Source organism: Lithobates pipiens, unplaced genomic scaffold (assembly GCF_037356315.1).
Source record: "Lithobates pipiens isolate NorthernLeopardFrog02 unplaced genomic scaffold, aLitPip1_a1.2 Scaffold_8, whole genome shotgun sequence".
NCBI classification, from domain to species: Eukaryota; Metazoa; Chordata; class Amphibia; order Anura; family Ranidae; genus Lithobates; species Lithobates pipiens.
In genome coordinates, this window is record NW_027507903.1 from 370,778,926 (window position 1) to 370,923,104 (window position 144,179).

The window sequence follows — 144,179 nt, forward strand, 5'->3', positions numbered from 1 at the left end:
AGTGTTTGCAGTAAAGCATGCCTGTTGTACTCACTGAGGAACCTAAGGGGTTAATCCCTCCATTGTGTAAAAAGTCTGTGTGATCCTGTGTGCACAGATCCTCCTCTTCTTCCACTGACTCCAGAACAGGTCTGGATAAGACAGAGCTACTGGAGTCAGGCTTGATCTTGTATGAGCAAGGATGAGCATGGCTGGGCATGGGTGAGCATGACTGGGCATTCATTCATGGATGGCTGGGCATGGATGGATGAGCATGGCTGGGCATGGATGATCATGGCTGGGCATGGATGGGTGAGCGTGGCTGATCATGGATTAGCAAGGATAAGCATGGCTGGGCATGGATGGATGAGCATGGTTGGGCATGGATGGATGAGCATGGCTGGTCCTGGATAAGCATGGCTGGGCATGGATGAGCAAGGATGATCATGACTGGGCACAGATAAGCAATGCTGGACATGGATGGATGAGCATGGCTGGGCATGGATGGATGGATGAGCATGGCTGGGCATGGATGAGCATGGATGAGCATTGTTGGGCATGGATGGAGCATGAATGAGTATGAATGGATGAGCCATGGTTGGGCACAGATCAGCGTTGTGGGCACTTCTGATCCAGCCCATAGTGCTGCTGCACTGGCTCCTTCCGCTCCTCGCAAACTGTACCAATCTGTGAAGGGAGCGGGAAGGAGCTGAACCGGATATGCTCTGGTCTGTTGACAACTTATTGCTCCGTCATTGGATGGAGAGATCATGTGTTAAAGGGCCGCTGTCATTGGCCCTTTACCCAGTTCTGTCACGAGCCGTGTCTGGAGGACCCGCCAGTCATGGAAAATTCTGGGTGCGCGGGGAGCATGATTTATTTGACCATGCTGTAGCCATCATTCGATTATGGCCTGGTCTGCAACTGGTTAAGGAACTTGCCACCCAGTGTAATCCTCCACCAGTCACACTATATTAACTCCTCTGAGTTAATGGCTGGTAATATTATAAACGAGCAACTGCATCTCTGAACAGTCTCCCGATTCAATCACCGACAATGCTTCGCTGCTCTCCGAGTGTCTCATATAGGTCTCATATAGGTATAAAATGGAAGAAGGAATGCTTCCATAGTGTGCTAATGTATTTAAAAGGCTTTATTTAAAACAATAAACTAAAAACACTCACATTGTTCAAGTGTCCGGCCTGATACTAGGAAATCAGCATTTAGTATTGTTGCCGATTGTTTCTGGCTTCTACTCAATACCACGAGCTGCAAGTTCTATCCTAGCTTGTGGTGTGACGTCAGTATCCTTTTCCTACCCTACACGTTTTGTCATACGTCGTCTTCCCGGAGTGGCAAGACATCAAAAGTCACCGTGACATCTTTATAGTGGGTCGTTGCCCTATAGATACCATATATACAAAACGAGCCCTTTTGTTATTATTGTTAATAATTTCTTACATGTCCCGGCTCTGCGACTACTTACGTCCCTTAAAGTGACCAGGTTTGTAATTATCCACTTCAATACAGGGCACTTACACATCCTTCCTGTCCAGACCAATTTTCAGCTTACTACGCTCTCACACTTTGAATGACAATTACTCAAATTGCCCAAACAACATTTTTATAATTTTTTTCACACAAATAGAGATTTATTTTGGTGGTATTTAATCACCACTGGGTTTTTGTTTTTTGGGATATAAGTAAAAAAAAGAGTGAAAATTTGTGGAAAAAAAAACACTTTTTTTTAGTTTCTATTATACAATTTTGCAAATAAGTAATTTTTGTTCATGAATTTGGGCCAAAATTTATACTGCTACATATCTTTGGTAAAAATAACCCAAATTAGTGTACATTATTTTGTCTGTGTGAAAGTTATAGTCTACAAGCTATGGTGCAAATCATTAAAAATGTATCACACCTGATCACACCTGGTGTACTGACGACCTAATTTCTTGAGGCCCTAAAATGTAAGGACAGTACAAATAGTCATAGTGAGCTTTTTGAAGTTTTAATTTTTTCCCACAATTCTTGTGAAAATGAAGAAATTTTTTTTTTTACATAAGATTGTCATAGCAAGTTATTTCTCACACACGGCATAAGCATACTCCCAGCTACACCCCAAAATACATTCTGCTACTCCTCCTGAGTATGGTGATGCCACATGTGTGAGACTTTTTCCCAACCTGGCCATATAGATAGGCCCAACAAGCAGGGATCACCATCAGATGTTCTAGGAGTATTAATTACACATCTAATTTCATTCCCACCTATCACACTTTTGAAGGCCCTGGGGTACCAGGACTAGAGATGGCCTTGCGGGTCGTGGCGAATTTTGCGTGTTCGCGATTCGCCAAATCGGCAGACTTCTGGTGCTGTTCGCCCGGTGGACATATGCGTTTACATTGTGAAAGAACTTTGACCCATGATGACACATCCATCATGGGATACAGGACAGCCAATTGAGACATTTCAGCACATGGACAATTGGACATTCCCCCTACCTTATAAATAGACCTGATCTGGTGGCCATTTTACATTCTGTCTTTTGTCAGTGTAGGGAAAGGTTGCTGTGTGGAGCAGGGACAGACTGTAGTGACACAAATGGCTAGCTATTAGGTCCACAGAAGTCCTTTTAAGGACTGGTATAGGTGTACAGCAATAGGGTTCTGGTGAACTGCTGTGCTGGTGATTGATGAGGGCACTGCTGACTGATTCTGCAGCTGTCTTTTGTCAGTGCAGGGACAGTCAGTTTAATCACTAGCTATTACTATTAGGTCCACAAAGGTCCTTTTAAGGACTGGTATAGGTGTACAGTATATAGGGTGCTGGTGCACTGCTGTTGACTGCTGTGCTGGTGATTGCTGAGTGCACTGCTGATTCTGCAGCTGTCTTTTGTCAGTGTAGGGACTGAGGGACAGTCTGCAAATCACTAGCTACTAGGTCCACAAAGGTCTTTTTAACTACTTCCCACCCGGCCAATGTACATCTATGGCCAGGTGGGAGCCACCTCCTTCTGACTTGACGTTCAGGAACGTCCTTCAGAAGGAGGGGGATTGCGCCCGCACAGGCGGACACGGCGCATCTCGGATCGGCAGGAGGGCTCTGTGATTGGCCCTCCTGATCACATGACAGCCGTGTCCAATCACAGCCGTCATGTGATCTAAACAAACAGCCGGTTGCTAGGCAATCGGCTCTCCTCTCCTCACACGGAAGTCGTCGCTAAGGAGAGGAGAGCAGATTGCTGCAGCCGGCTGGTGATCAGTGAGTATGAGCTGTTTTTACAGCTTTTTACTCACTGATCATTAGTCTAGTGTAAACCTACATGTCCCCAAAACACACATGTCCCCAAATAAAAAAACACACGTCCCCCACATATGCCCCACTAAAATCACATGTCCCAATGATTATCTGCACACATATGTACGTGATCACCTGCACACATCTGTACATGATCATTTGCGTACATATGTCCGTAATCACACAAACCAATTATTATACACTTAACTGAATTTTTTTACCAAAAACATGTAGCAGAATACATTTTGGCTTACATTTATGACAAAATTTGATTTTATTGGATTTCTTTTAAAATTATATCCCCTCTCAAGTGTCTCTTCTCCAAGGAGAATAAATTTAGCACTTGTAGTCGTTCCTCATAAGTGAGGTCCTCCAGTCCCCATATTCATTTTGTAGTCTTTCTCTGGACTTTCTGTGGCACATCCCTTCTGAAGATTGGTTCAGCCGCATCTGGATTGTTCTGTTCAGTTCTGGTCATCAGCGTTTTATAAAGCAACAGAATAATCATTTTATCTCTGGAGTGCATAGAATACAAGCTGTACCCTCACTACTTTACGTATTTAGTAAGGTTGAATAAAGACACCAGTCCAATCTAACTGAATGTGGGTGTGTGTTTACAACTATCCCTATTTATTTAAGGTACCCATATAGAACGGTCAAGTTATGTAGCACTCCACACATACATTGCACACTCACATTGGTCCCTACCCTCAAGGAGCCCACAATCCAAGGTCCCCAACTCACATTCATATACTAGGGCCAGTTTACTAGGGTAAATTCTTCCAGGGCTGAAGTGGCTAAGGATGCTCGGGTGTAAGCCATCTGGTCCCGGTGATTTATTTATGTCAAGCTTCTATAATCCTTTATGGACTACAGCCTCTGTTAGCAACAAGGGTAGATCCTGTGGTGTGTTACTTTACTAACAATATTGTTATGGTCGATATACCTCTCCTTTTCCTATGTGAAGACTGAAGAGAAGCATTTAGAAAAACTGCCTTCTCCTTGTCATCTGTAACCACCTTCCCTTCCTTGTCGTTTATGTGGCCTATGTGTTCTGTCCTTGCCTTCTTCCTTTTAATATATTTAAAAAACTTCTTGGGATTGTTTTTACTCTCCTCCGATATGTGTCTCTCCACTATGTGCCTGATTGCATTCTTACACCTCCCATTATATGCTTTGTATTGTTTGAATGCTGACACTGACCCCTCCGCTTTGTACTTTTTAAAAGCCATATTATTTTTTTTCCTTTATATGGTCATCAACTCTGTCCTTAGGGCCCATTAACAGATCAGGTTTTATGTATTACCTTGGGGAGATGCAGACTAGACTATTGCAATCACTGAGCAGCAAATGATATCACCTGTGATGTATTTTAGTTATCTTGCAAACATGACCTGTTAGTGGGCCCTGAGGACAGGGTTCATGACCACTGCTTTATATGACATCTTATGTTTTTGGTTCAGCCACCCAGGTTTAACCTTTCTTCTTCTATATTTATTACCCCCTGGAATGCACTCGGTGAAACATTTATTTAATATATTCCCAAAGCATTCAAATTTTTTCTCTGTGTTCAATGTTTCAAGTATTTGGTCCTACTTAATATCCTGCAGCATTGACCACAGTTTAGAAAAGTTTGCTCTTTTGAAATGTAGTGTTCTCTCCCCCTTGCCTCCCTTTCCTATGATTTATGCAGAATGTAATAATCTTGTGATCGCTAATTCCCAAGTTGTTCCCATATTTCCACATCTGCAATCAGATTTGTATCATTTGTAAATTAAAATATCTAGCATTACTTTTAGTCAGGGAATCCACCAAAAAAGCTGTCCTGTAGAACATTTAAGAAATGGCAGGCCTTCAATGAGTGAATGAATGAATGAATGAAATACTTATATAGCGCACAATGCGAACTGAATCGCCTCTAGGCGCTGTGGCGAGCTTTGATCATCTGCTAAAAGAGGAAGGTCTTGAGTTTTTTCCTAAAAGCCAGGTGATTTTCTTCCAGGCGGATGTTTATTGGTAGAGCATTCCATAGCCGAGGCCCTTGGACAGCGAATCTCCGATCCCCCTTGGATTTATACCGGGCTTTGGGCACGAGGAGGAGGTTTTTGTTGGCTGATCGAAGACTGCGGTTTGGTGTGTAATGATTTATTTTCTCCATTAGGTATTGCGGAGCTTCTCTATGCACGCATTTGTGGGTGAGGCAAAGGGTCTTGAACGAGTGAGTTGTCCTTTCCCCCAGTTAATGTTGGGATAGTTGAAGTCCCACATTATGATGAAATTTCCCTGTCTGATCCAACTCCACCTCTTCCCTCAGGTTAGGAGGCCTGTAACATATCCTCACTAGTAATTTCCCGCTTACTTATACTCTTTTGAGTTCCACTCATATGGATTACACCTCCGACTTTCCCCCTCATTGATGTCATTCCACTCTTCTACCCTTAAATCATTCCTGATATATAGACAGACCTCACCCCCTCTCCTACCCTCCCTCTCTCTCCGATGCGCGGAATACTGCTGGATGTTTGCCAGCCAGTCATGTGAGCTGTCAAATCAAGTTTCTAATATTCTCATGAAATCCACATCCTTCTCGTAGTACCAGCTCCAGTTCCTCCATTTTATTGACTAGAACTCACTAGAAACGCCTTTATTGACTAGAACTCTCACACCCCTTGTTAGACTTCAAGATAAAGATTCTTGTTCAGTGAGAGGCGAGATGAAAAGTGAGAAGCAAGAAGGTGTTTTGTTGCCTTCCAGTACCATTCATATGCTGCTCTCATTGAGCTTTGTGGTGAAGAATCATATGTCTCCTCATTCATGTTGTATCCAACTTACATTTACCACACCTGATACTCTATAGGCAGATGCTGCAAACCTTTATAGTGCTGTTGGCAGCAGATGTGTTAAAAAAGCCCAGACTTCTGAGCTATTTAAAGCAGCCCTTGGTGCAGTGTTTATACCTGTAGCTCAATGCCATCCGGTTGAATAGAAAGGCTTCTCCCTCCATTCCTCTGCAACCTGCCTCTACCCCTGGTCTTGGGTGACATCCTAATTTCCTAAAGATATGTACCTCCACTAAACTACAAATCTAAAACACTAAACCCCAAACACTAACCCTAAAAAAAATATCTGAATTCTGCAGTCATGTCAGTACACCCCATTGAAAATGTTAACTTTTTAAACACATATAAAATGCAAACATTACATTTTAATTAAATAGTGTCTACAGATAAAGGTGTACTTGAACAAATAACACAAACAATTGACATGCTGTACTAATTTGCATGATCTAAATGAGCTAAAATGCATATTTTTCACATGGAAAAAGTAAGTACATCCTTACATTTACCACCACTTCAAATTCATGATAATAAATCTAATGTTCTAGATTAGGTACCAACAATTAGAATTTCCTAAGGGTGTAGGAACATGTCTTTTTTAAACCAATTAATTTTGTATGTTATCTATAAGTAGCACAGGTTTTAAACTACTGCTAAATTGTCCAGAACTAACTGGCCCAACAAATTCAACCCAAGAGCTGACTGCCTAACACTAAAATAAGTTGTTTAGGTAACTTGCAACAGTTGGGTTCAAGGTGCATGCATATACAATAAGAAACACATTGCAGCAACCTGCAGGAGGAGTATGTTAAGAAAAAGTCTTTGCTGTCTAAAAAGAAAATACAATTTTCCACTCAGAATATAGGCAAAGCCCCAGCCTTCTGGAACAATGTGCTGAAGGATGATAAAACAGTTTAATCACAGGGACAGTAGACATGTTTGCTGCAAACTGATGACAGTATATCAGGAGAAGAACATTATACTGATATGGTAATAGAAATGTTATAGTATGGGGTTGCTTTGCTGCTTCAGAGCCTGGGCAACTCATAATCATCAAGTCAGCTTGATAAGAACGCGGGGCCATTTGTCTAAAAGCTGATGTTTAACTGGAAATGAGTCTTTCAGCATGACAATAATCTATAGTGCACTTGCAAAATTTAGGAAAGGCTTATTTACATTGAAATGACATGGAGAGATTTTGAAACAGGCACTTCACACAAAGAAACTCATAAATATCATGCAGCTAGGGAATTTTGCACAGTGAATTATTCAAAAAAAGTTGAAGTTAGAGACCGGTGGGCAATAATAAAAGATGCCTACACAAAATGGCTATACTATATTTCTGCTTTTTCCACTGCTTACCATCACATCTATTGTTATTTCTGATGAATACATGATTAAAACCACATTTTTCTGTTTTTATTCAAGTGTGTCATCTTTATCTAAAATAAAACAATAAAAGTCAGCTCTACAGATTTCAGTAGCTAGGCAGCTACATCAATATTTGACGTATTTAGGGTGAAAATAATGCCCCCAAAAAAACAACAAAAAAAAAAATTTATATTTATACAAACAAAATAGTGTGCAAAAAGTCTCTTTTAAATTCAACTTCAATGTATTTCTTTCTTCAACATGTGCATCAAATGAAATTCCATAAAACTTCAATCACCCATCAACGTGAAAACTCAGCAGAATAAGTGACTGCTTAAAGTGTTTATTAACCTAAAAAAAAAAAAAAAAAAAAACAGATCCTGTTCCCGTATTATACAGTACAGTGCTTGTGCTGTGTAATTTGGCCCCTTCTATCACCTAAAAAACCTGGTTGATCCTGGCTGGTTCTGCTCTCCCCCTGTAAACTGACCATGGTTTATCAGGGCTGCTGAGCCCTGACACTGTGGTCAGTTTATGTGTCTCCATCATCTGCAGCCCTGCTCTGTCCCACTCTGTCCTCCCCCCGCACTCCCTGCCTGTCTGCTACTGTCAATGACCACCCCCTCCCCTCCTTTTGTTATCATAACTACCATAAAATCCTCCCACCCCTTCTGTAACATAACAATATATGTCCCTGTGCCTGTGTTATAAAAAAATGGCGATCTGTACCTATGTCAGCGTGGCTTGCCATGCTCACGTGACTCATCGGCACTTATTTTGTTGTTTAAATGATAGTTGTTTGAATCTCAGGTTCACTGGAGAGATGAATGAACATTCTGTTGATTTTTTTGGATGTTATGTTGAAGAGCTGTGATGGAGGTGTAATCACCAATGTGTATAGAAAGCCTCATCGGTTAATAACATTTAAGGAGCAGATTCTGGCCATCGTGGGTATACAGTTAGAGGCATTTCCATAGGCCAGTTTCTACGCCTTCGTAGAATATGCGACCTGGGAAAAGTGTGTGGGCTGCTCAGGCTCAATAGGGAGGGGGTATGCGGACAGTGCATTCTCAGCTGCTACTAGAGTGCTGACAGGGGATGGATCCTGTCCTGGCTCGTGCAAAGGCCACCTCCCAAAGCATTTCACTCAGACCCCGGAGGTTAGTCATGGGGAACCGTAGAATATGCAGTAGGTCACCAGTGCGCATGTACAGGAGTTCAAAGATGGCCGTCTGTGCCTGCAGCTCTACACCACGCTAGACCAGCGGCACCTGTAGCACCTTCCAGCACTACCCAGGGCCACTCACAGTTAGGGATTTGTTCCCTCAAACCACCAGGGAACACCCTTGAATACACAATCTGGCCATCAGGGAAGACCTGGGGCTGGATTTTAAGCCTCCACCCAGGCCGGGTGTATTAAGATGGCCACAGCGGCCACCACAGCCACATAGCCTCATACTCAAAACACAGAAGGAGCACTGGAACAAAGGCGAGTGTTAGCCCTTGCTACCCTAAAATACACCCCAGCAACTCATGTATACAGCCAGAAGGTTATAACACACCCTTTCCTGCTTCCACTGAATCCCTACTCAGCCACTCCTTTGGAGACCATGCTTTCTCCCCTGCAGGGCCTGCAGTATCCACCTTCACTGACTTTCCTACCCCTGGCATCCCAGCACAAAACCGGTAATAGAGTATGTATCTCAATCTCTGCGTTAAGCCTCCCTGGCGAGAGAGTACTTAAAGAGTATATCCAGAGTCTCCTGCTGGCACAGCCATTTAAAAAGCTCTGCTGCAGGAAGATCTCTGGATATGGCCTCAATCGCCCAGACCTGTAGACCCACAGTTTTTTGCGATCCTTTAAGAAAGTGTCTGGGGATACTATGTTAGTTGCATCCCTGTTCAATGCCTATGTTTACTAAATCATTGGCGTAAGGGACGGATGGCCCTTCCTACATACAGGAGACCACAAGGACATGTTAGGCAGTATATGACATACTCACTGGAGCAATTATGGAATTCTTTGATGTTATATGTCTTTCCTTTTGTGGTGAAAGTTTTTTTGCCCATGATAAACAAATTTGCACATAAGGCATAGTTTTTTTCCGGAACGTGCCTGTCAGTGGAATGAGTGGGATATGGGTAGGGAGGGAGTAGACTGGAACTTACGAATTCTGCTAGGTGCTAATTGGCTTTTGATGTTTTTAGCCCTATGATAGGACACTTTGGGTTTTTTGCGTAAGGGATGATCCCAGAAGGGGGTCTTCTAATAAAATTGGTCAGTGTTTAATAAGAATATTTTCAATTTTTCTGTGGCAATCATGAAATTATAGAAAAAATGATCCGCATTCCTGTTGTTGCTCTTAAAATGTCTTTAAATTCACAGGCTCCACCCATTGATTGTCTTAATTAACCGCAGACAATTATCCAAAAAAGAGAATCAGCTGCAATAGGGTTATCTCTGTCTATGCCACTAATTTTCACACACCTTGTAGTGATAATATGCACATGTATGTACACACACACACACACACACACGTGCATACATTCATACACGTATAGACATATGCATAAGTAAGCACACCATAAAATAAAATAAAAACATTAAATAAAAAAATGAAAATAATCCAGGAAGAAGAGAGAATGGAAAAGAGAGAGAGAGGAGGCTCTGGGGATAGGCATTCTTAATGTAAGTGCAAGTCCAAATCCCACCTCAGGTTTAACCCCGGGGATAGGCATTCTTAATGTAAGTGCAAGTCCAGAGCCCACCTCAGGTTTAACCCCTGAGGCGATCTAGTTTTTATTCTAAAAATCCACCATGCTTCTCTCCCCAGTAGCCTTCTCTCCATGTCACCTTCTCTGGGCGAGTCAGACAACCGTTTTATTCCTCTGAAGCAAAATAAGGAAAGATTGCTCTGATGACATGGTGACGTGTTGCATTTGAAATATTTTTAGCATTTAGGTTATTTGTGTCACAGTAATGTTTCCCTATATGGGCTCTCAAAGGATGTGTGGTACAACCTACATATTGGAGGCTGCATGAAATACAGGTGATCAGGTAAATCATATAGTTTGTGCCACAGTTGATGTATTGCTGTATAATTAACTCTTCATTTGTGGCTACAACAAACATTTTACCCAAAAGACACAATTACAGTACCTACAGGTTTTTGTATTACAAGGGTAACATCCAGGATAGGAGAGCTTGGTGGGTTGGTATTGTTTAGATGAGAAAAGACTAGGTAATAGTGCTGTCCTTAATGTGGGCGCACGTCAGCTAGAAAAATGGCAACCCGCTTACAATATCCCATTTAAATCTTTTTCTGTATAGAGTATTAGCAGATTATTTTTTATTATTCTGACTATTTGATGATATTCATGGGAAAATGTAGTTACAAACGTAATAGGTTTGCCCGTTCTTCTATTTCTAGAGTTGTAAGGTTTATAAGATTTATTCTTATTCTTATACCCTCTCTTGGTTTGAGGTTTATCTGAAAGTAATTCCCCTCTGACCATTATCAAAACCCTTTCCAGTCCTTGGTGTATAACAGATTTGTTAAAACCTCAGTCCAACATTAGCACTGATGAATGACCTTGCATTCCAGCTCAAAGGCTGAGTCTGTTGAACAGTTTAGTTTGGCTCAAATAAACTCCCTATAAGGGATGGCATGATGGTGTGGGATGGATGACAACTGGCTGAAAAAAGTGTAGTGTTACCAGAGCATGGTTTCCTATAGGTGCATGTTGAATGGAGAGCATCACTAGGGGCTTCTCGATGTACTGTATGTGGATCGGTTCTTGCAGCCTTTGGCTCAGGACCTCCCATAGTACATCAGAGACGGTACACATCTACTGGAGATGCTCTCTTTCTGCAGGTGGAAACCCACATAGTTGTGGGTGTCCCTAGATGTCATGTTCCTTTATGCATCTATTCCTCATGAGATAGGCCTCATGGCAATTGAGCAATTTGAGCATTTCCTCTCTGTAGACCCACTTATTAACCCTAAGCAGGCCCATTTTATACGGGAAGCTATGCAATTCTGCTTAAAACGTAATTACTTCTAATTTGAGGACAATTATTACTTACAAACCCAAGGCACAGCTATGGGGGCAAATTTTGCCCCCAGCTATGCTAACCTCACTATGGGGTATTGGGAATTACAGTACATTTCACAAAATAATCCCTTCTCAGCCAACATCATTTTTTATGTGCGCTATATTAGTCACCATATGGAATGGCACCATAGACAGCCTGACACAGTTCATATCACATTGCAACGATAACATTCTGGGACTATCTTTCACCCATGTGGTCGATCCCGACAGACTGGTCTCTTTGGACCTGGAACTGTACCACAGTGACTCACGCATAGAGGCCACTAATTATACAAAACCTAAGACACAATAAAGAATTACCCCGCTAACTAATGATAAACCTAAATAAATGTGAATATATAAAGCTGCAGCCCAAATATTTGTGAGATACACCCAAATAAAACATGCAGACAGAAAAGATAGGCTGCACTAAAACTAACAAATCTATAATCTAAGTTATTAAAAGTCCATAAATCATTAATTAATAAGTTAAATACACCATGACATTGTGAGTAACAGTATACAAAGAATAAAAAAAGAAAACAGTCCAATGGAAACATCCAAATCACACAGAAGACTGACCCATAGAAAACAAGTGAAATGATAGTTCCACAATGTGAAGTGAAGCCACAGGTAGGCAATCCAGTGAAGTAAAAAGATCAACCAGCTGGCACCCGAAACAGTGAACACTACCACCTAAAATGCTCGCTTATCAGAGGCAAGCTAATTCAAGCTTGTAAAAAGGAGGAGAATATAGCCACAACTTAGCGGCACAGTGATGAACTCAGAGCAGGCAGGATACTCTGTCCAAAAGAGCCATATAGCAATCAGGTATAATACCCCAAAAAGATAAACATAAGGCACTCCATAGTGTAAATCAGTAGATAAAATGAAATAGGTAAAATAATCCCACTTACAAGAAATAGCGAATGGAATAGCGTCTCACATAAAATAGCTGGCTGGCTAGCAATCACCCGTTCGGACTCCTCAATGTACATCGATGATGTCAGCGTGTCAACCACCCGATGTACATTTTGTCTTGCGTAGACATTGTCACTGTCTAATTATACAAAACCTACTGAAGGAAATTCAGTCATCCATTATCAAAGCTGTCACCATCCCAGGGAGATTAATAATATCCCCCAAATCAGTTTCATAGGATTCGCCACAATTGTACCCAGGATGAGGACTACCAGACCCAAGGCCGACTCCTTAGTGATAAATTCTTGGCTAAAGGATATCAATCTATCCTTGTGGAAGATGCCTACCAACAGTATACAATTAAACCTTTGCCTAAGTCCACCACATGAGATGAACTTCAACCTATTAAGTTCACAACACAATTTAATGATTGCCACAGAAAAATGGAAAACATTCTTATTAAACACAGGCCAATTTTATTGGAAGACCCCCCCCTCTGGTCTTGTCCCTTACGCAGAAACCCAAACTGTCCTATCGTAGGGCTAAAAACATCAAAAGCCAGTTAGCACCCAGCAGTAACTTCCAGTCTACTACCCCCCCCCCCCCCCCCACATACACACACACACACACACACACACACACCCATATCCCACTCATTCCACTGACAGGCATGTTCCAATGCAGGAAAAACTATGCCTTATATGCAAATTTATTCATCATGGCAAAAAACTTTCACCACAAAAGGAAAGACATGTAACATCAAAAAATTCCATAATTGCTCAAGTCAGTATTTCATATACTGCCTGACATGTCCTTGTGGTCTCCTGTATGTAGGAAGGACCATCTGTCCCTTAAGCCAACCATTTGGTAAACATAGATGATTCATTAAGCAGGGATGCGACAAAGATAGCATCCCCAGACACTTTCTGAAGGATCACAAAAAATCCACTGTGGGTCTACAGGTCTGGGCGATTTAGGCTATCTCCAGAGAACCTCCTGCTGCAGAGCATTTTAAATGGCTGTGCCAGCAGGAGACCTTCTGGATATACTCTTTAAGTACTCTCTTGCCAGGGGGGCTTAACAAAGAGATTGAGATACATACTCTGTTATAATACATGTACGTAGATACTAGCTTATTTAATATTATTTCATTTTTTACAGTGGAACTGTACGGTCATCAAATTTGAATATTGTTGGGTCCCTAGTCTGCGGTTGGGGATGGTGGGATTGTACGCAACCATCTCACACATACATACATTGGTGTGTATCTGCATTTGTGTGGGTATACAGTATATAGTATACAGTATATACCAATACATACGGTATCTCTCACAAGCATACATTGGTACGTATCTGCATATGTGTGGTCATGCAGTATACAAAGATACAAAAATAAATTTTATGATGTCTCTTTTACAAATATATTAATTCTGTACATAATGTCATTCTTACATATTAATTTTCACACATGTTTTTAGATGTATATATGTGTATATTTTTTAAATATTTCTCCCCTTTATATATATGATTAAAATATTTTTAAAAGTTTTTTTTTAAATATTGATATTCAGATCATGCTCCCTGTTGCAAGCTGAAAGTTGCACGGTTTTGTCACATTTTTTGCTGCAATTTTGATGCGACTGTGGACAGTACCTGTGTATTCTTGGGGTCAGAGTACCAGAGTAGTGCAGAGACTGCTCTGAAGTCTCTGCAACTTGAAGTCGCACACACATGTGAATGGTGCTCATTGAAAGTCATGGGGGACGACTTGTCGTGTGACTTTACAGTCCCAAGTCGCATTATAGGTCGCACTAGTGGAAGCCAAGCTTTAGTTTGATTTTTGGCCTTTTTAAACTCAATATGTGCTCTGTTTTGCATCAACTGTCAACCTTTGTAAGCCCAACTATTTATAATCTACTATTTTTAGGAAATTCCTTCATCTCATTGCCTTTGGTCTGCTGACTGTTGTAGTTCTATGACTGTAGACGTCATGCCCAGAGGGGTATATTTAATAATGATCTCCTCCAGAGAACAACAGGCCAGTAGAAAGAGATGTGAGCTTCCAGTGTGTAGCCTTTCATTCCACAGAGACAGTCCTGATCTCTTCCTCCCACCCCCTGCTGGTGACATAATTTCCTCTTATGGTTCAAGCTAGGCAGCATGCACCTGACTACTTCCTGGTTTTCCTGAATGTACAGCTATTCAGAACAACATCACATCAGAACCTTTCTCAGCTACCTGGATCGTGCGAGGAGCCTGTGGGACGCAATAGAAGTGCCAGGACTACATACACATAATCTTGTGCAATAAATTATACTGTTTTAATACTACACTTAGAGAGCCCCCCCCCCCCCTTGTTCATTTTAAACAATCAGGTATGCTTCTTTCTTTAGACCTACACAAGGCCTTTGATTTTACTCTCCTAGAATGTTGGGGCTTTGGCAGACGCTTCATGGGCTTAATTCAGGCTCTTTACTCACAACCAAAAGCTTATATCTGATTCAGGGATAGTGATGGACGAACTTTCGACGGGACGTTTTGCGAATGCGGCCGATAGTTCGCGAACCGGAACGTTCACGGCGGGCCCCATTGACTTCAATGGGAGGCGAACTTTGCAAACCTACAGGTCAAATTTTCAGCCACAAAATAATTAATAGCTGTGCAAACATAGTCCCACCACATGGCCAATGACATAACACATGTATGAGGTGAATCTGGGATCGACAACTACAAGCATTCTTTTTTTATATGAGAAATTGTTGTGACAATTCAGGACTGTGGAGCGCGTGAAGGCAATGGAGGAGAGGGAAGGTCGGGGACCAGGGTAGGCAAAGAAGAGGGTGCAGGAGATGTCAGCACAGCACAGGGATGGTGGGAGCCCCTCATAATAAGAAGCCCCAGTAGAAATATGACACTGCTCAACCTCTTCAAAGAGGAGGGTACGGGCATATAGTACGGTGTGCTTTTTTTGGACAAGGAAGTGAGCCAAATGAAGAAAGAAGGTCTCTGTGCTCGATTAAAAAAATTGTTTATAGACATATACATGGTCTACTGGTCACATGTGTTGAATTCCTCCGAGATCCATGCCTCATTCATTTTTAGAAATGTGAGGTAGTTAACACTGTCGTGAGCTAGGCGAGTACGCTTATGGGTCACGATCCCCCCTGCTGCGCTGAACGTCCTTTCGGACAGGACACTGGATGAGGGGCAAGCCAACAGTTCGATTGCAAATTGGGCAAGCTCTGGCCAGAGGTCAAGCCTGCCCACCCAGTAGTCCAGGGGTTCATCACTCCTCAGAGTGTCTACATCGGCCGTTAACCCGATGTAGTCGGACACCTGACAGTCTAGGCGTTCCCTGATGCTGGATCCGGATGACAACTGTCGATGGGTCGGCTGAAAGAATGACCTCATATCCGAAGTCACCAACACATCTTCAAACCAGCCTCTTCTTGCAGGTGCTGTTGGATTGGTACCTCTGGGAGTGGGAATTGCTCCTCTGCCAGCGTACGCAAAGGCAGAATGCAGCATTTCTCGAAGCAAGGCCTGGAAGTGCTCCATTCTGCCAGCCCTCTGTGACGGCGGTAACATTTCCGCCATTTGTGTTTGTACCGGGGGTCTAAGTACGTTGCCACCCAGTACTGGTCCTTGACCCTTATGCTTTTTATAGGGGGGTCCCTATTAAAACACTGGAGCATGAAGGCCCCCATTTGCACTAAACTGGAAGTGGTGTGGTGGCCTGGCTCCTGCTCATCATCCAGGATAATGTCGTCCTCTTCATTCTCCTCTCCCCATCCACGCACAACAACAGGGGTCCCAGAAAGGTTTAAAGCATGCTCTTCTTGCTCCTCCTCATCCGCCCCGGCACCATCCTCCTCTGACTCCTCTTCAGACTCCTGTTGTTCACTTGTCTCAGATAGAGTAGCCCCCCCTGGGAATTCATCCAGCATTGCGACTTCCTCATCTTCCCGCTCCTGCTCCTCCACAGCTTGATCAATGACACGACGCAATGCATGCTCCATAAAGAAGGCATAAGGTACCATGTCACTGATGGTGCTATGGCTGCGACTGACCAGTTTGGTGATCTCCTCAAATGGCCGCAGAAGTCTGCATGCGTCGCGCATGAGCAGCCACTGGCGCGGTGAAAAAAAAACCAGCTCCCCAGAACCTGTTCTGCCGCAGAGTTCATACAGGTAGACATTAACTGCATGTTTCTGCTGGAGCAGCCTATCAAGCATATAGAAGGTTGAGTTCCATCGCGCCGGGCAATCGCAAATAAGACGTCTGACTGGCAGATTGTGTCGCCGCTGAATGTCAGCAAGGCGAGCCATGGCCGTGTAAGATCTTCTGAAATGGGCCGAGATTTTCCTTGCCTGCCGCAATATGTCCTGGACCCCAGGGTATTTGACAAGGAATCGCTGCACGACCAAGTTTAAGACATGTGCCATGCATGGCATGTGCGTGATTTTGCCCTATTTCAATGCGCTAAGCAGATTGGCACCGTTGTCACACACCATTTTACCAACTGTCAAATTGAGCGGTGTTAGCCACTGATCTGCCTGTGAACGCAAAGCTGAAAGGAGTGCCAGGCCAGTGTGGCTCTTGGCTTCCAGGCACAACAAACGCAGCACGGCATGGCAACGTCTCACCTGGCATGTCGAATAGGTTCTGGGGAGCTTGGGCGGCACAGCGGAAGAGACGCTAGCAGTGGAAAAGGAGTCAGCCGAGGAGGAGAGGGAGGAGGAGAGGGAGGAGGATGGAGTAGGAGGAGGAGGAGAAGAAGAGTCAGGCCTGCATGCAATCCGTGGCGGTAAAAACCAAATCTACAAGGGTGCCACGGGTTACATGATTGACGGCCGTCAGAAGGTTCACCCAGTGGGCAGTAAAAGTGATATACCTTCCCTGCCCGTGTTTGCTAGACCACGTGTCTGTGGTCAGATGTATCTTGGCACCGACACTGTGTGCCAGAGATACATTCACTTGCCGCTGAACATGGCCATATAGCTCTGGGATGCCCTTCTCTGAGAAATACTTCCTTCCTGGGATCTTCCATTGTGGTGTTCCAATGGCCACAAATTTGCGAAAGGCCTCAGAGTCCACCAGTTTATATGGCAGTAGTTGGAGGGCTATGAGTTCTGACAAGCCAGCCACCAACCGTTGGGCAAGAGGGTTATCCGGCGTCATCATTTTTTTACGCTTGAACATTAGGCCCACGGAAGCTTGCCTTTCTGCAGAAAAACGTGAGCTTGGCGTGATGGAAGGTGGAGTGGAGGACAATTGTGAGGAGAGAGGAGAAGGAGAAGTAGAAGACGAGGCGCGACTTGCGCATGCGCAGTAGGGAACCAGGAAATGAAGCCGAAAGGCTCCACTTCCTGATTCCCATACCGAAGATGGCGGCGGCAGCACCCAAGAGACGATCGAGAGATCGGCTTCGGGTGCCTACATCGTGGGCGCGCTGGGCGGGTAAGTGTCATTATTTTAAAAGTCAGCAGCTGCAGTATTTGTAGCTGCTGGCTTATAAAAAAAAAAAACGGCGGACTCCCGGCGGACTCCCAGTGGACTCCCGGCGGACTCCCGCTTTAAACTTCCCTCCTAAAAGTTTTTTTCTTTAATATTTCCTCCTAAACTTGGGGTGCATGTTATACGCCGCCGCGCGTTATACGCCAATAAATACGGTAAATGCGATTCTCCTATTCCTCACCTCCCCTATAACCTCACTTTTTTGCCCCTATGGCAAAAATCCTTTAAATTTCGAATGGAGTGAGTCTTCCATTAGATATCTTGGAATCAACTTGACAGCTAAGACTGAAGCCCTCTATGCTAGTAATTACCCCCCATGTACCATAAACTTGAATCAGACCTTAAGTCCTGGTCCAAAAATAATCTATCATGGCTGGGGAGGATAAACTCTATAAAAATTACGCTGCAACCCAGACTGCGTTACCTGTTTCATTCTCTTCCCATCCCAAACAAGAGGGACCAAATCAAATCCTTCCAAAGCAAGCTACTGAAATTCACGTGGGTAAAGGCAGGCTATAGAAACCCTCAGCAAGCCTTATACTCACATAGAAGAAAGGGAGGCCTTGAATTGCCTCAACTACACAAGTACTATTATCAGAGAAGTACTTACCGAGGCCGAGATGCCGAGAGTGGTTCACCCTTGCGACTGAGCGCAGTTCACCCCTTGAAGGTGATACAGGGAGTAAATGGCACAAAGAGGCACAGGCAACCCAGGTGGCAGGGGAAGCCTTGCGTGAAGGTCTGGTAGAGATGGACACCTTGTGTAGCAACTGGCTGATAGCTGTAAAGAGCGTAACGCCCGGCAGGGGGTCAAACACTGACAGTCCTAGATACAGGCTCAGGTAAGGTGTCTTAGGGAGACACAAGCAAGTCCGGGTCACAGGCCGTGGGTCAGGGCAGGAGACAAGAGGCAATTCCGGGTCACAGGCAGAGGGTGAAACACTGGAGAGAAGCGGAGTCCGCATAACAAAGCCGAGGGTCAAGTCCAGGAGATAAGCAGCAGCGTCAAAGATCAATCCGGGTCACAACGGGTAATCAGATGCACAAACAGGTTTTCAGGTAACAGGAGCTGAAGACAAACCAGCAATTGATGTGTGCACCAAAGCAGCTTTTATAGGCCGCCAGGGGGGCGCTAAATGTGCGCCAATGAACAGGACCGCGAATGCACATGTGCCGGAGCGCCGTTCCACTGCGCATGCGTGCAGGGACACGGCTGAGGCGCCTGGATGGCCTGAACCCCTGACAACTATCTAGCTGCCATACTTGCCCAACTATGAATAGTGTACTCCAGATTGGAGAAACCGGACTTGGTACAAATAGAAAAACAAGCAGTTCCATGCTACACCCTGAACTTCCTACTTTGGAGCCCCCAAAAAATTGCCCTTTGATTTTGGCCCCTACCTTGTCACATTCTTTTGCTCTATGGGACGATATGAGCACATCGGCAGCCCTGGTGTCAGCTAGCAAGCCACTAACACTTTTATTTAACAACCCAGACTCCCCCCCCCCCCCCCCCCAGGAATGGACATTATAGTGTTTAAATTGTGGTTGGACAAGGGACTGTACCGAATTGGACATTTTTTCACATCCCCGAGTCCTTTCACCCTCAATCACTGCCTCAAAAAGTTGGACCTACCCGTTTCTGAACGTTTCAGGTTTGGACAAATATCACATTTCTTGCACTCACTCTGGAATCATAAACCACTCCCACCGAGGTTCACAGATTATGAACTTTGGTGTGGACAGGCCATGGAACAGAAGGGGGCAGTCTCGATTATCTACTCATAACTTACTCTACCTAACTTTAAATCTTCCTTTATGACTTCCTGGGAGTCTGATTTCCAATTCCAGTGGGACCTGGGGAGCTGGCAGATGGCTTGCTTCAAGTCTTTTAAGGTTATCCTAAATACCTCTCTGGCAGAGGCCAGTTTGAAAGTGCTCTCTAGATGGTATTATACCCCCTCTAGACTGGCCTCTATTTTACCTTTGGCAGATCCTGTATGCTTTATAGGTTGTCAGCTGATTGGAGAAAAAACAATGTAGCACCAATATTTAAAAAGTGCCCAAAATACATCCCTGAGAATTACAGACCAGTTAGCCTAACATCAATAGTATGCAAACTCTTGGAGGGTATGATAAGGGACTACATACAAGATAGTTACATAGTTACATAGTTAGTCAGGTTGAAAAAAGACACAAGTCCATCCAGTTCAACCACAAAAAAAATATATATATAATAAGATAAGATGTTAGTAATGAGAATGTTATCATTAGCACAGTGGTGTAGTGGTTAGCACTCTCACCTAGCAGTAAGGAGGGTCGCTGGTTCAAATCCCAACCACGACACTACCTGCCTGGAGTTTGCATGTTCTCCCTGTGCCTGCGTGGGTTTCCTCCGGGTGCTCTGGTTTCCTCCCACAATCCAAAGACATGCAGGTAGGTTAATTGGCTTCTGTCCAAAATTGGCCCTAGTATATGAATTGGGACCTAGGATAGTGGGCTCCTTGAGGGTAGGGACTGATGTGAGTGTGCAATGTACAGGGATAGGGACAATTGTAGACACTTACTCAGGTTGAACTGGATAGACTGGTGTCTTTATTCAACCTTACTAACTATGAAACTATGAAATTATTAGCAGTAATCAGAAGAATCATTCTTGCCAACCAATCTATGAACCTTCTTTGAGGAGGTGAGTTCCCATCTAGATAAAGGAAGGCCCATAGATGTTGTGTATCTGTTTTTTGCAAAATCATTTGACACAGTTTCCCATAAACATTTACTGTACAAAATAAGGCCTGTTGGCATGGACCATAGGGTGAGTACATGGATTGAAAACTGGCTACAAGGGGAGTTCAGAGGGTGGTGATAAATGGGGAGTACTCAGAATGGTCAGGGGTGGGTAGTGGGGTCCCCCAGGGTTCTGTGCTGGGACCTATTCTATTTATTGTGTTCATAAATGACCTGGAGGGGGTAAACAGTTCAATCTCTGTATTTGCGGATGATACTAAGCTAGGCAGGGCAATAACTACTCTGCAGGATGTGGAAACCTTGCAAAAATATCTGAACAAATTAATGGGGTGGGCAACTACATAGCAAATTAAATTGAATGTAAAAACATGTAAAATAATGCATTTGGGTGGCAAAAATATGAATTCAATCTATACACTAGGGGGAGAACCTCTGGGGGAATCTAGGATGGAAAAGGGCCAGAGGTCCTAGTAGATAATAGGCTCAGCAATGGCTTGCAATGCCAAGCTGCTGCTAGCAAAGCAAAAAGAATATTGGCATGCATTAAAAAGGGGATCAACTTCAGAGATAAAATGATAATTCTCCCGCTCTTCAAGACTCTGATCCGGCCACACCTAGAGTATGCTGTCCAGTTCTGGGCACAGGAAGGTCGTCAGTCCTCAGGAAGGATATGCTGGAAATGGAACAAATCTAATAAAGGATCTGGAGGATATTAGTTAAGAGGAAAGGTTGCAAGCACAGAACTTATTCTCTCTGGAGAAGAGACGCTTGAGAGGGGATATGATTTAAATTTATAAATACCATACTGGTGACCCCACAATAGGGATAAAACTTTTGTTGTGGAAGGGAGTTTAACAAGACACGTGGTCACTCATTAAAATTAGAAGAAAAGAAGTTTAATCTTAAACTACGCAGAGGGTTCTTTACTGTAAGAGTGGCAAGGACGTGGAATTCCCTTCCACAGGCAGTGGTCTCAGGGGTGGACATCGATAGTTTCACAAAAATATTAGATAAGCACCTGGATGACCACAACATACAGGGATAAACAATGTAATACTGACATATAATCACACACATAGGATGGACTTTTGCCTTTTTTTCAAATTTGCCTACTATGTAAATATGTAACTATAGAACTCTCGGGTACAATGGCCCACATCTGGTGTGAATGTTGCCCTTCTTAATGCCCAGATACCAAAGATCTCCACGCCCACTTGCAGGCTAATCCACTTCATTCTACTAGGAGCTAAACTTACTGTGGCTAAAGCCTGGAAACAAACAAAAATTTCAACATTGGTTGAAAAAAGGAAAATATCCTGAATAATGTCTCAGGAAAAGTTATCCAGTATATTACTGGACGCAGCTCATAAATTTGCAGCCAACTGGGAACCCTGGGATCACTATGTAGGCATCCCCCTTGTTACTAACATCCCGCCAGAATAAAATAAACTTGGCGCTTGATGATATGCATACTTTCTCTTTTCTCTTTTCTTCTCTTTCTCATCTCCCTTTCGCAGTTTCTCTCCTTGTCTTCCCTCCCATCTCCTTCACTTCTTGTTTCCTTAACATGAGAAGTATTACGGCTTAGTGAGAAATTCAGAATTTAAAGCGGTAGTAAACCCGCTAATGTTTTTTTTTTACCACCTGCAAAGCAAAAGGCATAATGAGCTAGTATGCACCGCATGCTAGCTCATTATGAAATACTTACCTTAGAACGAGGCCCCGACATCTGGCCCGATCCACGCCGAGGGAGCTGACATGCTCCCTCTGCGTTTCTTATGGGTATTCAGTCACTCCCGCGCATGCGCGTGGGAGATTTCATCCCGGCCGGTCGGCCACTGCTGGATTTTCAGACGAGAATCCCCTTGTGCGCATGCGCCGCTGCAGTCAGCAGCGCATACCGAGGGGAATATCTCCTAAACTGTACAGGCTTAGGAGATATTTTTTTTACCTACAGGTAAGCCTTATTATAGGCTTTCCTGTAGGTAAAAGTAAAAAAAAAAGAGTATACAACCACTTTAAGTAATTCTAAGCTTAATTATTTAGCAATTATCCTATTGTTATTCCAGTATTTAACGGGGGGTTGAGGACTGGAGACGGGGGTTAGAGATTCCCCTTCTGGCACAGGTTGTTCCCATTTGGGGTGCCAGGAAAAAAGGGATCCTTCCACTGTTGGGCCTGATCTTACCATTGTAGTCCGTGGTTTGACATAAACCTGTGAACCAGAATAGCTCATGGGCAATGGACTCGGACTATGCATTTACTTAGTGTGAATTGTGCAATTATCATACTTCATTGTTTCTCCTATTGTTTACATATGTATGGCTTTTATTTTTTGCAAAAATAAAAATAAAAATTGAAATAGAAAATGCAGTAGAGATGATGATTGTGAGGAGGAGGTCACCTGAATGAGAGATCGATTTTTACTACGGGGATATCCTAAGGACATCATTGGACAAGCAGTGAGTATAGCTAGGAAAATGGACAGAACTAATCTGCTGGGCAAGAGAGCACATGGTAGGATGGAGAGAGGACTACCTGTATTCTCTATTAGCATGAAAAATATCATTGAACATCATCTTCCTATACTATATAGTGATAATGTTTATGCCAAAATACTTACAGGGGGCATAAAAGTGGTATCTTGACAAGCTCCCTCTTTGGGTGATTTTCTCTCCTCCTCTATTTCTTTTTCATGTGACCATACACAGAGGGATATTTGGCTTAGTTATAGGCTGGGTCAACACTAGTGGGAATTGGGTGTGGGTTTCCCTGCATCCAATTCACATGACAGGAGAGTGTGCCAGGCTCTCAATTGAGTCGGTTCACACATCTCTGTGGCTGCTGCGGAGAGGATTGCACAGGAGTCCTGTGCATCTTTGGCTCTGTTTCAGGTCTGAATTCAGGCAAAAAAAACTGGCCTGATTCGTCCCTGGAATGGAGAACAGGGACGCCTCAGACCCCTGCTGTGAGCTGCATCTGCACTAAGTGTAAACCCAGCATTAAAGTGTTTGTTAACCCAAAAAAAAATGAAATATCCCATTCACTTAAAGCATGTTATACAGCGCAGTGCTTGTGCTGTGTCATTTGGACCCCCATATCACCTGAAATTCCTGTCTCATTCTGCCTGGCTATGCCCTCCCCTCTGCAAACAGAAAATGATAATCGTGGCTGCTGAGCTCTGACATCGTGGTCTGTTTGCGTGATTCCATCAGCCATAGCCTGCTCTCTGTCTCCTGTGTCCTTCTCCCCCTCCTCCCCCCTCCCCTCTCTGTCTCTGTTCTATCAGTGACCCCCCCATTCCTGTTGCTCTGATTTCACATATCACATGCTCCCATCCTCTCTGCACCTTTATAATAACTGCGTTTTGTAAAAAAAAGAAAACTGCACAATTGTACCTGTATGAGCTCCGCTCCCGCTGCTCAGCTGATTGTCAGCGGCTCGGAGCTCTGTCTCTCCTCTCTCCCCCTCCTCCCCCGCTGACATCAGTGGGAGGGCTTGGCCCCACCCACTGCAGCCGGGAGCCAGACAGACAAGGAAGGAGATAAAGCAGCTGAGCGGCGGGAGCAGAGCTCATACAGGTACAGTCCTGCAGTTTTTTTACAGAACACAGGCACAGGGACAATTATTATAATGCTGCAGAGAGGATGGCAGCATGTAACAAAAGTGGATTAACAACCACTTTAAAGGTAGTTCCAGCTATGGTGTGAGTAATTGCCCCTGTTGCCCTCATGTATATAGTGGAGACAGTTTCACATCCACAGTTAGTGGAAAAAACTATAAAATAAGGCATTTTATAAACTGCAACACTAAAAATATGATATACCATATTACATGTAAAATTTGCCAACTGCAATGGGTAGGACAACCAGTAGGCTACGCGACCACCTCCATGACCATATACATACAATATTCAAAATAAATATTTGACTAATGGGGCTAACCACTTTACTGGTCAACGTGGAACAAATTGTGCAGGGAATTCACAGGGTCAGGAAGCCTTTTAGGGGAGGAGACAGTTCCAGGCTGCTGTGCAAGTGTGAAGGTTTTTTGATTTTTCATTTCGATACATGGATCCCGAGTGGTTTTAACTATGAATGGGATCTTACTAATTTCTATGATTGATATACTTGTGCTGCGCCTATAAATTGTATCTCTTCCCCCCGCTTTTCCTGTTCTTCCTCCTTTTTCCTGTATAAGCTCCTGGTTTTCCTTTCCCTTGTTTTTCTGGCCAATGTTGTCACTGCCCATAGGTGTGTATGTACTTGTGACTCGGACGACAAAAGAGAATTAGTGCTGTCCTTTCAATGTTCATTTGTTTTTGATTTCTTTGAGAATGTAACTATTTTTGTTTATGATTCTGATACATTTTTAAGTGTATGTTTTAGAGAAATGCATTTGTTTCTGGTCCTATTGATTCATCTCTAAGTTTGACAGTGGATCTGGATGGGGCATTCAACATAGTGTCCTGTGTTCTGTTTATAATGAATGACATATTTGGCTTTTCTATAGAGCTAACTCTGCATTCCAGTAAATGAACCGACCACCTGATTATGCGTGTCAGCTATATGGAGCATTTGGTATTTGGGTTCATTGGACAATGAATACTCGCTGCTGAGAGTGTGAAACACCTTCTTGCCCCCCCCCCCCCGTGTCTGTTACCAACTGTCATTTGGATGTTACCTGCAATAAAATTGGATCGTCAGTGTGAAGCCATTCTGACTTTTCTTAGTTTTTTTTCTAAGGGGATACTACATACAGCGTCATCTTTAATTATTATAGGACCTACTGCACATCATTACTGCTAACTGATTGGTTGTTAGAAGTTACTGCACATCAATATTGCTCACTGGTTGGTTGCTAGAGGTTACTACACATCATTACTGTTCACTGATTGGTTGCTATAGGTTACTGCACATCATTACTGTTCACTGATTGGTTGCTATAGGTTACTGCACATTATTACTGTTCACTGATTGGTTGATAGGGGCTACTACACATCATTACTTATATATACATAAACTATACATCTAATATTCTGACTGCCTAGCAATAGAGATGGGTCAAACACCCCCTGTTTGCAGCAGAACTCCCAAATGGGGAAAAGTTCTAATGGCGATCCCTATTGAAGTCTATGGGGCCCGAACAATTGGCAGCACCCGGCTATTGATAAAAATTAAGAAAGAAAAACATGTGGGGTCCCCCCAAAATCAATACCAGACACTTACCTGGGTGTGCAGCCTGGCAAGTCATGAAAAGGGGGGACGAGTGAGCGGTCACCCCCTCCTGAACCATACCAGGCCACATGCCTCAATGCCCCCCGCCTTAAACCATCTTGTCCCCATGTTGATGGGGACAAAGGCCTCATCCCCACAACCATGGCCGGTTGTTGTGGGAGTCTACAAGTGGGAGCTTATCAGAATCGGGAAGCCCCCTTTGACAAGGGGGCCCACAGATTCTGCCCATTCACCAAAAAAGTGTCAAAAAGTAATAAAAACATTTAGACATTTTTTGACAATTTCTTTATAAAAAAAAATTTAAAATTGTGTCCCCAGATGTAAATTTATCATCCGTCATGCCACCCGCCGCACCCAATAAAGAAAAAAATGGTCCGCCGTCCATGAATGCTGTCACCCAGTGGTACCATCCCTGCTGACGTCATGGACTGGTGCATGCTGGGTTTGGCAATGTCACAATGGGGTAGGGCCACCAGGTGATAACCCCAGGTAACTCCATCCCTTACCTATATGAGAACTGTCAGATGGTGGAGTAGGCAGTAGGCAGTAGGCAGCCAGCCTTCATGGACGACAGGAGCATTTAAAAAATGCAGATGATTGGAAACCACTCTGATTGGTTTCAGATCATCAGTGAGAGCCATGATTGTCATTGACAGCCAGAACTGAGAGCTAGCAGCCATGTGCAGTGTCTCAAATGTATATTAACCCATCCTCTGCATTGTTTTGGAAAATACTAATATATATATATATATATATATATATATATATATATATATATATTATAAATCACCATTGATTACAAAACAATAGTTCCTAATGAGTTTTACAACTAACAAAAAAAATTTTTTAATTGTGTTTGGTAAATAGCAAAAAAAAAAATGTATATATATGTGACTGTTTCAAGATTAAAAAGCACCCACTTTGTAGCACAGATTATTGATTTCTTAAACTATACACAAACGTTATTTAAATTTTTCTGCAGACTAACATTCTCTATATTACTGTGGCAAGTGATATGCATCAACCTCAATACAGTAATGATGTGAGGAGTTCTATTTGCAGTAATGATTGTGTGGGTACATGAAAAAATGCTGACACTTAGATAAGATATTTTCCCGTAAAAGGTTGAAGTCCTTAAGTAGCAAAAAATAAATAAATAAATAAAATAAAACAAAAAAAAAAACTACCGTCCATCATCTTTAAACCATATTGATTTCTGGTGAGGATTTAAAAGGCTGTTTACTTATTTCCCATCATTTCTGTCAGAGAGTAACAGTTCTCTTCCCACTGAATAAACCTCTCATGGTCCTCTTGGTGATTAAGGTCAGACAAAATGTCAAACTCCTAATGCTAAGTGCTTTTGCATTAAATATTAATACCAATTCACCAAATAAAATCCAAACACGAAGTCAGACATGTTAGCAGTACAAAAGACCATTATGGAAAATAGCTATAATATATACACACAAAATGGCAGCAATCTCTGGATAAACAGAGCACAGGCTTTTTAAACTCTAACTTTATATGTCATGTTTATAACACAATACATTCATTGGTTATATTGAAGGTATGGAATTTTATCTTCATATTAAAAGACAGGAAATGTTCAGTGGAGGAGAAAATGCTTAATGCATTTAAAACAGTTACATAGCATATTGTAAAGAGACAAATATGTCTAACTTGCTAAAGACGTAGTTATTTAAACATGGAGAAAGGCATTTTAAAATGGTAAAGAAGATTGATGTGACTTTAGTATAAAAAAGGTTTAGAAAGGTTTAATACTTTGCAAAAAAAACACTTTGTACTAACAAGGGTGACCTTCTGTACTCATTCCTTACAAGGCCATTCACAACATCGCCCCCATCTATATCACCAACCTCATCTGCAGATATCGCCCAAATCATCCCCCCCTCGCACCTCCCAGGACCTCCTGCTCTCTAGCTCCCTTGTTACCTCCTCCCATGCTTGCCTTCAAGACTTCTCCAGAGCCTCTCACATCCTCTGGAACTCCCTGCCCCAGTATATCTGATCAGCCGCTACCCTGTCCACCTTTCAAGGAGATCCTTGAAAACTCATTTATTCGGGGAAGCCTATCCCACACCCACCTAACTGTCCCCGAGCCACCCCCATCAAATCATTCTCTGCAACTATTACCTTTTGTACCACCCCCTCCCTTTAGAATGTAAGCTCCACGAGCAGGGCCCTCCTGTACCTTTTGTATTGTACTGTAATTGTGTTATACATTGTAAAGAGCCGCGTAAATTGTTGGCGCTATATAAATAGTGTATTATAATAATAATTCCTTTAAATGTCCAGGTCAGCTCTTTTAATCAAATTTTACCTGTAGAGGCATATCTAGCCAAAGTCAACAAGTGATCCATAGGCCCTAATGTTACATTTGAGCTTGGCTGGAGAACAAACCTTCACGCTTTTACTGTGCACTTCGACAACCCATCCCACACTCATATTTTCAATTGTGAAAGCAATCTCATCTTCTTCTCTGAAGCTGTCAGGTTCCAAGATCTATAGCCAGGGATGCTTAAGGTCCGATTCCCCCAAAAACTTTTTTTATAGTTTTTAGTAGCGTGTTTAAGAGTATCATGGGACTGGTGCTGAGGATTTTGGTGGGCCTTTTTATGGAAATAATAAAATGAAAATGCAAACAATTTTTTGCTAAAACAAATTAAATGTTCTCTCACCAGTAACACCAGCCATGCAGCCTCTCAGCAGCAGTAACACCACCAATACCACCAGCTAAGCGGTCTCTCACTAGCAGCAACATATGGGTGTCCAAACTGCCATTCGGGGACAACTACCCCTTCCCAAAAAAAGATGAGGGGGATGTAGTCTCTGGGTTGACAGGGAATTCCATGACGGGTGATTTGTTGGGCAAATGGCTGGTGTTAGCACCTAAATCATTACGACACCATACCTGATATGGTGTCAGGATGATCAAATTCCATTATTTATATTACTACGTTGTAATATATAGTCAACTCACCATAATGCATAATCTGTGGGAACCCTGAGCTTGTCAGATGCAGCTTGTTACTTGCCACTGTCGCCTGCCACTAGATGCAGCGTATCACTTATAAAAATTAAAGAATGCCATAATTGTTTAAATGTTACAAAGAATTTAAAAGAAAGGAAATCAAGGATGCAAAAATTCAAAACAAACGTCCGATTGCAAAAGATAAGATAAAGTAAGAAAAACCCCAAAAAGTTCTTTAACCACTTTCAGACCGGACCATTTTGCTGGTCAATGACCAGAGGTCTTTTTACAATTTGGCACTGCGCTGCTTTAACTGGTAATTGCGCGGTCATGCAATGTTGTACCCAAACAAAATTTGCGTCCTTTTCTTCCCACAAATAGAGCTTTCTTTTGATGGTATTTGATTGCCTCTGCGATTTTTATTTTTTGCGATATAAACGTAAAAAGACCGCAAATTTTGAAAAAAAAAGATATTTTCTACTTTTTGTTATTAGAAAAATCCAATAAACTCAATTTTAGTCATACATTTAGGCCAAAATGTGTTCAGCCACATGTCTTTGGTAAAAAAAAAGTCAATAACTGTATATTTATTGGTTTGCGAAAAAGTTGTCACATCTACAAACTAAGGTACGTTTTCTGGAATTTACGCAGCTTTTAGTTTACGACTGCCTATCTCATTTCTTGAGGTGCTAAAATGGCAGGGCAGTACAAAACCCCCCCAAATGACCCCATTTTGGAAAGTAGACCCCCTAAGGAAATTGATAAGTGGCATGTTGAGCCCATTGAATATTTTATTTTTTTGCCTCAAGCGATTGAATAATGACAAAAAAAATTTCACTAAATGATATATTGCTCACACATGCTATGGGCATATGTGAAATGACACCCCAAAATAAATTCTGCTGCTTCTCCTGAGTACGGGAATACCACATATGTGGGACTTTTTGGGAGCCTATCCGCGTACGGGGCCCCGAAAACCAAGCACCGCCTTCAGGCTTTCTAAGGGCGTAAATTTTTGATTTCACTTCTCACTACCTATTACAGTTTTGAAGGCCATAAAATGCCAAGATGGCACAAAACACCCACAAATGACCCCATTTTAGAAAGTAGACACCCCAAGCTATTTGCTGAGAGGCATGTTGAGTCCATGGAATATTTTATATTTTGCCACAAGTTGCGGGAAAATTACAAACTTTAATTTATTTTTATTTTTTTCATAAAGTTGTCACTAAATGATATATTGCTCACACATGCCATGGGCATATGTGAAATGACACCCCAAAATAAATTCTGCTGCTTCTCCTGAGTACGGGGATACCACATGTGTGGGATTTTTTGGGAGCCTAGCCGCGTACGGGGCCCCGAAAGCCAAGAACGGCCTTCAGGTTTTCTAATCGCATAAATATTTGACTTCACTCCTCATTACCTATTACAGTTTTGAAGGCCATAAAATGCCAAGATGGCACAAAACCCCCACAAATGACCCCATTTTAGAAAGTAGACACCCCAAGCTATTTGCTGAGAGGCATGTTGAGTCCATGGAATATTTTATATTTTGCCACAAGTTGCGGGAAAATTACAAACTTTTTTTTTATTTATTTTTTTCACAAAGTTGTGATATAAATGATATATTGCTCACGCATGCCATGGGCATATGTGAAATGACACCCCAAAATAAATTCTGCTGCTTATCCTGAGTACGGGGATACCACATATGTGGGACTTTTTGGGAGCCTAGCCGCGTACGGGGCCCCGAAAACCAAGCACCGCCTTCAGGCTTTCTAAGGGCGTTACAGTTTTGAAGGCCATAAAATGCCAAGATGGCACAAACCCCCCCAAATGACCCCATTTTGGAAAGTAGACACCCCTAAATTTAGGGGTACACTAGTGAGACTAGGTAATAAATGGCGGGTGCCCTGAAACTATAAAAAAATAACTAACCAACCAGCGTCACCTGTAACAGTTATATGGTGATCACTGGTGAAAGGGTTAACTAGGGGGCAATCAGGGGGCTTTATGCGGTAGTATATGGGGGTCCCTGGCGCTATAAAAAGCTGCGGCGAACCTAAATACCTACCTGCCTAACTAGCGTCACCTGTGACACTAATACAGCGATCAGAAAAACGATCGCTTATTAGGCTGGGTTCACACTGGAGCGATGCAGGAACGCCACGAATCCGCGGCGGGTTCCCGCATCGCATGCCTCCCGGCGGCAGTTCACACTGCCCTATGCGAACTGCTGGGAGTGTCAGTGAAATGTTAATGACACCCCCAGATCAGTTCGCATATCGCAGTGTGATCTGCAAACTCGGATCGCATGGTGTGAACACCCATGCGATCCGATTCTGCTGCGGACCAAAGAAAGGGTCCCGTGCGAGTTTGCGGCGGGTGCAGCGGGTGCGACACAAATTCAGCCATACTATCTGTATGGCTGAACTCGAATCGCACAGAGATCGGATGTGATTTGCACTGCAGTGCGGTGCGAATCACATCCGTTCTCATAAACCGCTGCAATGTGAACCCAGCCTTAGTGACACTGGCGACGGGGGGTGATCACGGGGTTAAACCTTTATTGGGGGGTTAGGGGGGTACCTTAGAACTAAAGGGGGCTAACCCTAACTGCCCTAACAGTTATTACAGTCACAAATGACACCCGCCGGGTGATCAGGGGGTTAAACCTTTATTAGGTAATAAATGGTGGGTGCCCTGAAACTATAAAAAAATAACTAACCAACCAGCGTCACCTGTAACAGTTATATGGTGATCACTGGTGAAAGGGTTAACTAGGGGGCAATCAGGGGGCTTTATGCGGTAGTATATGGGGGTCCCTGGCGCTATAAAAAGTTGCGGCGAACCTAAATACCTACCTGCCTAACTAGCGTCACCTGTGACACAAATTCAGCGATCAGAAAAACGATCGCTTATTAGGCTGGGTTCACACTGGAGCGATGGAGGAACGCCACAAATCCGCGGCGGGTTCCCGCATCGCATGCCTCCCGGCGGCAGTTCACACTGCCCTATGCGAACTGCTGGGAGTGTCAGTGAAATGTTAATGACACCCCCATATCAGTTCGCATATCGCAGTGCGATCTGCAAACTCGGATCGCATGGTGTGAATACCCATGCGATCCGATTCTGCTGCGGACCAAAAAAAGGGTCCCGTGCGAATTTGCGGCGGGTGCGGCGGGTGCGGCACGAATTCAGCCATACTATCTGTATGGCTGAACTCGAATCGCACAGAGATCGGATGTGATTTGCACTGCAGTGCGGTGCGAATCACATTCGTTCTCATAAACCGCTGCAATGTGAACCCAGCCTTAGTGACACTGGCGACGGGGGGTGATCATGGGGTTAAACCTTTATTGGGGGGGTTAGGGGGGTACATTAGAACTAAAGGGGGCTAACCCTAACTGCCCTAACAGTTATTACAGTCACAAATGACACCAATGCAAAAAAAAATGCAATTGGTGTCACTGTGACTGGGGGGGGCAGGGGTAATTGGGGGGGTGATCGGGGGGTGAAGGGGGGGTGTGAGTGTGCCTGGCATGTTCTACTGTGTAGTGTCGTGTTGGTGCAACTCACCGATCCTCTCTCCTCGGTGCCGGAACGAAAAATACCGACACGGAGGAGAGATTACATCACTTCCTCTGCTGTGTTTACATTACAGGAGAGGAAGTGATGTCACGGAGCATTTCTATTTGTCGGAAGCGATCGCGAGGGGGTGGCCATGAATGAATGGCCGCCCCCTCATCCCGGATCGCTCCCGAACGAATACCGACCGCCGCAGGCACCGCGGGAAGGCAGGGACGTATATATACGCCCATATGCCTGCCCGTGCCATTCTGTCGACGTATATCGTCGTGCGGCGGTCGGCAAGTGGTTAATATATTAATAGTAAAAAAGTTAGGTCTGAGCATGTAGGCTCTTTACAAAATAATCAAGAGTGGGTGACTGGGGACAAAGAAAAGGCACATTTATTGAATACTTTCTTTAGCTATGTGTATACAAAGTGTGAGTGTGGGGGAGCTCAAGGCCACAATGAAGGTGATAGTGACACAGCCCAAAACGATCCACAATGGCTCAAAAGTGATATGGTCCAGAAATATTTAGAGAGATCAAAAGGTAGATAAAGCACCAGGACCTGATGGCATCCACTCACAGATCCTAAAAGAATTGAGCTCTGTCATTTCAAGGCCATTGTTTCTAATATTTTGGGACTCGTTAATGACTGGAATGGAACCACTGAATTGGCGCAGGGTCAATGTGGTGCCCATATTTAAAAAGGGATCAAAGTCTTTACCAAGTAACTATACACCTGTTTGTTTAACTTCTATAGTTGGGAAGATACTGGAGAGTTTAATAAAAGACCACATAGATGAGTTCTTACTGTAAAAAAAGATTTCGGAGCATGGATTCATGAAAGACAGAAGTTGTCAAACAAACCTGATTTCTTTTAATGAGGGGGTAAGTAAAACCTTGGACAGAGGTGTGGGTGTGGATGTAGTATACCTTGATTTTTTGCGAAAGCGCTTGACACAGTTCTCTACACACGGCTCGTGTGTAAGGTAAAGTCTACAGGCTTGTAAAGATCAATTTGTAAATGGATAGAAAACTGGCTAAAAGACAGAATTCAGGGAGTACTGTTTAACCACTTGCTTACTGGGCACTTAAACCGCCCTCCTGCCCAGACCAATTTTCAGCTTTCAGCGCTGATGCACTTTGAATGACAATTACGCACTCATACAACACTGTACCCAAATGAAATTTCTATCATTTTTTTCCCACAAATAGAGCTTTCTTTTGATGGTATTTAATTACAGCTGGGAGTTTTATTTTTTGCTAAACAATCAAAAAAAGATGCAAAAAAAAAAAATCATGTTTAATAGTTTTTTATAAAATTTTGCAAACAGGTAATTTTTCTCCTTCATTGAAATGTGCTGATGAGGCGGCGCTAGTGGGCACTGATAGGCGGCGCTGGTGGGCACTGATAGGCACAGTTAAGGCGGCACTAATAGGCACAGATAAGGTGGTACGAATAGGCACAAATAAGGCAGTACTGATGGGCACAGATAAGGCGGCACTGATGGGCAAAGATGGGCACAGATAAGATGGCACTGATGGGTGGCACGGGTGGATGGCACGGATGGGTGGCACTGATGGGCACTGATAGGTACCACTGATATATGGGACTGATGGGCACTGATAGGTGGCACTGATAGGTGGCACTGATAGGTGGCTCTGATAGGTGGCACTGGTGGGCGTCACTAACGGGCACTGATGGGCACTGATAGGCACTGGTACATGACACTGATGGGCACGGATATGTGGCACTGAGGTGCAGCACTGTGTGTGGGAGGCAGATTGTGGGCACTGATAGGTGGCACTGTGGGCACTGATGGGTGGCACTGTGGGCACTGATGGGTGGCACTATGGGCACTGATGGGTGGCACTTTTTGCCACATTTTAGGTGGCACTGGCAGGGGGCCGGTGGGCACTGATGAGCTGTCCCTAGCTCGCCGTGATCGGGACTGATGTCCCGATCACGGCCGCCGGTGATCGGCTTTTTTTTTTCTCCTCGCACTGTCAGCGCGAGGAGGAAAAATATCCGATTAATGGCTCTGTTGTGATCACATGATCAGCTGTCATTGGCTGACAGCTGATCACGTGGTAAGGGGTCGGGATCGACCCCTTGCTCCGATCTGTGATCAGGCGGGTCTCATACACTCGCTGATCAGAGAGCGCGCCACGCGCACCCCTCAGGGGGCGCACAGGCCGCTTGTGCACGGGACGACGTCAATGGACGTCGTCCCGGCAAAGCAGGTCCGCGCTGTAGCCGTCATTCGGCTATAGCGTGGATCTCAAGAAGTTAATGATTCTTACTCTGAATGGTCTATCTAAAGTTATTAGTGGTGTACCTCAAGGTTCAACGTTGGGACCCTTACTTTTGAATATCTTTATAAATGATATAGGGTCTGGGATTAAAAGTAAAATTTCTGTCTTTGCAGATGACACTAAGCTATGCAATGGTAAAACGTCTTTACAGGATGTCTCCAATTTACAAGCTGACCTCAATGCACCGTCTAATTGGGCAACTAAGTAGCAAATGAGGTTTAATGTTGATAAATGTAAAGTTATGCACTTGGGGGCTAAGAATATGCATGCATCATACATACTAGGGGGAGTACAACTGGGGGAATCCATAAGGGAGAAGGAACTGGGGTTTTTGGTAGATTGCAAGCTTAAATAAAAGCATGCAATGCCAAGCTGCGGTTTCCAAAGCGAGCAACCACCTTTTTACATTAAGAGGGGTATGGACACCAGAAAGGGCGATATAATTTTGCCCCTGTACAAATCATTAGTAAGACCTTATCTGGAATATGCAGTTCTGTTTTGGGCACCAGTTCTCAAAGAGGATATTGGGGAACTGAAGAAAGTGCAGAGAAAGGCAACTAAATGAATAATGCCGCGTACACACGAGCGGACTGTATGGCGTACTTAGTCTGTCGAAACACATTTCAGCGGACAATCCGCTCGTGTGTGGGCTTCAGCGGACTTTTTCAGCGTGCCGTCCGGCGTACTAAGAATTTCGGATTTTTCAAAATTCTGTCCGTCGTACTTTGGTTTCAGCGGACAATCCGCTCGTCAGTATGCTAGTTCAACGGACTAAGAATGGCGCATGCCCAGAAAGGATTTACACGGCGGAAGGGTGCTTTGCTGTGTCTTGGACTTCCTATTTCTAGTCCCGTCGTACGTGCTGTACACGTCATCGCGCAAGCTTTCGACGGACTGTTTGTGCATCCGTGTGTGGTCAAGTCCGTTCAGTCGAAAGTACGACGGACTGTCCGTCGGATTGTATGACGAACTAAGTACGCCATACAGTCCGCTCGTGTGTACGCGGCATAAGAGGCATGAAGAAGCTCAGCTATGAGGATAGATTAGAGGCACTGAATATATTCCTTCTTGAGAAGTGGAGATTAAGGGGGGACATGATCAATATGTACAAATACATAAGTGGTCCATATAGTGAACTTGGTGTTGTTCACTTTAAGGTCATCACAGAGGACAAGGGGGCATGCTTTATGTCTAGAGGAATAAAGATTTACTCTCCAAATACAGAAAGGTTTCTTCACAGTAAGAGTTGTGAAAATGGCCAGCTCAGTAGATTGCTTTTAAAAAGGACTGGATTCTTTCCTAAATGTACATAATATAACTGGATACTGACATTTATAGGTAAAGTTGATCCAGGGAAAATTTGATTGCCTCTCGGGGATCAGGAAGGTATTTTTTCCCCTGCTGTAGCAAATTGGAGCATGCTTTGCTGGGATTTTTCACCTACCTCTGGATCAACTGTGGGTGAAGAATTGTGTGTATGGGATTGTTTTTTTGTTTTGTTTTGTTTTTTGGTTGAACTGGATGGTCTTTTTTCAACCTGGCTAACTATGTAACTTTCCACAGTCACCTGCCATCAGATGCAGCATGCCACCTGCCAGCCATAGCCTGCAGCCAGATGCAGTGTGCCACTTGCCACCCATAGCCTGCTGCCAGATGCAGCATGCCACTTGCCACCTGCAGCCTGCCACCAGATACACTGTGCCACTTGTCACCTGAAGCCTTCCACCAGATACACTGTGCCACTTGTCACCTGAAGCCTTCCACCAGATACAATGTACCGCTTACCACTGGCAGCCTGCTACCATATATAGTGTGCCACTTCCCAACAGCAGCCTGCCAACAGATACAGTGTCACTTGCCACCTGCAGCCAGATACATGGTACAGTGTGCCACTTGCCACCCCCAGCCTGCCACCAGATACAGTGTGCCACTTGCCACCAGCAGCCTGCCACCAAATACGGTGTTTCTTGGCACACTGTATCTTGTATCAGGCTGTGGGTGACATTTGCTACCTGCAGCTTGCCACCAGATACAGTGTCACTTGCCACCAAAAGCCTGCCACCAGATACTGGATTCCCGAAGAGCTGATCTCCCTGGGTAGTGGATCACTTGGGGTCCAGTCCAGATCCCTTCAAGGGTAACCCCCCAGGGTTCTGGATCCCTTCAATGCTGACTCTCCTGGGTCCCAGACAGATCTCTTCAAGGCTGCATTCCTCAGGCTGTAGTCATGGATCCGGATGGCTCCCCGGTGATCAGCGGCATTGCGGGTGGGCTTAGTTGACAGCCAATGTGTGTGAGACTTGGTGGCTCCTCTGCATTGAAAGGCAGTGCAGACAGGCTCCCCGTACAGTCAGCGCGTGAACACTGCTCCCTGTGAAATCCTAGCAGGTGTCAGCAGTGTGGTCACCCTATAGCAACTCCAGTAACAACAACCCTGCGGTCTCTCATGAGTAACAGCTACCATGTGATCTGTCACCAGCAGCAACACCAGTGACAGCTGGCATGCAGTCTCTCACTAGTGACAGCTTCCATGCGGTCTCTCACCAGTGACTGCTGCCATGTGGTCTTTCACCATTGACAGCTGCCATGCGGTCTCTTATCAGTGACAGCTGTCATATGGTCTCTCCGCAACAGCTATCTACTTGCTGCAGTGAAAGCTCAGTGTCCCCAGGCAGCATTGGAGACCCCAGTCCTCTCTCTAGGCTCATTGCAGTCTCTGAGCTCATTGCACACAGGATCCTACCTCCCAGTTCACTGTATAACAGTAGTGATGTCACCCCCAAGCACTGTACACAGGTTCCCAGGCTCCATCATATTTAGGCATCACATACACAGCTTAGCCCTACCTGTGGCCCTAGGGCTCTTGGTACACTCAGCCCTTCAGATCACATACAGGCTACTGCTTTGCATAGTGGTAAAAGCACATGAAACCATCCCACCATCCTCCACACTCACTCCCACCACCCTCTTCCCAGTGGACAGGATCTAGATATCAGTGCAGAGCCGCCCCACACAGGTCACATGTCCTTCCTCCACCTGCACACTCTCTCCAGGACTCTGCCTGGACAAGTAGAAGGGATGGGGTCTGCATAGTCAAACAAATCCCTGAAACCCCCAAACCCCTCCTGAGCCAGGATAGTATGGCCGTGTGTGAATTCTCAGGGGTATTGATCAGACCAAGCTCTATGGGGGGGGGGGGTGGAAAAGCCTTTGGGCTCACACTGGTGTGCTGCAGTTTGTCCACACTGCTTGCATATCTGCAGTTTTGGCTGCAGTCCTGTTGATTTACTGTATAATAGGTTACAGGTTTTTGCTGCATTTTCTGACAGTGCGCCAAAGATTCAGCATGCAGGAATTTTGGTGTGCTTTCAGAAAATGCAGAAGAAAACATGCAACCTAAAATATATCAATATGATTGCAGGTAAAATGCAGGAAACCTGCGGATACATCAGCAATTGGCCAAATAATAGCAAACCAGTGTGAACCCACTTAAAAGTACAAAGGACCAAGGACTACCATAGACTAATGACACAATTCTAAAGTCTTTGGCTGCAGTTATAACAGCGAGACAGACATGTGTGATTCCGTTCGTAACAAATTTGACTGTGAGTACAAAAATCCTATTTTCTCTTTCATTCACTGACTGACACAGCTCCATTAATCTTGACCGTAGGCACGTCCCAAAGCAGTGTCATAAGGAGGGGTGGGAACAGCATAAAAACTTTACCCACAACCAGTAGTGCTCACTAACAGAGGAGTCACCATCTTATCTAGCCGCATCAGAACTTGCGGTCAACAATGCAACAGTGCATTAATACTCGAAAGTAACTGTATTTTTAAAACAGAGTAAAGCGTGGAGAGTTGTAACATTACACCAAATTCCCTGGTGGAATGGGCCGTGACTGGAAAGGGGGGCACCTGACCCTTCAAGGCGTAGGCCTGTATCACAATCTGTCTGATCCACCTAGAAATGGTGGCAGACGAGACCGCCATACCTTTTTTTGGACCAGCTACCGAAACTAACAGAGAGTCTGACTTCCGAAAGGGAAGTGGTAGACAAATATACCCTTAGAGCTTGGACCACGTCCAGGGAATGAAGGGCCAAATCCTTAGGATGTGTCGGTTTAGGACACAGAGATGGTAACACAATGTCTTCATTGATGTGAAACGCCCAAACCACCATCGGCAGAAAAGAAGGTTGCGGACGCAACACCACCTTATCCTTATGGATAACCAAAGAGGGCGACTTGCACGACAAGGCCGCCAGTTACGAAACCCTCCTGGCCGATGTAGTGGCCACTAGGAAGACCGCTTTCTGAGAAAGAGTCAACAAGGGAATTTCCCTGATGTTCTCAAATGGCAGTTTCTGAAGCGCCGATAGCACCAGGTTCAGATCCCACAGGGGTAAAGGTGGATGCACCGGAGGAGCTACATTCCGGACCCCTTGAATAAAAGTGCTCACTAGAGAATTAGATGCCAAGAGTCATTGGAAAAAAAACAGCCAAGGCTGATATTTGTCCCTTAATGGTGCTTAAAACCAATTTCTGGTCTAGTCCTCGCTGTAGAAACAGTAGGATCCTGGAAACGGAATAGGTGCATGGACGCCACCTTTTCTCCTCACACATGGAGATGTAGGCCTTTCAGGTACGATGGTATGTCTTCTGAGAAGAAGATTTTCGTGCTCTCAACATAGTTGAAGTCACAGAGTACTGACAGGCCCGGTTCCTTAGTACCTGGCTCTCAAAAGCCATGCCGTTAAAACCAGCGATGGTAAAGCAGGATGGAAAATCGGACCTTGACACAGAAGGTCCTCTCGTAATGGTAGTTGCCAGGGAGCGTCCTCAACCAGGTGTACTAGGTCGGCATACCAGGGGCGTTGAGGCCAATCTGGGGCAATCAGTATTACTGGAATCCCCTCGGCTTCCACTCTGTGGAGCAGATGTGGTAGCAGTTTTAGCAGGGGAAAGGTGTAGATCAGTCGGTACTGACCCAACGGACCCATCAGCGTCTGATGCGTCTACCCAGGGATCTCTTGTCCTGGATATGAATCTCGGCACCTTCCAATTAAGACAGGAGGCCAGGAGATCCACGTTTGGTGTGCCCCACCGCAGGCACAGTAGCCTGAACACCTCTGGATGTAACGCATATTCTCCTGGGTCCAGCAGTTGGCGACTTAGATAGTCCGCCTGCCAGTTTTCTACTCCCGGGATGTAAATGGCCGAAAAGGCCGGTACATCATTTTGAGTGTCTAAAACATGTCTGCCTGCTGGTTTTTAAAAGTGATGCATGTCCCTTTTAAACATAAATTTAAGGCCGTTTTACTAAATATAGAAGATAAACACTCAAAGGTGAATATTAATAATTCAAACTCATTTCAGCAACTTTGGACTACAATATAAAATTATTTTGAAGAATGAATAAACATATTTTAAAAGAACACTAAGAGCAGTGGGGCACCATAAAATTTAAATGAATAGTTAAAGGAAGTAGGAACTGAGTTCCTTTAACTATTGTGGCCTAGAGTGTGAAGTTCTGAATGATTACTGTGTGTGTGAAAGAATTAATAATTAACCAGATATATGATGCATTGTAAAATATTAAAAACACATAATAATAATAGAGATGCCAGTGAGATTCTGCATGTTGGGAGAGTACTATCTCCCATAGTAACCGGAGAAAGTCTGTTTGCAGAAAGGAGGAGCTACAGCAGGAAAATGGCCCGCTTTCCCTAACAGCCCGTTCACACCTGAACGTTTTGTAGCCCTACGCCTGAAGCTACAAAACGCTGGAGGGGAAAAAATCCATTATTCTCAATGGAGATGGTTCACATCTCCACTCCATGTCGCCTGAAGCCCTACGCCTGAAGCTCAAACAAGTTCCGGACCCTTTTTTGTCGCGCGAATTGGGCTGATTTGGGCGTTTTCATTCCCATAGAAACTAATGGAAACGCTCGATTCGAGCGTTTAGCGCGACAACGAGCGTTTCTACGGGCGTTTTGACGCTGTATCTGCTCAAGAAAAAATAAGCAGATGAAAAATATTTTTCCTATTGGCTGAAAAAAAAACGCCGAAGTTAAAAAACGCTCGTTGTCGCGCGTTGTAGTGTGACAAAACGCTTGTTGTCGCACGACAAAACGCCGGTAAAAACGTTCAAACACGCTACGCTCAGGTGTGAATGTAGCCTTAGAGATGGAAGTGAAGTTGTTCCATGCCTGGAATTTGGTCAAGTAGGGCATGTTATTTTTTCTTGCCCCAGATTCTGAAATAATGCAGAGCATAATTATTTTGAGGAAAATCCTGTACCTGCAATCCCAGGTTCCTGTTCCAAGGTGATGGCTGTTGCTGCTGGCAACAGAGAAGCTGTTTTTGTTGCAGGGGATGTTGAAGCATCCAAGAAGGCTGCAATGTTGCCCTGTGTCCGTGTGGGGGCATTAGCCTGTGAGAGCACAGCCAAGAAGGAACTACGCCCTCAATTGAAGTGGTCATAACTAGGGATGAGCTCAGGCGTATTCGCATAGACCAGGTACTGATATGTATCAAGGATAGATGGCACAGATGGGCACTGATAGATGGCACTGATGGGTAGCACTGATAGGTGGCACTGGTGGGCACTGATAGGTGGAACTGGTAGGTGACACTGATGGACACTGATAGGTGGCACTGATGTGCAGCACTGTTCAGGCACTAATTTTGGGTACTGATAGGTGGCACTGTGGGCACTGACAGATGGCACTGTGGGCACTGACAGGTGGCGCTGGTGAGCACTGGTAGGTGGCACTTGTATGGGGCACAGGTGGGCACTGAGCTGGCAGCACAGATGTCCCTCTCACTGCCGCCGGTGATCGGCTTTTTTTCCTTCTCCTCACGCTATCAGCGCGAGGAGAAAAAATAGCCGATTACCAGCTGTGTTGACATCACACAATCAGCTGTCATTGGCTGACAGCTGATCACGTGGTAAGGGGTTGGGATCGACCCCTTACTCCCATCTGTGATCCACCGAGTCTCATAGAGGGGGCGCGCAGGCCGCTCGTTCATAGGACAACATCAATAGACGTAGTCCCAGCAATGCAGGTCCGTGCTGTAGCCGTCGATCGGCTATAATGCGGATCTCTAGAGGTTAATGCCAGTGAAGTAGTGGCAAGTCCAATGAGAGGACACGCTACCAAAGAAGACTTGCTGCTTTGCAGATGGCAAAGCACAGGTTAATGTTGAACCCGCAAGACTGAGAACTGATAAGGACTTGTCTTCAGTAGCGATGAACCAGATGTTCAAATATTATGCAGTGTTTGCGGCAAATTCGAAAAGCCACAGAACACCATTAAAGTCCATGGGACACTAACATGAAAAACCAAAAATGATAATTTTAAAGGCTTATATACAAATTATTGTCATAAAAAGTGTTTGGGGACCCTGGTCCTGCCCCAGGGGACATGTATTAATGCAATTTTTTTTTCAAAACTGCTTTTTTTGGGGAGCAGTGATTTTAATAAAGTGAAACAATAAAAATGAAATATTCCTTTTAATATTGTGCCTGGGCGTGTCCATAGAAGGCCTGTGTTTATAACAGTACCATAGCAAAATTACATTTCTAAAGGAGAAAAAGTAATTTAAAACTGAATTGTCGGGTCTTGACAATATAGATAAAACTCAGTGGAAAAAAATGGCATGCCCCCCCCCCAATCCATTACCAGGCCCTTTGGGTCTGGTATGAATATTAAGGGGAACCCTGAACCAAAGTTTAAAAAAATATTGCGTGGTACATTGTATCCCTACCAATTCACAAAAAAGTGTCAAAAATAGAAAAAAACACAAGAGACACTTTGGGACAAGTCCCTTTTAAAAAAATACAAATTGCCCATGATGTAAATCCATCTTATGTTGTCCAGCGGACCAGGAAAAAAACGCAAAAGCTCCGCCTCCATTATAGGCTCCCGCCAAGTGATGCTTCTTCTCGCTTTGACATCTATTATATAGCTGAGGGCAGGGCCACCTGGTGACGTAAATGGGTGACCCCACCCACTCTGACGCCACATGACATCAGAGGAAAGTAGAGGGGTCACCAGTTTACGCCACCGAGTGGCCCCGCCCTCAGCTATATAACAGCTGTAAAAGTGGGAAGAAGCGTCACTCGGTGGGAGCCTCCCATGGAAGCTGAGTTGTTGCAATTTTTTTTCTTTTTTTTGGTATGTCTGGCAGCGTGAGATGGATTTACATTGCTGGACATTTTTATTTTTTTAATTTTTTAATAAAGGACTTCCTGTCTTTTTGACTATTTTTGACACTTTTTTTGTGAAATGGTAGGGATACAAAGTACCCGTTACCAATTCACATGGGGGGGCAGGGCAGGATCGGGGGGTCTCATTGTCAAATGTTGAGGGCATGTGACCTGGTACAGTTCAGGAGGGGGGCTGCTCTCTCGCCCCCCTCTTTTCCTGCGGCCTGCCAGGTTGCGTGCTTGGATAAGGGTCTGGCACAGGGTCAGGACCTGACAATTCATTACAGCTCAGTTTTAAATTACTTTTTTTTCTTTTAGAAATGTAATTTTGCTGTGGTACTGTTCTAAACATGAGAAAAATGCGCCAATTTACAGGCATACTATAGACAACCCCCCAGTCATGATATTTAAAGGAATATTTCATTTTTTTTTTTGTTTCACTTTAAGCATTATTAAAATCACTGCTCCCAAAAAAAATTCCGTTTTACATTTTTTTTTTAAATTGGTACATGTCCACTGGGGCAGGACCCGGGTCCTCAAACACTTTTTATGGCAATAATTTGCATATAAGCCTTTAAAATTAGCACTTTTGATTTTTCATGTTCGTCTGACATAGACTTTAACCATGTTTGCGTGTTCAAACACATTTTTTGCCTGTTCACAACTTCTGGTGCAAACTGAACTGGGGGGGTGTTCGGCTCATCCTTAGTCTTCAGGCAGTGTACTGTGTAGCAAGAAGATAAGTGGTAAAAATGAATATGATGTGTTGTTTACTAATGAAGTTAAAAATGCTGATGGTGAAAATGTGGGATTGCATTCAGATATGTCAAGGGTGACCACTGAGAAATGTGTGCCATTGCCCCTAGCAACTCTGACAGGTGCAACAGAGGTGTCCCTGGAAACCATTCAACCCATGTTGAATGTTGTCTCACAGTGTGCTGGGTTGCTTCTTCCTGATGTGGTATATGAGATATGAGAGGCACTTTAGAGCACTGTCGGACAGCCCAGAGGTATTGGTTGAGGTACCAATGGACTTGAGGAATGGTTAAAGAGATTGGTTTGCAAAAATGTGGTGAAGAATGTTTGTTGGTAAGACAGTCACTATTGGAGTGTTTGACAACAGGGGGCAATGTGAAACTGTGGGAAGGTCCCATAGAGAGTAACTGCGTGCCTGTAGATGGTCCCTCCACAAACACTGCCCTAGCAAACAAGTGGACAAGAGGTCCTAATGACACTGAAAATATTGATTTGAGTAATCCATTGCGGAAGATTTCTATTGAGGTTAAACAGAAGGAGTTGGTGTTAATCTCAGATGCTTCGTTTGCCAGGGATAACCACAAAGGGATTAGTGAACCTGAGAAACAGATGATGTTGGTTAGTGTTCCGTCAGGTAGTGAGAGGGGTCAGTCCCTTACAGGTGTCATGGAAGTGGGTCCCCAAGAGTCCCAGGAGAGTAGGTAGGTAGTAGGTAGAAAAAAAAGAAAGGGAGGATCCCAAGGCCTGAAGGTGGAAGGGATAGTAGAGAGATTAGTGGAAGCCCATCCATGGTTTAGGAAGAAGTGCTTGTGGAAGCACACCCGGAAGAAAATGCAGGAGTGCCCCTTTAGAAAGAAGGTTGGACAGGTTAGGACTCCTGCTGCTGATAGTTGGCACAGAGGTGCCAAGGTAAAGTGGTAGCAGAAACATACCTGGAAAAAGAAATGGGCCTACGTAGGTAATGCCTGACACAGAGGTGTCCCATCCATGGTGACGGGTTTATGTGTTCCTCCCTCTGGTTCACATCAAGGGGGGAGGATATGTGTCAGTGGGACCCTATGCTACCTGAAAAATTGCTGGTTTACACCAGATTTTGGAGTGACAGGCACGCTGATTGCACAGCTCTGTGCTGGGCTATTTAGTTGTTACCTGACTATGGCTCAGGGCCCCACCCAACAGATAGAAAGTCTGTGCATGGGAGTCAAGTACTCCCATTCCTCTGCAGGAGTCAGAGGCTGCATGGGGCAGCCAGAGCTTGCTTGTCTGCAGGAGGCAGATGCAGTCTGAGATAGAGCAGTAAGGAGCTGATCGTGAATAAGCTATTAGCCCCTGTACACACGGTCGGAGATTTCCACAACCAAATCCGTCGGATTTTGCCCGTCGGATTTTGTCCGTCGGATCTTGTCCGAAACTGTTGCATACACACGGTCGGACAAAGTTGGCGAAAAATCCGATCTTTCAGAACGTGATGACGTAATTTCGTTACGATGGGACTACATTCAGGCTAGTAGCCAATAGCTTTGATGTAGGAATTTGATCTGAGCATGCGTGGCACTTGGTACGATCAAAATTCTCTGCACATGATCGGAGTATGTCCGATCGGCCCAGTTGGTCGGGAAATATTTCCAACATGTTGGAAAATTGGGTCCGACGGATATTCCGACGGAATCAGTCCGATGCATACCACACACAGTCGGATTATCCGACGACACGGTCCGATAGGACACATTCCGACGGATTCTCCGACCGTGTGTACAATCATTAAGAGAGCTTCACTCCAAGGAACTCTTTTGGTCTGAGGAGCAGACCTAAGGCCTAAGTTGGAGGCCTGGAGCAGCTGTGTAGTAAAGAGTAAGCCAAGAGGATGAAATATCCTGATTGTGCAAGATACAGTAATGGTGATACCCCCTATGTGGGCTACTAATGTCTTTTGTAAACGTTTCCATTCTTTTCAATGTGGATTCTTGCCATACACTGTGAGACCGCTGATTGGAGGGAAGGCGCACACCCCCTCTCCCCATAGGCAGGCAGAGACTTGCATAGATGTGCTGTGAATAGACCAGCTCTCTGCTAATCTCTTTATAGCACATACCCTGACACAAATTTCAGGTTGTTTTTTTAACAGTTGATGGAGAACTTGTCAAAAGTTATCATGCTAATAACAGAAGAATGGGTCAGGAGAAAGCTACTGGTTTTTGTGCTTTAACCACTTGCTTACTGGGCACTTAAACCCCCCTCAGTCCCAGACCAATTTTCAGCTTTCAGTACTCTCACATTTTGAATGACAATTACTCAGTCATGCAACACTGTAACCAAATGATTTTTTTGTCCTTTTCTTCATACCAATAGAGCTTTCTTTTGGTGGTATTTGATCACCTCTCGGTTTTTTATTTTCTGCGCTATAAATGAAAAAAGACCGAAAATTTTGAAAAAAAATGAATTTTTCTTCGTTTCTGTGACAAAATTTAGCAAATTAGCAATTTTTCTTCATAAATTTTGGCCACAATTTATACTACTACACATCTTTGGTAAAAATAACCCAAATTTTTGCATATTATATGATCTGTGTGAAATTTATAGAGTCTACAAGCTATGGTGCAAATCATAAAGATTTGCAAAAAAAGATCACATCTGATGTACTAAGGCCTATCTCCATTCTTGAGACCCTAACAAGCCAGGAAAGTACAAATGCCCCCCAAATGACCCCTTTTTGGAAAGTAGACATTCCAATGTATTTAGTAAGAGGCATGGTTAGTTATTTTAAGTTGTCATTTTTTCCCATAATTCTTTGCAAAATGACGATTTTTTTTTTTTTTTTCCACAAAATTTTCATTGTAATAGCTTATTTCTCCCACACGGAATGTGCATACCACAAATAACACCCCAAAATACATTCTTCTACTCCTCCTGAGTATAACGATACCACATGTGTGAGACTTTTACACAGCCTGACCACATACAGAGGCCTAATTTTGAAGTAGCACCTTCAGGCATTCTAGGAGCATAAATTACACATTTCATTTCTCAACCACCTATTACAGTTTTGAAGGCCCTGGAACACCAGGGCAATGGAAACGTCCAGAAAATGACCCCATTTTGGAAAGCTAACACCCCAACGTATAATCTATGAGGCATAATGAGTCTTTTCAATGGTTCATTTTTTTCCAGAAGTTTTCGGAAAATGTGGAAAAAAATGAAAACGCATTTTTTTTTACACAAAGTTGTCCGTTTATAAGATATTTCCAACGCATAGCATTTACATAGCAAAAATAACACCCCAAAATACGTTCTACTACTCCTCCTGAGTATAACGATACCAAATGTGTGAGACTTTTACACAGCCTGACCACATACAGAGGCCTAATTTTGAAGTAGCACCTTCAGGCATTCTAAGAGCATAAATTACACATTTCATTTCTCAATCACCTATTACAGTTTTGAAGGCCCTGGAACACCAGGGCAATGGAAACGTCCAGAAAATGACCCCATTTTGGAAAGCTAACACCCCAACGTATAATCTATGAGGCATAATGAGTCTTTTCAATGGTTCATTTTTTTCCAGAAGTTTTCGGAAAATGTGGAAAAAAATGAAAACGCATTTTTTTTTACACAAAGTTGTCCGTTTATAAGATATTTCCAACGCATAGCATTTACATAGCAAAAATAACACCCCAAAATACGTTCTACTACTCCTCCTGAGTATAACGATACCACATGTGTGAGACTTTTACACAGCCTGACCACATACAGAGGCCTAATTTTGAAGTAGCACCTTCAGGCATTCTAAGAGCATAAATTACACATTTCATTTCTCAATCACCTATTACAGTTTTGAAGGCCCTGGAACACCAGGGCAATGGAAACGTTCAGAAAATGACCCCATTTTGGAAAGCTAACACCCCAACGTATAATCTATGAGGCATAATGAGTCTTTTCAATGGTTCATTTTTTTCCAGAAGTTTTCGGAAAATGTGGAAAAAAATGAAAACGCATTTTTTTTTACACAAAGTTGTCCGTTTATAAGATATTTCCAACGCATAGCATTTACATAGCAAAAATAACACCCCAAAATACGTTCTACTACTCCTCCTGAGTATAACGATACCAAATGTGTGAGACTTTTACACAGCCTGACCACATACAGAGGCCTAATTTTGAAGTAGCACCTTCAGGCATTCTAGGAGCATAAATTACACATTTCATTTCTCAACCACCTATTACAGTTTTGAAGGCCCTGGAACACCAGGGCAATGGAAACGTCCAGAAAATGACCCCATTTTGGAAAGCTAACACCCCAACGTATAATCTATGAGGCATAATGAGTCTTTTCAATGGTTCATTTTTTTCCAGAAGTTTTCGGAAAATGTGGAAAAAAATGAAAACGCATTTTTTTTTACACAAAGTTGTCCGTTTATAAGATATTTCCAACGCATAGCATTTACATAGCAAAAATAACACCCCAAAATACGTTCTACTACTCCTCCTGAGTATAACGATACCAAATGTGTGAGACTTTTACACAGCCTGACCACATACAGAGGCCTAATTTTGAAGTAGCACCTTCAGGCATTCTAAGAGCATAAATTACACATTTCATTTCTCAATCACCTATTACAGTTTTGAAGGCCCTGGAACACCAGGGCAATGGAAACGTCCAGAAAATGACCCCATTTTGGAAAGCTAACACCCCAACGTATAATCTATGAGGCATAATGAGTCTTTTCAATGGTTCATTTTTTTCCAGAAGTTTTCGGAAAATGTGGAAAAAAATGAAAACGCATTTTTTTTTACACAAAGTTGTCCGTTTATAAGATATTTCCAACGCATAGCATTTACATAGCAAAAATAACACCCCAAAATACGTTCTACTACTCCTCCTGAGTATAACGATACCACATGTGTGAGACTTTTACACAGCCTGACCACATACAGAGGCCTAATTTTGAAGTAGCACCTTCAGGCATTCTAAGAGCATAAATTACACATTTCATTTCTCAATCACCTATTACAGTTTTGAAGGCCCTGGAACACCAGGGCAATGGAAACGTTCAGAAAATGACCCCATTTTGGAAAGCTAACACCCCAACGTATAATCTATGAGGCATAATGAGTCTTTTCAATGGTTCATTTTTTTCCAGAAGTTTTCGGAAAATGTGGAAAAAAATGAAAACGCATTTTTTTTTACACAAAGTTGTCCGTTTATAAGATATTTCCAACGCATAGCATTTACATAGCAAAAATAACACCCCAAAATACGTTCTACTACTCCTCCTGAGTATAACGATACCAAATGTGTGAGACTTTTACACAGCCTGACCACATACAGAGGCCTAATTTTGAAGTAGCACCTTCAGGCATTCTAGGAGCATAAATTACACATTTCATTTCTCAACCACCTATTACAGTTTTGAAGGCCCTGGAACACCAGGGCAATGGAAACGTCCAGAAAATGACCCCATTTTGGAAAGCTAACACCCCAACGTATAATCTATGAGGCATAATGAGTCTTTTCAATGGTTCATTTTTTTCCAGAAGTTTTCGGAAAATGTGGAAAAAAATGAAAACGCATTTTTTTTTACACAAAGTTGTCCGTTTATAAGATATTTCCAACGCATAGCATTTACATAGCAAAAATAACACCCCAAAATACGTTCTACTACTCCTCCTGAGTATAACGATACCACATGTGTGAGACTTTTACACAGCCTGACCAAATACAGAGGCGCAACATGCAAGAAACACCGTCGGCGTTCCAGGGACACATAGCCTGCACATACCAAGAATTACACCCCCAAATACATTATGCTGAGCAAAGGGTAAAGAAAAGATTACCTGTGGTTTTAGAAGCGCAGTTGTCCACAGGAGGATATCACTGGTCCAGGCAGCAGGCAGGGACTTGGTCAGCAACAGCGAACACAGTTTTTCAGGCAGCAGGCAGGGATACTGTCCATATTACAGTCCAGGGTTAGTGCAGAGATGTCAGCAGTGCCAAAAATATTGGTCCTGGTAGTAGGCAGGTCCTTGTGGTGTGGTCAGTGCGGCATGATGGCAGTAAGTCCTACAGGCAGCAGACAAAAGTAGAGCCTCGTTCAGGACAGAATGGGGATAGGGGTAGAGGCTTCTCCCTCCCAAATCTCTTTGAAGCCTCCGAGTCTCCAGACCCTAATCTAGGAATAAGAAAACAAAGAAAATTGTTTTCTTCTTCCAGAAAAACTATACTGGAGCCCCTCACATATGTGAGACCCCGTGTTGAATCCCACTAGTCCAGTTGCAGAATACAAGATCAGTCCAAGAGGCAGGCAAATATCGTGGTCAAACAGTCCAAGGTCAGTTCCAGATCAGGCAGAGATATATACAGAATCGTTAGACAGAAGCATGGTCGAATAACAGTCCAGGGTCAGTTCCAGATGAGGCAGAGGTATGTACAGAATCGTTAGGCAGAAGCGTGGTCGAATAACAAGCCAGGGTCCGTTACAGAGCAGGCAGTGGCATAAGGGGTGTGAAGGTGTATGAAGGCAGGAACTGAGGATTATGTTTACCATACTTCACTAAAAATTTATTGAAGTATGGTAACGCCGAAAACAGTCGCCTATACAGAGGCCTGGTTGGGAAGGACATTGTGCACAATAATAAGATGTGTCTTTTCTGACTCCTGCTTTGGTACACACCTTACATCTTTTTTGGCGTCTTTTGCCTGCTGGTGTGGGGGGAATTTTATCCGGAAAGTGGCGCTCGGAGAGTCGACTTACAACGTCTGATCGGATATTTTCTAGTGGGCCGTTTGGGAATAAAAGGGCTGTGAAAACTTCCTCCTGGTAGCCAAAGAAACGTTTGGGGTTTTGGGTGGCGTTGCTGTAAATTACATATGAATTGTAAATGGCCAATTGAAAAAAATAAATTACTACTTTTTTGTACCAATGATATGTCCGTCTTGAGACCAGATATGGTTCCATCATTTGGTCGTTGAAGTCGACTCCTCCCATGAACAAATTATACTCTGAAATACATTTGGGTTTCTTTACGGGGCCATTCCTTCTGGGGATTTCTACGAAGGTATCGTTGTGGATAGAAGATAACATGTACACATCTCTTCTGTCCCTCCACTTCACTGCCAGAACCTCCTTGTTTCTTAGACTTGCGGTTTCTCCTTTCCGCAGCTTCTTGTTCACCAGACTTTGAGGAAAGCCCTTCCGGTTCTTTTTTACAGTGCCACATGCTGGCGTCTTCTTCCGGTGAAGGTTGTGGAACAGGGGCAGAGATGTGTAGAAGTTGTCTACATAGAGGTGGTAGCCTTTATCCAGTAGGGGGTATATGAGGTCCCAAACAATTTTTCCGCTGGATCCCAAATAATCCGGACAATTAGGGGGCTGTAGCTGGGTGTCCTTCCCTTCGTACACCTTGAAGGAATATGTGTACCCTGTGGCTCGGTCACATAATTTGTAGACCTTCACCCCATAGCGGGCCCTTTTGCTGGGCATAAATTGCTTCATCCTAAGCCTGCCACTAAATTTAATAAGGGACTCATCCACACATATGTGTTGGTCCGGGGTAAACAATTTGGGGAATATTTCTGAAAAATAATTTAGTATTGGTCGAATTTTGTAAAGGCGGTCAAAATTTGGATCATTTCGTGGAAGGCATTGGGAATTGTCACTGAAATGTAAGAACCTCAGGATCATCTGATATCTGTGTCTGGGCATTACCGCGGAGAAGAGCGGTGAGTGGTGGAGGGGGTGGGTTGACCAGTAGGTACGTAATTGGTTTTTTTTGTTGAGTCCCATATTAAATGTGAGGCCTAAAAAAAGCTTGAACTCCTCCACCGTTAGGTCTCTCCATTCGTAGGGACGGGCATAATAGGAGGTTGGATTTTGAAAAATACATTGTTGTGCATACAGGTTGCACTGGGCCACAATTGACGCCAACATGTCCTCCGTAAAAATTAAATTAAAAAAATCGATGGGGCTAAAATTCTCCGTGTCCACCTGGACTCCTGGCTGGGCGGTGAAAGGGGGAACATTGGCCTCTCCTGAATTAGGAGGAAGCCACAAGGGGTTCTGAAGGGCATAGGGAAGGCCAGCATGGCTCCTAACCCTTTGGGGCTGAGATGACACCCCACTGGTACTTGGCCTTTCTTGCTGGGGCACTGCGGTGCTGGTGGACGGCATTGCGGTGCTGGTGGACGGCACTGCGGTGCTGGTGGACGGCACTGCCTCACTAGAACGCCTTCGCTTGATGGGCCGGATATCTTCCTCCTCGGATTCATCAGTCAGTGTTTCACTGCTGAGGACTGGCTCATAAGTTACGTCGGCTTCAGAATCCGAATCCGAAAAGGAATCGGAAGAGGAGAGCTCCCCGTTGCTCTCGTCGGCCGCGGAAATAATTTGGTACGCCTCCTCAGCGGAAAAGACGCGTTTAGCCATTGTAGCACTGATGGGCACTGATGAGGTGGCACAGATGGGCGTTATTGAGGTGGCACAGATGGGCGCTTTTGAGGTGGCACAAATGGACACTGATGGGTCGGCACAGATGTGCACTGATTTATTGCACAGATGTGCAGATTTGTTGCACGGATGTGCACTGATGAGGCGGCAGATGGGCACTGCTGAGGCGGCAGATGGGCACTGCTGAGGCGGCACAGATGGGCACTGCTGAGGCGGCACAGATGGGCACTGCTGAGGCGGCACAGATGGGCACTGCTGAGGCGGCAGATGGGCACTGATGGGTCGGCACAGATGTGCACTGATTTATTGCACGGATGTGCACTGATTTATTGCACGGATGTGCACTGCTGAGGTGGCAGATGGGCACTGCTGAGGTGGCAGATGGGCACTGCTGAGGCGGCAGATGGGCACTGCTGAGGCGGCAGAGATGGGCACTGCTGAGTCGGCACAGATGGGCACTGCTGAGTCGGCAGATGGGCACTGATAGGTCGGCACAGATGTGCACTGATTTATTGCACGGATGTGCACTGATAAGGCAGCAGATGGGCACAGATGGGCACTGCTTAGGCGGCACAGATGGGCACTGCTTAGGCGGCACAGATGGGCACTGCTGAGGCGGCACAGATGGGCACTGCTTAGGCGGCACAGATGGGCACTGCTGAGGCACAGATGGGCACCGATTGGTACAGATGGGCACCGATTGGCACTGGCTGGCACTGGCTGGCACTGGTGGGCACTGGCGGGCACTGGCGGGCACTGGCGGGCACTGGCGGGCACTGGCGGGGCACTGGCGGGCACTGGCGGTGCACAGATGGAGCACTGGCGGTGCACAGGTGGGCACAGGTGGGCACAGGTGGGCACAGGTGGGCACAGGCAGGCACAGGCGGGCACAGGCGGGCACAGGTGGGCACAGGTGGGCACAGGTGGGCACAGGTGGGCACTGGCAGGGTAGATCTGGGCACTGGCAGGGCACTGGCAGGGTAGATCTGGGCACTGGCAGGGCACTGGCAGGGTAGATCTGGGCACAGGTGGGGTTTTTATCTGTTTACTGACAATTTTACACTCACAAGGCACATTCGGTCTCCTCACACGCTATCGCTGTGTGAGGAGACACGTTTGGCAATGGGTGATGATCTCATTTGTTTACATTTGAGATCATCACCCATTGGAGGAGGCGATCGCGCTGTAAACGGCCGCTGTGATTGGCCGTTTACAGCGATCTGTGATTGGCTGTGTCCAGCGGACACGGCCAACACAGATTTTCCCCGATGCGCGCTCCCGGGAGCGCGCGGGGAACTCTTAAAGGGGACGACGTCAATAGACGTAGTCCTGAAAATTGAGATCCGCGCTATACACGTCATTTTACTATAGCGCGGATCTCAAGTGGTTAAAGAGAGAAAACAAAACACTGCAGATATACAGTATGTACCCAGTTCTAATTTCAGGAATTGAGTTTACATCCACTGAAACAATAATGCACACTGGATGTTATAAAACATGCCAGTAGCATTAGCTGTAGAAAACTGTAGCTGTAGAATGTGTTTTTCAGAGTTTTAGCAGTAGTGTTTTTCAGAGTTTTTTAGCTTTTTCTTAGTTTTTTTCTGCGTTTTTAATCTTTTATCAAACTTTAAGCATTTTTACACTTGAGAAACTCCTCTCAAAACCCACTAGTTCTGGGTTTATTTCCAGCCAAAAAATGCCTTTGCCAAAAACTGCTGATAACAGCCTTTGTGTGCATGAACACATAGAATAACATGCTCAGGAGTTTATTGGCTGCAGAAAAAAACTGCTGAAGCCTAAAACAGCAACTGTAAAAACACCCAGTCTTCATGCGGCCTAAAAAGGTGAGCTGAGTTGGCTTGAGTCCTGGGCGGAAGAAGATGTAGCCTTCAGCTGTCAGAGGGAGAGGGTTCTCTGCTTCTTGGAGTTGTGGTGAAGCTCCCAGGCAATAGAGCATTGTGCCGGGAAATAACTTCAAGTAAAGAAATCCTCAATTGCTCCATTGTCTGGTTTACCCAGGCGAACATTAATCCTAAATAGTCAGTTTGTTGTCTGCCTACCAGATGAATGGTCTGGGTAAGCCTCCTCCTGTCCCGTCACATTTGGGGGAGGGCATTGATAGTTTCAAAAAACTATTAGATAAGCACCTGAATGACCGCAACATACAGGTATATACATTGTAATACTGACATATAATCACACACATAGGTTGAACTTGATGGACTTGTGTCTTTTTTCAACCTCACCTACTATGTAACTATGTAGCTATGTAACATCTTCCTGTTACATGACAACTTCCTCACTTCTATAAGCACCCTCTAAAGAATTTCCTGCACAGTTGGGCCAGGCGGTAAAGCAGTAGGTGGCATCCTGGCAGGAGGTGGCGACAGCTGTAGCTCCTACAGTACAGGTACACTGGGGGCAGCATCAGATGGTGGCAGCATGCGGGAACCTTGGCCCATGACATCCTCCTCTGGCCATAGGGAGAAGGCAGGAGTCTGAATTCCCCAGGGATTAGCTCTGGCTCATTCTCAATGCCCTCCAAAATAAGGACAAGCGAGTGCGGACTGCACTGTACTCTCCCCTCAGTTTGGTCTTGTTGATCTGAAATAGATGAGATAGCCAATGTTGATGATAGCATTCATAGAAATTGATTTGTAGAGATTAGATTTGAAAGTAGTAGTAATAATGAATTATGGAGAATATGAGAGATCGGGAGGGGAAGGCGGGATAAGTTGTATTAATGATTACGATAGAATCCCAAAAAGGTTTATCTAGCTAAATACGGTTACAACTTATTTTGCAAAATCTACCTATTAGTGTAAATTGCATTTATATCTTATATAGCCATAGTTTGTTTTCTCTTGTCTTTAAAGAGATATAATCTCTATCACTCCTGCATGTGGAAACCTAAATCTGTATAAAATGATTGTGTATAAAAGTCAAAGCAAAATTATATTTGATTTTCCACTATTTTATTCAAATAACCTTTATATACATACAGTGGGGATCAAAAGTTTGGGCACCCCAGGTAAAAATGTGTATAAATGTGCATAACGAAGCCAAGGAAAGATGGTAAAATCTCCAAATGGCATCAAATTACAGATTAGACATTCTTATAATATGTCAAAAAAGTTAGATTTTATTTCCATCATTTACACTTTCAAAATTACAGAAAACAAAAAAATGGAGTGTGCAAAAGTTTGGGCACCCTGCAGAGTTAATATCTTGTACTGCCCCCTTTGACAAGTATCACAGCTTGTAAACGCTTTTTGTAGCCAGCCAAGAGTCTTTCAATCCTTGTTTGAGGTATCTTTGCCCATTCTTCCTTACAAAAGTGTTCCAGTTCTTTGAGATTTCTGGGCTGTCTGTCACGTACTGCTCTTTTAAGGTCTATCCATAGATTTTCAATAATGTGGAGGTCGGGAGATTGGGAAGGCCATGGCAAAACCTTCCGTTTACGCCTCTTGATGTAATGCCCCGTGGATTTTGAGGTGTGTTTAGGATCATTATCCATTTGTAGAAGCCATCCTCTCTTTAACTTCAGCTTTTTCACAGATGGCATCAAGTTACCATCCAAAATTTGCTGAAATTTTATTGAATCCATTTTTCCTTCTACTCGTGAAATGTTCCCTGTGCCACTGGCTGCAATACAACCCCAAAGCATGATTGATCCACCCCCATGCTTAACAGTTGGACAGAGGTTATTTTCATTAAATTCTGTGCTCTTTCTTCTCCAAACGTACCTTTGCTCATTCCGGCCAAAAAGTTCTATTTTAACCTCATCGGTCCACAGAACTTGTTTCCAAAATGCCTCAGGCTTGTCTATATGTTCATTTGCAAAGTTCAAACGCTGATTTTTGTGGTGAGGACATAGAAGAGGTTTTCTTCTGATGACTCTTCCACAAAGACCATATTTATACAAGTATTCCTTTATAGTGGAATAGTGTACCACAACTCCAGTGTCTGCCAGATCTTTCTGGAGGGATCGTGCAGGCAAACGTGGGTTTTGAATTGCTTTTCTCACAATCCTGCGAGATGTTCTGTCTGATATTTTTCTTGGTCTTCCAGATCTTGCTTTAACTTCCACTGTTCCTGATGACTGCCATTTCTTAATTACATTCCAAACAGAGGATATTGACATCTGAAAACGCTTTGCTATTTTCTTATAGCCTTCTCCAGCTTTGTGAGCGTCAACTATTTTCAGTTTCTGTTTTCTAGACAACTGCTTAGAAGATCCCATGGTGCTGATTGTTGGGGCAAGGTCAGATGAGTCTGGCCATTTAAAATCTTTGAGATTGACATCACCTGGTCTTCCCAGACGATGATTGAGAACAATCCATGACACTGGCAGGTCTCAGCTTTGCAAAGGGGGCAGTGCATGCTATAAATTCTGCAGGGTGCCCGAACTTTTGCAGACGCCATTTTTTTGTTTTCTGTCATTTTGAAAGTGTAAATGATGGAAATAAAATCTAACTTTTTTTGGCATATTATAAGAATGTCTAATCTGTAATTTGATGCCATTTGGAGATTTTTCCATCTTTCCTTGGCTTCGTTATGCACATTAATACACATTTTTACCTGGGGTGCCCAAACTTTCGATCCCCACTGTAGATAAAATTGAATATGGCAAAAGCAGATAAAGCCTTAACTGCTTGCTGCCTGCCCACCGTCAAATGACGGCTGAGCGGTGCAGCTTTCGTTCTGGGATGGCTTCATATGAAGGTGTTCCAGAACAGCCACTCTCACGTGCGTGCTAGGACACGGCGTGACCCGATCTCTGTAATGAGCTGCGTCTGCAGCTCTTTAACCATGTGATCGACTGTACATGTAAACAAGGAAGTGCTGGTAATCGGCTCTCCTCGCCTCATGCTGACAGAGGGTGAGGAGAGGAGAGACAATCAGCGCCATCTCCTCACAGGGGGACATGTAGGAATGTAATCAGGGCACTGATCATCAGTACCCTGATTACACTGTTACCAATCTGTGCCCAACATTGCCCACCGATGCCAGCTATCAGTGCTCACCAGTGCCCACAAGTGCCACCAATCAGTGTCCATTAGCGATGCTAGTCAGTGCTGGCAATCAGTGCCACCTATCAGTGCTGCCCATCAATGCCCATCACTGCTGTCAATCAATGCCCATTAGTGTCACCTATCAATGCCACCCATCAATGCCTACCAGTGCCGCATATCAGTGCCCACCAGTGCCACCTATTAGTGCCCACCAGTGTCACCTAACAGTGCCCATAAGTGCGGTTTATTAGTGCCTCCTCATCAGTGCCACCTAATCAGTGCCCATAAGTGCCACCTCATCAATGCCCACCAGTTCAGCCTATCAGTGCCCATCAGTGCCGCCTCATCAGCACACATCAGTGAAGGCAAATTATTATTTTTTCATTATATAGTTATCAAATATTTTATTTTCGCTTCTCTTTTCTGAGGTCCACCCTAGTTACTAGCGCCGGATTGTAGTGGAGATGGAGGATACTAAGATCAGATTAATTTCCTAATAATTTAGAAATACTTTAATAATAATTCTAGGTTACACATACAAACAGGGCTCAAGTCCTGCGGGAACGCATGGGAACGGAGTTCCTGTACTTTTTCCACAACAGGAACTCAGTTCCCATTAGCAGCCGTGTCCTGCAAGACTTTCAAGTATGTAAGCTGTGTGGCAGGTGCTACACCAGCAGCTGCCGAGACAGCTCGCAATAGTAAGTGCCACACACCTGACCATTTAGGCATTGCCAGTAGGGGGCCCCATGACAGCTTCCGCTTCGATCTACCTGTCAATCACAGCTAGATGATGGGTAGATCAGGTCCCTGCTGCTAAGAGATTGTATTTAGTCAGACCTCTGGTGATGCGCTCCTCCCCGTCGGCCCCTCCTGATTTTAAGTCTCCTCATCTTCCCCATCCCCCCCCCCCCAGTCTCCTGCATACTTGCTCTGTGTGTCCCACTGAACCCCCCTCTCCTCTATCTTCAGTGCCATATGATGAGAGAACCCAGAGGAGGAGCACAGCTATTCTGCTCACAGGACATGCAGGGAGAGAGGTGAGCTGAGGGAGGAACATCAGTTTGGGGTGGTAAGCTGAGCACAATACCTGGCAAAGTTTAATGCCAGGAGGGAAGTTTATGTGGAAATATGTGAAGGGTTGGAATAGCAGCGAGTGTGTGTTGGAGCCCTGCAGAGTTTGCATCCCCCCAAGCTAATGTACATCTCCTAAGCAGGAACACATCACTATCTCCCCAAGCATTCTGTCCAGATAATGTGCAGTTAATTTATGACCTTTCCGTTTAACCCTGTGTTATCCAAACTCTGTTCAATGAAAAGTGTAAACTCACCACATAAACACTCTATATACAAAATAAAATTCCTTAATAAAGATCAGAACATGATGTTCACATTTGCATGGAAGCACAATTGACTGAATGCTGATTATTCAGAGAATTACCGTATTTATGTTTATTGAGGATTGTTTTTTTTTTTTTTTATGTACTAACAGTTAAGCTTCATACACACAATACGAAAATTGAATGAAAAATACCACTTTTGAACTGTTCGTGCATATGAGCGTATCATTTTATTTATTTTTTTGGTGGGGCAGTGGATCTTGGGTGGGAGTTCCCACACTTTTTTCCCCAGGACTTTACCCCTGCATACAAACATTGTTTTATACATTAAAACACAACACTTCATTGGAATATTTCATGGAGAAGTGATGTAGGTATGATGTTTGTGTGTGTGTATGAATTTGAAAATGGATGGAAATATCTTTTAAGTGTTTTATATAATAATGCCTGTGTGTAATGTGTAGATGATTATGGTGGGTCCTGTTTCATTATATTGGCAGCTTGTGTACTTACCCTGAGGAGTAATGGGCCACTGTTTTCTGCCAGAAGCTGACGCTGTCACTGGAGGGATACAGCTTGGGCATTCTGTTAAAGATGGAAGAAAAGAGTCAAGATAATGTTCAAGATAAAGTTAAGTCAACAGCGCTATTTGTTTTTGCCTGTTATATGTTGTACAACAACATCAAAGCGTCTATTCATAAAAAGTGCACTGAGGTGAATTTGCAATGAAACTGTAAAATCTAATCTAAAGTTGCTGATATGTTAAAACAGATGTTAAATACATTTTTTTTCAAATTTACTCCAATTAACATTTTGGTGAATCTGCTTTTTTAACCACTTGCTTACTGGGCACTTAAACCCCCCTCAGTCCCAGACCAATTTTCAGCTTTCAGCGCTGATGCACTTTGAATGACAATTGCATACAACACTGTACCCAAATGAAATTTTTATTATTTTTTCCCCACAAATAGAGCTTTCTTTTGGTGGTATTTAGTTACAGCTCGGAGTTTTATTTTTTGCTAAACAAACAAAAAAAGATGCAAAAAAATAAAAAATAAAAAATCATGTTTTAATAGTTTGTTATAAAATTTTGCAAACGGGTCATTTTTCTCCTTCATTGAAGTGCGCTGATTAGGCGGCACTGATGGCTGCATTGGTGGGCACTGATGGGCTGCATGGTGGGCACTGATGGGCTGCATTGGTGGGCACTGATGGGCTGCACTGGTGGGCACTGATAGGCATAGTTAAGGCGGCACTAATAGGCACAGATAAGGCGGCACAGATGGGCACAGATAAGGCGGCACTGATGGGCAAAGATGGGCACAGATAAGATGGCATGGATGGGTGGCACGGATAAGTGGCACGGATGGGTGGCACGGATGGGCACTGATAGGTACCACTGATAGATGGGACTGATGGGCACTGATAGGTGGCACTGATAGGTGGCTCTGATAGGTGGCACTGCTGGGCACTGATGGGCGGCACTGCTGGGCACTGATGGGCGGCACTGCTGGGCACTGATGGGCGGCACTGGGTCACAGCACCTTTGAGGCAGATTGTGGGCACTGTGGGTGGCACTGTTGGTGGCACTGCTGGATGGCACTGTGGGTGGCATTGTGGGTGGCACTGTAGGTGGCACTGTGGGCACTATGGTCACTGATGGGGGGCACTGATGGGGGGCACTTACTTTTATTCAGGATGGCACGGCGGTGGGCAGGTGGGCACTGGCAGGGGGCAGGTGGTCAGCTGTATTGCTGGCCGTGATCGGGACTGATGTCCCGATCACGGCCGCCGGTGATCGGCTTTTTTTTTCTCTCCTCGCGCTGTCAGCGCGAGGAGGAATAATAGCCGATTACCGGCTCCGTTCTATCACATGATCAGCTGTCATTGGCTGACAGCTGATCACGTGATAAGGGGTCGGGATCGACCCCTTGCACGGATCGGTGATCAGGCGAGTCTCACGGACTCGCCGATCACAGAGCGCGCCGCGCGCGCCCCTCAGGGGGCGCGCAGGCCGCTCGTATCCGGGACGACGTCAATAGACGTAGTCCCGGAAATGTAGGTCCGCGCTGATGCCGTCATTTGGCAATAGCGCGGATCTGTAGTGGTTAACCACTTCTGGACCAAGCTTATTTCATTTTCTGAGACTTGTATTGCACAAGTTCAAATCAGTATTAGAAAGTTACTTATAACCCCAAAGATGATCTATATTTTGTTATCTAAGACTCTGGAGAATAAAATGGATATTAGAATTATTACTACCGCAAAACTACATTCATATATCTGGTTTGATTCAATGGTCTATCATCTGTTAAAGTGGTTGTAAACCCTTACAAACCACTTTGACCTACAGGTAAGCCTAGATTAAGGCTTACCTGTAGGTCCAAGCAATATCTCCTAAACCTATATGGTTTAGGAGATATTGGCCCGAAAACGGGCACCGCTGTCTACGGCGCATGTGCCGTAGACAGCGGCGCGCAGGCGCACCGAGCGCGGCATTCTCATCGACGAAGCTGCCGCGCGTGTCGGCTCCCGTGCGCATGCGTGGGAGTGACGTCATCGTGGCTTCGCCGAATGACAGCGGCGGAGCTGCGAGACCCCACCAACAAGATGGATGCGGCGGACTACAGGGGACAGCGGCGACTTCGCTGGCTCTTGTGTCAGGTAAGTGACACATAATGGGCTACTATGCGATGCATAGTAGTCCATTATGCTTTGCCTTTGCAGGGAATGAAAGAGGAAGTAAACTCATCAGGGTTTACTTCCTCTTTAACAGTTTCAAGTTGAGTGCAATAGGCTCTGCTTTGAGCTTTATGACTGTCCCCATTCCCTTGCATTCCTGCTCTAATCTCCCCTCTCTCATCCTTTCCCAACTGCTTTCCCCTTTTCCCACTCTTCCTCCCCCCCTTCTTTTTTCTTTTTTTTTTCCTCACTGCCTGTTACCTTTATCACAGAAGCTCTCTGGTCAACACTTTGGCATGTTATGTTTAGTCTTTCCCTGGTTCCTTCTATAGCCCTGGGGTCCTTCCAGATTGAAGAGGGCAAAGCTGAGGTTTTAGTTTCAGTTGTCAGCATCGAGGAGGCCATGCTCAGGAAGGGGTTTCTTTTCATTTCTCTGCCTCAACAGCACCTAAGTAAGTCTCCTGACCAAGATTGACCCCTGAATGTCATGATAGGCAACGCAGCACTCCCCAATTATCAAAGGATAATCAAAGCGTATATTCACAGAAAAGTGTATTGAGGTGATTTCATTTGCACTGGAACTGTAAAATCAAGTCTAAAGTTGCTGATATGTTAAAACAGATATTACATTTCTTGCCAAATTTACCAATTAACATTTTTGTGAATAGACTTTTACATATATTATACTACAGCCCCCATATACATGCTGCCATACCTCCCTCTTTTATTTCCCAATCCCATTCTTACATCAGTTTCCTCAGTACCCCTTCACATCACAATTTCCCCTACACAGTAGTGTTCTGATCTGAACCCTCTCCACAATGGTTTCTTCTCCCCCTCCTTCACAGCACCTGACCATAACTGTGTCTTCTGCCCCCCTTCACATTTTATCCTGCTTCACATCACAGCCCCCGCACCTTTGTCCCCTTCACATTACACAGCCCCCTGCACATCCACAGCCCGCTGCATCTCTGGCCCCCTTCACATTACACAGCCTCGGCACCTATGTACCCCTTCATATTACACTGCCCTCTGCATCTCTAGCCTCCTTCACATTACACAGCCTCCACACCTACTGTATGTACCCCATCATATTACACAGCCCCCTGCATCTCTGGCCCCTTCACATACACATCCTCCTGCATCTCTGGCCCCTTCACATACACATCCCCCTGCTCCTCTGTCCCCCTTCAGATTACACAACCTCCGCACCTATGTACCCACTCACATTACACAGCCCCCTGAATCTCTGCCCCCTTCATATACACAACCACCTGCATCTCTGGCCCCCTTCACATTACAGCCTCCACAGCTTTGTCCCTTTCTACCTTACTTAGGCACACAGAACCGGAGATACAGCGGGAGTCAAAGCAGCACTGAATAGTGGGTGGGAGCAGGAGGCACTGAAATTAACAAGCAGGTGATTGGTTGCTAGGGCCACATAGCAACTAATCACCTGCTGGTTAACTTGGAAAGTTATCTTCGGCAGCTCCATTCCCACCCACAATTCAACGCTGCTGTCTCTCCCACTGTGTCTCCAGCTCTGTGTGCAGAATGGCTCTACCTCCTGCTCTCTGCTCCATTGTGATAGTGACAGCGGCAGAGGCAGGGAGACAGAACCGGCACCTAAATGGCTGGAATGTGGTGGTCTGGATGGCACGGTGACTCGGTCCACATTCAGCCCACAGTCTGCCATTTAGTGATGCCTGCTTTAAATATTAAATAGATGTTCATCATTATTTATTCTTTGTGTTTGTATTAGGTACTCACCATAATGTCGATGGGAATTACTTGGAGCTGATCCCTCTACAGATGACGTTGCTCTATCTTGAAAACATGAATGTAAAGAAAAACGTAAGTCTCACATGCATACTCACAACAAAAAATGGTGAGCTTAAAACAATCATATAACTGCAATATATAATGATATATTTCATTTTACTCACCAGCACTCTGATGTTCAGCTGGACCCCTGCTGCTGACTCCAGGGACAGCCTCTGCAAGAAGGCCATCCCTTAGCTTTGCCTCCCACTCTTTGAAGACCACAGCCTTTACAATACCGGACTGTCCCCAGAGATGCTGCTCCATCTTCCGGTTTATTGGTTCGCCAGACAATCATAGAACTTGCACATGGAAAAAAAAACAGTATTATTTACATAAATTAGAAAACAAAGAGATTTTTTTTTTTTTTACAACAAAATTTTGTTTCACACAGTGATGGTTATATATATATACACATTATAATATTTCCATGTATGTTACTTTTCTGTATGTGGCTGTGGCAAAAAAATATATTTTTTTAAGTTGAATTCAGTTACATTTATTGACACTGCACATTTTTTTTTACATATGTGTGTTCTAAGAGTGAAAGAACATTTAAATAATTACCTGTGTCTGATGGCAGTGGTGGCCCTGCGAACATTGGAGACTGCATTTACGGAGTCCCGGAGTCGTTCCCAGGCTGCTGCCTTCTGGATGTTGAAACAGTTTGTCAGCAGAGACTTTTTCTGTTAGAATTGCATACTCCTCTGGGCTTTAAATAGGGGCCCTCTTGATCTTTGTCCCTTGGTTCGCTGGCACTGCTGCATGTCAGCACTTTCTGATGCAGGGGGGGACATGTCTCCTTTTTTGGCCATGTTCCCGCTCCACTACACCTCCACGCTCGCTTCCATGCCTTGGCTCCACTCCACGCCTCCGTTCACCTCCACTCCTCTTCTCCCCAACAGTACTCTCCCCTCCATGCTTCTCCTCCTCTCCTCAACAATACTCTCCCCTACATGCCTCTCCTCCTCTGCATGCCTCCTCTCCCCTCCACTCCCCCCCCCCCCCCCTGAGTCCGCTTCCCTCCACTCTCAGTCACACCAACAACTCTCATGCCAACACACTGACTAACACCAACATTTTCACTCACAAGACTCACACATCCATTCTCAGTCACACCAACAACTCTCATGCCAACACACTGACTAACACCAACATTTTCACTCACAAGACTCACACATCCATTCTCACTCCCAGACATTCTAATTGCAATAAAAGTACCATACCACACAAAAACAACCATAAAACAAACAATCACACCACACCACTGTCTAAATGAAGTACAGGGGCAGAGGCAAGGCCATTTTTAAGGTGGGGCAAATGGGGCAGCTACCCTGGGCCCAGTCATTGTTGTGGGGCCCAAACCAGCTGCACCATACTTGCCAACTGTCCCGGTTTACATTCCCTTGTTTTTTAAAGTCTTAGTCCCACGCTGTGTACCGATGTTTCAGTGTGAAGTCCTGTTACTAAACACAGCTCTGCCCTCCAGACAGCATCCCGATGACTCACCTATAGACCTTGCCTGCATTTACATGTAAATGACCGCTATTAATATGTAAATAGCAACCAGTCTGCTGCGTTATTATGTAAATAGTGCGGTATTGGATAGGGTGGGAAGATGGTATTGATATGTATATCATGTCACCCTCCTCTAGCCCCCAGATCCCATCCACCATCCCTCTGCTAAATGCTGCCCCCTGGGAGGTAAATGGGCATGCTTTAAAGATATGCCTGCAACTGTGGTCATTGAGCCTAACATCAGCCTGTTCTGCAATGGTAAGTGAAGCGGGGGGGGGGGGGGGGATTGGTGTGGGCTGTGCAGAGGTATGCAGACAAGGAATTACAGTTTGCAGTGCACAGTTCAGCAAGGGAGGATGTACAGAGGTAAGGAAGGTAGGTGCACGATGAGCAGAGGAAGCAGGTAGAGTTAAGGTGGGAGGGAGTTTGAAGTCGAGAGACTAAAGGAAGTTTGGGGTGCAGAGGGATTTAGTATGCAAAGGTGTACTGATGGGGTGGATAAAGGTGTAGGGAAGCCCATTTATTTCAATGGGCTGCTCTATGCGCTAGAAATGCAGAAATACATTCCTGACCTTCAAAACCACACAGTGCCACTATAGTGAATTTTGATGCATGTGAAAATACAAAAGTCAGCAGATGTGTAAGGGTGTCATTTACACTAAATGCCACGGATGTGTATCTGGTAAAGGGCAGCACATTTCTATCGTGTCAGGAAAGCAAATGTGCATGCATTTCCGACACACACAAATGTGAACATAGACTAAAAGTCTCAATTACATTGGTGGTCAGTGTAAATCTTCCCATTACATTAGGGTTTGGTGTAGAATTCTTTCATTCACACTAGTGGTTAGTGTGAATGACCCCATTACATTGGTGGCCACTGTGATTGCTCCTATTACATTAATGGCTATTGTAAATTCCCTTTACATTGGTGCCCAATGTAAAAACTCCTCTTTATATTGGTAGTTTGTAAAAATCCTAACTTGCATTTATGGTCAGTGTCAAATCCTTCCTTACAATGGTGGTCCAGTGTAAGTTTCCAATGTAGTGGTTATTGTAGAAACCCCCTTTATTTATTGTGGGTGTAAAATCCCCCCTTTACGTTGGTGGTCAGTGTAAATTCTTCATTACATTAGTGTTCAGTGCAAATTTACCATTACATTGGTGGTCAGTGTAAATCCCCTTACATTGGTAGTCAGTGTTACCCCCCCCCCCCAACATTGGTGATCTGTGTAGAAATGTCACCTTACATTGGTTAGTGTAAATGTTCCTATTTCATTGATATCAGTGTAGAAATCCCTCTTTATATTGGTGGGTGGCGTAAAATCCCCCATTACATGGTAGTCAGTGTAAATCCCCCTTTCACATTGGTGGCTAGTGAAGAATTCCTCACTACATACCTGCCAAAGTTGTCCAGCTTTGCGCTACATGATTCACGATTTGCTACAGTGTAATGCCTCCTAACTAATTTAATTCTCCTGGATCGGCAATCACAATAGGTGTTGCAGTACTTTGCAGAAAGGTCTGTGTTCAAATAAGGTTTTCTAAATATTTTACGCCAAATGTGTTTGCAGATCAATTCATGTTTATCTCTGTATTCTGTGCAAGAAGTGTTAGATTGCTGCACTTTAAATAGATTATATGGACTGAGGCTAGGCATACAGATGAACATCGCTCTTGTTCAGCCAAGAATGGGAGAAATATATTAAATGTGTGGATGGGGGAATCTCCTCTGGTGGTTATTGTATTTAGACAGCCGTGGCTGTCTGAATACCCAGACAGTGACTGCATTTGTTTGGATGATGCATCTTATAGGATGCAGTCACTGTTCAGCCAATAATTTTCTACCTGGCTCTTTCAATTTTGAAGCTGACTTTTGTTGAGTCAGGTGGTGCTGACAAGGTCACCATGGCTCACATTGTTTGATTTTTACTGATGAACAGTACCTTCTTGTTTATGTTTCTGCACGTTTGATAGCACTGCCACTCATCCCATTCCCCCCAGCACTGCCACTCATCCCATCAACTCCCCAGCACTACCACTGATCCCATCAACCCCCAGCATTGCCACTGATCCCACCATTCCTCCCAGCACTGCCACTGATCCCATGAGTCCTAGGATCCTAGGAGTTCTCTGTCTATTGATGGGTCCCCTCACCTCCCCAGTCCATGGTGTGCATGCAAATTTCAGCAATCAGTGAACCTGAATGATATGCTGTAACCTCTAGTAACCAATCAGTGAGCAATAATGATGTGCAATAACCTCTAGCAACCAATCAGTTAGCAGCATTGGTGTGCTGTAACCTTCAGAAAACAATCAGTGAGTGGTAAGGATGTACAGTATCTTCTAGCAACCAATCCGTGAGCAGAAATGCTGTGCAGTAATCTCTAGCAACCAATCAGCAAGCGGAAATGATGTACTGTAACCTCTGGCAATTAATCAGTGAGCAGTAGTTATATGCTGCACCCTCATGGGGGGAGCCCAAGAAAATGCTTGCCCAGGGTCCACTCAGTATTAAAGATGGCCCTTGGTAGAGGCTATAGCCGTGTGTCGAAAAACAAAACAAAAATACAGGATTGGGAATCATTACAAATAGCCACAAAGTATTTACGAAAGTAAAAATCTATTCAAAGCACGGTAGTAGTGCTATTTTGAGAGAGACATTACATTATGTAAAATTACGAAATGTGTTCCAATTATGAATCAATGAAAACAAAACAATGTTGCAAAAGTGAAAATAAACGAAAAAGGCAATCTCATGAAAGTACGAATTACAAAATTACGAAAAAGTTACAGAATAAACAAAAATATTATCTGTGAACAGTGTTTAAACCTCTATTAAAGTAAACCCAAAAATAGTGAAATAAATAGTGGCGCTGAAACTAATAAACACAAGATAAAATGTGATGATCTATCTCAGTGAAGAGAATATAATAATGGTGTTAACAATATTCATATCACCCTCTGGTAAGTGAGAAAACACTAATAACACACTTGATGAAAAAATAATAAGAGATATAACTATATATCTATCACCCTGTAACAAGTGAACCAAAAAGAACTGACCAAAAACTTATTTTTGGTGAGCATAAATTGTGTACAAAAAAAGTCCATAAATCATGAAGAATAAATAAAAACAATCCAATGAAGTGATGTGATTACCGTGTCCTGGTCTTCTATTCATCCACCACACCTCTGTGCCAGTGATTCCACTCCCCTCAAGAAATGCACTCACCAGCAAGAAATGCACTCACCAGCTTACTTTGCCTCACACTCTCGTGTTTGGCTAAAATCGCCTTAACCCATACAACAGGGGGTGAAAGATAATCCCCGAACACCAGCCAAGGAGTAAACCAAGGACCTCTCCACATATAAATGTTCTCTGTACATGTAAATGATAAAGAAGTGCTCCAATAGTGTGATAACATAAAATTACAAAAAATCTATTTAATAAAATATTTAGTAATCTTCCACCATTATACTCACATGAATCAAAATCACAGCAAGCAAAAAATACTTGCATAGTTAGTAAGGTTGAATAAAGACATCAGTGCATCCAGTTCAACCTGAGTGAGTGTCTACAATTATCCCTATCCCTGTACATTGCATGCTCACATCAGTCCCTACCCTCAAGGAGCCCACAATCCAAGGTCTCCATTCATATACTAGGGCCAATTTTGGATGGAAGCCAATTAACCTACCTGCATGTCTTTGGAGTGTGGGAGGAAGCCGGAGTACACGGAGGAAACCCATGCAAGCACAGGGAGAACATGCAAACTCCAGGCAGGTAATGTCATGGTTGGGATTTGAACCAGCGACCCTTCTTACTGCTAGGTGAGAGTGCTAACTGCTACACCCCTGTGCCGCCCATACTGTCACAGCAAGGAATTATATGCAATATTAAAGCAATGCAATGCTGTCATAATGGACCTAAGGTGTGTGATAGCTGATGACACTCTCATCCACTTCTCATACCCAAGCTTCCACTTCCTAATGCAGCATTCTAATCCCCAACAACAATACCTGCCCAGAGTTTACATGTTCTCCCTGTGTCTGCATGGGTTTCCTCCAGGTACTCAAGTTTCCTCTCATACTCCAAAGACATGCAGGTTGGTTAATTGGCTTCTGTTCAAGATTGGCCCTTGTATATGAATGGGGACCTTGGGTTGTGGGCTCCTTGAAGGTGGGGACCAATATGAGTGTGCAATGTACAGGGATAGGAGAAATTGTAGACACTCAGGATAGACTGGTGTCTTTATTCAACCTATGTAACTATGTAACAACCTGTTACATTTTTGAAGGCCCTGTAGCACCAGGACAATGGAAACGCCCACAAAATGACCCCATTTTGGAAAGCTAACACCCCAGCATATAATTTATGAGGCATAATGAGTCTTTTGAATGGTTCATTTTTTCCAGAAGTTTTTGGAAAATGTGTATAAATACATTTTTTTACACAATGTGGAAAAACAATTTTTTTTTACACAAAGTTGTCCATTTCTAAGATATGTCTAACACACATGTACATAGCAAAAATGACACCCCAAAATATGTTCTGCTATTCCTCCCAAGTATGGCGATATCAAACGTGTGAGAATTTTACATAGCCTGGCCACATACAGAGATCCAACATCCAAGAAGCACCTCCAGGCGTTCTAGGAGCATAAATTACACACATGAATTCCTGCCAACCTATCACATTGTTGAAGGCCCTTCATATTTCTCACCCATAGCATGTACTGTACTTACCAATTACAAACCATAATACATTCTTCTGAGCAAAGAGTAAACAAAAAGTCACCTGCGGTTTTAGTAGTGCAGTGGTCCACAGAGGAGAGCATAGGTCCAGGTAGCAGGCAGGGATGTGGTCAGCAGCAGCAAAAGGATCGTCCATGCAGCAGGCAGTAATACTGTCCATAATATAGGCAGCAGGCAGAGATATGTTTAGTGCAGCCAAAGTATTGATCCAGGCAGAAGGCAGGACCATCAATTTAGGGCCTCGGTCAGGAAAGAATGGGGACCAAAACTGCTTTTCTGAACTCACAACTCTATTCTGGAGCCCCTCACATATGTGAGACCCCTGTGTAGCAGGGTGAAAGATCAGGCAGGCAAAAACATGGTCAACAAGCCGAGGTCAGTGCAGGTAAAAGGCAGAAATAGACGGTAGGCAGAGGCATAGTCGATACAGTCCAGGGTCAGTTCACGTGAAAGGCAGAAACATGGCGGATAAACAATGCAGAGGGCAGGCAGAGGCATAGTCGATAAACAGGCCAGGGTCAGTTGAGTTGAGAGACTAGGTTGGTTGGTTGAGGCAGCAGGGAAATAATCAGCACAGAAATTGAATCCTGGGAAATGGCAGTCTATTCCAAATTTGGGTTAATAGTTTTCGAGAGTGTAATATTGCATGAAGCATTCTCTGATGCATAGGCCAGGTTGGGAGGGACATTGGGAACAATGCAAACTGGTGTCTTTCCTAACTCCTCTTTTAGTGCACACCCGACATTTTGTTTGGCGTCTTCTTCCGGTTACTGATGGTGGAATATTGTTAGGAAAATGGCGCTCATTCAGTCTGTATATTGCAACTTTTTTGTACCAGAAGAGGTACTTTCATGTTGAAAGATAGGGTTGCAGCATTTGATCATTAAATTCCACCCCCCATGAACTTATTGTATCCGTTGATACAGCAAGGCTTTTGAATGGTACCGCGTCTACTTTGAAGTTCCACTGAGGTGTCATTGTGGATAGTGGACATGATGTAAACATCTTTCTTATCCCTCCACTTCATGGCCAACACTTCCTCGTTCCTCAGGCTTGCCGATTCCCCCCTTTTTAGCCTTATGGTGACTAGATGCTGTGGGAAGCCTTTCCTGTTTTTTCTTGCAGTACCACAGGCCAAAGTTTTCTTCAGGAATAGGTGGCGAAAAAGTGGCAAACTGATGTAGTAGTTGTCCATGTAAATATGATACCCCTTTTGGAGGAGTGGGAATGCCAACTCCCATACAATTTTCCTTATTCCAATGTACATTGGACACTCAAGTGGATGGAGCTGGGAGTCTTTGCCTTCGTACACACGAAAGGCATTCACATATCCGGTTGTGCTTTCACAGAGCTTGTTGAGCTTCAAACCGTACCTCACCCTGTTACTGGGAATATACTGCTTGATTCCCAGCCAGCCTGTGAAATGGACCAGGAATTCGTCCACAGAGATGTTCTGGTCAGGGAAGTAAAGTTCAGCAAACCTCTTATTAAAAAAATTAAATTGAGGGCAAATTTTATACAATTTATCAAAGATGATTTGGGGGGAACTGCAAGTTATCACTGAAATGCAGGAACCGCATGATCATGTCATAGCGGGATCTGGACATCAAAGCTGAAAAAATTGGCATATGGTGGATGGGCTTAGTAGACCAATATGAATGCAGTTCATTTTTTTTGTAAGCCCCATGTTGAGCGTAAGGCCTAAAAATAATCTAAGCTCCTCCACTGTTAGGGGTCTCCATTCAAAAGGACAGGCATAGGATGAGTTGGGGTTGTTTTGTATGTAATTTTGGGCAAAAAGATTTGTTTGGTCAATGATGCTTTGAAGTAACTCATCCGTGAAAAATACATTTAAAAAAACGATTTCAGAGAAATCTTCGGTGTTGGTAGGCACACCTGGCTGTGCTGTGAAAGGGGGGATTGTGGCTGACCCTGTGCTAGAAGCAGCCACAATAGGTTGGCCAAGGCATCCAGAAGATAGGTTTGGGTCTTACTTCTTCGGTGTGGAATTCCAACACTTGTACTTGGCCTCTCCTCCTGGGGTCTAGCACCGTCTGCATTTGCTGATTGGCCATTTGGGTGTCTGGCACTGCTGTTAGCTGCCTGCAGTTTAGACCGTCTTCTTTTTTAATGGACTACTTTCTCCTCCGATTCGGATGTACTGCCTTTGGGGGGGCTTGTATTGTGAACCAGAATCGGAACCGGAATCAGAACTGTACCGGGGCGATGAGAGATCCCCGCTGCTCTCATTGGTCAGGCTTAGCATTTGGTATGCTTCTCCTGGGATGTACACTCTTCTGGACATGGTGGCTGTATGACAGGGCTGTACAACAAGGACTAATGGGATGCATCAGCTAGAAATTGGCTGCACATCAGGCACTGCTGGGCTCATGGGACAGGTACTCAGACGGGGTGACAGATACTCAGACAAGGTGACAGGTGCTCTGATTAGGGAGACAGGAACTCCCGATGGGGGAGACAGGTACTCCCGATGGGGGAGACAGGTACTCCTGATGGAGGTCACATGTACTCCTGATGAAGGTGACAGGTACTCCTGATGGGGGTGACGGGTACTTAGGTACTCCTGATGGGGCTGATGGGTACACAGGTACTCCTGATGGGGGTGACGGGTACTCAGGTATTCCTGATGGGGGTGACAGGTACTCAGGTACTCCTGGTGGAGGTGACGGGTACTCAGGTATTCCTGATGGAGGTGACGGGTACTCAGGTACTCCTGATGGGGATGGGGAGACAGGTACTCCTGATGGGGTGACAGGTACTCAGGTACTTCTGATGAGGATGACAGGTACTTTTTATTCGGGGGGGGGGGGGGGGAATCTGGGCACAGTAGTGATATTAGGTAACACTGTAACTCACTGTTCTGATTTCTCCTTCTCACAATGGAATGGCGTGTGAGGAGGAGAACCCAGCAACAGCCGTTACAGTCTGCTTTGTTTACACTTGTGACCGGCTGTGATTGGACACAGCCAGCCATCATCATCAGTGCTTGATCATTCTTACAGGAAGCGAGAGGGGATGATCAAAGCCAGAATCGTTTTTTTTTTTTTTTTATTTCAGGCTTCCAAGCCTAGAGCTGAGATGTGGGGTCTTATTGACCCTATATCTCACTGTAAAGAGGACCTGTCATACCATATTCCTATTACAAAGGATGTTTATATTCCTTGTAATAGGAATAAAAGTGATAAAAAAAAATATTTTTGGGGAAAAAAACGTCAAACTAAAATAAATAAAGTAAAATGAACAATAAAAAAAAAAAAATACATTTAAAGCGCCCCTGTTCGCATGTGCCGCCCACATATGAAAACTGTGTTCAAACCACACATGTGAGGTATCGCTGTGAACATTAGAGTGAGAGCAAACATTTTGGCCCTCCTCTGTAACTCAAAACATGTAACCAGTAAAAAAAATTAAAATGTTGCCTATGGGGATATTTAAGTAGTGACGTTTGGCGCCATTCCACAAGCATGTGCAATTTTGAAGGGTGACATGTTAGCCCTTGTACACACGGTCGGAGAATTTGTCGGAATGAGTCTTATCGGACCGTGTCGTCAGATAATCTGACTGTGTGTGGTATGCATCGGACTGATTCAGTCCGAATCTCTGCCTGACCCAATTTTCCAACATGTTGGAAATATTTCCCGACCAACTGGGCCGGACGGACCTAATCACATCATGTGTAGAGCATTTTCATCGGACCAAGTGCCACACATGCTCAGATCAAATTCCTACATCAAAGCTATTGGCTACTAGCCTGAATGTAGTCCCATCGTAACGAAATTACGTCATCACGTTCTGAAAGATCGGATTTTTCGCCAACTTGGCCCGACCGTGTGTATGCAACAGTTTCGGACACAATCCGTCAGACTAAATCCGATGGGCAAAATCCGACGGATTTGGTTGGCAAAATCTCTGATCATGTGTACAGGGGCTCAGGTATCAATTTACTCGACGTAACTTAATCTTTCACATTATGCAAAAACATTGGGCTAACTTTACTGTTTTTTTTTGAAAAGCACAAAATTGTTTGTTTTTTCCAAAAAAATAAAATCGTTCAAAAAATTGCTGCGCAAATAAAATGTCTCTTAATAAATACCTTGGAATGTCTCTTCTTTCAAAAAGGGGTCATTTGGGGAGTATTTGTACTTTTCTGGCATGTTAGGGTCTCAAGAAATGAGATAGGCCGTCATACTTCAGGTGTGATCAATTTTCAGATATTGGCGTCATAGCTTGTGGACTCTATAACTTTCACAAAGACCAAATAATATCCACCAATTTGTACTTATTTTTACCAAAGGTATGTAGTAGTATACATTTTGGCCAAAATTTATGAAGAAAAATGACTAATCTGCTAAATTTTATAACAGAAACAAAGAAAATTAAATTTTTTTACAAAATTTTTGGTCTTTTTACTTTTATAGCACAAAAAATAAAAAATAAAACAGCAGTGATTAAATACCACCAAAAGAAATCTCTATTTGTGTGGCAAAAAGAACAAAAATTTCATATGGGTACAGTGTTGCATGACTGAGTAATTGTCATTCAAAGTGTGAGAGCACCGAAAGCTGAAAATTGGTCTGGTTATTAAGGGTGTTTAAGTGCCCAGTGGTCAAGTGGCTAATAACTGGAGAAGGTCTGTCCTATCCTTAAAATATGACTTAGTAGTCTTCACACTAGGTTGGAGGAACCTATCAAAAATTCCCCCAATCTAGCTGTTACTGACTCTATGCCATTAACAATTGGACATGCTGGTGGGAGTTTTGCATCCCTATGGATTTTTGGTAACGTATATATCACCGGGATTCTACATGTACTAGGGACCAAATATCTTTTCTCTTTGAGATTTAAGGTATTAATTCAATACCCCCACTCAACCAGTGAGTTTAGTTGTGTCTTATAACTGTCTGTAAGATCAGACACAAGCCTCCTATATGTGGATTGGTCCCCCAGTAAAACCATAAACTGATTATGGTAAAACACTGTTTCAGGGCTCTACCTGCACTGAACAAGGGAATCTGCGTGCGCGCATGCGCATGGGCGCCGCTGGGCAATCCAGGCATCGGCACATGTGAGTGTACCCGTGCACGCCTCAGGTGCACGCACGTGCATGATGGGCACGTGTGCACATTAGTGCTGTTTGGCGCCAGTGGCCCTATTTAAAGATGACTCTCCAACCCTTGATCCTGGCCTGCCTGACCTTGTTTATGTGAGCAACTGCCCTGTTAAGACACGTAAGTGCCTCTCCTCTGTGTCTGCCAATCCTGTATCCTTGCCAGCCAGTGCAACCCACCTTGCTCTCCCTCTCTCATTGCAGTTCCAGAGAAAGACGGTCTCCATCAGCGCCATCATTGACTCTGGAGCTTGCAGTTGTTTTGTTGATGCCACTTTTGCCAGCCTACAAGCATTGCCCCTTCGGAAAAAGACCCGTGGACTATCTGTTTCCTGGCCGATGGTTCCTGCATTAATTCGGGTCAAGCAACCCAGGAGACCCTGCCCTTGGCTGCCATTACCCTTTCCCAGCACAAGGAACTTCTGACTCTTGACATGATCTCCTCTCCCTTGTGAGATTACTAATAAAAATGATGCTAACCCCCAAAATCCTCTACAAATTTCAGATTCTCCCCTTAGCAGTCCCACAATCCTTTTTTAGAACAAAATCAGGGGGCCTAGCAGTGCCGGATTACAAAAAATACTACAATACGGTGTCACTTTCACAATTAATAGAATGGACAAAAGAGAGTAATGATAAGAGATGGGTAAATATAGAATACACTATGAGTAATACACATTTAGCTCACGTAATATGGAATCCACTACAGTTTAGAACATTGGGACAGAACACACATGATAGAACGCGCACTACACTAAAATATGGGATAGGGTACACATACAAAAAAAAATGGAAGTATAATTCCCCTTTGATTTATTTAAAGGAAAATTAATATTTTGAGCCAGGAAGGACGGTAGTAGGGGGAAACTGGATAAAAAAAGAAAACGCGCAAGTGAAAGACATTGTAAAAAGCGGGAAAATATGCACTTTTGAAGAACTTCACCAAGGTGATGAAAATTTACATATGGAGGTACATCCAACTGAAACATTTTGTGGAGAAACTACCAATCCAATTCGAACCAGAGAAGAGTGCACTCAGATGGAGAGGTTAATTATGAAGGGAAACTCAAAAAATAATATTGCACGATTATACAGGATACTCTCCGAGGGAGAGGGGTTGGATGTCCCTCCATATGTCAAGAAATGGGAAAGGGAAACAGAAGTAAATTGCACTAAACACATGTTAGAAAAAAATTGGAAATTGACACATGGCTCCACGAAAGATTCTAAGACGGTAGAAACAAGTTATAAATGTCTGGTAAGATGGTATTATACACCCGACTGGTAATTTACAGCGAGAGAGGTCCTTCGAGTGTTGGAGAAGGTGTAAGACCAAAGGTACAATGTTCCATATATGGTGGGAGTGCCCCATTATTAAAAAATTTGGGATAGAGATCCTACAACTTATAAAGATAATTACCAATGAAGTCATTCCTGGGGACCCATGGACATGTTCCAATCCTGCTCAATGTAGAAAAGAGCTTAATTAAAAATAAATTACAGGAAACCGAGAGCCCTAAAACTCGGGATTGGATATTTGGAGTAAATATGATACAAAAGCTGGAGAGGGAGGATGAAAGAGGGAGGATCAGACAGAAGAGGTGGAACGGAAGGATAAATGGAAAGAGTGGAATAAGTTTAAAAGTACCTGGAGATATGTGATGGAGATAACTCAATGAGTTAGAAAAGAAGAAAGGAGAGAGGGGAGGAGAAGAGAGGAAAAGGGAAAAAGATAAGAAATAGCAAGGAAAAGGAATTTGTTTCTTGTCTTTCTAGATAGGGATACAGGTGCTTTTTTTTTTTTGGGTGGGGGGGGAAAGAGCATTTGAATAAAGATTGTATGTAATCTTAATTTTTTTTTTACTGTTTGTATGTTGAAAATTTATAAAATTAAATAAAGAATGAAAAAAAATTAAAAAAAATACTGCTGCAGAGATGCTAGGTTTATGGGGAAGAAAGGAGCGACTGGCGGGAGACTGCCCACCCCCCGTGAGCACTGGGAGAAAACCGAAGGCCTGCCCCCCCTCGTGGAGCCAGATATACATGAGGAGAGGAACAGGCAGGTGGCCGATCACCCCCCCCCCCCCACCAGGCATGCACGCTGGCCAGGTGGAGCTGGGAAGATTGTGAGATGGATGGACGGACCCCCCCCCCCCCACATGAGCGCCAGAAAAAGCGTGCGAGCTGCACACTGGGCACATGGAGCTGTGGGGAGATTGTGTGATGGAGTATGGATGGCCAGACGAACGCCCCCCCCCCCGCTCCCCCCGGCATGAGCACCAGGAAAAGCGGGCAGGCTGCACGCTGGCCAGGTGGAGCTGTGGGGAGATCACGAGATGGAGGATTGATGGCCAGACGGACGGCTCCCCTGCTCCCCCGGCATGAGTGCCGGGAAAAGCGGGCTGGCTGCGCGCTGGCCACATGGAGCTGTGGGGAGATTGTGTGATGGAGGTTGTATGGCCAGACCAATGCCCCCCCGCTCCCCCTGGCATGAGTGCTGCGAGGAGCGGGTGGGCTGCACGCTGGCCAGATGGAGCTGAGGGGAGGGTGTGTGGTGGAAGATGTAAGGACAGACACACCCCCAGCTGGGCTGCCCCCCCCCACGAAGCTGGAGCATGTGCCGCAAGGAAGGACGGGCAGGGCGGCCCCCACAAAGCTGGTAGAACCCAGGGATGACGGGGAAGGGCAAGGAACCGACGCCATGCTGCGGCCGACCGCCACTCAGAAAGGTGTCAACCCAGAAATGCCGGCAACACTGGCCCTGACCAGCCTTTACACTTAACTTCAAGAGAACAAATTTTCCAAGGATGAGGGCTGCTCTCCAGGATTTAAACGGGGAGGGAATATTTGCATTGATAAACACAGAACAGAAATGAGAATTCTTCAAAAAGACTGCTTGGGACCTCACTGCAAACTAAATTCCCATAGGCAATAAGTTTAAAAGGCTAAAAACAAAACCTATGTGGTTCATGGCCAAAGTTAAAAAAGTTATAAACAATAACTTAAAAAATATAAAAATGAACACTAGTGTCGTTTAAATGTTACAGAGAATTTAACAAAATATGTAAAAAGGAAATCAAGGATGCAAAAATTCAAAAGGAATGACAGATTGCAAAAGATAGTAGGACAAACCCCAAAAAAATTCTTCAAATATATTAATGGTAAAAGGTCAGGTCTGAGCATGTAGGCCCTTTACAAAATAATCTAGAGTGGGTGACTGAGGACAAAAAAAAAAGGCTAATTTATTAAATACTTTCTTCAGCTCTGTGTATACAAAAGAGCACGGGGGAGCTCATGTTCATAATGGGAGTGGTATTGACACAGCACCGAATGATCCAAATGGCTCAAAAGTGATATGGTCCAGAAATATTTAGACAGAATAAAGGTGGATAAAGCACATGGCATTGATGGCATTCACCCACAGATCCTAAAAGAATTGAGCTCTGTCATTTCAGAGCCATTGTATCTAATTTTTAGGGGCTCATTAATGACAGGAATAGTACCACTGGATTGGTGCAGGGCGAACGATGTGCCTATATTTAAAAAGGGATCAAAGTCTTTACAAAGTAACTATAGATCTGTTAGTTTAACTTCTATAGTCGGGAAGATACTGGAGCATTTAATAAAAGACATAGACAAATTCTTGCTGGAAAAAAAACATTTTAAGCAACGGACAGCATGGATTCATGATTCATGAAAGACAGAAGTTGTCAGACAAGCCTGATTTCTTTTTATGAAGAGGTAAGTAAAACCTTGGACAGAGGGGTGGCTGTGGACATGGTATACTTGGATTTTGCAAAAGCATTTGACACAGTTCTCCACACCTGTAAGGTAAAGTCTACAGGCCTGGAAATATCCGTTTGTAAATGGATAGAAAACTGGCTAAAAGACAGAATTCAGAGAGTAGTGGTTAATGATTCTTACTCTGAATGGTCTAAGGTTATCAGTGGTGTACCCCAAGGTTCAGTGCTGGGACCCTTACTTTTTAATACCTTTATAAATGATATTGGGTCTGGGATCAAAAGTAACATTTCTGTCTTTCCAGATGACACCAAGCTATGCAGTGGAATAACGTCCTTACAGGATGTCTCCAATTTACAAGCCGACCTCAATGCACTGTCTAATTGGGCGACTATGAGGCAGATGAGTTGAGAAATGTAAAGTTATGCACTTGGGGTTAAGAATATGCATGCATCATACATGCTAGGGGGAGTACAACTGGGGGAATCCGTGGTGGAGAAGGATCTGGGGGTTTTGGTAGATCATAAGCTCAATAATAGCATGCAATGCAAAGCTGTGGTTTCCAAAGCGAGCAAAGTCCTTTCCTGTATTAAGAGAGGTATGGACTCCAGAGAGAGAGAGATATCATTTTGCCCCTGTTCAAATCATTAGTAAGACCTCACCTGGAATATGCAGTATAGTTTTGGGCACCAGTTCTCCAAAAGGATATTGGGGAACTGGAGAAAGTGCGGAGTAGGGCAACCAAACTGATAAGAGGCATGGAGGAGCTCAGCTATGAGGAAAGATTGGAGGAACTGAATTTATTCTCTCTTGAGAAGAGGAGAATAAGGGGGGATATGATCAACATGTTCAAATAAATAAGGGGTCCATATAGTGAACATGGTGTTGAGTTATTCTCTTTACTATCAACCCAGAGGACATGGGACACTCTTTACGTCTAGAGGAGGGATGAGCTTGGTGTTCGAGTCAAACACATGTTCGACTTGAACACCAGCTGTTTGCCCGTTCTGTGAAGCCAGATCGCTGTGGGCCGTTCGCGACATATTCACATGGAGCTCACAGCCCACGATGCACTGCGCCATTGCAGTGCATTGCTGGCTCATGATTGGCCAAGTATGCACTGTGACACCGCATGCTTGGCCAATCAAAATGCCGGCAGCAAGTGGAGCCATAATTGGCCAGGCGTGCAGGGAGAGCAGTGTGCAGGGAGAGAGCAGGATAGGCAGGGACAGTGTGTTCTTTTCTTGTGAATCTGCAGCAGTTAAAGTGGGTGTTGTGTGCCTCCAGCACTTGCCAATGCAGCTCATTGGCAAGTGTACCTTAAAGACCCACACCAAAGAACAAAGCGGACCCCTCCTTGCTCCTCATCAGCTGGGATCTCCAACCCCACTAGACCTTCAGTCCTCTCTGAAACCTGCACTGAGAGGAATGAAGGTGTAGTATTAGGTGTGTGACAGCCAAGTACTTGCAGGCACTCTGCTAGCAGTACACCGATGTCCGATTGTAGAAGGCAAATTTCCTTCCCCAAGCTGCTGGACTATCGAAAGAAGTTCACTCCCAGCCATCCACATGCCCAGCGGTTGAATGCTGGCTTGGCTAAATTGCTATCACTTCAACTGCTGCCTTTTCAGTTGGTAGACTCGGCCCCTTCTGTGAGTTTGTGCAATGTGCGGTTCCTCAGTGGCAGGTCCCCAAACGCCACTTTTTCTCACGGAAGGCGATTCCAGTTCTCTCCCAGCATGTGAAAGGTAATGTCCATGCCTCGCTGGACAGGGTGATCAGCTGGAAGGTGCATATTACCGCTGACTCATAGTCCAGCAGGCATGAACAGGGACATTACCTATCCTTCACGGCCCATTGGGTCACTCTTCTGGCAGCTGGGAAGGATGCAGGGCAAGGTGCAGTAGTGTTGGAGGTTGTTCCGCCACCACGCCTCCAAAATGCTACTACTGGATGTGACACACCTCTATCCTCCACCCACTCCTCTTCTTCTTCCTCTATGGCATCTTCCAGTGCTTTGCCCTCGGAACCAGCTCTGCTCCGTAGGCATTCAAGGGGCTACGCAAGTACGCAGGCAAAAAGATGCCATGCGGTGCTTGCGCTGGTTTGTTTGGGGGACAGGAGCCACACTGGGGCAGATATTTTGTCAGCTCTGCAGGGGCAGGCCGAGGTGGTTGATGCCACACCAGCTTAAGCCAGGAATGGCAGTTTGTGACAATGGCACCAACCTCCTCTCCGCCCTTCGACAGGGACAACTTGTGGTTCAGTGGTTCTTGGGCAGGTACCTGGGCTTACAGCATGTCCTGAGGCAGGCTAATCGCTAACCGCCAATCATTTAATGCCAGTGCTCGGCTGGCTGAGCTCCAAAAGGAGTTGAACCTGCCCAAAAACCTGCCTAAGAACCGCCTTATATGTGACATGCCCACCAGGTGGAACTCAATGTTGGCCATGCTGCAGCGGCTGCACATGCAGCAGAGGGCCATCAATGAGTACCTGTGTGACTACGGCACCAGGATAGGCTCAGGGGAGCTCGTTTTTTTTTCACCACGCCAGTGCGGCATGATCAGGGTTGCATGCACTGTCCTGTCACCATTTGAGGAGGCCACGAGGATGGTGAGCAGTGACAGTGCATGCATCAGTGACACTGTACCTCTTGTCCACCTGTTGGATCACACGCTGCGTGGAATAATGGACAGGACACTTGAGGCAAAAAAAAAGGCAGGAAGAGGAGGACTTCCTTGTCTCTCAAGGCCCCCTTAATGCAGACAGTGTTCCTGCTGTGCCACCCATCACACAGGAAGAGGAGGAGGAGGCTTGTGTCAGCATGGAGGTGGAGCCTGGCACTCAGCATCAGCAGCAACAGTCATTTAGGGATTATTTACAGTCCCAAGAAACCTGTGGACGTTTACTTGGCTGGGAGCAGGGGGCTGCATATCATGTTGTCCTTAGTGACCCAGAGGACTCCGGACCGAATGCCTCAGCTAACCTACGCTGCATGGCCTCCCTGATCCTGCAAAGCCTGAGGAAAGATCCTCGTATTCTTCGGATCAAGGAGAGGGACCATTATTGGCTGGCCACTCTCCTTGATCCACGGTACAAGGGTAAGGTTGCAGACCTTATCTTGTCATTGCAGAGGGAGCAGAGGATGAGACATCTCCGGGAGGCCTTGCAGAAAAGTCTGTGCAACACATTCCAAGAGACTGGGAGGTTACAAACTCCTGGTCCTGGACAACGTGTTGCTGAGGTTTTGGTCAGTCACAGAAGGAGCGGTGGAGAAGGTGGCCGTCTGACTGATGTGTGCAGACAATTTTTTAGTCCGCAGCCCCAAGGTATGATCGTTTCCAGCAACCATCGCCAGCGTCTGATTTACATGGTGCAGGAATACCTAGGGGCAAGGTCAGACTTGGACACCATTCCCACCAAAACTCCTATGGCTTACTGGGTCTTGAGGATGGATCACTGGCCAGAGCTTGCACAGTATGCAATTGAACTACTGGCCTGTCCTGCATCCAGCGTTCTTTCGGAACGCACCTTCAGTGCTACTGGAGGCTTTTTAACCAATCACAGTTCACACATGTCACATCCCTTCAAGACTGCCTATGCTGATGCTGAGTGACTGTCCTGTTATTTTGACTGACTATCCTCTTCTTCCTCAATGATCCTGCTGATAGCTTGGAAGAACATTTTTGGTTCTGGGTGATGCCACCAGTGGCTAAGGCCCAATTTTTCAGCCCCGTTTAAAAGGGGGCATGTAATTACAATTTTTGATGCAATGCTTTGCAGCAGGGCTCATTCCTGCACTCCAACTAGAGTATCTGGGAGAGGTTGCAGTATCGTGGCACCAGCACCAGTGCCTAAGGCCCAATTTTTCAGCCCCTATTTAACAAGGTCATGTAATTACAATTATTGATATAATATTTCACAGCAGGGCCCGTTCTTGCTCCCACCGAGAGTAAGTGTGAGGACCTATAGTGTTGTCGCACCTCCATCACAACCACCAAAGGCCCAATTTTTCTACCACTGTTCAACAATGGCATGTACTTACAATTCTCCAGTACCCACCAAGAATCACTTTGAGGGCTTACAGTGTTGTGGCCACATCAACACCTTAGGCCCACATTTCTGCAGAGCATATAGGGCAGACCCCTACTTTCAAACATTCAACTTACAAACGTCTCCTACTTGCAAACGGAAGGAGGCAACAGGAAGTGAGAAGAAAAAAGACGGACGGCCCCAAAAATTATATAGGGGTGATAACCCTTCCCTATGTTTTCCAAAAAGCTTAAAAATAGATTTTTGGACTGGAGCTACACTTTAAAAATGTACCAGTTCAAAATTACAAACAGATTCTACTTAACACAACAAACCTACACAGCCCCTGTCTTGTTTGCACCGCCTGTATACTGCTGTTCTGCGTATATATGGCCTGGGGGCCCCACGCCTTTCCTTTTTTTATTTTGGGTACAGGGTTCCCCTTAATATCCGTACAAGACCCAAAGGGGCTGCTAATGGGCAGGGGGGGCTACCCATGCCATTTTTTTGTCAATGATTTTCCTCCATATTGCCGGAATTAGACATGACATTAAAACCGCAAGCAGTTACATAGTTACATAGTCAGGTTGAAAAAAGACACAAATCCATCCAGTTCAACCACAAAAAAAATAAATAAATAAATAAATTAATAAATAAATAATAATATCATACAATCCCATCTACCCTTTTCTCGTTTAGTAATTTATATTAGAAGATTTTCATCGTAACAAGGAAGATGAATATTCCATCAAACAAAAAGCGATCATCCACATTTCCATACATATAGACCGAATAGGCAAACATAGACCGAGTCATTGACATCTCAGAGCATACTATTACAATAACAATTAACTGGGTTGGTAAACCAAACTAACTGCCGTGTACCCATGTCTACTAGTCTACACCTCTAATTGAAGTACGCCCGACTGAAGTACATGGGCCCCAGGCCCCCTGGCGCCCCAAATGGGATCATGCTGCTGTCCAGGGGTTGGGTCCGCCCACTCCCACCAGGGAACTCCCACCCCATCCCACTAGGGTTACACAGCCGGAGATGCTGATAAATAACTTGAGCGACCAACTTGCCAATATCATGACTGCTGTCTTGCTAAGCAACCCAATAGGGTATCATCCCACTGCACCAAGAGAGGTGCCAAAGAAGGAAAGAAAGAAAACGTGCGAGGGGGAAAGAGAAAGAGAGGACTATGCTAATCCAGTGCTAATGGCCCCTAGAGGGCATACTACCAGGTTGCACCCCAGGTATAAGAGAAATATTACACATCGTGGCCCAAGGCTCCCAGACTGCCCTAAATCTCTCAGTTTGGTCATTTCATTTGGCCACCACTTGTTCTTGCACCATAATCCATGAGACCTTTGTTCTAAACATCTTAAAGGAAACAGTATGTTTCTTCCAGGCCTTGGCTATTGTGATTTTGGCCCCAAGAAAAATAAAAAACGCCAGCTTCTGAGAATGTTTGGGTAGTGCCGGGATGATATGGTTGAGTAAGGCCTCACTGGGGTGTGGCAAGATGGTGACCCCCGTCAGGGAACTAGCCATGCAAAATACTTTCCGCCAAAAAGAGCGGATGCGTGGTCAGAACCACCAGATATGAAACATGTTACCCTCTAATCCACAACCTCTGAAACATAATGGCGAGGAGCCTGGGAAAATTCTAGCCAGCCTGGAAGGAACATAATACCACCTAAAGAGAACCCTGAGGCCAGCCTCGATTAGAGAAACATTACGGCGTAGGGAGGAGCGACGTGCTGACGTCACCGCGTACTGCACTGGACCCGGAAGACACGGGCAGCATTTAATTGAGCCGGCCGGCTTGTTTATTTTATCCTGAGTGTGTACAAGAAAGAATATGTATGATATTATGTAAGAATATGATAACAGGAAAAAAACCCTGGGAATCCATCTCTCCTTCGCTGAGGAGCTTACATTGGCTAACCGTAAAAAATCGGATCACGTTCAAGACCCTGTGCCTCACCCACAAATGCGTGCATAGAGAAGCTCCGCAATACCTAATGAAGAAAATAAATCATTACACACCAAACCGCAGTCTTCGATCAGCCAACAAAAACCTCCTCCTCGTGCCCAAAGCCCGGTATAAATCCAAGGGTGATCGGAGATTCGCCGTCCAAGGGCCTCGGCTATTGAATGCTCTACCAATCAACATCCGCCTGGAAGAAAATCACCTGGCTTTTAGGAAAAAACTCAAGACCTTCCTCTTTTAGCAGATGATCAAAGCTCACCACAGCGCCTAGAGGCGATTCAGTTCGCATTGTGCGTTATACAAGTATTTCATTCATTCATTCATTCAAGTGCAATCTTTTATTTTAAATAAATCGTTGTGTGTACGAATTACACTATGGAGGCATTTTTGTTTTCCGCATGGGGAGGAACATTGCCTAGAATATCTCTGTGTCATCTGTGACGTTTCTGTGAGAGCCGTTCTTGAGATCCTTAAAGTGAACTCCTGCCTGTGAAAGGATTACATGCCTGTGTAGATCTCCCTAAAAAGATATCATAAAATCTGGTAAGCGACAGTGTGTGCAGAGGTGGAGGATTTCTCTCTTGGAACGGGTCACTACTTTCCGGATGCACATTTTTTATGTGATGTCACGAGGAATAGACTTTTAAAGAAATAAGCACATTTGGAGGACTCTTTTTTATTTACTAATTTTTTTCATCTGTCTGATTGGACGTTTTGAGAATTTGTGTATATAGCTATTTCCCAAATTATTGATCACTTTGGGGATTGTGTCATTTCACTGATTGATCACAATTATTCATATTTGTATACAAATGTTTTTGTGTGATTAGTTATGCAAGAAACACTTTTTCAGCCCAGCTAATAGGTTTGAAACATTAAGAATACCTTTATGAGCTCTCATCAGGCATGTACTGGCCATAGGGACTATAGGGAGTTTCCCGGTGGGCTGATGGCTCAGTGGGCCGGTTTCAGTGACAGCCAGTGGCATCGCTGGGGGGACTTTTGGGGCTATAGCCCCGAATCTGGGGCCCATAGCCCCAAGTCAGTGCAGGAGTCCCCAACCACAAGGTCCCGGCCTACTACCTGCCCTCTTTCTGGTGACCCTGATATTAGGAGGGGCTCTCTGTGGACCCGGATGTAAGGGGGGGCTCTGTGGGGACCCAGTTGTAAGGGGTTGGCTCTGTAGGGACCCTAAGGTAAGGCAGATGATCTCTGGGACTCTGATGTAAGAAGGGCTCTCTGGGGACCCTGATGTAAGGGGAAGGCTATATGGGGACCCTGATGTAAGGGGAGGCTCTCTGGGGACCCTGGTGTAAGTGGGGTGCTTTCTGGGAGCCCAGATGTAAGGAGGGGCTCTCTGGGAACCCAGATGTAAGGAGGGGCTTTCTGGGGACCCAGATGTAAGGGGGGGCTCTCTAGGGGCTTTTTTGCGCAACTGCGTACAGTTTCTATACTGTTTTTTGCGTGTTTGCAAAATTAAAGTGGGCCGGTCTGGATGAAGTCCAGGGCCAAATTTTTGTCCCAGTCCAGCCCTGGCTCTCATCGAGGCTTTAAACCATTGTGTAGAATCCCAAGTGCAGTCCAAGTCAGCTTCCCAAGCTCGGGCATAAGGGGGCTTGTTATCTGTCGTCATAAGAGCTGTATAGATCAATGAGATGCCCCCCCCCTTCTGGTCCACTGCATTCACACACCACTGTTTATATTGTGTTATAGAAGGGGGAAGTGGTTTAGAGGTCCAGATGGAATTTAAGTAGTGAGAAATTTGTGTAAATGTATAAAGCTCTGAGTCAGGCATATCTAGTGAGGGAAAAGAAGTGTCCAATTCTGTATAACCCCTTGTCCGTCCGCCATTTAAAGGCTTCTATATTTTTCCCCGGGGGGAAATCCTCATTATGAAAAATATGTGTTAGAGGTCTAAGTGGGGAGATCAGCAAGCTCCGTTTAAAAAGGGTGGAGCTTAGCGCCATTGAGTGTGAAAGGGTGGGAGCCATAATCGCAGGTCTGCGTTTGGGGTCGCATCCTATCAGAAAATCTATTGTATGTTGGGAAACAGACTGCCGTTCCATCCATAACCAATCCGGTTTCACAATACCGGAGAAAGCCATTGAAATTTGGGCCAGTTGCGCCGCTGGATAATAACCCCATAGGTTGGGTAGGCCCAGCCCGCCTTGTGATCTCAACCGATAAAGTGTGTCCGAGGAGCATCTGTAACCTTTTTCCCCCATACAAACCTTAAAATGTCCGATTGCATTTTGTGCAGGAATGTTTTGGGAACCGGGATTGGCAGTGAACGAAATAAATATAATAACCGCGGTAAGAGTGTCATTTTCACCGCATTAATCCTACCCAGCCAGGAAATGCCGCAGCCGGACCAGCGATCCATATCCATTCGACATTTGTTCACCATTTTGGGATAGTTGGCTTGGAATAGTGTGTGTATGTCCGAAGTGAGTTTGATTCCTAGGTATGGAAGCTGAGAGTGCGCCCACGAGAATGTAAAATTATTCGAAAGTTGTGAGAGCGTGTCCGTGGGCATCATAACATTCAGAGCTAAAGATTTATCCATATTAACCCGAAGTCCCGAGATCCTGCTAAAGTCCAATAGAGTCCGGTTAATTATGGGCATGGAGGTTAAGGGCGAGGTGACAAAGAGGAGGAGGTCATCCGCATAGAGAGCGCATTTGTGTTCGCATGACCCGCACATGACCCCCCTAATGTCAGGATTGGAACGTAAGGCAATGGCCAAGGTCTCTATAGCCGGGGCAAAAAGGAGAGGTGATAGGGGGCATCCCTGTCTGGTCCCCCTACCAATGTGAAAGGAGTTAGAATATTTGCCCAACAGATGCACCTGAGCAGTAGGGTTAGAATAGAGTGATGAGATGAGGTTAAGAAAATTCTTCCCACATACCCATCTCCCCAGGATATCAGTTAGGTATGTCCAATCTATTGAATCAAAAGCCTTATGCAGGTCAATTGATAACAGGAACCCCTTTTGCGGGGGACCCCCGTCCCATTGTGCCTTGAGAAGTGATATAATGTCAACAGCTCGCCTAATCTGGTCTGGTTCTTGTCTCCCAGGGATGAAACCCACCTGGTCTTTGTGTATATACCGTGAGATAAAGCTTGAAAGTCTGTTCGCCAGTATTTATGGCCAGCTCAGTAGATTGCTTTAAGAAATGCCTGAATACTTTCCTAAATGTACTTAATATAACTGGATAATAACTTTTATAGGTACAGTTGATCCAGGGAAAATCTGATTGCCTCTTGGGGGATCAGGAAGAATTTTTTCCCCCTGATGTAGCAAATTGGAGTATGCTCTGCTGGGGTTTTTTGCCTTCCTCTGGATCAACTCTGGGTATGAAATTCGGTATATTGGACAATATTTTTTTATTTTATTTATTTATTGTTTTTAAGGTTAAACTGGATGGACTTGTGTCTTTTTTCAACCTGACTAACTATGTAACTCCTGTAAGTGCTAAAAGGTGTCACCATTGACGCTTTATCGCCAAGGCTTTTTTCCACAACAACCCAAATTTTCAAAATCCAATAGTCATTGGGACAGAAAGTGAGGTGAAATCTTCTGAACAGGGGCACAGACAGCAAAACAAATGTTACAGGGGTGATAACCCTTCCCTATGCTATCGAAAAAGCTTAAAAATATACTTTTTTTTTGGCTGGAACTACACTTAAAAAATGTAGCTGTTCCAACTTACAAACAGATTCAACTTAAAGGGGTTGTAAAGGTTCATTTTTTATTTTCTAAATAGGTTCCTATAAGCTAGTGCATTGTTGGTTCACTTACCTTTTCCTTCGATTTCCCTTATAAATGTTTTTTTCTTTGTTTTCTTTGTCTGAATTTCTCACTTCCTGTTCCTCCTCAGTAAGCTGTTCAGGAAGCTGTTCTGGCTGACTAACCACCAGCTCGGATGATGGTGAGAAGTTTACTGAGGAGAAACAGGAAGTGAGATATTCAGACAAAGAAAAAAAACATTTAGAAGGGAAAACGAAGGAAAAGGTAAGTGAACCAACAATGCACTAGCTTAGAGGAACCTATGTAGAAAATAAAAAACGAGCCTTTACAACCCCTTTAAGAACAAACCTACAGACCCAATTTTGTTTGTAACCCAGGAACCGACTGTACAGCATCCTTTTTGTGATTGAGAGTGTGAAGTTGAAATTTTTGTTATAAAATCGGCATGCTCAATTTCTTTGAAAGCATTTTTTGGCACACTGTGCTCAAAAGTTTGCCTACCCCTGATCTAGGTATTTTATTAGTTTTTTTTTCTATCTTTGCAAGAACAGAGAAAGACACAATGTATCTTTCTAGTCCATTCACAGAGAAAGACAACACGTGGGCAGGCTTCACAGTGGCTGATCACTGTAACAGCCAACCAGAGGCTATCACAGCAATTAGGTAAACCGGAATCGGATGTTCTGGGTCCCAGTTGTTAGAATGGGGCCCAGGTCTCTCATGCTCCCAGCACAAAGGGAGGTACACAAATATGCAGCCCCATGTCAAAAAGCCCAGTGCAGTGGGGCTGCATATTTGTGTTACTTTACCAAGGAATTAAAAACATTACATTTTTATTGTATACAAAAGAGTATAAAATCATAGTAAGTTCATATATTATAACATACGTTACATATTATGTCAGGATATATAATGTATGTTGTATTATATGGACTTACTGATATTTTTTTACTCTTTTGTATACAATAAAAAATTAATGTTTTTAAATAAGATGTAATTACTTTTGGAGGTATATACAAAGTTCCAAACATACCTTTTGTACTTCATAATACAAATTAATGAATGAGGCAGCTGCGTGGGCAGGGTTGCCCAGCTGTCAAAAAGTGACAGTGGGTGTGAAGAGAAGATTCACTTTCCGCTGTCACACTTAGGGGGGAACTGGTGGCAGGAGCTGGAACCTGCTACAGTACATTGAACATCTTCCAAAAGGGGAACTTACCCTTTCACACATCCATATATTTTACTGCTTTAGTGCTGATATTTTAATTTGGTAGTGCAATAGTCTTTAATCATGTCATGATATATAATGTATGTTATATTATATGGACTTACTAAGATTTTTTACTTTTCTGTATACAATAAAAAATGTATGTTTTTAAATTAAAATGTAATTACTTTTGGAGTTATATACAAAGTTCCAAACATACCTTTTGTACTTCACTATGTGAATGAATCAATGGGACATCTCCGTGGGCAGGGTTATCCCGCTGTCAAAAAGTGACAGTGGGTGTGAAGAGAAGATTCGCTGCCCGCTGTCACACTTAGGGGGGAACTGGTGGCAGGAGCTGGATCCTGCTACAGTACATTGAACATCTTCCAAAAGGGGAACTTTCCCTTTCACACATTCATATATTTTACTGCTTTAGTGCTGATATTTTAATTTGGTAGTGCAATAGTCTTTAATTAAAAGTGACTTTTCTCCCGATTAACAAATTTCTTATAATACCTCAGAGAGGAACTAGAAGGTTACTTGGGTTAAGTCTGCAACTGCCCTTGGAGTGCAGGTGAATGGATGTTTGAGTTTAATAAGGATATTACGCTGTACGCATCACTGGCCCAAAGAAGGATGCAAATGTTTGAATGCACTCTGTACATTGTTGCGTAATATGTTAATATACATTCACAAAAGTAAAAAAAAAAATAAGAATGTAACATATTTCAGGTACTTTAATATTTCCATATTTTAATATATGTTCTCATTTAAATTAATTAGAATTCCAAAAATAATTATTTCCAATAAATATATTGTTCTCGAAAAAAAGTCCATGAAGTCTATAAAGTATTGGTAAGTTACACTGTACATTCTAATTAGTTTAGCAAAGCTAGTACAAATCACATTTACAGTCTAACAATAATAACACTGAAGTACCAGCTAAATATTGAGAATAATTAAAGGAATCATTTTTACTCTAGTATAATTAGATAATTCACTTCGCGAACATTTATTAAAATGAATTCACATTTTATTATTCCATAGGTAGTTAAACAATAGTGTTAAGAAAAAAAGAAATAATGAAGAAAACCCCTAGTATCTAACTCTTCACAATTAGGACAAAGACTCCCCAAGTAATATCATTCTAGAATAGCCTAATTAGGTTTGGTTTGATATCCATTCATTTCTTCTACTGCCTTTGAGCAAATTGTTTATTAGAGAAAGTTATTTCACACAAATCAAATCAAACTGAGTAAAGCATTATATCTGAAATTTTAACCCTCAGTCAATTAATCCATCATTTTCTCAAGACACTTTTTTAACAGACCAATTACATTATCCACAATTTAGATATCAGTTGATTCAATTAGAAAGTAACATTTATTGACAACTTCTTTAATACTTGTAATGAGCAAAAATGGATTTTACTACACGTTATGAGTGTAAAATAAAACCAGTTATGAATAGTTTTTTTTTAGATTTTAGGCTTGTTAGGATGTCACACTATAAATGTACAAAAACAAGTTTCCTGACAGACTCCATGGCAGCAACGTGTGGGTTAAGTCCCGCCTCCACTACCCTATAGGACACTACTCCCATAAATCTTTGCTCCCTGCCCATGGCCGTGTTCTTTTTTTGTCCTCCTCCGTAGGACCAGACGTTATGGTCTTTCTACCTGAAGATTGCTCCCACACGGTTCCATTGTTGGTTTGGCCGAATTGCGACTGGATGGTATTGTCGCATGACTCCGTTAAGCCCTAGCTACTAGCGGGGTATGGAGTGGGCATTGGATATAAGCGCTGGAGGAAGCCAGAAACCTAGCCACTGGCAGGCAGGCTGCGCATTTGGTCGGATAGCCCAGCTAAATAGCAGGTGACCTATTTTTCCCTGAGAAGTCCGGTATGTATTGTGCTTACCTTCGGCCTGGAGACGATCGTGTGGGAGCGGTAAGATTGTTCCTCTTTTCCATGGCAGCAGTTTGTGTTTGTTTCTTGCCGTTTCTCCTTCATTTTCCGTTCGTTTTCTGTGTCTGTGTATGTGGGTATAGGCGTGACGGTCGGATTAGCCTGCGTTCCAGCCGGCGCTCACTTCCGGGTCTTCGTCGGTACGTTCGTTCTGCGCATGCGCGCGTACGGCACAGGATCGAGGCTTGGTTCGCGCGTGCGCAGTGGCGGCAAAATGACGCTATTCGCGCATGCGCAGTAGCGGTACACAGGACGCGGTGATGACGTCATTAAGGCGCCTTATTTAAACTTAGAAAATAGCCTGCAAGCTTTGGGAATGCTTGCAGGTTATTACGTGACTTCCCCTTGTCCAGGTTTTCTGCTGTGGAGGTAGGTGGCCTTCTGGGAAGAAGGGGGTGGGCGTGTGTGTGTTTGATGCCCTCAGCCTTACTTATATGTCTTTGCAGCATTTATGGAAACCCCTAGAGATATGGACTCACCTCCGCCGGTATGTGGCCAGCCCTCTCATAATAGGTACTGTCTGGGGAGGAAGTAAGGGGGGGGGGAGTGGTCCGGTATTAGTCAGTGTGTTATCTTTCCTTATCTGTATGTCTCTTCTATCTCTGTCTTAGCCCATCTAGATCAGCACAGCAACGCAGCTCAACGCACAGAGGAAGCGATTCTTCTAAGTCTTACCACCGGCACTCATATTCTAAGTCTAAACATCACGGCTCACCCTCAAGATCTGGGCGCCATAGCGAGGATCGATCTCGCTCCTCCAGGGCTCATCCCTTGCTGGGGATGCAGATCGCAAGTTCCTATTGGGAAATCCCTGTGTGACCTCTGCTTTTCCAAAGCCTCTAGTGAGAGAGGGGGTACGGACCAGCAACTAAGATCCCTTGTGGAAAAAGTGGTGAAAGAATCCCTCAAGGGGATCGGGGCCAATCAGACCCCTGTGCCTCAGTCAGAATCACCTCAGTCACCAGTCAGGGATTCGCATGCTCAAGAGCTCTGGGAGTCCTCTTTAACAAGCCACCATTCAGCTGCTGCTTCAGACAGTGAATCTGAGGAAGATAGCCCCTGTGTGGGGTTTGACTTTGCCTTACTTTCTCCCTTGGTGAAGGCCATCAGAGAGGCTTTGAACTGGGAAGATGAGGTGGCTAATCCTTCCAAACAAAGGAAGTATTTCAAGCAACTTAAAAGGGAGCGTCTTAACTTTCCATTCCTGTCTGAACTTGGTGAGGTCATCACGGATGAATGGAGTAAAGTTGAGAAAAAGAATAGTATGCTCTCAAAAGTCCTAAGGTTATATCCCTTTAAGGAGGATGAGGTCAAGTATCTGGAATCCGCTCCACTCGTGGATGCAGCGGTGATGAGATTAGTAAAACATGTGACCCTTCCATTGGAGGATACAGTTTCATTCAAGGATGCCTTAGATAGGCGGATTGATTCCGATTTAAAGAGAGTCTACCTCACTGCTGGTATGGCATGCAAGCCAGCATTGGCTTTAGCGGCAATGTCCAAAGCCATGGAAGTCTGGACGGACGGTGTGGATGATACTCTCAGAAACATTTCGGATGAAGTCGCTAAAAACTCTCCTATCCAGGAGTTGCGGCTTGCTTCGGCTTTTCTGGGGGAGGCTTCGATTGACATCATCCGCCTAGTGTCCCGGGTCATGCTTTCAGCTGTAACCGCCAAACGGGCCCTTTGGCTCCGTCCCTGGCTGGCTGATCCAGCATCTAAACAGGTGTGGTGCCGTATCCCCTTCGAGGGTTCTTCTCTTTTTGGGAATAAATTGGATAATGCCATAACCCGGGCCACTGGTGGTAAGTCGGGGTTTCTTCCCCAGGATAGACGCTTAAAAAGCCAGAGGAGATTTTTTCCTAAAAAGCAGTATCAAGAGCAGGCCAGGGAGGCCCGTAGCTATAAACCGGTTCGGGAATATTCCAGATCATGGAAATCAAGGCAGTCATCCTTCAAGAAATCCGCCAAGAGCAGTGCGTCAGGAGAGAGGGAACCAGCTAAATCTTTTTGAGATTGGGCCCGCTCAGATAGGCCAGGTGGGGGCTCGTCTTCTACATTTTCGGCATGTCTGGGCGGCCTCAATCCAGGACCTCTGGACCGTCAGAACGGTCTCTTCAGGCCATTCTTGGACCTTCTGCAGGTCCCCAAGACTAAAGTATGTTCCCACTTCATTTCCAGCCACAGAAGAAAAAAGGCAGATCTTGTTGGCCTACGTGAAATCTTTATTGGCTCAAGGCGCTGCCGTACCCGTGCCAGACGATCAACGAGGGAGAGGAATTTATTCCCCTCTTTTTATGGTCCAGAAGAAAAACGGTTCTTGGAGACCAGTCATAGACCTTACACATCTGAATCGTTTTATCAAGAAGGAAAGGTTCAAGATGGAAACCTTGTCTACAATACAACAGTCAGTCCAGTCAGGAGACTGGATGATTTCAATAGACCTAAAGGACGCTTACTTTCATGTCCCTGTGGCAGAAGATTTTCAGCAGTTTCTGTGATTTTCAGTAGGAAAACTACATCTCCAGTTCGTGTGTCTCCCGTTCGGACTTTCAACGTCCCCCCGAGTGTTCTCAAAGGTGTTGTTGGCCATAGTGGCTCTATTGAGAACCAAGGGAATTCGTCTTCACCACTATTTGGACGATCTTCTGCTGCTAGCCCAGGACAGAGACCGTCTGTTACTGCACAAGGGTCAGGTCATCTCCACTCTTCAAGAGTTCGGTTGGATCCTGAATCTAGAAAAGAGTCAGTTAATTCCCTCCCAGTCTCTTGTGTTCCTAGGCGCACTCTTCAACACAGTGAGGGGTACCATCTCTTTACCCGAAGAGAAAGTAGTGGTAATTCGAGACAGAATTCGTCCGGCCCTCTCAGCCTCCCATCTTCCGGCTCTTCAGTGCCTGAGGATTATTGGCACCATGGTGGCCACGATTCCAATGGTGAAGTGGGCCCAATGGAAGATGAGACCGTTCCAAAAGGGGTTTCTTCACCAATGGCTGGGCAACAAGATGCAACCTATCCGGATCACATCTTCAATGAGAGTCTCTCTGCTCTGGTGGCTTCGGAAGGAGAACCTATTCAATTGCCATTCCATTCTCCCCATCTCATGGGTGACAATAACTTCGGATGCCAGCAACAGGGGCTGGGGCGCCCACTGTTTGACGGAAGTAGCACAGGGCACCTGGGACTTTCCTTCCAGGAGGATGGTGTCGAATATTCTAGAATTGAGGACAGCCTTCCAGGCGCTCCTAGCCTTTCGTCATCTGGTCTTAGGAACCTCGGTCCTACTCAGACTAGACAACACTACAGCAGTGGCATATATAAGGAGACAAGGAGGTACTCGGAGTCTGTCCCTTCTTCAGGAGGTAGAGCCAATCATGTCTTGGGCTCAGAAGAACCTGGTCAACATTACAGCAACTTATGTTCCAGGAACGCAGAACGTCCAAGCGGATTTTCTGTCTCGGGTCAATCTGGACAACAACGAATGGTCCCTTCACGAAGAAGTTTTCAGGTGGATTCTAACGTTGTGGTTCTCCCCAGAGGTCGACCTATTTGCTTCCCCTTGCAACAAGAAACTGGCGAGATATTATTCCAGGTTTCGGGATCCTCAGGCCTACGGAGTGGATGCGCTGACGGATCGATGGTGGTTCAACAAAGCTTACGCCTTTCCTCCAACTCCTATGATTCTACAGTTCCTGCGGAGACTCAAAACAGAAGCAGTAGAGGTGATAGCTGTAATACCTTATTGGCCCAACAGGCCATGGTTTCCACTTCTAATGCTCCTCAGTGTCAGAGATCCGATTCCCTTACCTCTCAGACCCGATCTTCTATCCCAGGGCTCGAAGCTCCATCCCTGTCCAGCCCATCTATGTCTGAGGGTCTGGTTTTTGAGAGGGGAAGGTTAGAGGCTCTGGGTTGCCCAAAGGAGGCCATTCCTACTCTCATGAGTGCAAGGAGGAAAAGTACCAACCAGGTATATGAGAGGATTTGGTCTAGATTCACAAGTCACTTGTCTTCCAGGTCTTGCTCCAGTGGTAATTTGACGGTTCAGGATGTTCTCGGCTTCTTACAGTCCGGACTAGACATTCCCCTATCTGTCAGCACTCTTCGTGTGCAAGTCTCGGCAATCTCGGCCTTTTCTGGAGTATCCTGGGCTAAACATCTATTGGTTCAGCAATTTTTTAAAGGAGCGATTAGACTTAGACCACAGAGGAAACCTAGGTTCCCCAAGTGGGATTTACCGCTAGTTCTCGACTTCTTCTCTCATCTGGACAGAACACTTTCAGTCAAAGAATTGTCCCTAATGACATCTTTTTTGGTGGCCATATCCTCAGCAAAAAGAGTCTCTGAGATTCAGTCTTTAGGATCAAAGGAACCTTTCCTCACATTCTTCCCTGACAGAGTGGTCCTAGTGCCAATGCTGGGTTCGAACCCAAAGGTTACCTCAGTCTTTCACGAAAATCAGGACATTACCCTTCCTACCTTTCATTCGGCTGGGAATCAGGATCTTCATCCTCTCGACATGGGAGTTATCTTGAAACGATACCTGGAGGCGACAGCTTCTTTCCGGCAATCAGATTATCTTTTTGTTCTTTTTCATGGTAAAAGCAAAGGCCTTAGGGCTTCGGTCAGATCCATCTCCACGTGGGTGGTTCAGGCGATCCAGTGGGCTTATAATGAGAAGGGCTTGGCTCCTCCTGAGGCGGTTACGGCACATTCCACAAGAAGTCTCTCTACTTCTTGGGCAGCTTCACGTCATGTGGCTCCTGAGGTTATCTGCAAGGCTGCCTCTTGGTCATCCATTCATACATTTATGGCTCACTATTGTGTTGAACCTGCCAGTTTATCTTCTGTTGATTTTGGCTTAAAGGTGCTGTCGGTGGACAGTGTTAAATACATTTTTTGTTCAGCATTTTTTTTGCCCACCCGAGTGTGTTTGGCGAGTTATTTCCCACACGTTGCTGCCATGGAGTCTGTCAGGAAAACGGAAAATTCCTATCAAAATACTTACCGTAATTTTCCTTTCCTGATGGACTCCATGGCAGCAGGAGTTCCCTCCCAAAATGGCTGGAGTAGGCTAGTTATCGAACACGGCCATGGGCAGGGAGCAAAGATTTATGGGAGTAGTGTCCTATAGGGTAGTGGAGGCGGGACTTAACCCACACGTTGCTGCCATGGAGTCCATCAGGAAAGGAAAATTACGGTAAGTATTTTGATAGGAATTTTCCGTTATACTAAAAGTTATTATTTTTTTTGTTTAGGAAATGAGGAACATTTAGAAGAAAAGCACTGTGAAACTCAATAAAACAACTTTGATAGATTTATAACTGACAGGGTCAGAATAGTCATCTTCAACAATGCCTGTGTAAACATAATGTAGCTTTTAAGGTCAAGTTTTCATGTATATGACAAGTTCTACCTAACCTTTTAGGAAATCTCTGTAACTAAGCCCATTCAAAGCCCATTCAGGCTCACCTCACTCTCAAGTTTGCAGTTTTTCCTTGCCACACAGTTCCTCCTCGGTCCTAACCCTGTGTCAGCTCCATTTCAGATGAAGCTAACACAAGATTGATTAGGGACTGATAAGGGCTTAGGGATTGGCTGCTCATGCACCAGCACTGCATCATGACCCATATACAGAAGCACCAATGATTTTGCAATAGAGGAAAGAGAACAGAGAGTGCACTGAGTATAAGTGAAAATACTCATAAATATACAGTTTAAAAACATTACTTTAACAAATTGATATATAATTAAAATTTCCAAAGGGTCAACATCAACAATGGAAGGACAAATATATTGTTGATTTTTGAGTTAAATCCAAAAATTGTAGTAGACTTGCAGCAGCTTAGAGACATTGATATTACAGTGCAATAAATAGGTGTTTTCTATCTAATAGGTTGCATGTACAAGACTGTTTTAAAAATAAGGACTTCATTTTTTTATTTTTAACTAGTCTCAAGTGACTTTTTAAAAAGGCATTGCGCTTCTTTTCCCCAGAAACATTTTAATTTCAGTTTCATTGTTAGCCTCTGTAAGGATTAATACTGAAACTAAAACCATATGGGTAATTGAATAAATTATCAGAGAGATAGTAACTAGGGATGAGCTTGGTGTTCGAGTTGAACGCATGTTCGACTCGAACACTAGCTGTTCACCCGTTCGGCTAATTCCGAACGTTATGGGCCGTTCGCACCATGTTCGTGTGGTGCTCACGGCCCACGGCGCCATAGCAGTGCATTGCTGGCTGATGATTGGCCAAGCATGCGCTCTGACCCCACATGCTTGGCCAATAACAGTGCAGGATGCCTGTGGCCAATTATAGCTCAGGGGGTTTAGTACCCGCCCCACACTATATAAGGCGCCAGCGCAGCGGCCTTGTGTTAGTGTGTTGCGGCTTTCAGGGAGAGAGCAGGATAAATAAAACAAACAAAAATATCGCGCTTGGGGCAAACCTAAGAGCTGCAACTAAAAACCATCAAATATCAAACTATGGATCAAATCAAAAAAAGTTATACATAAAGTTGCGCTGAATATACATGAAAGCTAAAGTGAAAAGAGCAATAAAACTCAGTACAAATGATATAGAAAAAACAAATGAATCAAAAAAGCACCATGTAAGAAATTCAATCAAGAAAAAGGGAGTCCTGGTAATTAAGAAATCCTAGTTCCAACTAAAAAATAACGAACAGGGAAATCAGTCCTTTTCACAAATTCGATGAGACCTTCCTGACTTTGCCACTATCGCGTCCAGATCTGAAAAATGTTTGACTCTTACCGCAATGGGTGGACTCCAAACCAACGGAGTCGTTAGCGCGGGCAGACAGCCCTCTGCAGGGTTCTTTTGTGTGTATTCCGTTCCGACATACTACTGAGGGTGTGAGTATATGCGGATCATTCGAAGGTTACCAGCCTAGATCGAAAAGTTCCGGAACCCGTCGTACGTCCTGCTTCTCCTCTCGGTCACCGTAGAGAAAGGCAGGGTGGCCGTCCGATCACTCTGAATTCCTGGAGTTATCTAGAGCTCTCCAATGAATCGTCAGATACCAAGGTTTTTCAATACACAAACCTGCAGTGAAACACAAAACGGGAAAGGGGAAAAACAAAAGAGGACTCCGATCAGCAGTCGACAGATTTATTAAAATAAAATAAGTACACAGCAGACCAAAGGTATGACCGAAAAGGTCCGATTCGAACAAATAAAAAATATGCATAAAAAAAAACGGTTAAAATTAAGAACAAATATACATCCGTGCTAGGGAATATTCTAAGCATGGTGGTATCAGCACAAGCAGCCCGACATGTTTCGTAAAAACTTACATCCTCCTGGGGCACAGGTGATATTCTGATCCATCACATTAAATAGCGTCACGGCTTAACCAAGCCTCAATTCCATTCGGAAGAGGTCGAGGTCGACGTTACGGCCGAACCAAGCCTCACTTCCGATCGGCTACCATTTTTTCGAAGACCATGGAGATGAATCGAATCTCTAATGGGCCAAACCACAGGCCGTGTTCAGTAGCCATTTTCATGGGGACCGAACGCGATCCGGGTCTAAAACACAGTCTTAGCTCAACTCAAGCTCCATTTTCTTGTGGACTGAACTTATATCGGAAACTGTGTGGCTATACACATTCTAATGTCACACAGTGTCCGATTCCTGCTCAGGAACCAACCTTCTTAAAAGTTACATTTAAATGAAAAAGGAAAAAAATTAAGAAAGAAGGAAAAGACCAAAAGAAACAGAAAACCTACCACTCCCCTAAAAAGAAACGTATTTATGCTAATATCATATATATTATACACCCCTCATGCATTGTCTATAAAGGCATTGATCTCTATGTCTACGTTAAGTCCGAAAGGTTTAAGACTTTTAATCTTATATATCCAACTAATTTCGAGTTTTTAAATCACCCTCTTTTTAGGGCCTCCTCTTCAGGGCAACTGTAATTTATCAATTCCTAGAAGGGAAGTTCCCCGGGGGTCACGACCTAGGCTGGTAACCTTCCGCATATACTCACGCTCTCAGTAGTGTGTCGGAACGGAATACACACAAAAGAACCCTGCAGAGGGCTGTCTGCCCGCACTAACGACTCCGTTGGTTTGGAGTCCACCCATTGCGGTAATAGTCAAACCTTTTTCAGATCTGGACGCGATAGTGGCAAAGTCAGGAAGGTCTCGTTGAATTTGTGAAAAGGACTGATTTCCCTGTTCATTATTTTTTAGTTGGAACTAGGATTTCTTAATTACAAGGACTCCCTTTTTCTTGATTGACTTTCTTACAGAGAGCAGGATAGGCAGGGACAGTGTGTTCTTTTATTGTGAACCTAGCGCTGTTATAGTGGGTGTTGTGTGCCTCCAGCACAGTATACACCTGAAGCTACCCTTTATTGCTGGTGTTCTGTAATACAGGCATCTGCAGCAGTTAAAGTGGGTGTTGTGTGCCTCCAGCAGAGTATACACCTGAAGATACCCCTTATTGCTGGTGTTCTCTAATACAGGCATCTGCAGCAGTTAAAGTGGGTATTGTGTGCCTCCAGTACAATATACACCTGAAGCTACCCCTTATTACTGGTGTTCTGTAATGCAGGCATCTGCAGCAGTTAAATTGGGTGTTGTGTGCCTCCAGCACAATGTACACCTGAAGCTACCCTTTATTGCTGGTGTTCTGTAATACAGGCATCTGCAGCAGTTAAAGTGGGTGTTGTGTGCCTCCAGCACAGAATACACCTGAAGATACCCCTTATTGCTGGTGTTCTCTAATACAGGCATCTGCAGCAGTTAACGTGGGTGTTGTGTGCCTCCAGCACAATATACACCTGAAGCTACCCCTTATTACTGGTGTTCTGTAATGCAGGCATCTGCAGCAGTTAAAGTGGGTGTTGTGTGCCTCCAGCACAATATACACCTGAAGCTACCCTTTATTACTGGTGCTCTGTAATACAGGCATTTGCAGCAGAAACAAGGGAAACGCAAGAAGTTGCACCACGTAAATAACAGCCACAAACATTACATCTGATACGTGAATTGCATGAGAAACGTAAAAAAATCCTGATAACCATAAATTCATGAGAACCATAAAAGCATAAGAACTGTAAGTCGTTTAAAAACCGTCAACTGCCAGCAAAACGCACGAGAACGCAATTTGTATGAGAAACCGTAAAATTGCATGGAAAACCATCAAATGTATGAGAAACACCAACTTCATAAGTAAATCACATGAGAGACCTAAATCGCATGAAAAAACAAAATTGCGTAAGAACCGTAACTTCATGAAACACCAACTGCATGGAAACCGTGAATTGCATAAACTGTGAATTGCATGAGAAACGGCAATTGCATGTGAAACCGTAAAACGTGTGAGAACCGTGCGTGAAAACAAAGCATGAGAACGTCAAATCGAGAACATAATTGCATGAGAACGTAAAACGAAACGAGAACATAAAATGCATGAGAACGTAAAACGAAACGAGAACATGATTGCATGAGAACGTAAAATGAAACGAGAACATGAGTGCATGAGAACGTAAAACGAAACGAGAACATGAGTGTATGAGAACGTAAAACGAAACGAGAACATGAGTACATGAGAACGTAAAACGAAACAAGGACATAACTGAATGAGAACGCAAAAGCATGAAACGCAAAATGCATGAAACGCAAAATGCATGAAACGCAAAACGCATGAAACTCAAACACATGAAACGCAAACGCATTAAACGCAAATGCATTAAACGCAAACGCATGAAAACACGCAAATACACGAAAACGTAATCGCTTTGAGAACGCAATCGTGTAAGAACGTGAATGGCCTAAGACCGAAATCGCCTGAGAGCGAAATCGCCTGAGACCGAAACCGCCTGAGACCGAAATCGCCTGAGACCACCATAAACTGCACAAGAACGTAAAATTGCATGAGAAAACCGTAATTAGCATGAGAACATGAATGGCACGAGAATATTGATAGCAAAAAAACGCAAATTGCCCAAGAACGCAACCAGCACATAGTACGTGGAGCTCAGGCGGGGGGGGGGCACGCCACGTGGAGCTCAGGCGAGGTTGGGCACGCCACGTGGAGCTCAGGCGGGGGTTGGGCACGCCACGTGGAGCTCAGGCGGGGGTTGGGCACGCCACATGGAGCTCAGGCGGGGGTTGGGCACGCCACGTGGAGCTCAGGCGGGGGTTGGGCACGCCACGTGGAGCTCAGGCAGGGGGTTGGACACGCCACGTGTAGCTCAGGCGGGGGTTGGGCACGCCACGTGGAGCTCAGGCGGGGGTTGGGCACGCCATATGGAGCTCAGGCGAGGGGAGGCCCGCCACGAGGAGCTCAGGCGGGGGGACCGCCACGAGGAGGCCAGGAAGGGGGGGCTGAATTCCATGATGCATCCTCTCCCCTCCCCCCGGTGGAACACAGGGAGAAGGAGGCGGGCAGGAGAAACGGTTCCCCCACAGCCACCTGGCAGGCTAACGCGTCCTCCCCTGGCAGAATACCGGGAGAAAGGGGCGGGCGGCAGAAGTGTCTCCCCCGCAGCCACCTGTGGACAAACCCCCCCTCAGCAGGTGAAGCATTCTCCCCCTCCCCCCAGCAGAACACCGGGAGAAGTGGGCGGACGGGTGAAGCGGCTCCCCCGCAGCCACCCGTGGAGCTCAGGCGAGGGAGGGGGGGAGGCCTGCCATGTGGAGCCCAGGCGGGGCGCAGCAGACATCCCCCTCCCCCACGGCACGGGGCAGCCAGAGGGAGGCGGGCGGGAGAAGGGCTGTTTTATACAATCTGCACCAGTTTATTACATGTCATATTGGCTAATATCCATGATAGGAGCATTAGAGCTGTCTTTTTTTTTCCCCTGCAGGAGAACCAAATCATGTAAATATGCCAAAGCCTCCAGACCAAGTCAGGGCGGTGATCAAACCCCCACCCCTGGCAAAACACAAGAAGAAAGGGCAGGCGGGAGGGGCCCGCAGCTGACACCCCCCTCCCCCACGGCCCGGCAGCCAGAGGGAGGCGGGCAGGAGAAGGGCTCCCTTGTGGCGACCAACCTGCAAACAACCCCCCCTCCCCCCGGCGGAACACCGGGAGAAGGGGGCAGGCAGGAGAATTGGCTCCCCTGCAGACAAACCCCCCTCTCCAGGCGAAGCATACTCCCCCCTCCCCCCGGCGGAACACCGGGAGAAGGGGGCAGGCAGGAGAAATGGCTTCCCTACAGACAAACCACCCCCCCTCGGCAGGCGAAGCATGCACCCCCCTCCCCCCGGCGGACCTCCACTGTCATAATTTTGACATCTTAAATGTGTTTGCCCATTTAAGGCAGAGCAGCAGGTTTACTTTAAACCCCCTTCCGGTCTACGATCCGCAGTGGCACAAACTTTCCCTTCCAACCCCTGGAACACGTGTGAGGGGAGAGGGGGAGCCGGCGGTGGCCGATCACCTCCCCCTCCCCCCAGGAGAAACGGTGGGTGCACTGCATATGTGAGGGGGGAGGGGGAGCCGGTGTGGCCGAATACCCCCCTCCCCCCGCCAGGAGAATCGGCGGGTGCAAGCCCCCCAGTGGACAAGCGATACGGCAGAATCACACGGGGGAAGCCTGGGACAGAAAACCTCCCTCCCCTGCAGCCGAGGTGGGCAGGAGAAAGCCTCCCCCGTGCAGACAGCCGCCGGCGGGTGAAGCGCCCCCCCCCCCCAAAAAATGCCCGCAAACGGAGTCGGCGGGGCCCAGAGCACCCCAGTCCACGAGCGCCAGCAAGAAGTCCTCCACCGACCCGCCGGAAGTGACGTCAGCCACACGAGACCCAACGTCCACGAGGAGGAGGCAGAGGAGGGCAGGCTTTATGCAGCCTGACTCTTCCTACAAATACAGGCTTGACCTGCAGTCAGCCTTACACACACACATATATATCTATATATATATATATATATATATATATATATATATATATATATACACACATTAATTACTTTTAGTTCAATATCATTTCAATCTTATTTACATCCTATGTACCCTTTTTAGATTACCGCCTGTGGGTTCTCTGAGGGACCTCCACTGACGCCCTCTGTTGGGTGAACCCCCATTTCCTCACTCAAGGTTGTGAGCCTCCCATCCAGGGCAGGAGCAATTTTTCAAGGATCAGTCTCTCTCCACCCCCTGGTTCCTTCGTCGGATGCGAGGAGACATAAGGCAGCACACAAACCCCCCCCCCCCTATTCTCCTGAGGTCCATCATTGTTTTTAACTATGTATAATTATGGATGCATTTATGATGTATCGAGCTTCTGATACAGGGTCAGTACAATCCTAGCTTTTACTCAATGTTAGTATGCTACAGTGACTATAACCTTTGTATTAGCCACCCATCTTATGTTATCTCTTTTTTTGTAGATTGATATCATATGTTTGCTGATCCATTTCCCTGAGGAAGAGTTTTAAACACTCGAAATGCGTTGGAATAGGAATATTCACCTGTATTTTGCTCTTTGTGTTTATTGTATTTTGCATCCTGTTTTTGCTTTTTGTATCCAAACATTCATTCATATCCCCTCTGCCATTTGGGCTTCTGTTTGCTCATATGATTCTATTTGATTCTATTTGAAGTAAAATAAAAATATATTTTTTTTAAAGTAAAATACTAAATACTTGTCCTGCCCCTTTAAAGTCCCGCTGAGGCACCCTTTTCGCATTTAACAAGGAGAGGCAGATAGTCAAGAGCCAATAAAAGAGGGCAAGCAGGCTCTGTGTCTAGAGGCAACAGTGCTGGTCATGGATGCGGTGCATCATCATCAGCACATGGCCTTGGGACACACTTGTCCTTATTTTCAGCAGCTGGATGTGTTGAGCCGCATCATGCCGAAGACTTGGTAGAGTGGATGACCAAGCCCTCCTCATCCTCCTCATCCTCTCTCACCCAGGCACAGGGTACTAGCAAAGCAGCTGCCAATGCGTCCCCCTCCCTTGTCTCAATGTCATCAGTCACTCCTTCCCTAGACCCACCATGTCCTCCTGAGGAGTCCCCCGAACTGTTTGAGCACAGTGTTGGGTACATGCTCCAGGAGGATGCCCAGCGTTTTGAAGGCTCTGATGATGATACGCAGCTAGAGGAAGGCTGTAGCATGAGTGCAGAGAGAGGGGATGCTCAAGAAGGATAGCAATCTGGCAGTCATGTTCCACCAGCTGCAGCATTTTGCCAGGTTTGCTCCAGTGATGAAGAGGGAGGGGATGATGAGACTGTCAGGCTGGCACTTACCGAACCGATGAGTCCGCTTGGGCAGAGGGTGGTCTCCCGTACGTGTCCGACTTACAACCCCTGATAGAGCAGACAGGTGGCTGAGAGTGCGGAGTGGTAAGAAAGCCTGTGATATGGCTCCAGGAGCAGGAACTTGCAGGAAGCTTCTGGCAGCAGGTGTGTAGATAGGACACAGGCAACTGGGTACAGAACAGGAGCAGAGCAGGCAAGTCCGGGTGCAGGCAGGGTACGGCAACAGGCGGGCAGCGGAGGCACAGAAGGAGCAGGCAAAAGAGAGGTCAAACAGGCCGAGGTCAGATGCAGGCAGAGGTCAGCGGTGTCAAGGGAAAGCCGGGTCGTCAGGAGGTAAGCAAACAGGAACACAGGATACGAACAACGGGACAGGAACCGAGAAGCTGTTGATCAGGCAGCACCTGGGAGATGTCAGTGGCAGACCTAAATAGGCCGTTTGGCGCCAAGCACCGCGCACGGGCGCGCGCCGACGCACGCGCCCGCACGCGCGCGCGCGCGCCCCCGAACGCCGGCAGACACACCAGCGGTACCCGAAGTGCCCACCACAGCGCGCTGACGCGCACCAGCGCCAGCAGGGGCACGCGAGGGCACACACCGACGCGCACCAGCGCCCACAGGAGCGCGCAACACCGCACGCACAGGAACACGCACCCCAGCACGCACCGCAGGACATCGGCGCGCACCAACACGGGCAGCACCGCGACCATCCAGGTAACGACCCTGACAGAGACTGACTCCACGTGGGTGCCTGAAAGGAGAGAGGAGGAGGCACATCTCCAAGGAGGCAGGATGCCCTCCGGGGGCCAACTTAGGGGCAGCACACCGACTGAATCACACCGCAGAGCTCCGCCTGTGCAGGGCGCCGCCTCTGCGCATTATTCCAAAAGTTCTTTGGTGTGGGCCTTTTTTGAGATGAGTGCATCAGATCGCACCGCTGTTATCTGCAACATATGTCTCAAGCGTATCTCGTGTGGCCAAAACATCAGTCGCTAGGGCACCACATGCTTGACAGTACATATGCTGACTTGCCATGCAGCTCATTGGCAAGTGTACCTTAAAGACCCACACCAAAGAACAAAGCGGACCTCTCCTTGCTCCTCATCAGCTGGCATCTCCAACCCCACTAGACCTTCAGTCCTCTCTGAAACCTGCACTGAGAGGAATGAAGGTGTAGAATTAGGTGTGTCACAGCCAAGTACTTGCAGGCACTCTGCTAGCAGTACACCGACGTCCGATTGTACCAGGAAAATTTCCCTGCCCCAGCTGCTGGACCGTCGAAAGAAGTCCACATGCCCAGCGGTTGAATGCTAGCTTGGCTAAATTGCTAGCACTTCAGCTGCTGCCTTTTCAGTTAGTAGACTCGGGCCCCCTTCCCTGAGTTTGTGCAATGTGCAGTTCATCAGTGGCAGGTCCCCAAACACTTTTTCTCACGGAAGGTGATTCCGGCTCTCTACCGGCATGTGGAAGGCAATGTCTATGCGTCGCTGGGCATGGCGGACAGTGGTAAGGTGCATATTACCACTGACTCATGGTCCAGCAGGCATGGACAGGGACGTTACCTATCTTTCACGGCCCATTGGGTCACTCTTCTGGCAGCTGGGAAGGATGCAGGACAAGGTGCAATAGTGTTGGGGGTTGTTCCGCCACCACGCCTCCAAAATGCTACTACTGGTTGTGACACTCCTCTCTCCTACACCCCCTCCTCTTCTTCTTCCTCCATGGCCTCTTACAGTGCTTTGTCCTTGGAACCAGCAATGCTCCGTAGGCGTTCAAGGGGCTACACAAGTACGCAGGCAAAAAGATGCCATGCCGTGCTTGCACTGGTTTGTTTGGGGGAGAGGAGCCACACTGGGGCAGATGTTTTGTCAGCTCTGCAGGGGCAGGCCGAGGTGGTTGACGCCACATCAGCTTAAGCCAGGAATGGCAGTTTGTAACAATGGCAGCAACCTCCTATCAGCCCTTCGACAGGGACAACTGACCCATGTGCCCTATGTGGCTTATGTCCTTAACCTGGTGGTGCAGCGATTTTTGGGCAGGTACTCGGGCTTACAGGATGTCCTGAGGCAGGCCAGGAAAGTGTGTGTGCATTTCTGCCAATCATTTAATGCTAGTGCTAGGCTGGCTGAGCTCCAAAAGGAGTTGAACCTGCCCAAGAAACGCCTTATATGTGACATGCCCACCAGGTGGAACTCAACATTGGCCATGCTGCAGTGGCTGCACATGCAACAGAGGGCCATCAATGAGTACCTGTGTGACTACGGCACCAGGACAGGGTCAGGGGAGCTTGGTTTTTTTTCACCACGCCAGTGGGGCATGATCAGGGATGCATGCACTGTTCTGTCACCATTTGAGGAGGCCACGAGGATGGTGATCAGTGACAGTGCATGCATCAGTGATACTGTACCTCTTATCCACTTGTTGGAGCATACACTGCATGGAATAATGGACAGGGCACTTGAGGCAGAACAGATGCAGGAAGAGGAGGACTTCCTTGCCTCTCAAGGCCCCCTTTATGCAGACAGTGTTCCTGCTGTCCCACCCATCACACCGGAAGAGCAGGAGGAGGAGGAGGCTTGTGTCAGCACGGAGGTGGAGCCTTTCAGTCAGCAGCAGCAGTCTTTTAGGGATGATTTACAGTCCCAAGAAACCTGTGGACTTGTACATGGCTGGGAGGAGGTGGCTGTGGATCATGTTGTCCTTAGCGACCCAGAGGACTCCGTACTGAATGCCTCAGTTAACCTTTGCTGCATGGCCTCCCTGATCCTGCAAAGCCTGTGGAAAGATACTCGTATTCTTCGGATCAAGGAGAGGGACCATTACTGGCTGGCCACTCTCCTTGATCCATGGGTAAGGTTGCGGACCTTATCTTGCCATCGCAGAGGGAGCAGAGGATGAGACATCTCTGGGAGGCCTTGCAGAAAGGTCTGTGCAACGCGCTCCAAAAGACTGAGAGGTTACAAACTCCTGGTCCTGGACAATGTGTTGCTGAGGCTTCGGTCAGTCACAGAAGGAGCGGTGGAGAAGGTGGCCGTCTGACCAATGTGTCCAGACAATTTTTTAGTCCGCAGCCCCAAGGTATGATCGTTTCCAGCAACCATCGCCAGCGTCTGATTTACATGGTGCAGGAATACCTAGGGGCAAGGTCAGCTTTCCAACCGAAAATCCTCTGGTTGACTGGGTCTTGAGGATGGATCACTGGCCAGAGCTTACACAGTATGCAATTGAGCTACTGGCTTGTCCTACATCCAGCGTTCTTTCGGAACACACCTTCAGTGCTACTGGAGGCTTTGTAACCGATCACAGGGTGCGCCTGTCCATCGACTCGGGTTGATCGACTGACCTTCATAAAGATGAATCAGACTTGCATCACCACCGGCTACCAAGCACCTGAAGCTGATGTAACCAAATAATTTTTTTGAAATGTCACATGTCCCCTTCAAGACTGCCTATGCTGATGCTGAGTGACTGTCCTGTTATGTTATGTTGACTAGGGATGAGCCGAACACCTCCCGGTTCGGTTCGCACCAGAACTTTCGAACGGACCCCAAATTCGAACGAACTTTAGAACCCCATTGAAGTCTATGGGACTCGAACGTTCGAAATGAAAAGTGCTAATTTTAACGGCTAATATGCAAGATAGTGTCCTAAAAAGGGTTTGGGGACCTGGCTCCTGCCCCAGGGGACATGGGTCAATGCCTAAAATGTTTTTAAAAATCGCTGTTTTGGCGGGAGCACTGATTTTAATGACGATTAAAGTGAAAAAAAAGTGAAATATTCCTTTAAATATGGTGCCTGGGGGGTGTCTGTAGTATGCCTGTGAAGTGCCACGTGTTTCCCGTGTTTAGAACAGTCCCTGCACAAAATGACATTAAACGGAAATAACACCATTTAAAACTGCTTGCGGTTTTAATGTTATATCTGGTTCCTGCAATATGGTTGAAAATCATTGAGAAAAATGGCATGGGTAGCCCTCCCTGCCCATTACCAGCCTATTTGGGTCTTGTACGTATATTAAGAGGAACCCTGTACCCATATTAAAAAAAGGAAATGCGTGTGGCCCCCAGGCCCTATATACTCAGAACAGCAGTATACAGGCGGTGCAAACAAGACAGGGACTGTGTAGGTTTGTTGTGTTAAGTTGAATCTGTTTGTAATTTTAAACTGGTACATTTTTTAAAGTGTAGCTCCAGTCAAAAAAACTATTTTTAAGCTTTTTAGAAAACATAGGGAAGGGTTATCACCCCTGTATAATTTGTTTTGTCGTACATCTTTTTTCATCTCACTTGCTGTTGTCTCCTTCCGTTTGCAAGTAGGAGATGTTTGTAAATTGGATGTTTGAAAGTAGGGGCCTGCCCTATATGCTCTGCAGAAATGGCGGAACAAGGTGTTGGTTTTGCCACAACATTGTAAGCCCTCAAAGTGACTCTTGGTGGGCGCTGGAGCGCCCTGCTGTGAACGATTATATCAAGAATTGTAATTACATGCCATTGTTGAACAGTGGTAGAAAAATTGACCTTTGGTGGTTGTGGTGCTGGTGCCACAACACTATAAGTCCTCACCGTTACTCTGGGTGGGCACAGGAAGGGGCCCTCCTGTGAAATATTATATCAAGAATTGTAATTACATGTCCCTGTTAAACAGGGACAGAAAAATTTGGCCTTAGGCACTGCTGCTGGTGCCACCACACTGCAATCTCTTCCATATACTCTAGTTTTATTGCAGGAATTAGCCCTGCTGCAAAGCATTGCATCAAAAATTGTACTTAAACGCCCCTGTTAAACAGGGGCAGAAAAATTGGGCCTTAGGCACTGGTGCTGGTGCCACCACACTGCAACCTCTGCCATATACTCTAGTTTGATTGCAGGAATTAGCCCTGCTGCAAAGCATTGCATCAAAAATTGTAATTAAACGCCCCTGTTAAACAGGGGCAGAAAAATTGGGCCTTAGGCACTGGTGCTGGTGCCACCATACTGCAACCTCTCCCATATACTCTTGTTTGATTGCAGGAATTAGCCCTGCTGCAAAGCATTGCATCAAAAATTGTACTTAAACGCCTGTGTTAAACAGGGGCAGAAAAATTGTGCTGATGACATCAACCAGAACCAGAAATGTTCTTCCAACATATCAGCGGAGGATGAAGAGGATAGACAATCAACATAACAGGACAGTCACTCAGCATCAGCATAGGCAGTCTTGAAGGGATGTGATATTTAAAAAAAAATTATTCTGTTACATCAGCTTCAGGTGCTTGGTAGCTGTGGGTGATCCAAGACTGATTCATCTTGATGAAGGTCAGTCGATCAACTGATTCGGTGGACAGGCGCACCCTGTGATCGGTAACAAAGCCACCAGCAGCACTGAAGGTGCGTTCCGAAAGAACGCTGGATGCAGGACAGGCCAGTAGCTTAATTGCATAATGTGCAAGCTCTGGCCAGTGATCCATCCTCAAGACCCAGTAAGCCAGAGGATTTTCGGTGGGAAAGGTGTCCAAGTCTGACCTTGCCCCTAGGTATTCCTGCACCATGTAAATCAGACGCTGGCGATGGGTGCTGGAACCGATCATACCTTGGGGCTGCGGACTAAAAAATTGTCTGAAAGCATCAGTCAGATGGCCACCTTCTCCACCGCTCCTTCTGACCGATGCCTCAGCAACACGTTGTCCAGGACCAGGAGTTTGTAACCTCCCAGTCTCTGGGAACTCGTTGCACAGACCTTTCTGCAAGGCCTCCCGGAGATGTCTCATCCTCTGCTCCCTCTGCGATGGCAAGATAAGGTCGGCAACCTTACCCTTGTACCGTGGATCAAGGAGAGTGGCCAGCCAGTAATGGTCCCTCTCCTTGATCCGAAGAATACGAGGATCCTTCCGCAGGCTTTGCAGGATCAGGGAGGCCATGCAGCGTAGGTTAGCTGAGGCATTCGGTCCGGAGTCCTCTGGGTCACTAAGGACAACATGATCCGCAGCTACCTCCTCCCAGCCACGTACAAGTCCACGTGTTTCTTGGGACTGTAAATCATCCCTACAAGACTGCTGCTGCTGCTGATGCTGAGTGCCAGCCTCCACCTCAATGCTGACACAATCATCCTCCTCCTCCTCTTTCTCCTCCTCATCCTCTTCCAGTGTGATGGGTGGCACAGCAGGAACACTGTCTGGATAAAGGGGGCCTTGAGAGGCAAGGAAGTCCTCCTCTTCCTGCCTCTGTTCTGTCTCAAGTGCCCTGTCCATTATTCCACGCAGCGTATGCTCCAAGAGGTGGACAAGAGGTACAGTGTCACTGATGCATGCACTGTCACTGCTCACCATCCTTGTGGCCTCCTCAAACGGTGACAGGACAGTGCATGCATCCCTGATCATGCCCCACTGGCGTGGTGAGAAAAAACCGAGCTTCCCTGACCCTCTCCTGGTGCCGTAGTCGCACGGGTACTCATTGATGGCCCTCTGCTGCATGTGCAGCCGCTGCAGCATGGCCAATGTTGAGTTCCATCTGGTGGGCATGTCACATATAAGGCGGTTCTTGGGCAGGTTCAACTCCTTTTGGAGCTCAGCCAGCCGAGCACAGGCATTAAATGATCGGCAGAAATGCACACAGACTTTCCTGGCCTGCTTCAGGACATCCTGTAAGCCCGGGTACCTGCCCAAGAACCGCTGCACCACCAGGTTAAGGACGTGAGCTACACAGGGCACATGGGTCAGTTGTCCCTGTCGGAGGGCGGAGAGGAGGTTGGTGCCATTGTCGCAAACCACCATTCCTGGCTTAAGCTGGCGTGGTGTCAACCACCTCTCGGCCTGCCCCTGCAGAGCTGACAAAACATCCGCCCCAGTGTGGCTCCTGTCCCCCAAACAAACCAGCGCAAGCACGGCATGGCATCGTTTTGCCTACGTACTTGCGTAGCCCCTGGAACGCCTACGGAGCACCGCTGGTTCTGAGGACAGAGCACTGGAAGAGGCCATGGAGGAAGAAGAAGAGGAGGGGGTGGAGGAGAGAGGTGTGTCACAACCAATAGTAGCATTTTGGAGGCGTGGTGGCGGAACAACCTCCAACACTACTGCACCTTGTCCTGCATCCTTCCCAGCTGCCAGAAGAGTGACCCAATGGGCTGTGAAAGACAGGTAACGTCCCTGTCCATGCCTGCTGGACCATGAGTCAGCGGTAATATGCACCTTACCGCTGACCGCCCTGTCCAGCGAGGCAAGGACATTGCCTTCCACATGCCGGTAGAGAGCCGGAATCGCCTTCTGTGAGAAAAAGTGGCGTTTGGGGACCTGCCACTGAGGAACCGCACATTGTACAAACTCACGGAAGGGGGCCGAGTCTACCAACTGAAAAGGCAGCAGTTGAAGTGCTAGCAATTTAGCCAAGCTAGCATTCAACCGCTGGGCATGTGGATGGCTGGGAGTGAACTTCTTTCGCCGGTCCAGCAGCTGGGGCAGGGACATTTGCCTGCTATAATCGGACGTGGGTGTACCGCTAGCAGAGTTCCCGGAAGCACTTGGCTGTGACACACCTAATTCTACACCTTCATTCCTCTCAGAGCAGGTTTCAGAGAGGACTGAAGGTCTAGTGGGGTTGGAGATGCCAGCTGATGAGGAGCAAGGAGAGGTTTGCTTTGTTCTTTGGTGTGGGTCTTTGAGGTACGCTTGCCAACGAGCTGCATGGCAGGTCAACATATGTCTGGTCAAGCATGGGGTGCCCAAGCGGCTGATGTTTTGGCCACGTGAGATACGCTTGAGACATATGTTGCAAATAGCAGCGGTGCAATCTGATGCACTCGTCTCAAAAAAGGCCCACACCAAAGAACTTTTAGAATAGAGGCAGCGCTCTGCACAGGCGGAGCTCTGCGGTGTGATTCAGTCGGTGTGCTGCCGCTAAGCTGGCCCCCGGAGGGCATCCTGCCTCGTTGGACATGTGCCTCCTCCTCCTCCTCCTCCTCCTCCTCCTCTCTTCTTCCAGGCACCCACGTGGAGTCAGTGCCCTCATCATCCCCTCCCTCTTCATCGCTGTAGCAAACCTGGCAGTATGCTGCAGCTTGTGGAACATGACTGCCAGATTGCTGTCCTTCTTGAGCATCCCCTCTCTCTGCGCTCACGCTACTGCCTTCCTCTAGCTGAGTGTCATCATCAGAGCCCACAAAACACTGGGCATCCTCCTGGAGCATGTACCCAACACTGTGCTCAAAGAGTTCAGGAGACTCCTCAGGAGGACGTGGTGGGTCTAGGGAAGGAGTCACTGATGATGACATTGAGAGGAGGGAAGACGATGCGTTGGCAGCTGCTTTGCTAGTACCCTGAGACTGGGTGAGAGAGGATGAGGAGGATGAAGAGGGCTTGGTCATCCACTCTACCAAGTCGTTGCCATGTTGCGGTTCAACATGTCCAGCTGCCGAAAAGAAGGACAAGCGTGTCCCATGGCCACGTGCTGATGACAATGCACCGCGTCTACGACCAGCACTGTTGTCTCTAGACACAGAGCCTGCTTGCCCTCTTTTATCGGCTCGCGCCTGTCTGCCTCTCCTTGTTGGCCTTCCAGACATGGTAATGGCCTGAAGGGAGTTGGGTAAAAAAGCAGTTGGGTAGTGTACAGTGGTGTGAAAAAGTGTTTGCCCCTTCCTCATTTCCTGTTCCTTTGCATGTTTGTCACACTTAAGTGTTTCGGAACATCAAACCAATTTAAACAATAGTCAAGGACAACACAAGTAAACACAAAATGCAATTTGTAAATGAAGGTGTTTATTATTAAAGGTGAAAAAAAATCCAAACCATCATGGCCCTGTGTGAAAAAGTGATTGCCCCCTAAACCTAATAACTGGTTGGGCCACCCTTAGCAGCAACAACTGCAACCAAGCGTTTGCGATAACGTGCAATGAGGCTTTTACAGCGTCCTGGAGGAATTTTGGCCCACTCATCTTTGCAGAATTGTCCTAATTCAGTTACATTAGAGGGTTTTCGAGCATGAACGGCCTTTTTAAGGTCATACCACAACATCTCAATAGGATTCAGGTCAGGACTTTGGCTAGGCCACTCCAAAGTCTTCATTTTGTTTTTCTTCAGCCATTCGGTGGTGGACTTGCTGGTGTGTTTAGGATCATTGTCCTGCTGCAGAACCCAAGTTCGTTTCAGCTTGAGTACACGAACAGATGGTCGGACATTCTCCTTCAGGATCTCTTGGTAGACAGCAGAATTCATAGTTCCTTTTATCACGGCAAGTCTTCCAGGTCCTGAAGCAGCAAAACAGCCCCAGACCATCACACTACCACCACCATATTTTACTGTTGGTATAATGTTCTTTTTATGAAATGCAGTGTTCCTTCTACGCCAGATATACTTGGACACACACCTTCCAAAGAGTTCCACTTTTGTCTCATCGGTCCACAGAATGTTGTCCCAAAAGTCTTGGGGATCATCAAGATGTGTTGTGGAGAAATTGAGACGAGCTTTGATGTTCTTTTTGCTCAGCAGTGGTTTTCTCCTTGGAACTCTGCCATGCAGGCCATTTTTGCCCAGTCTTTTCCTGATGGTGGAGGCATGAACGCTGGCCTTAACTGAGGCAAGTGAGGCCTGCAGTTCCTTGGACGTTGTTGTGGGGTCTTTTGTGACCTCTTGGATGAGTCGTCACTGCGCTCTTGGGGTAATTTTGGGCGGCCGGCCACTCCTGGGAAGGTTCACCACTGTTCCATGTCTTCGCCATTTGTGGATAATGGCTCTCACTGTGGTTCGCTGGATTCCCAAAAGCTTTGGAAATGGCTTTATAACCCTTTCCAGACTGATAGATCTCAATTACTTTCTTTCTCAATTGTTCCTGAATTTCTTTGGGTCTCGGCATGATGTGTAGCTTTTAAGAATCTTCTGGTGGACCTTACTGTGTCAAGCAGCTCCTATTTAAGTGATGCCTTGATTGTGAACAGGTGTGGCAATAATCAGGCCTGGGTGTGGCTAGAGAAATTGAACTCAGGTGTGGACAACCACAGTTATAGTATGTTTTAACAAGGGGGGCAATCACTTTTTCACACAGGGCCATGATGGTTTGGATTTTTTTCACCTTTAATAATAAACACCTTCATTTACAAATTGCATTTTGTGTTTACTTGTGTTGTCCTTGACTATTGTTTAAATTGGTTTGATGTTCCGAAACACTTAAGTGTGACAAACATGCAAAGGAACAGGAAATGAGGAAGGGGGCAAACACTTTTTCACACCACTGTATATTGTGCTAGAGGCACACAACACCCACTAACTCCTGCAGATGCCTTTATTATAGAACACCAGAGATAAAGGGGTATATACAGATGTATACTGTGCTGTGCTGGAGGCACACACAACTTCCAATAACTCCTGCATATGGCAAGTGGGCTCAAATAGAGAAGAGCTATGTAGGTGGATATAGTGGTATGTACTGGGTACAGAGCACGCAGACAGCACGCACTATCTCCTAACACTACTGACTGCAAGCTCTATTATAAAAGATAGATCACTAGCTATATAGGTGAGGTGAATATAGCGGTGTATACTGCGGTCAGGGCACGCAGACAACAACCATTACACAACAGCAAGATCGAAAATTGTCCGAAAACGATCGGTGTGTACTGTGTTGAAGGTACACAGAACACCCACTAACTCCTGCAGATGCCTTTATTATAGAACACCAGAGATAAAGGGGTATATACAGATGTATACTGTGCTGTGCTGGAAGCACACACAACTTCCAATAACTCCTGCAGATGGCAAGTGGGCTCAAATAGAGAACAGCTATGTAGGTGGATATAGCGGTATGTACTGGGTACAGAGCACGCAGACAGCACGCACTATCTCCTAACACTACTGACTGCAAGCTCTATTATAAAAGATAAATCACTAGCTATATAGGTGAGGTGAATATAGCGGTGTATACTGCGGTCAGGGCACGCTGACAATAACCGCTACACAACAGCAAGATCGAAAATCGGCCGAAAACGATCGGTGTGTACTGTGTTGAAGGTACACAGAACACACACTGATTCAGACGCCAACACACTACACAAGGCCGCCGCGCTGGCGGCCTTATATAGTGTGGGGCGTGCACTACACAGCCTGAGCTATGATTGGCCACAGGCATCCTGCCTGTGGCCAATCATGGCTCTCCTCGCTGCTGGCGCTGCGATTGGCCAAGCATGCGGGGTCACAGTGCATGCTTGGCCAATCATGAGCCAGCAATGCACTGCGCCATCGCAGTGCATTGTGGGCCGTGAGTGCCACACAAATTTGGTGCGAATGGACCAAAATGTTCGGACTTCACCGAACGGACGAACAGCCAATGTTCGAGTCGAACGTATGTTCGACTCGAACACGAAGCTCATCCCTAATGTTGACTAACTATCCTCTTCCTCCTCAATGATCCTGCTGATAGCTTGGAAGAACATTTTTGGTTTTGGTGACGCCACCAGTGGGCATGCAATTACAATTTTTGATCCAATGCTTTGTAGCAGGGCTCATTCCTGCACTCCAACTAGAGTATCTGGGAGAGGTTGCAGTGTTGTGGCACCAGCACCAGTGCCTAAGGCCCAATTTTTCAGCTCCTGTTTAACAGGTGCATGTAATTACAATTTTTGATATAATATTTCACAGCAGGGCCCGTTCCTGCTCCCACCAAGAGTAACTTTGAGGACTTACAGTGTTGTGGCACCAGCATCACCACCACCACAACCACCAAAGGCCCAATTTTTCTACCACTGTTTAACAATGGCATGTAATTACAATTCTTGATGAAATACTTCCCAGCAGGGCGCTCCAGCGCCCACCAAGAGTCACTTTGAGGGCTTACAGTGTTAACTTGTGGCAACACCAACACCTTAGGACCAAATTTCTGCAGAGCAAATAGGGCAGGCCCCTTCTTTCAAACATCCAACTTACAAACACCTCCTACTTGCAAACTGAAGGAGACAACAGGAAGTGAGATGAAAAAAGACGGACGGACAAAAAAATTATACAGGGTTGATAACCCTTCCCTTTGTTTTCCAAAAAGCTTAAAAATAGATTTTTTGACTGGAGCTACACTTTAACCAGTTGCCGACCGCCGCACGCCGATGTACGTCGGTAGAATGGCACGGGCAGGCATAAGGACTTACATGTACGTCCCTTGCCTCCCGCGGGTCGGGGGCCCGATCGGGCCCCCGCCCAGTGCCTGCGGCGGTCGGTTTTCGTCCGGGAGCGATCCGGGACGAGGGGGCGGCCATTCATTCATGGCCACCCCCTCGCGATCGCTCCCGACGAATAGAAATCCCCGGTGACATCACTTCCTCTCCTGTAATGTAAACACAGGAGAGGAAGTGATGTATTCTCTCCTCCGTGTCGGTATTTTTCATTCCGACACGGAGGAGAGCGGATCGGTGAGTTGCACCAACACTCTACACACACAGTAGAACATGCCAGGCACACTCACACCCCCCCTTTACCCCCCGATCACCCCCCCAATTACCCCTGCCCCCCAGTCACAGTGACACCAATGTCATTTTTTTTATTTTTTTTATTTTTTTTGCATTGGTGTCATTTGTGACTGTAATAACTGTTAGGGCAGTTAGAGTTAGCCCCCTTTAGTTCTAATGTACCCCCCTAACCCCCCCAATAAAGGTTTAACCCCGTGATCACCCCCCGTCGCCAGTGTCACTAAGGCTGGGTTCACATTGCAGCGGTTTATGAGAACGAATGTGATTCGCACCGCACTGCAGTGCAAATCACATCCGATCTCTGTGCGATTCGAGTTCAGCCATTCGCCGCACCCGCCGCACCCGCCACACCCGCCGCACCCGCCGCAAATTCGCACGGGACCCTTCTTTTGGCCCGCAGCAGAATCGGATCTCATGGGTGTTCACACCATGCGATCCGAGTTTGCAGATCGCACTGCGATATGCGAACTGATCTGGGGGTGTCAGTAACATTTCACTGACACTCCCAGCAGTTCGCATAGGGCAGTGTGAACTGCCGCCGGGAGGCATGCGATGCGGGAACCCGCCGCGGATTCGCGGCGGTTCCGCATCGCTCCAGTGTGAACCCAGCCTAATAAGCGATCATTTTTCTGATCGCCGTATTAGTGTCACAGGTGACGCTAGTTAGGCAGGTAGGTATTTAGGTTCGCCGCAGCTTTTTATAGCGCCAGGGACCCCCATATACTACCGCATAAAGCCCCCTGATTGCCCCCTAGTTAACCCTTTCACCAGTGATCACCATATAACTGTTACAGGTGACGCTGGTTGGTTAGTTATTTTTTTATAGTTTCAGGGCACCCGCCATTTATTACCTAATAAAGGTTTAACCCCCTGATCACCCGGCGGGTGTCATTTGTGACTAATAACTGTTAGGGCAGTTAGGGTTAGCCCCCTTTAGTTCTAAGGTACCCCCCTAACCCCCCCAATAAAGGTTTAACCCCGTGATCACCCCCCGTCGCCAGTGTCACTAAGGCTGGGTTCACATTGCAGCGGTTTATGAGAACGGATGTGATTCGCACCGAACTGCAGTGCAAATCACATCCGATCTCTGTGCGATTCGAGTTCAGCCATTCGCCGCACCCGCCGCACCCGCCGCAAATTCGCACGGGACCCTTTTTTTGGCCCGCAGCAGAATCGGATCGCATGGGTGTTCACACCATGCGATCCGAGTTTGCAGATCGCACTGCGATATGCGAACTGATCTGGGGGTGTCAGTAACATTTCACTGACACTCCCAGCAGTTCGCATAGGGCAGTGTGAACTGCCGCCGGGAGGCATGCGATGCGGGAACCCGCCGCGCATTCGTGGCGTTCCCGCATCGCTCCAGTGTGAACCCAGCCTAATAAGCGATCGTTTTTCTGATCGCTGTATTAGTCACAGGTGACGCTAGTTAGGCAGGTAGGTATTTAGGTTCGCTGCAGCTTTTTATAGCGCCAGGGACCCCCATATACTACCGCATAAAGCCCCCTAATTGCCCCCTAGTTAACCCTTTCACCAGTGATCACCCTATAACTGTTACAGGTGACGCTGGTTGGTTAGTTATTTTTTTATAGTTTCAGGGCACCCGCCATTTATTACCTAGTCTCACTAGTGTACCCCTAAATTTAGGGGTGTCTACTTTCCAAAATGGGGTCATTTGGGGGGGGTTTGTGCCATCTTGGCATTTTATGGCCTTCAAAACTGTAACGCCCTTAGAAAGCCTGAAGGCGGTGCTTGGTTTTCGGGGCCCCGTACGCGGCTAGGCTCCCAAAAAGTCCCACATATGTGGTATCCCCGTACTCAGGAGAAGCAGCAGAATTTATTTTGGGGTGTCATTTCACATATGCCCATGGCATGCGTGAGCAATATATCATTTAGTGACAACTTTGTGAAAAAAAAACAAAAAAAAGTTTGTAATTTTCCCGCAACTTGTGGCAAAATATAAAATATTCCATGGACTCAACATGCCTCTCAGCAAATAGCTTGGGGTGTCTACTTTCTAAAATGGGGTCATTTGTGGGGGTTTTGTGCCATCTTGGCATTTTATGGCCTTCAAAACTGTAATAGGTAGTGAGAAGTGAACTCAAAAATTTACGCCCTTAGAAAGCCTGAAGGCGGTGCTTGGTTTTCGGGGCCCCGTACGCGGCTAGGCTCCCAAAAAGTCCCACATATGTGGTATCCCCGTACTCAGGAGAAGCAGCAGAATTTATTTTGGGGTGTCATTTCACATATGCCCATGGCATGCATGAGCAATATATCATTTAGTGACAACTTTGTTAAAAAAAAAAAAAAAAAAAAAAAGTTTGTAATTTTCCCGCAACTTGTGGCAAAATATAAAATATTCCATGAACTCAACATGCCTCTCAGCAAATAGCTTGGGGTGTCTACTTTCTAAAATGGGGTCATTTGTGGGGGTTTTGTGCCATCTTGGCATTTTATGGCCTTCAAAACTGTAATAGGTAGTGAGAAGTGAACTCAAAAATTTACGCCCTTATGCCCCGTACACACGAGCGGACTTTTCAACATCCAAAGTCCGTCAGACCGAGTCCGTCAGACTATCCGATCGTGTGTGGGCTGCAACGGACTTTAGCTTCGCAAAAGTCTGACGGACTTTAGAAATGAAGCATGCTTCAAATTTTCCCGACGGAACTCCGCCGGACCCGGTCCCCTTCGAAAAATCCGCTCGTGTGTATGCTACTCCGACGGACTAAAACCGACGCTAGGGCAGCTATTGGCTACTGGCTATGAACTTCCTTATTCGAGTCGGGTCGTACGTCATCACGTTCGAATCCGTCGGAGTTTAGTGTGATCGTGTGTGGCCAAGTCCGTTCGGCCGAAAAGTCTGTCAGAACTCCGTCGGAACTCCGGCGGAACTCCTTTGGAAGTCTGTCGGACATAAGTCCTCTCGTGTGTACGGGGCATTAGAAAGCCTGAAGGCGGTGCTTGGTTTTCGGGGCCCTGTACGCGGCTAGGCTCCCAAAAAGTCCCACATATGTGGTATCCCCGTACTTAGGAGAAGCAGCAGAATTTATTTTGGGGTGTCATTTCACATACGCCCATAGCATGTGTGAGCAATATATCATTTAGTGACAACTTTGTGTAAAAAAAAAAAAAAAAATTTTTTTTTTTCATTATTCAATCGCTTGAGGCAAAAAAATAAAATATTCAATGGGCTCAACATGCCTCTTATCAATTTCCTTAGGGGATCTACTTTCCAAAATGGGGTCATTTGGGGGGGTTTTGTACTGCCCTGCCATTTTAGCACCTCAAGAAATGAGATAGGCAGTCGTAAACTAAAAGCTGCGTAAATTCCAGAAAACGTACCTTAGTTTGTAGATGTGACAACTTTTGCGCAAACCAATAAATATACAATTATTGACTTTTTTTTTACCAAAGACATGTGGCTGAATACATTTTGGCCTAGATGTATGACTAAAATTGAGTTTATTGGATTTTTCTAATAACAAAAAGTAGAAAATATCATTTTTTTTCAAAATTTGCGGTCTTTTTACGTTTATATCGCAAAAAATAAAAATCGCAGAGGCAATCAAATACCATCAAAAGAAAGCTCTATTTGTGGGAAGAAAAGGACGCAAATTTTGTTTGGGTACAACATTGCATGACCGCGCAATTACCAGTTAAAGCAGCGCAGTGCCAAAGTGTAAAAAGACCTCTGGTCATTTACCAGCAAAATGGTCCGGTCTGAAAGTGGTTAACCACTTGCCGCCCGCCCCATAGCAAATAGACGGCGGCAAAGTGGTTGCATAATCCTGACCGGACGTCATATGACGTGATCAGGATTATGAGCCGCTGCGCGCCCCCGGGGGCGCGCATCGCGGCGATCGTTGTTGCGGGGTGTCAGTCTGACACCCGGCAACTACGATCTCGGTAAAGAGTCTCCGATGGAGACTCTTTACCACGTGATCAGCCGTGTCCAATCACGGCTGATCACAGTGTAAATAGGAAAAGCCGGTGATCGGCTTTTCCTCACTCGCGTCTGTCAGACGCGAGTAGAGGAGAGCCGATCGGCTGCTCCTCTGACAGGGGGGGTCTGTGCTGATCGATTATCAGCACAGCCCCCCCGAGGATGCCCACACTGGACCACCAGGGACGCCACCAGACCACCAGGGATGCCAAGGACAAGGTATGCCACCCTAGACCACCAGGGATTCCAGTCAGTGCCACAATGGATGCCAATCAGTGCCCATAATGGATGCCAATCAGTGCCCACAATGGGCATCACTGATTGGCATGCATTATTGATTGGCACTGATTGGCATCCATTAGTACAATATATAATAATACAATGCCGCCTATCAGTTCCCATCTGTGCCGCCTATCAGTGCCTACCCATGCCCACCTGTGCCGACTACCCATGCCCACCTGTGCCGCCTACCCATGCCCACCTGTGCCACCTACACATGCCCACCTGTGCCGCCTACCCATGCCCACCTGTGCCGCCTAACCCATGCCCACCTGTGCCACCTATCCATGCCCATCCATGCCAATCCGTGCCAATTTGTGCCACCTATCAGTGCCCATCCGTGTCGCCCATCAGTGCCACCCATCAGTGCCGCCTATCAGTGCCACATATCGGTGTCCATCAATGCCACCTCATCAGTGCCACTTCATTGGTGCCACCTCATTGGTGCCCATCAGTGCCGCCTTATCATTGCCCATCAGTGTAACCCCATCAGTGCCCATCAGTGCCCATCAGTGAAGGAGAAAACTTACTTATTTGCAAAGTTTTGAAACTGAAACAAAAAAAAACATTTTTTTTTTCAAAATTTTCGGTATTTTTTTATTTGTTTAGCAAAAAATAAAAACCGTAGAGGTGATCAAATACCACCAAAGGAAAGTTCTATTTGTGGGAAAAAAATGATAAAAATTTCATTTGGGTACAGTGTAGCATGACCGCACAATTGTCATTCAAAGTGCGACAGCGCTGAAAGCTCAAAATTGGTCTGGGCAGGAAGGTGTTTAAGTGCCCGGTATTGAAGTGGTTAAAAATGTACCAGTTCAAAATTACACAGATTCTACTTAACACAACAAACCTACACAGTCAATGTCTTGTTTGTACCGCTTGCATACTGCTGTTCTGAGTATATAGGGCCCGGGGGCCCCACGCCTTTCCTTTTTTTAATTTGGTTACGGAGTTCACCTTAATATCCGTACAAGACCCAAAGGGGCTGGTAATGGGCAGTGTTGGCTACCCATCCCATTTTCATCCGTATTGCCAGAACCAGACATAACATTAAAACCGCAAGCAGTTTTAAATTACTTTTTTTTCCTTTAAATATCATTTTTTGCAGGGACTGTTCTAAACACGGGAAACACATGCCACAGGCATACTATAGACACCCCCAGGGACAATATTTAAAGAAATATTTCAATTTTTTTTCACTTTAATCAACATTAAAACCGGTGCTCCCGAAAAAACGGTAATTTTAACCACTTCAGCCCCGGACCATTTTGCTGGTCAAAGACCAGACCACTTTTTGGGATTTGGCACTGTGTCGCTTTAACTGACAATTGCGTGGTCATGCGACGTGGCTCCCAAACAAAATTGACGTCCTTTTTTCCCACAAATAAAGCTTTCTTTTGGTGGTATTTTATCACCCCTGCGGTTTTTATTTTTTGCGCTATAAACAAAGATAGAGTGACATTTTTTTTTTTAAAACGCATTATTTTTAACTTTTTGTTATAATAAATATCCCCCAAAAATATATATAAAAATGATTTTTCCCTCAGTTTAGGCCATTTTTATTAATATATTTTTTTTTACTAGTAATGGCGGCGATCAGCGATTTTTATTGTGACTGCGACATTATCGCGGACACATCAGACATTTTTGACACATTGTCATTTCTACAGCAATCACTGCTATATAAATGCAGTGATTCCTGTGTAAATGACACTGGCAGTGAAGGGGTTAACCAGTGGGTGGCAGTGTAGGGGTTAAGTGTTCCTAGGGGTATGTTACTAACTGTTGGGGGCTGGGCTTTAACTTAGTGAACACTGATCTCTGCTCCAATCACATGGAGCAGAGATCAGCATCACTGGTTGCTAGGCAGAACAGGGAAATGCTGTTTACAACGGCATTTCCTCGTTCAGTCGCACCGTGAGACGATCGTGGGTATGCCCGCGGCGATCGAGTCCGCGGGACCCACGGCTGGACTCACGGGGGTCCTGACCAGCACCCAAGTGCGCTGATGGCGGCTCGCTCACGATGGCAGGGCGGCATTAAAGACTGGACGTACCTGTACGCCAATATGCCAGGCCATGCCATTCTGCCGACGTACGTGTGCGCTGGTCAGGAACCGGTTAAAAAAACATTTTTGCATTGATCCATGTTCCCTGGGGCAGGATCCGGGTCCCCAAACCCTTTTTAGGACAATATCTTGCATATTAGCCTTTAAAATTAGCACTTTTGATTTAGACCGTTCGAGTCCCATAGACTTTAATGGGGTTCTAAAGTTCGTACAAATTTCCAGTCCGTTCGAAGGTTCTGGTGCGAACCAAACTAGGGGGTGTTTGGCTCATCCCTAGTCAAAGCAGCAGACAGTATCAGGAACCAGAAGGGACATCAGCCAGGCAAGTCTTCAATAGGATCACAGCAGAGAGTGTCTAGATATGTTGACCAAGGCAAAGGCATGGGAGATCTAATCCATACCGCTTAAATAGCCAGCAGGGCTTGTTAATGAGCAGGATATGATAACCAGGTGAGTCACTGTGGAATGATGATTACTGGCAATTAACCGACAGCTGAGAAACCTGAGCTCTGAGAAGGGAGGGCTGAGACCAGCCCTGGCAGTACATTTCGGTGCATTAGTACGTGCTTAACACAGTGCATTACTGCATGTTTAACGCAGTATATTTCAGTGCATTATATGCTCTTTAACGCAGTATATTTCTGTGCGTTATTGTACATTTAACTTCGTATATTTTAGTGTGCCATGTGCCATTTCTGTACATTAGTGCACGCTTAACACAGTATATTTCAGTGCATTACTGCAAGTTTAAACCTGTATATTTCAGTGCATTAACTTCCGTTTAACACAGTATAGTTCAGTGCATTACTGCAAGTTTAACGTCATATATTTCGGTGCATTACTGCAAGTTTAATGCCGTACATTTTAGTGCGTTACTGCAAAATTAATGCTGTATATTTTAGTGCCTTACTGCAAGTTTAATGCAATATATTTCAGTACGTTATGTGCCCATTAATGCAGTACATTTCTGTACATTAGTGCATGCTTAACGCAGTATATTAATTAATTAATTAAGTTTAATTCCCTGGTTGAGATCAGTTAGGTAGTAGAAAATGTCCTGTTATTTTGAGAGAGGTGTTTGCGGAGTGAGGACATGTCAGCCAGCGAAGGGCCCCTGTGCAATGCACAGAACGATCGTCTGGGGGGGATTTGTTCGCCCTGCAAACACATTATCGGTTTTAGTGGACGTGCGCTCTTGTCACCCCGTTGTGCCTGATCAACATATTTGGGGTGCCATGAAGTGCACCTGCGGATAGTCTTTCATTTACAAGGAAGGGTAGCATAATCCAGGTATGCGTTGTTGTCTGGAACAATGCATAATAAGGATTGCTATCAGAGGAATTGCAGTCATCGTTCATTGGTTTTGTATGGTTTGCATAATTGAAAGCATTTAGTCGGTTTGCACATGTCACTGCTAGTCTATTTGAGTGTATACATGTCTGTGATTGGTTCTTTTGAAAGAATACAAATGTCTGATTGGCTGTCTGTGAAGACACAACCTTCTTGAATATTGTATTGTATTGAATCCTTTAGCTGTATTTAAATAACCCTGTTGGAAGGGTTTCTGTATTGTCACATCCTGTGTTGTCAAATCCTTATGGTTGTCAAATCCTTATGGTCATTCACATCCTGTGTTGTTCATTTCCTGTGAGGTCACAATCTGTGTAGGAGGCTATTGGCTGTTGGAGCCAATCCCTCCCCTTTGTAATTTCTTTTGTTGTCTGTGAATAAAAGAATGAGGGGGCTGCTGAGAGGCAGCCATGCTGAGATGAGGACGTAAGAATGTGGTAATGTCTGTTCACTGGAAAATGGGGAACCAGAGGGGTGACATGGAATGATAGGTAAGGTACATTATATCATTAAGATGGAAATGGGTGTTTATTTTTATTTTATTTTTGAAATTTTTTTTATTTGGTTTTACATGAATATATACACAGAACATATCTGTACGGTAAAGACCATTTAAGATACAAGAACATGTATTAAAACCTGTGAAGGGAAGTAAGATTAGTAGACGGTGTAATAACAACACATTTAGGGTGAAATGGACACAACAAGGTCCCAATAGCCTATAACGATCTGGTTGGACCAAATGAGTGTTTACTGTCAACAGCCTGAGGCTGTATGTCCTGTGAAGGAGGGGTGGGGGGTAACTTATAGACCCACTTAGTAGGGGACAGTGTATCAACTGGAATGTCATGGTAGCCAAAAAGCTGAAGGGTCATCTTGTGATGTCAATTTGAGTCTTCCTAGAGATCCAGCAAGGTTGCTTTGTACATACCAGGCCGTGCAGCGAAACGGTTGCATGGCTGTTTGGATATCTGGTTGAGTCAGTGTGGCCTCCATGTACTGGAGCCATCTTGCAAAAAGACGGTGGGTAGGTTGAGGGTTTCTTGTGATGGTGTCCAACCTTTCCAGGTAGAAGAGCGATTTCCGTAGCCTTTTGTACTGCTGGTAGAGTAGGCAGACTCTTGGAGATCCAAGATTGCATGATCGTTCTACGGGCTACAAGAAGGGCTAGCTGTGCCCATTGTGAAACAGAGGTCTGTTTCTTGCTGCCTGCCAAAGGTGATTGAGGAACATATCCAAATATACAGAGCATCGCATCCTTCGGAATCTGCTGTTTTGTTATAGAACCAACATAGGTTATTACTGAGTCCCAGTAACTATCGATGGTGTGGCATTCTCATAGACGATGAATTAATGTGGGGCGAGGTATATAGAGCACCAAGGGCATTTTTTCAGGTCTGAATTGTCTTTGTCAATGTAGATTGGGTAATAGGCTCTGTGAATTATTTTAAATTGTGTTTCATGCCAGGTTTCTGATAGTGTAAGTTTACAAACTTGTCTGTAGCCGTCCATAATTTTTTCTGGGAGAGTTTCGTCCCCAAAGAGGGTCGACCATTTCTGAAAGGGTGTGAGATGGTATTTCTCAGATTGGTGCTGGATAAGATATGAATATAGGTTAGTGATTGAGTATTCCCCTACTTGTAGTACTGTGTCTATGAAGGACTTCTGAAAGGGGACCGATTGAGGACCGCACTGCGAGCCTAGGTAATCGGTTAGCTGCTTGTAATCGAAAATGTGTGCTGGCGGCAGGGCAAATTCCTGTGACAGGGCCTCAAAGGACTTGAACTTGTGGTGATTGGCTTGATAAATGACTTTTGTAGACGTGAGACCTTTAACTTTCCATTGTTGGTATACATCATGCAGGGTGGACGGGAGGAACATAGGGTTTCCTTGGATGGGTAGGTAGCTGGAGATGGTCGTTGGTATCCCCAGCAGTTTGCGTACTTCTCTCCATGCAATGTTCGTGTCTCTGATAAGCAGATTGGATTTCAGATGGGGTGGAAGGGCATTCAGGTTGGAGTGCAGGATTGCCGCTAAGGTGTACGGGGAGGCCATAGCCTCCTCCAGATGGACATTACAGTATCTAGATTTGCCTGAGAGCCAGTCAAGACCATGTCTGAGTAGACATGCAAGGTTATAAAAACGAATATTGGGTACACCTGCACACCTTCAGTTTTCGGGAGGCATAATTTAGACAAGGCAATGTGCGCTCACAAAAAGGTAGACAGTGCCTTGTAAATCTTCTCTATATCTGCGTGTTTCAGCAGGAGGGGTATGGTCTGCATCGGGTATAACAATCTGGCAAAGGATATCATTTTAAATAAGTGGCATCTTCCGAAGAGCGAAATAGGCAGGGTCGCCCACATCTCTAATTCCTGAACAATCTTAGATATGAGTGGGGGGTAATTAAGCCCATACAACGAGGCCGCTTCGCGTCCAATATGAACACCCAGATAAGTTATGGTACGTTGGGCTATTGCAAATGGGGACAGGTGTTTCAATTTTAGAGCCATTCTGGGATTTAGAGGTAGAATCTCGCTTTTGTCAAAATTTATTCGGAAGCCCGAGCAGCTTTGGAAGGTCCCAAAAAGCTCCCTTAATTTGTCAAAGTCAGATACGGGATCAGTGGTAAACAGCAGTATGTCGTCCGCAAATAGAGTGGAATGTAGAACCTGTGTCCCTATAGGTATACCGCTGACCCCATCTTGTGAATTAAGTAACCTAGACAGGGGTTCAATGGCCAAATTAAACAGTAGGGGTGACAGTGGGAACCCCTGCCTTGTGCCTTTAGTCAGGGGTATCGATTCAGACACAAAATCAGGGGTAACCAATCGAGCTGTGGGGGATGTGTACATCTGTTGAAGGAATTGTAAAAAGGGGCCTTGAAAACCAAATTGTGTCAATACTCTGAATAGCCAAGACAAACTCACATTGTCGAAGGCCTTTTCTGCGTCTAAGGATATGATTGCTACATCTCGGTTGGGGTGTGTTTTGGCATAATTTAGGGCTATAAGAACTTTGCGTATATTTAATGTAGCCGAGCAGCCGGTGACAAAACCTGATTGGGCTGGGTGAAGCAAGGATGGGAGTATAATGGCTAGTCAAGAAGCTATTATTTTGGATAGTATTTTAGAGTCTACATTTATCAGAGAGATTGGACGATAAGATCCTGGCATGGTAGGGTCCTTTCCTTTTTTTTAAATTAGTTTGATAAAGGCCTGTGTACCTGTGGGCATATAAGGTCCTCCCTTCCACATGCCTGCATAAACATGTTGGAGTGTGTCAGGTATATAGTCAATGGTGTATTTGTAAAATTCCGCAGTATACCCGTCCGGCCCTGGTGCTTTGGCTGTTGATAGTGTCGAGATTGTGTGTTTAATGTCCTCTAATGTAATAGGGGCGTTCAGTAGTGCGAGATGTTCTTTTTGGAGTTTAGGCAAGCTCACCCTAGAAAGTAATGTGTCAGCCTTAGCCTGGTCTGTGGGATCAGCTGTATATAGGTCTGTATAGAATATAGTTAGAATGGCATTGATCCTGTGTTTGGAGGTGGTCAAGGATCGATTCGTATCCCTCATGGTAGTGACACGGGTGGGTCGTCTAGGCCCAGCGCATAATTTCGCTAGCAGCTTGCCTGCTTTGTTCCTGAATCTATGGAAATGTAACTTGGTATAAGATAGTTTAGCTGTTTCTTGTTGCTCTGCCCAGAGGTCAAATGCCCTTTTAGCTTGTTGCCAACTCTGGATATTCTCCGGGGTACGGCTCATGTGCAGGCGTTCATGTGGCGTATGGAGTGTTTTGCCGGGTGGGTTGGGGGTATAGATTTTAGTGATAGCAATGGGGTTGGAATCTATACATGGATGTCACTTTACGGCCTTCCGTATCACCCCTTACATCCATTACCTCATGTTGCAGGCTTTTGTGCAGTAATATGGCTACTCCAGCTTTGCGCCCGACTGCTGGGGAGCCATAAACTGTGCCTACCCATAATTTACACAGTCGTTGCAGATCATCAGCTGTCAGGTGTGTCTCCTGCAGTAATGCGACATCTGCTTGGAGGCGCTTTAAGTGTCTTAGAATAGCCATATGCTTACAAGGTGATCTATGCCCCTTGACATTCCGTTAGATACTATTTAGGTTATTCCCACTACCTGAGGAGGCCATGTCAAAATCAGATAGGAAATATTACTGGGCTTTTTGGGAATAGGCCCTCTAAAAGCCAGGGCCTTTGTAAACGAGTGTCTTCCCGTATAAACCCACTTCCCCGAGGGTGCTAAGGCTTGACATATAGACATTAACTGGTATAGGATCGTATAGGCTAAGAAACTAAACAATAATATATAACGCAGCGTATACAAAAAACATAACAACCAGTGTTGACTTCACTTTTTTCCAACCTTCAATTATGGCAATCAGCCCTGTCCCGCTCCTCCCCTGATAGCAGAAGGAAGGCCAGAGGGGGAGGTAAAAGCGTATATGTCAACAGGCAGAATCTAATATGATAGCCAAGGGAGATCATTTGGGCAGGTGCAGAGATGGAGGGTTGTACCCTCTGTTCTAGTAAGGATCCTTGGCTAGTATTTAAGTCATTTATGGTTAGGATAAGGGAGAAGGTCGGGAAGCCGAAGTGAAGGCCTTAACCTGCAGGGTAGAGTAACCATACACCATAAAGTAATTATGCTGGCAGGAAACATTCTTAAACAACAGTAACTAGTTTGTTTAACTAAGTGGTAGGTGTACCTGCCCAATTCAAGGCAACGTGAGCAAACCCACCGACGACCACCAGAGCCCACACTAAGGAACTTGGCACTGGAAGGTCGAGGGTAAGAGAGAGGGAGAACAAAAGTAGAACAATAATACCCGTCTCCCTGTCAGGCTCCAGAATGATAGTTCACAGCAGAGTGTCAGCGGTGTCCTGAGTGTTCATCTTTTGGAGTAACTCGGATGCGCTTATATGGAGGTTTTGTGGGGCTACGTTGATGTTTAGGGGGCGCAGCATTTCGGTTCATGGACTGTGAAGGTGTGTTGTCCGCAGTATCAGCGTGGTCCATGTTTGTGCCCATGGAGTTGACATACTTCTCCGCTTCTTCCGGTGTGGTGAAAGTAAGTTGGTCACCATCATACGTTTGGATTCTGAGCGTGGCAGGATAAGCCAAAGAGAATTTGATCTGATTATTGTGCAGAGCTGTGCACACCGGAGAGAAGGCCTTGCGCCTGTTCATCACTTCTATAGAGTAGTCTGCGAACAGCAGTAGTTTAGCCCCATCTACCGTCAGAGAGCGTGACCGGCCAAACTTTTGCATGATGGCGGTTTTATCTGCATAGTTCAAATATTTTACTATAACATGGCGGGGCTTGGCACGGGATTCAGATGGTTGTCCAATATGATGAGCCCGTTAAATCGTGCATGGCCTAGTTGCTCCGGGATTATTTTAGCGGAGATCATGGTGAGCTGGGCGGAGGTGACCGACTCAGGGAGATCGATAATCCGCAAATTGTTTCCTTTCCAACGATTTTCCAAATCGTCGAGTTTCTCCCAGATCTCTTTGTGTGTGGCGGTCACTCTTGCAAGTGATATAGACGTGCCAGCAGCTTCATCCTCCAGTGAGGAGATGCGCTCCTCCGTGTGCTGCAGTTTCTGTTCCTGGGCCTGTACTTCCAGATGGAGCTGCTCTAACCCTCTGTGTACTGCAGCATCTACAGTGGTGGCTAGTGTGGGTCCTAACAGGAGGACAACTGCGTGTGCTATCCCCTCAGGGGAGGCAGGGTCAGCTGGACCAGGCACTGGGAGAGGTTATATAAGCGGGGGACCATGCTCCGGTGATAGCGGTGCCACCGCCATGTTGGCCGCGTGTGTCTCTTCCGCCGGAGGGATGCCCGCTGAGGCTGCTTTGGCATACGATCGCTCTACAAAGCGATCCATGATGCCTCACCCGTCTGCTGGTGTAGCGGGGGATCTCCCCGAGGCCGGTGTCGGTGTTAGTGGCGGTTTTTGCGGGGAGCTGAGCGGGAGCTAGTGGCAATCCCCTCCTCCTCATGCGGCGCCAGAACTGGAAGTCCTGAAATGGGTGCTTATTAGCACAATAGATATGGCTGTGTATTCTGTGTACAGCCAAATTACTACCACAGGTGGCGGGCCAGGATCTTATGGAGCAAACAAAGCCCCCAGCTACACAGGCAGGAAAGGGGGGAGAACAGATCCCAGTCCAGGACATCAACACTTTGTTGTACTAAGACAAAAGGGGTACATTTTCTCTGCCTGATGTGTTGAAGAGGCTTTGCTTTGCAAAAGAACAAATGTTTTGTCTTTTTGAAATAATTCTGTAAGTTTGATCATATGTCTGTTGTGTGCGTGTGTCCCTGTATGTGCCTGTGTATGGGACAAGTAGATTGCCTGAGTCTTGTAGAGCATTTAACTGACTAGATTGAAGGTGTGTAATAAGTATATGAGAAATAGAAATGTATGACTTGGGATTATTTGAAGACTGGAATGTGTTTGACTGAGCAGTTTGTAATTAGGTGAATCTGTTTGTCAAATGCCATGAGGTCTAGTGGAGGAACTGCAGGCATGGCTGTTACAATAGGAACTTTTTTGGTTTGAAAGGGCTGCGCCCTGTGGAAAGGGGGCTCTAATGTTCTGTGCAAGCATGCAAGTAACATTGTCCTGTGTGTCTATTAACCTGTGAAATTTGTTTAGGGACAAGAATATGATATTTCAGCCGTGTTATGTGGTGTTGTTTTTTCATTGGATAGCATGTGTTCCTAGTGTGCATTCTCAATTGTGCGGCGAGATTACACACTTTTCAGTGGAACTGTTCCTAAAGTGTGTGTCTATGGTTAAGTGTGCATTTTCAAATGTGTAGTCAGTCTTTGTGGAGAAAGATTCTAGTGAAGAAGTCTGATTTAACAGGATCAACAATTGCATTTCATGTGTTGCTGTTTTAGCGTGCCCCTTTTCTCATCGGCCATTTTGTGGTCGCCGTGAGACTGTGGCTTGATGTTCTTTTGTTGCAACTACCATTTTATGTAACTTTTGGCTTTTTCGGATTGGTTTTTGGTTGGAGAGCTTGTGTTTGAGGCCTGCTAAGGTCCCTAGTGGTATGCAGAATGAAATGTTTGTAAGTGTATGTCAAATGTGTAATTTTATGGGGAGAAATTTTGGTTTTGGCAGGAAAATGCACAATTTTGTCATGGCCTGGCTTTCATCTGCCATTTTATTTTATTTTGTTGCCGTCTGCCATGTGGCTACTGTCGTCTGCCATTTTGAGATTTTGTGCTGTTTGACCTGTTGGTCATCCTATAGGGGAAGGTACAGCCACCATTCCTTTGTGTGTGAAACCAAATGATACAGCCACTTAGTGATGGACAAACTTCCGACGGGACGTTTTGCGAACGTGAACCCCGAACGCAGCCAAAACTTCGCAAACTGCAAGGTTTGCGGCGGACCCCATTGACTTTAATGGCAGGCGAACCTTAAAAGCCTCCTGGTCATATTTTCAGCCACAAAATACTTACTAGCTGTGCACACATAGTCCCACAACATGGACACTGACATAACAAAAGTATTAAGTGAATCTGGGATCGACAACGACAAGCATTCTTTTTCTATCTGTGAAATTTTGACAATTCAGGAGCGCATGAAGGTCAGGCCAGGCTATGAAGGGCGTGCAGGAGATGATCAGTGCCACAGTCAGGGCAGCGCAGTCCTGTGCCAGTGTCCCAGTGTGCCAACCTGTGCTGGAGCCCCTCCCTCTGCCCGGCCCTTACCCCAACCTATGCAGGGCTCCACTGTGGTGGACCGGAGGTCCGGAGGTGTCAGTCCAGTGCTGATCCTCAGACATGGTGCTGGCACTGCCTGCTAATTGGCTTCTCTGCTGCTATCTCCCTCACTGTCTGAAACCAGCACCGCGATAGAGACTGAACACTGACACCAGCACCGTGATAGAGACTGAGCACTGACACCAGCACCAAGATAGAGAGCACTGACACCAGAACCATCATAGAGAGCACTGACACCAGCACCGTGAGAGCACTGACACCAGCACCATGATAGAGAGCACTAAGACCACACCAGCACTGAGATAGAGAGCACTGACATGAGCACCAAGATAGAGAGCACTGACACCAGCACCGAGATAGAGAGCACTGGCACCAGCACCGTGATAGAGAGCACTGACACCAGCACCAAGATAGAGGGCACTGACACCAGCACCATGATAGAGAGCACTGACACCAGCACCGTGAGAGCACTGACACCAGCACCATGATAGAGAGCACTGAGACCACACCAGCACCAAGATAGCGAGCACTGACAGCAGCACTGAGATAGAGAGCACTGACACCACACCAGCACCGAGATAGAGAGCAGAACCACTCAACAGTCACAATGCTGCACAGTGGAAATGCACTATACTATGCTTTCTATATTTGCAAGTGTTTTATACGTGTATTACACCCCTATATACTGCACACCAAATAGTACACCTATACCAGTCCTTAAAAGGACCTTTGTGGACCTAATAGTAGCTAGCAAGTAGCTAGTGAATTGCAGACTGTCCCTTCTCCAAACACCAAACTTTCCCTCCCTACACTGAGAAACAACAATAGGCTATGAGCAAATCTGTGCCCACTAAAGGCTGGGGAAAAAAGCCAGCCTTTAGAGGGCGCAGATTTGCTCCTAGCCTATTGTTGTTGTAGGCAGGAAGAAGGGAAGCCATTACCATGTGCTGACAGGTCGGACGGCCTTGGAGACAGAACAGTGGGCCATGAGTGTGTGAGTGCCAGCTTAGGAACAGTGCCTGGATTTACACTTACTTACTTCCCAGTCAGAGCACCTAGAAGGGACCACCTGTATTACCTATACCATCTGATAACAACACTGTGATTGCTGGAAGTAATATTTGCTGTTTACCTTACAGCAGTGAGGTAAGGTAGTCATTACACCTAGTGTGTGGACACCGATTATCTGAGGATTCACGAGATCACCGGTGGAACTGTGTTTTTTGCTCACGGAGTCATTATATTTCTATGACACAGAGTGGATTCACATATTGCATGTCTGAATACGGACTGTTTTTTATGTTATAGAAAGAGACACTGCCACTTTTATAGGATATCAATTATCCTTTTGCACTTTATTGGATATTAATTATTCAATATTTGCCAATATATTTTTTTTATTTTTTTTTATATATTTATCTATACTGTCTTTCACTATATGCACTTTATAGACTCACATTTTGGATCTCATTGTAAGCATTATAGCTTGGTCATCTTCATTATCACTGGATGCACTTTATTGTTTATTGTCACTGGATGCACTTTATTGCTTTAAGAGGATCCAACCGTCATATTGCATGTGATTGGATACTGCTTAGTTGGCACTTATTCACCGTAGAAGGCAGATATTTGAAATCTCTAGTTTAATTAGTTCAGCTGTGGCTTCAGAAATCTATTATGGTAAACCGGCAGGGTATACAGAAAGCGGTTTCAGTCTGGAAGAACCGCATTATATACACCTGCCCAGTGGGATAGCAGTGACTGGTGATCCAATGCTGGAAGCAGAAGAGGCTCTTTTTGGGCTAACTCTACTGAAGCAGGCTGGGCCCACCAACCTGGATCTGTTATAGTTTAGTTGGAGCCAATACTTTGACAGGCTCTCACTGAAAGTGGCCCACTGAGCCATCGGCCCACCGGGAAACTCCCGGTAGTCCCAATGGCCAGTACATACCTGGTGGCTGGAGGTGGAGGGTGACTAGCAGAGCTCCATGCTCGACTATCGCACTGGCGCTGCTCTTTAGTTTTGCATTCCCCGCATGACCTGTGTCCTTGGCCGGCTCCTCAGAGTACCCCTCTCCTGCTCCATGCATTGCTGCTCAGTCTGATGTCTGTTCTCCCCAGCCAGAGTCCCGCCCCCCCCCCCCCGAGTCTGGCCCACACTGCACTGCATACTTCTCCCGAGTAAACAAACTTTAAGCACATGGATGCAGTGCAGCCCTATGAGAGCTCCCCGGAGGACACTGCAGGCTTGTCTGCCAGCCCCCTTCCTCCCCCATCATACACAGATGATGAAAGGTCTTTCTGGGAGATATGCTGATCACCCATCCAGGACACTGGATGGAGCCCAGGCCAACATGGATGAGTGCGCGGCCTGCAGCTTTGTCATGGTGGGTGAGAGGACCCCATCCCCCACACACCATTACATACCCCCTCCATCTACCCCTGGGGACAGGGGCCCCTTCTCACGTGAGGACAGTAACTTCATCTGCGCTGGAGAAAAGGAATTCATCTCTTCTGAGGACAGGGACCCCATCCTGCCTAGGGACAGTCCCCCAATGGGGCACCTAAAAATAAAAAAATAAAAATAAAAAAAAACTACTGATGCCAGTGGTGGAACTACAGGGCTCACAAAGGTCATACCTGTGACCACGCCCTGGAGTTCCACTGCCGGACTCGGAGGGAAGGGCCCTGGCTGGGGTTCAGGGGGGCCCTTCATGGTTTCTTGCATCGGGGCCCTGAAGATTCTAGTTACGCCACTGAGGATTAGGGATGAGCCAGTTCGCCGAACAGCAAACAATTGTGGGTGTTCGTGGCAAATTCGAAAAGCGGCAGAACACCCTTTAAAAGTCTATGGGAGAAATCGAAAGTGCTAATTTTAAAGGCTTATATGCAAAGTGTTTGGGGACCTGGGTCCTGCCCCAGGGGACATGTATCAATGCAAAACAAAGTTTTAAAAATTGATATTTTTTCGAGAGCAGTGATTCTAATAATGATTAAAGTGAAACAATAAAAGTGTAATATTCCATTCAATTTCATACCTGGGGGTGTCTATAGTTTGCCTGTAAAGGGGCACATGTTTTCCGTGTTTAGAACAGTCTGACAGCAAAATGACATTTCTAAAGGAAAAAAAATTCATTCAAAACTACTTGCGGCTATAATGAATTGTCGGTCCGACTATACACATAACAGTTCATTGATAAAAACGGCATGGAGTTTCCCCACAGGGGAACCTCCGAACCAAAATTTGAAAAAAAAATGTGTGGGGTCCCCCTAAAATTCATAACAGGCCCTTATCCAAGCACCCAACCCGGCAGGCTGCAGGAAAAGAGGGGGGACGAGAGATCGCCCCTCCCTTCCTGAACTGTACCAGGCCACATGTCCTCAACATTATTGGGAGGGTGCTTTGGGGTAGCCCCAAAGCACCTTGTCCCCATGTTGATGGGGAGAAGGGCCTCATCCTCACAACCCTTGCCTGGTGGTTGTGGGGGTCTGTGGGTGAGGGGCTTATCGGAATCTGGAAGCCTCCTTTAACAAGGGGACCCCCAGATCCTGGCCCCACATGTGAATTGTACCATTTCACAAAAAATGTGTCAAAAGAGTTCAAAGTTTTTGACAAGTCCTTTATTAATTTCTTCTTCTTCCATCTTCTTTCTTCTGGTCTTCCTTCTGTGTTCTTCTTCTTCTCCATCTTCTTCTTCATCTTCTTCCTCCACTCTTCTCCTCCCGCATCTTCCTCTGGTTTCTTCTCTGCTCCATCCGCACGATCTACCTCAGTGGAAGTCTTCCGCAGTGTGATGCTTCTGTTCTTCTGACGCTTCTTATATAATGGAGGACGGGGCCACCCGGTGACCCCGCCCCCTCTGACGCATGGGAAAAGCCATAGGAAAGTCCCCGTGCACCAGAGGGGGTGGAGTCACCGGGTGGCCCTGCCCTCCGTTATATAACAAATGTCAGAAAATCCCAACCACGACGCTACCTGGCTGGAGTTCGCATGTTCTCCCTGTGCCTGCGTGGGTTTCCTCCCACACTCCAAAGACATGCAGGTAGGTTAATTGGCTTCTGTCCAAAATTGGCCCTAGTATATGAATGGGGACCTTGAATTGTGGGCTCCTTGAGGGTAGGGACTGATGCGAGTGTGCAATATACAGGGATAGGGTCAATTGTAGACACTCACTCAGGTTGAACTGGATGGACTGGTGTCTTTATTCAACCTTACTAACTATGTAAGAGGCAGATCATACAGATGGAATAGAGAAGAAGCCGGAGGAAGAAGAAGAACACTGAAGGAAGACCAGAAGAAGGAAGATGGGAGAAGAATCAGAAAGAAATATAAATTAATAAAGGACTTGTCAAAAACCGTCTCTTGTGTTTTTTTTAACACTTTTGACACTTTTTTCCTGAAATGGTACAATTGTACCCCATTACCAATTCCCACAGGTGGGGGCCAGGATCTGGGGGTCCCCTTGTTAAAGGTAAAAAAGGGGGGAGGAAGAAATAGACCTGGCGCTATACCATTTACTACTAGAAATCTGTACGTGAGAACTCTGTCACATATAATTTTCAGCGTGCTGGCAATTAAATGAAAATCATGAAATAAAAACCATGAAATAGAAAATGCTTATCCATATACCATAGGTGGCTTAAACAATATACTACTATTAATAATAATAAAGTGCAAGTGCCAGTGAATTTACATGTGCCAATGACTGTATGCTGTCATACATAAAATTAAAAAGGACTATTAAAATAAAAAATATAGAAATAAAGTGAAACAAAACAAAATGTGATATCTTTGAACTGCCGGTGGATATGGTGACTGTACTTACTGTCTATTGGGTGTTTTACAAAAAATATATCGTGCAAAGTATAATCAAGAATAATATCGTGGTGACTAGCACACTGCAAATAAATAAAAGTGGAAACGTGTGCAGTGAGAATTGAAAAAACAAGATTAAAATAAACAATGGACCATATGCATTTAAATTGTAAATAGTCTCTAGTGAGTGACGGAATCTTCCGTGCGTGAAGGAGGGGGGGGTGATGATTTCCAAAATTATTCCCCGTGTTCAGTGGTCACTTCTATATTATGCTCTCATCGGAAAAAGGACCCCATCCGGGGTGGATCAACCTTCACAATATCAACTATTGTGTCGCTCTCTGGCTTGCTTCAGATGCAATGCTGGGGATCCCTCATTTTTCCATGAGTGTAGTGTGCCACGTTGTGCATGGGCTCCAGATGACGTCTGAATGACGAAACGCGTAGGGCGTGGCCAGGCAACGTACACCTCTAGCATACACCAGGAAGCTGAGCGGGACTTTTAAAACCGTTTTAAAGCTGTAACACAACCGCAATTGAAAACTCTGCTTTTGTAAGTAGTTTTAATCTATTTCGAATAAAAATGAGTTTTTAAACGTTATTACACTATGGATATGCGTCTCTTTTAACATACACAACGTGGCACACTACACTCACGGAAAAACGAGGGATCCCCAGCATTGCATCTGAAGCAAGCCAGAGAGCGACACAATAGCTGATATTGTGACAGTTGATCCACCCCGGATGGGGTCCTTTTTCCGGTAAGAGCATAATACAGAAGTGACCACTGAACACGGGGAATAATTTTGGAAATCATCACCCCCCCCTCCTTCACGCACGGAAGATTCCGTCACTCACTAGAGACTATTTACAATTTAAATGCATATGGTCCATTGTTTATTTTAATCTTGTTTTTTCAATTCTCACTGCACACGTTTCCACTTTTATTTATTTGCAGTGTGCTAGTCACCACGATATTATTCTTGATTATACTTTGCACGATATATTTTTTGTAAAACACCCAATAGACTAAGTACAGTCACCATATCCACCGGCAGTTCAAAGATATCACATTTTGTTTTGTTTCACTTTATTTCTATATTTTTTATTTTAATAGTCCTTTTTAATTTTATGTATGACAGCATACAGTCATTGGCACATGTAAATTCACTGGCACTTGCACTTTATTATTATTAATAGTAGTATATTGTTTAAGCCACCTATGGTATATGGATAAGCATTTTCTATTTCATGGTTTTTATTTCATGATTTTCATTTAATTGCCAGCACGCTGAAAATTATATGTAACAGAGTTCTCACGTACAGATTTCTAGTAGTAAATGGTATAGCGCCAGGTCTATTTCTTCCTCCCCCCTTTTTTAGCATCTTTCCACCCGTCAGGGTGGAAATAAATAGAGGCTGCTCTTACCTAATTTCTCATATTTTAATTTTTCATATTTTATCTTTGAGATTATCTTTTATATTTACATTATATATCCATTACCTTTTTAATTGAGTGGTCCATAGCGCAATCTAACCCCCCCCTAATCTCCCTTGTTAAAGGTGGCTTCCAGATTCCGATAAGCCCCCCACCCGGAGACCCCTACAACCAGCGGTCAAGGGTTGTGGGGATGAGGCCCTTCCCCCCAGCTACCCCAAAGCACCCTCCCAATGTTGAGGGCATGTGGCTTGGTACAGTTCAGGAGGTGGGAGCTCTCTCGTCCCACCCCCCCCCTTTTCCTGCGGCCTGCCAGGTTGTGTGCTCAGATAAGGGTCTAGTATGAATTTTTGGGGGGACCTCATACCATTTTTTTGGCATGGGGTTCCCCTTAATATCCATACCAGACCTGAAGAGTCACACTTTTTTTTGGGATTCGGGGTTCCCCTTTTTTATCAATGAACTGAATGTGTATTCATTATAGCCGCGAGTAGTTTTAAATTACTTTTTATCCTTTAGAAATGTCCTAAACACAGGAAAAATGCACACATTTACAGACATATTATAGACACCCCCATGTACGAAATTTAAAGGAATATTACACTTGTATTGTTTCACTTTAAGCATTATTAAAAATCACTTCCCCACGTCCGTTTTAAAACTTTTTTTTGCATTGAAACATTACCCCTGGGGCAGGACAAAGGTCCCCAAACACTTTTTATGACAATACCATGCATATAAGCCTTTAAAATTAGGAGTTTTGATTATTCCTGTTTGTGTCCCATAGACTTTAATGGTGTTTGCATGTTCAAACACATTTTTTGCCTGTTCGCATGTTCTGGATGCGAACCAAACAGGGGAGGTGTTCGGCTCATCCCTAATAAGGATTTCTATCAGTGGAATTGTAGTCATTGTTCATTGGTTTTGTATGGTTTTTGTCATTGAAAGCATTTAGTCGGTTTGCACACGTGCTTGTCAGTGATAGTCTATTTGAATATACTGTATACATGTCTGTGATTGGTTCTTTTGAAAGAATACAAATGTCTGATTGACTGTCTGTGAAGACACCACCATATTTTATATTGTATTGTATTGAATTATTTAACTGTATTTAACTAACCCTGTTGGAAGGGTTTCTGTATTGTCACATCCTGTGTTGTCAAATCCTTATATGGTCATTCCTCATATGGTCATTGATTCCTGTGTTGTTCATTTCCTGTGAGGTAATCTGTGAGGACAATCTGTGTAGGAGGCTATTGGATGTTGGAGTCAATCCATCCCCTTTATAATTTCTTTTGCTGTCTGTGAATAAAATAATGAGGGGGCTGCTGAGAGGCAGCCATGCTGAGATGAGGACGTAAGAATGTGGTAATGTCTGTTCACTGGGAAATGGGGAACCAAAGGGAAGACATGGAATGATAGGTAAGGTACATGATATCATTAAGATGGAAATGGGTGCTTATTAGCACAAGAGATATGGCTGTGTGCTCTGCGTACAGCCAAATTACTACCACATACTGCAAGCTTAGTTTGGGCGGCACAGTGGTGTAGTGTTTAGCAGTAAGAAGTGGTCACTGGTTCGTATCCCAACCATGACACTACCTTCCTGGAGTTTGCATGTTCTCCCTGTGCCTGCGTGGGTTTCCTCCGGGTACTCCAGTTTCCTCCCACACTCCAAAGACATGCAGGTAGGTTAATTGGCCTCTGTCCAAAATTGGCCCTAGTATATGAATGGGGACCTTGGATTGTGGGCTCCTTGAGGGTAGGGACCGATGTGGGTGTGCAATGTACAGGGATGGGGACAATTGTAGACACTCACTCAGGTTGAACTGGATGGACTGGTGTCTTTATTCAACCTTACTAACTATGTAACTAAGTTTAACACTGTATATTTCAGTGCGTTACCTTCCATTTAACACAATATAGTTCAGTGTGTTACTGCAAATTTAATGCTGTATATTTCAGTGTTCCGTGCCATTTACCGCAGTATATTTATGTCCGTTAGTGCACTATTAACTCATTATATTTTAGTACATTACTGCAAGTTTAACGCCATATATTTCAGTGCATTACGTGCCATATAACGCAGTACATTTCTGTGCGTTAATGCACACTTAACATCATATATTTCAGCGTGTTACTGCAAGTTTAACGCTGTATATTTCAGTGCGTAAGTGCATGTTTAACGCAATATATTTCAGTGCACTACATGACGTTTAACGCAGTATATTTCTGTGCACTAGTGAGCGTTTAATGCAGTATAATTCAGTACATTATTGAAAGTTTAACACTGTATATTTCAGTACATTATGTGCCATTTAATGCAATTTATTTCAGTGTGTTACGTGCCATTTAACGCTGCATAGTTTAGTGCGTTACTGTAATGCTCTATATTTCAGCGTGTTACCTTCTGTTTAATGGAGTATAATTTAGTAAATTACTGCACGTTTTAATGCTGTATATTTTAGTGATGTGTCGGATCCTGGATACCCTGGCTGGGCACCTCCGCCAGACCTATGTCTCCTGTTTTCCAATGCACCTGCAGCTGGCAGACTCACTATAACCAGCCCTTTATTAAGCACAACACATACACCTTTAACCACTTGGGATCCGCGCTATTGCAAAATGACGGCAATAGCGCGGACCCACATTTTCGGGACTACGTCTATTGACGTAGTCCCGGTTACGAGCGGCCTGCGCGCCCCCTGAGGGGCGCGCGCGGCGCGCTCTGTGATCGGCGAGTCCGTGAGACTCGCCTGATCACCGATCCGTGTAAGGGGTCGATCCCGACCCCTTATCACGTGATCAGCTGTCAGCCAATGACAGCTGATCATGTGATAAAACGGAGCCGGTAATCGGCTAGTATTCCTCCTCGCGCTGACAGCGCGAGGAGAAAAAAAAAAAGCCGATCGCCGGCGGCCGTGTTCGGGACATCAGTCCCGATCACGGCCAGCAATGTAAAAGGACACCTGCCCCCTTCCAGTGCCCACCTGCCACCCGCAGTGCCATCCTGAAATAAAGTAAGTGCCCCCCTGTCAGTGCCACCCAGCAGTGCCCATAGTGCCCACAGTGCCACCCAGCAGTGCCCACAGTGCCACCCAGCAGTGCCCACAGTGCCACCCACAGTGCCACCCAGCAGTGCCACCCACAGTGCCACCCAAAATCTGCCTCAGGTGCTGCACCCCAGTGCCGCCCATCAGTGCCCAGCAGTGCCGCCCATCAGTGCCCAGCAGTGCCGCCCATCAGTGCCCAGCAGTGCCACCTATCAGAGCCACCTATCAGTGCCACCTATCAGTGCCCATCAGTCCCATCTATCTGTGGTACCTATCAGTGCCCATCCGTGCCACCCATCCGTGCCACTTATCCGTGCCACCCATCCGTGCCATCTTATCTGTGCCCATCTTTGCCCATCAGTGCCGCCTTATCTGTGCCCATCGGTGCCGCCTTATCTGTGCCTATTAGTGCCGCCTTAACTATGCCTATCAGTGCCCACCAGTGCAGCCTATCAGTGCCCACCAATGCAGCCCATCAGTGCCCACCAATGCAGCCCATCAGTGCCCACCAATGCAGCCTATCAGTGCCGCCTAATCAGCGCACTTCAATGAAGGAGAAAAATGACCCGTTTGCTAAATTTTATAACAAACTATTAAAACATGATTTTTTTTTTTTTTTTTTTTGCATCTTTTTTTGTTTGTTTAGCAAAAAATAAAACTCCGAGCTGTAACTAAATACCACCAAAAGAAAGCTCTATTTGTGGGAAAAAAATGATAAAAAATTCATTTGGGTACAGTGTTGTATGACCGCGTAATTGTCACTCAAAGTGCATCAGCGCTGAAAGCTGAAAATTGGTCTGGGACTGAGGGGGGTTTAAGTGCCCAGTAAGCAAGTGGTTAAACACAGTTAGAGACACTTCCCTTAGCCTTGTCATAGAGGGGGTAGGGGACAAAAAAAGCACCAATAGGAACTCAACACTTGTAGATTTAAACAGAAACTATAGTTAAAACACATGAAGTATTATGATAAGCAGGCAGCCCCTCCTTACACATCCCCCACTGGGATGTGTCTCCGCACCGTTTGTCTATGTGCCATGACATAACATAAATACAATAACAAGAGGGGGAAATAGGATGCAGCTGATATAGGGATCTTCATTACATTATCCCAATGCCATTTTTTCCCCAAGTCTCGTAGCCCCATGCTTTGGACATACCTCCATTTTGTATATGAGTTTATTAGCTAAAAGTACATTGTTTGTGGAATAAAAGTATATAGTTAGTCCAGCTGGGCCAATAGGTTTAAGTAGCCAGAAATGACTCCATGAGCCTGGCCACAGATACCGGGTTCACCCGGTTCTAATGAACCGTGACCGTGGACACAAATGTCTAGAGGTGGCGTCTTCTCCTGGTGGTGGGAGATGGCAAATATCCCTCCAAATCTCCTGTTCTCTCCTGGGCCATAGTCTGTGGGTAGGAGGCCAGCCAACAGCCCCCTCCAAAACACACAGTGACAGTGGGTTCTGCCACAAGTGCGTTACCTTCCGTTTAGCACAGTATAGTTCAGTACATTACTGTAATTTTAACGCCATACATTTACGTGCGTTACAGTCCATTTTATGCAGTATAGTTCAGTGGGTTCTGTCACAAGTGCGTTACCTTCCTTTTAGCGCAGTATACTGTAGTTCAGTATATTACTGCAAGTTTAGCGCCAAATATTTCAGTGCGTTACTACAAGTTTTAACGCTGTATATTTCAGTGTGTTACCTTCCGTTTAATGCAGCATAGTTTAGTACATTACTGTTAGTTTAATAACCCCATATATTTCAATGTGTTGCCTTCTGTATAACACAGTATAGTTCAGTGCATTACTGCAAGTTTAACGCCGCATATTTCCATTTAACGCAGTTTATTTTAGTGCATTAGGTGCCATTTAACACAGTATATTTCTGTATGTTACTGCACATTTGATGCAGTGTGCCAGTGCAGTTTTAATGCAGTATATTATAGTGTATCAGTGGAGTGTGTCTGTGAAGTAATTACTCAAGTTAGAGTGCCCCAAACACCAAGTTAGAGTGCCCCAGACAACAAGGAACAAGGAGAGGAAGACGTTCCCATGACACTGTGAGGGGGTCAGCAGCGCATGTTTCCACAGGCGAAGGTGGACGTGGTCAGTCCTCAGGCAGGGAATAATTTCCTCTGTTTAGTGATTTTTCCCATGCTATCCAGCCACAGCACGCAGAGGAGGTGGTGGACTGGCTTACTAAATCATCCTCCTCCATCACCCAAGCAGAGACTAGTGCACAATCCACTGCAGAGTTCACTACAGCTGCCAGAGTGGTTAAACCTGCCTCCTTGTCCACAGCTATTCCTGCTATAGCCCAAGAATTAAGCCCCGTACATACTATCAGATTGTCTGCTGAGTTTTTCCTTCAGATTTACCAAAACCATGTAGTAGAAGGGCCTGCCTGATTGCATACACATTGAAACTCCTAAGGTTTGACCTCATATTATATGGTTTTGGTAAATCTGAAGGAAAAACTCAGCAGACAATCTGATAGTGTGTACGGGGCTTTAGGCATACAGGAATCAGGTGAG